Source organism: Ranitomeya imitator, chromosome 7 (genome assembly GCF_032444005.1).
Source record: "Ranitomeya imitator isolate aRanImi1 chromosome 7, aRanImi1.pri, whole genome shotgun sequence".
Lineage (NCBI taxonomy): Eukaryota > Metazoa > Chordata > Amphibia > Anura > Dendrobatidae > Ranitomeya > Ranitomeya imitator.
In genome coordinates, this window is record NC_091288.1 from 201,203,249 (window position 1) to 201,347,427 (window position 144,179).

Sequence of the window (144,179 nt, forward strand, 5' to 3'; positions counted from 1 at the left end):
AGTAACAAAAAAAAAAAGAAAATGCTCATTGTTTGGGTATATAAGTTAGTGCCACTAAATTCTAGAGTAGATATTTACAAGCTTTGTGATGCTCCACTGTTATTCCTCCAGGAAAGGTGTGAAGAAATTAAAGGGAAATTCATCTATTTCGCGCTCTCTGCATCAAAGACAGACTTTTTCGTTATAGAAACCGCTGACAAAACAGCTCGGAAAGAGTCCGGGCGCGGAGAGAAGCCAGTTGGTGGCTTCCTCCACGCCCAGTTTCGCTTGATTGACAGGTCTGCCTCTAAGCAAATAGGGAAAGCTGTAGTTCATGCAGAAGCCGGTGGGAAGCAGCTGCACATTGATCTCTTCACCCCATGTCAGGGCTTGCCTTTTATAATGAGGAAGTATTTTTTCCCTTCCCCCATGACAGCACACCTGAGATGGGATCCGCCCAGTCAGGACAAGAACCCTACTGAAAATAAAAGGGTGGTACCTCTTCCTCGCTTCATTTGGGTTTCCTGTCCTGACAAGGACCCTTGTGGTGAAGATGGCGGTTCACGTTTTTTTTTTCTGTTTTATTCACCCACGCCTGCCCCGGAACTGGAAGAACAGGCAGGGCACCTGTATGACGGCCTTCAGGTGGTGCAAGCGCCGTCCGCAAGTCCTGGGGGCTTGTTGAACGTGCGGGCGTGGGGCAGCACAGACAGGTGTCCAGCAACTCTCCCTCCTCTGCTGGCAGTCCATCGCTCCAGGTGGGAGCTCCACTTCCGGGTAGCACAAGGCACGATGGGAAAGGGCGTGCCCGTGTGACCTGCCATATCCAAGATGGCGACGCCCATGGTGAAAACACCGGCCGATGGAGTGAAGTTTTTTCAAGCATCCCGGTGGGGTTGACGGAGGTGGGAGGAGCATGGAGCAGTACCAGAGGAGGCAGTGAGCGCAGTGGATCCCTCTTAAAAGGAGGGATGACCACAGAAGAGGCGCTCACGTCCAGTACTCAATATAGAAGAGTGTATGGAGCAAGAGCAGCAGCAGCAGGTGGAGCAGGAGCTCTTATCAAGTTCCAAACCTGGTCGTCAGAGAGGTTCAGGCACTAGGAGAAGCACCCGCTCAAGTATCAGGAGTGGCGGTCGTCCTGACAAGAGGTCACGGGGCTCCTCAATATCCAGTAGAGATATGGTTCATACCCCTGATCAGTCTCCGAATCCGGTACCCGTGATTGACAGCGGTGGTGAGTGATCTACGAGAATGTCACCCTGGTGTTAATAGGGGTCATTTTTCTCTGCTTAAATCAGGGGCTGAGGAAAGCTAGCATCAAAACAAAGAATAAGGAGTGTGCCCTTTGTAAAAACCCCTCTGGCAGTTCAGTGGCAGAAGGATCTCTGCACTGACTGTATTTCTAAAATAATAAGGGATGAGTCCCCTGATTTCACCACAAGCCTTAGGGCCATAATCAGGGCAGAGGTAAAAGGCTTCTTAAAGTCAGTCCTAATAAAAGGAAACAAGAAGAGCCATAAAATGCTCACAGACTCTGAAGCCTCTCCTTCTGGTGGGGATTGTCTTAGAGATCCCCATCTCCCACCTCCTCCTCTTCCTAATGCTCGGACTCCTCCTCGGACAGTGATATAGGAGGCCATCCATGTTTCCCAACCGAGGATATGGACAGATTGATTAAAGCGGTCAGATCCACAATGGGCTTTAAAGAGGACAAAAAACCTAGGTCCTTGGAGGATATTATGTTTGGGGTCTGGAGGAAAAGATGAAGCGTACCTTCCCCGTTGAAACGAAAGTGAAGGCACTTATAAAGAATGGAAGAGGCCAGAGATCTCAGGTAGCTTACCTTCCTCATCCAAAAGGAGGTACCCATTCGACGAAAAAGATTCCGAGAGCTGGGAAAAAAATCCCTAAAATTGATGGGGCCGTGGCTAGGTCCTCTAAAAAATTGTCACTGCTCTTAGAGGATTCTGGCATACTAAGAGACCCACTGGACAAAAAAGGCAGATGGGTTCTTGAGGCACACCTGGGAGGAAGTGGCAGGGAGCTTGAAACCAGCAATAGCTGAGACGTGTACCGGTCGCTCTCTCATGATCTGGCTGCAACAAATTAACGAACAACTGAGGGATAAAGTTCCAAGGGAAGAGATCTTAGCCAACATGACTCTGGTGCAGGGGACAGAAGCCTTCTTAGCGGACTCCTCAGCGGTCTCAGTAAGGTTGGCAGCCAGGGCAGCAGGCCCGTTGAACGCAGGGAGACGCACCATGTGGCTAAAAGGGTGTCCGGGTGATTCGCCTTCAAAAAACAGACTGTTCCATCCCGTGTGATGGTCAATTCCTCTTTGGGCAGAAGTTAGAGGATATTTTGGAAAAAGCAGAAGATAGAAAGAAGGGGTTTCCCCATTTCCCAGCTGAAACCAGTAAACCTTTTTGGAGAAGGAAATTTAATAGAGGTCTTCCCCCAGAAGAAAGGAAGAGCTGGGACGTTAAGGACAGAAAGGGGTCTGGTTATATGTTGAGAGGGCCCTCCACGTCTTCAAAAAAAATACCCCCAATGACATGAGGTCAGAGGTAGGGGGAAGGCTCTATTTCTCCCTGCTTGGGTGAATATCTCCCCCAGTGGTTGGGTTCTGAATGTCATCAGAAACGGCTTTAGAATACATTTCATCCATCCACCCCGACAGACCTTTGTGCTAACACCTCGCAGGAAGTCTTAGGAGGAACAACTAGCCTTGGAGACAGAGGTCTTGGGACTTGTACTGATCATCAAAAGTACCTGAGGGTAGCTCTATGTATCCAGGAGCAGATCAGGCACTACCAATATTCAGCCCTTCCATTCGGTCTGTCTACAGCTCCAAGGGTTTTAACAAAGGTAATGGCAGAGGTGATGTCTTACCTTCGTTCTCGGGACATAGTTATCAAGTGACAGAGCTGGGATGGGTGGTGAACACCCTCAAGTCAAAGTTAGTACCAAAAAAAGTACAATCCTTCCTCGGGTTGGTACTGGACTCTGAACACCAACTTTGCCTTCTGCCAGAGAGCAAAATTGTCAAGATAAGGGGTTGGTTCTGTCAGCAAAAGAGCAGCCCTTAATGACAATGAGAAAGGCAATGTCACTGCTGGGCTCTCTAACATCTTGTATAAAAGCAATAAGATGGGCACAGTTTCACCTAAGGCTTCTTTCACACATCAGGTTTTCAGTGTCCGGCTAAATCTGGCGAATGTTGGAAAAACTGGATCCGGTGCAGATTGTGAAAAACTGATGCAACGGATCCGTTTTTTTTGACGAATCCAGCTAGCATATCTAAATTATTGGATAAAAAAAATTTGGAGCATGCTCAGTTTAAAAAAACAGATCAGGCCGCCGGATCCGCCTTTTTCCGGATCCGGATCCGCCTTTTTCCGGATCCGGCACCTTCCGGCTCCCATAGGCTTCCATTCTAGCAAACAGCCGGAAGTGCCGGATCCGGCTCTTCAGGCTTTTTCGCCGGAGACAAAAAAACGTTGCTATGTATGTTTTATCAAGAAACTGGAAGCGACGAAAACCGGACAAAACGCAATGTCATCGGTGCATTCCGGCACTAATACAAGTCTATGGGAAAAAAAAACCTGATCCGGCGGCAACATTCGCCTGATCCGTTTTTTTTTTTTTTTTTTAAAGTAGCCAGATTTAGCCTGACACTGAAAACCTGATGTGTGAAAGTAGCCTAAGGGTACCGTCACACAGTGGCATTTTGATCGCTACGACGGCACGATTCGTGACGTTCCAGCGATATAGTTACGATCTCGCAGTGTTTGACACGCTCCTGCGATCAGGGAACCCACTGAGAATCGTACGTCGTAGCAGATCGTTTGAAACTTTCTTTCGTCGTCTAGTGTCCCGCTGTGGCGGCATGATCGCATGGTGTAACAAAGGTGTGCACGATATTGTATACGATGTGCGCATAGTAACCAACGGCTTCTACATCGCACTTACGTCATGAAATTATCGCTCCAGCGTCATACATTGCAAAGTGTGACAGCAGTCTACGACGCTGGAGCGATATTGTTACGATGCTGGAGCGTCACGGATCGTGCCGTCGTAGCGATCAAAATGCCACTGTGTGACGGTACCCTAAGGCAGCTACAGTGGGAGGTCTTGTCAGTGCAGAGGTCATTGAAAGGACATTTGGAAGGAAAAGTACATCTTTCCTTGATGGTAAGAGATTCCCTAACCTCGTGGACTGTAAGAGAGCATTGGGCATCGGGGATCCAGTGGCTAAGACCAGTGGAAGATATGATGCAACCAATGCAACTGGTACAGGATGGGGAGCACATCTAAGGTCTCACGCAGTGCAGGGAACATAGTCTTCTCTAGAAATAGATCAAGGTTCAAATATAATGGAACTGTGGGCTGTGGAAAAAGCCTTGAGACATTTTCTTCCCATGCTTTGTGGCCTTCATACTCGAGTTGTGTCAGTCAGTCAATCAAGCAGTGTTGGTGTATATCAACACTGGGGGGGGGGGTGGGGGGGGGTTGACAAGATCCTGTACTCTTCTGGAGGTAGCAAGCATCCTGTTTCAGTTAGCAGAACAACACTTGTTATCTCTCACGGCACTTTACATAAGGGACGTCGAAAATACAAAGGCCGACTTCCTGAGTCACAGGGAATTGAGACAGGGAGAATCGTCCCTGAACCCCCAAGTGTTCCAGCAGATAGTACAGGCCTGGGGCAAATCAGAGATAGACCTATTTGCCACCTTACACAATAGAAAGGACAGGAATTTCTGCTCTCTAAATCCATCAGAAAATCCAATTATGGTAGATGCCCTGCACATACCCTGGAAATGTACCCTGGCCTACATGTTTCCCGTGATAGCAATGATTCCGACGGTAGTGAGGAAGATCAGAGAGGATCAAGCAAGGGTGATCCTCATTGCTCCATTTTGGCCGAGGAGACTGTGGTTCTCCCTTCTAAGGCGGATGTCAGTTTCAGATCCATGGATTTTGCCAGAGATTCCGGACCTACTTACCCAGGGACCAGTATGCCACTCTCAGGTGAAAGGCTTCCATCTGACAGCATGGAATTTGAGAGGGTGTTACTGAGTCGCTGGGGGTAGTCTCCACCCTGTTGAAGAGTAGGAAGCTGATTACATCTAGAATCTATGGTAGAACATGAAGAAAATTTCTGGAATTCCTGGGACAACCTTTGGGGGAGGCGCCAGTGGGGCCTATTCTAGAATTTCTACAGACGGGATCACAACTTGGGTTAGAAACTAGTACACTCAAGGTTCAGGTTTGGGCCTTATATAATTGCAACCTAGCATCCAATAGGTGGGTGTCCCGTTTCCTAAAATCCTGTAGTAGATCTAGACCAGTTATAGTACTGAAAATTCCTCCATGGGATCTAAATCTAGTCTTAGAGGCTCTAACCAAAGACCTATTTGAGCCCTTACAGCAGTTCTCATCAAAATTCCTCACGCTTAAAATGGTGCTACTAGTGGCCCTAACACCAGCCTGTAGGGTGAGCGACTTACAGGCCCTGTCTATAAGCCCTCCATACACTCAGGTTTTTGAGGACAGGGTAGTTCTAAGACCAGATCCGGCCTATCTCCCCAAGGTAGTTCTTAAGTTCCATAGGAGCCAGGAGATCACCTTGCCATCATTTTGTAAGAATCCTAGAAATCCAGGGGATGAAAAATTCCATACTTTAGACCTAAGGTCTATGTTACGTTAAATGTCTATGACTAGTCAGTGGAGGAAAAATCAGTCACTGTTTGTGGCCTTCCAGGGTAGCAGAAAGGGTACAATGCATCTAAATGTACCACTGCCAGATGGATAAGGGAGGCCATTAGTTTATCCTATTCTGCGAGTGGCACTCCGCTTCCTGAAGGCATCAAGGCTCACTCCACCAGAGCTGTGGCTTCCTCCTGGGCATAAAAGGCAGAGGTATCGACTGATCAGATATGTAAGGCCACTACCTGGTCCTCACCTTCTACTTTCTTTAAGCATTACCGACTACATCTGTCCTCTGCTAATCAAACCTTTGGTAGAAGGGTGTTGCAAGCGGTGGTCCCTCCCTAAGGATTTTCATTCTCCAAAAGTCTCTCAGGTTTGCTGTCATGGGGGAAGGGAAAACACCAAGGTTACTTACCGGTAGCCGTTTTTTCCAGAACCCGTGTATCCCCGCCCTTTTCACTCCTTTGGTGTGCACTATAGTTTGGGATGCTGTTTGTTAATATAATGTGGTGATAGTTTGCCAAGTGAACTAACCAGGGGGGGCTCTTATGCTCTGTAAACCAATTGAAGCGAGGGAGACGCACCGCCCTTTTATTTTCAGTAGGTTTCCTGTCCTGACTGAGCGGATCCCCTCAGGTGTGCTGTCATGGGTTCCAGAAAAAAACGGCAACCGGTAAGTAACCTTGGTGTTTTATTTTCATGCAATCAGTAGGGGGTTTCCCTAAATTGGCAAATTATCACCTATCTACAAAATAGAAAACATGCTGATTGAAGGGGATAATAACTACTGGGACCCTCACCAATCCTGAACACAGAGCTCTGAACTCCACTGAAAGGGTTAATTCCAGCGTTCCTTCTCATGAGTATTAACATTCCCTTTATCAAAGGTGTGCATTCTTGTCCCCACTGTCATTGCTAGTTATATGTCTCCATATGTTTATGAGGGTAACAGTACGTCCTGCAGTGGGGTCCAAAAGGGTGGAGGGGGCTCAGGAGATCAGCTCGCTCCGCATACAGTAGATGCAGATGATTTTGCCAAGCCTTCATCTGTCTCGAACTGCAGCAGCATGAGGTAGGCTGGTAACCTTTTACATGACGCTGTCAACCGCTGACTGCAGCTTATAAATCACACCATTGCCAGTGTGCATGCATCGCCCCCCGTTCAACACCCACAACACAATCGTGGGGCACCAATAGATTACCTTAGCAGTCCAGGGTGGACATTCGCATAAGCCAGACTATTCATATCGCTTAATAAAATAATTGCAGTGGTTAGGGTCGTGGAACCGTCCGATTTTACAATATTGTCTACTAAAGCATATGTTCTTTTATATAAAAATTTTGTCTAGCTGCCCTCATCCTTCCACAAGGTAAAACTGCTTTTGGTGTCGTAACAGACTGATATGTGCAAGGACTATATCGAATCTCATGCTCTGGAGCTTGACATGTACTCTTTTTGAGTGGATCTTCCTTCTCAGTATTTTGCCAGCACGCTAGGAGCTGGAACTTCTATTTCCAGACTTACCAAGCTCTGCTATTCCCATACCCAATGGCTTGCTTTCCCTTAACTAAAAGCTCACGTTTCTGTTGCGGCTGTAGACCGTTTGATAGAAAGGAGCTGGAGGAGTCAAAGCCCCGTCCACACTTCCTGTGGAAAATCAAAGACCCATCCCCACTTCCTGTGGAGAATCAAAGCCCTTCCCCACTTCCTGTGGAGAATCAAAGCCCTTCCCCACTTTCTGTGGAGAATCAAAGCCCTTCCCCATTTCCTGTGGAGAATCAAAGCCCACCCACACTTCCTGTGGAGAAACAAGATCCGCCCAGACTTCCTGTGGAGAAGCAAAGCCCCCACCCACTTTCTGTGAAGAAACAAAGATCCGCCCACACTTCCTGTGGAAACAAAGATCCGCCCACACTTCCTGTGGAGAAACAAAGATCTGCCCACACTTCCTGTGGAAACAAAGATCCGCCCACACTTCCTGTGGAGAAACAAAGATCTGCCCAAACTTACTGTGGAGAAAAAGATCTGCCCACACTTCCTGTGGAGAAGTAAAGCCCCCACCCACTTTCTGTGAAGAAACAAAGATCCGCCCACACTTCCTGTGGAGAAACAAAGATCTGCCCAAACTTACTGTGGAGAAAAAGATCCGCCCACACTTCCTGTGGAGAAACAAAGATCTGCCCACACTTCCTGTGGAGAAACAAAGATCTGCCCACACTTCCTGTGGAGAAACAAAGATCCGCCCACACTTCCTGTGAAGCAAAGCCCCCACCCACTTTCTGTGAAGAAACAAAGATCTGCCCACACTTCCTGTGGAAACAAAGATCCGCCCACACTTCCTGTGGAGAAACAAAGATCCGCCCACACTTCCTGTGGAGAAACAAAGATTCGCCCACACTTCCTGTGGAGAAACAAAGATCCGCCCACACTTCCTGTGGAGAAACAAAGATCCGCCCACACTTCCTGTGGAGAAACAAAGATTCGCCCACACTTCCTGTGGAGAAACAAAGATCCGCCCACACTTCCTGTGGAGAAACAAAGATCCCCCCACACTTCCTGTGGAGAAGCAAAGCCCCCACCCACTTTCTGTGAAGAAACAAAGATCTGCCCACACTTCCTGTGGAAACAAAGATCCGCCCACACTTCCTGTGGAGAAACAAAGCTCCCACCCACTTTCTGTGAAGAAACAAAGATCTGCCCACACTTCCTGTGGAAACAAAGATCCGCCCACACTTCCTGTGGAGAAGCAAAGCCCCCACCCACTGTGTGAAGAAACAAAGATCTGCCCACACTTCCTGTGGAAACAAAGATCCGCCCACACTTCCTGTGGAGAAGCAAAGCCCCCACCCACTTTCTGTGAAGAAACAAAGATCTGCCCACACTTCCTGTGGAAACAAAGATCCGCCCACACTTCCTGTGGAGACACAAAGATCCGCCCACACTTCCTGTGGAGAAACAAAGATCCGCCCACACTTCCTGTGGAGAAACAAAGATCCGCCCACACTTCCTGTGAAGAAACAAAGATCCGCCCACACTTCCTGTGGAGAAACAAAGCCCCCACCCACTTTCTGTGAAGAAAAAAAGATCTGACCCAACTTCCTGTAATCAGTCTCGGGGTCTCTGCTGCTAGAGATGGATTATACTTGACAACAGGCAGTGGACAGCAGCTTACACAATGGTTAGTCCTAGTGGCCTTCACTTTGGGAGAGATTTTTTTTATGGATGAGACATCATTTTTAAGCTAAGTGATTTGCAGATTGTCAATTTATCAATAAAATGGGATCAAGTTGTCTGAAAGTCCATGGACCATTCTGGGAAATACTCCGTCAAATTCCTTTGAAAACACACATTTCTTTAATGAACCTTGATTGGGTTCACATATTAATATGCAATCCCACAACCAGTCAGTGATGGTAAATTACTCAAGAATTTTGAGTGCTCAGATTATTGCGCGCATTACTGACAAAACTCCTAAAGCTTTAATCTCTACTTTCCTTCATTCTGAAACTTCATTTAAATCCATCAGTTAATGCGTTTGAGGAGAAAAAATAAAATAAAAGAGTGCAGCAGTGGGGCGTAATATTGCTTATCTTTAACCGTACGAACGCGAAAGAAAAAGCCTGTGTTTGATTCGTCTCTCGAGCATTAGATTAGGTTAGAAGCAGCACAAAAGGGGAGAGGAAAAAGGCGCACTGCAGTCTATCATATTTCTGGAATTAGTGTGATAAAAGCTTTCAAAAATAATTTTAGGTTATAAAGCTCATTCTAAAAATGGAACCTGCGGTGTCAGATCGAGGACCTTAATGAAAATCAAATAAACTCCATGAAGCAAGGCAACTTCTTAAAGGTACGGAAATTAACACGAGATGTAACAGCGTGGCCACAAGACGCTTGGTGTAATTATTTCTACAATCTAGAATATTGTACAGGGAGTAATGTCACCGGAAGAGTCCAGATACGCCGATAAGTACAAGCTACAACGTGGAATGGTTTCTCACTGAATGGTCCCATATGTGCCCTTTATGTACCCATAGGCTCAAAACTTGTGAAGATTTGTTAATTTTTCAGTACGGAGATTGACCTGTGGTAACTTCCATATCTGAATCATATAAATTTTTGCTGTGAATATCCACCAATTTTGTGAATAAGGTCTTTCCTCAACTTTGGCTAAAAAATGCTAGTTCTTGCCCTAATCACCTCCCACCTAGACTACTGTAACATTTTGCTCTATGGCTTCCCATCCAACAGTCTTGTGCCGCTCCACCCTCAACTCTGCTGTCCAGGTAATCCACCTCTCCCTACATTACTACTCTTCCTTCTCACAAACATTATCTCTAGTCCTCACGAGACCACCTTTTTTATGCTACTTGCACAACCATTTCAAGATTTCTTCTGTGCACCTCACATATTCTGGAACTCTCCACTCCAACCAGTTACTCTCCACGTAGTTGAGGCGGTATCCACAGGCAGGATTTGTGTACATGTACGGTGAGCGCCGTTTCATGAATCTCTTACAGTCGGTATATTCTCGTCTTCTGCACCCAACGAGCTCCAATGACGTCATGTCGCCAACTCATGTAACCTGGCTCAGGTGGCAGGACGCTGCCTGAGTATTCAGGTAGTTATTACTTTTGTTACACTGCAGGTTGGCTGTTCCAGCTCGGTTACAAATGGACTCCACTACAACATGGTTGATCCGACCATGCTACATACCAATACATATAGTGATTCTTGGCAATGTAGCTCAGCTTGTCAATATTCCCTTTACAGACTGGGACTAAGGGTCCGATTCATTATCGTAGTTGCACCTTTCTAGTGTTTTTCATTTGTACCTCATTTTTCAATTACCTTGTGTCTTTTTTTTTAAAGACTTACATAGGTTTTCCCGATTATTAATTTTTTTTTATTCACCATTGTGGACAGGGCTTGGGATTTTGAGATGTTTGGGGCCAAATTAATCAATTATGACTTTTTAAAATGTAGCACTTTTTTTTTTTTTTGCATGAATGTACCCCAGTCGCATTCCTGGAGTGAGTTTATGTACATCTGAAATTTCTGCACAAATTTATTGATGTTTTAGCAGAACATGCTTTTCTGGTTAAAAATTAACGAAATGTTTGAAAGAAAAAAAATAAAAATTTTTTATTTTGTGCATAACATGTATGAGCTAGGTGCACCATTTTAAAGAATTTGGTGGGAAAAAAACAACAACAAATGATAAAAAAAATATATATATTTCTTAAAAAATAAAACACATGAATTGTTGCCGTTACTTCTATCCTGGGGTTCTGCATTAGGAAAAGGAGCATTTACAAATATAAAAGAAATATTGAGATTAATCAGCAGGAGATGGACATATTTTAAGTGACATTCTTTCAATTGGTTCACTGTAATTTTGCAGAAAGAAAAATTTAATATTTTAATATCTTAATTTTTTTTTTTGTAAGCTGCAATCAATATAGCGCTCTATACCATGAAATAATGAAATAAAAGGGAAAAAAAAGCAGCAATGTAAACACCAGCTGCACATTGTACAACTGTGCGACTGATTACCGCCCTCTAGAGGGAAACTAAAGGTAGCTTCACACTGACCAACTTCACAACGATATAGCTAGCGATCCGTGACGTTGCAGCGTCCTGGATAGCGATCTCGTTGTTTGACAGGCAGCAGCGATCAGTATCCTGCTGTGACATCGCTGGTCGGAGCAGAAAGTCCAGAACTTTATTTTGTCGCTGGATCTCCCGCAGACATCGCTGAATCGGCGTGTGTGACGCCGATTCAGCGATGTCTTCACTGGTAACCAAGGTAAACATCGGGTTACTAAGCGCAGGGCCGCGCTTAGTAACCCGATGTTTACCCTGGTTACCAGTGTAAATGTAAAAAAAAAAAAAACACTACATGCTTACATTCCGGTGTCTGTCGCGTCCCTCGGCGTTCTGCTTCCCTGCACTGTCAGCGCCGGCCAGCCGTAAAGCAGATTACAGCGGTGACGTCACCGCTATGCTTTACGGCCAGCCAGCGCTCACAGCCAGTGCAGGAAAGCACAGTGCCGGGGGACAGACACCGGAATGTAAGTATGTAGTGTTTTTTTTTTTTTTTTTACATTAGCACTGGTAACCAGGGTAAACATCGGGTTACTAAGCACGGCCCTGCGCTTAGTAACCCGATGTTTACCCTGGTTACCCGGGGACCGGCATCGTTGGTCTGTGTGACAGCTCTCCAGCGACCACACAGCGATGCTGCAGCGATCGGGATCGTTGTCTAGATCGCTGCAGCGTCGCTAAATGTGACGTTACCTTAAAGCAGCGCGCAGAGCTTGAAATGAAGACAACTCTCGAGTCTGGATTATTTTTGTCCATTTTAATGCTTTTAATTACCGCATTATAATACTCTCAACTACAGGTTATCAAACGTGTCTCCCACAAAGAAGCATTCTTGAACGTAAAAAATATAAATTCTGCATATTAAAAGTGCATTCACCTGGCATAATAAAACATAAAAATAAATAAAAAGGCATTGTTACACCGTCATGCACCAGGCCCGAAATTATTAGAACCAGTGTTCCCAAAGAGCAGAGTAGGAGAGGAATGGGAAGGCGAGCGATATGTGTCCATCAATCACCCTCTCCCAAACCGGCAGGTAGCAATTTTTATAATATTTACAACCAAAAGTAAAACAAACATTAAAAAAACACAAATTATAATATACTGCATCAATGAGAAGGCAAATTGGTAGTGACACTGTGGAAAAAAAAAAAAAAAAAGAAAATACAGGAACGAAGCCGGTCACAGCCGTATATGAATCCAGTGTCACCAGAAGGGTCGCACATACAAGTTGTCCTCGAAAGAAGGTGGAAAGGCTGAGAAAAGTCCAAGAAACCCATAATTGCTCTCGACAGGAGGTATAAGAAGTCGCATCCTTTTCGAGACCTGTGGTCCTGACCATGGACTACCGCACCATAGAAGGGGCTATTATGTAGTGTGTTGTAAAGGTTGCAACCTCCATTGTAAGATAGGGGGGAAAACCATTGAGCAGCATTATTCTCGTCATCAGTGCCGTGTGCATGACAGTTTTTCATGGCGGAGAACTAGACCAAAAGGTTGCCCTCCGTAGCCGCCATGAGACCAGACTGTGGATGGCCAGCACAATGGTGTCGTTGCCCTCAAAGTGGTCAGCGACAAACCAATGCTTGAGACGATTAAACGGAGGCGGCAAACCATTTCATACATTGGAAGGAAACGTCGATCCGTTTTTTAAGCAGCAAAAGAAATATGAAAACATTTTTAAAGTAATCAAGAAACACCCGATGTAAATGTACCCAAGTATTTGGCAGTCAGATAATAGAGGAATAAAGATGACACTACAGACTGTACGACTTCACTTTCGTTACATTTTCATTCTTTTTTCTCGTTTGCACGAAACAGCGCCACTCTTGTCCAACAGTGGTGTCTGGTATTGCAGCTCAGCTTCATTTCAGGGGACTGAGCTGGGCCGCCGCACACAGCTTTGTGGGTAAGAGTGGTGCCAGAATAACCACGGTAGATATATACAGCCCGGGTCCAACGCTTGTTCTTAATGTATTACTGGCATGCAAAGCGAAAAGCAAATGTATGGTCTAGACGAGATTTTTAGGAATGCCCCGTGAACAGGTATTGAATCAAACTTGGTATCACTAAATGGGGAGACGTTAGATGGTCAGCCAGCCCCCTCCAAAAACCCATCTAAGGTGTATGGCCAGTGTAACGTAGTAATGATGCCACTGCCAAAGGGTGCAACAGCCTCTCCACAGAAATAAGCAATTTGAGTTGAGCTGTCTTGTGGTGGGGGTTGAGTCCGGTGCTCAGCATCCTCGGTGCACGTGCCACTTACTAGGCCCGGCGGCGTTTGCCATGGTGGCGATACCCACATCACACTGTCGGGTGAGGTCTAGTGATGAGGCTATTGCATATTAGGTAGAGTTGGAAATAAATTTGCGTAACCCGGTAGTAATCTGTGGCCCTTGACGGGAGTCCTGAGAACCACCTCCTACTAGACTGCATCCCTGACGCCTCTTTTGGTTAGCGGACATGGCGTAATGTCATCACTGTGGCGTTGCACCTGACCGGCTAATCAAAAGAAGAGCCCTGGCTGTCAGGAAGCGTTTCTCAGCACTCCCGTCCGATGGCCACGTATTATAGATGAGGTTGATTGACCGGGCTTTGCAAATTAATTCGCAAAAACTCTATTCTCAGGGACTAATAAGCACAAGAAGGACCCATGATTCCAGCAGCAGAAGCGAGGTTCAGGCTGCCATGAAAGCCTGGACAAAGTTGGCCCCGGACAGCGCAAATCAAATTGCTCATCTCTACCTCTTCTTTGAACATCTCATGTTCTGAAAAACTTAGTATTCTGGGCCCTTAAAAACATAAAAAAGGGTCTAAAAGATATAAAATGCACGTCACCAAATTATTTGCAAGCAGCATACAAGGGCAACATGCTCTAAAAGTATACAAAAACAGAAAAAAAAACCTTTATAAAAGGTTTTAGGCCTAAAGTGAATGTCCAGTCTTCAATACCATCATGTTCAGAGCACCAAATCCCATGCATAGACGTAAGAGGGATAGATAAAAGGCTTGAAGTTATTTTTATGGTGTAGAAAAGTCCAAACGTATGGAGTATGCCATATATGTGAACCTTTTAGAGAAAAAAAAATGATTTTAGGCCTTTAAAAAAGTTGCAATCATGTAATTCCCCTCCTGTACAGATAAATAGTGAAATTTTGGCTGCCTGCATCTGCCACTAGAGGGCGCTCACTGCACATTGTTTTATTATGGGGTTCTAAGTAAACAGTATGCAGTAAGTTCATAAGCTCCCTCTAGTGGTGGCTACCGATAGCTACAATTGTTTTTTTTTTTTTTTCTGCATGGAATTTGGAGCACTGTATGAGAATGATTAACTTTTGGCAGCTGTAAATATAGATTAAAGAAATCAGTATAAGATTTTGGACCTAGAAAAAAAAAACCCACAATGATGAAAAGGTGGAGATTCACTTTAAAAGTATCATTAAAATAAGGGGACAATTGTCAGATACTCATCCAATGTGAAGTGCGTGGTATAAAACGGCTGGACAATAAAATGACCCAAGGATGCAATAATCTCTACAACCTAAACAGTAAAGAGAATTTCACATTCTGCTTCTCATCCCAAGTTTCTGCCGCCAGTTATTAGATCGATAAGGTCTTGGAAAAAGCGACCTTGTACAGCTGGCACGAGACACTGACTTTGAAAGCCTGGGGCAGAGCAATGATCGCTAGGCAGAAAAAAAAAACACTGCCAAAAGTCAAAGGACGATGAAAATGAGACCGCGCTATGCAAAGGAGACTGCGTAACATTTAGAGGAGCCGATTAAAACGTGACATTCGCTTTAACCTTTTGGGTCCGGTCTATAGTGTGGCAGATTTTAGGTTCTTTTTTTTAATTAATTCACAGATTTGCATAATATTTGCATTTGCAGCTCGGAGCTCCTCCAGCCTTACAAGAGAGCACTAATGTATATTGCTGAAGAAACGGATTTCACCGCTGTGGAGCAGCATGGAGAAAATGGAAAAGGACGACATATTGAGTGAGACCATAAAGTTTCCAAAAAGAGTCTTGTTTTTTTTTATTAAAATTGCTATTTTCCTTAGCGTCTTGGTGTCTCTGCTTGCTTTCAGTGAATAAAAATGAATTATTTTTAGTTAATATACTGCCACCTGGAGGCCGATACTCAGAATGCACTTTAAAAAAAAAAAAAGGGGGACTCCTCCGCACCCGACTACACCCAGTTATTAAGTTAGTGTAAAAGCAGGGACGGTGCAGTGTCCCCCCATGAAGACTACAAGAAAGATTTTACGGTGAGTACCAAATATCTTCATTGGGGGACACAGGAAGTGCGGGATGTCTTAAAGCTGTCCCTGGGGTGAGAAAACTAATGCAATTACTGAGCGCACCCAAGGTTAAGACAGGTCTGAAACTCAGACACATGTCTGCCTCCGAATGACACTAAGCTAAAATGCGTAACCGAGTGTCGGCTGCCCCGGTCTACCTTGGTGGTAAGAGTAGTCGGCTTGATGTATTCTTAGTGCCATCTTATTAACCCATTGATCTTGTGTCCCCCAACGAGACAACCAAGAGACATTCTTATTACGGCTGAAAGCCTTCCTTTCAACTAAAAAGCAGATGCATGGCTCGTTATATTGCATCAGAACCCTCGGAGTCCAGACTAAAGTTATTAAACTCCCGGAAAGAGGGCAAAGATCTTGCCCATATAGCCAGTATGGCAGAGCATGGGGGCCATCTGGCTTCCCAGTTCTGCCACACGGGCTACCAGGTGCCATTTGTACAAAGTTATTCTCTGTAGTTGTGGATCAGAATCTAAAAGAGGAGAACCAGAAAGCCACAGTAAGGAGGAGTTATACCGACATTTGCCCCCACGGGCATAGAACTCGAGAAATTACTGCATGATAGAAATTGGGCAGAATTTATGAGCCCAGTAATCCTTCGTCCTGAAAGATGGGCCAATCAACATGCCAAGCAAGGAGCCAGGCGTAAATAACCAGTCGGAGTGATTGAAGGGAACTTTCCTGTTTATTCTGCACTGCTTGGGTCATGGAAATATAGAAAATTGCAATGAACGCCATATTTGCACTACAATTTACAACTTTTTTATGGCACTTTTGAAAACTGGTAGGAAAGAATGGGTCTGGATATGACCACAGATATGTAAGAAGCCAAAAAAATGGTACAAAAAAATTGTGGAAATTGATGCCCGCTGATCGAAAGAGTAGATTTCATTCCCTGGCTTAAAGACAAGCCCAATTTACAAGCAGTGTGCACCTTTTAATAAACGAGCCCCATTTTATTCCAATGCAAATCGACTTAAAGCTGTGGAGCAGAAACTCTGAGTCTTTGAGATATGGAAAGTTTCTGCACGCCTCAAAAAAACCCTCTATGCGTCCATAGCCAAAGACCAGAATAAAAAAAAAAACCTGCCCTGTTATTAGAAATGACGACCTTGGGAGTGTTCAGCCTCAAAAATGGCTGCAGTAACGTAACTATGCAAAAAAAAAAAAAAAACCACAACAATAACCAATGATGCCAAGTGATAAAACGTAAAAGTTACCACTCTGCGGCCATAACGACCCTCAAACACACGAGAAGAGATACTGGGACACTTGCGAAGAGGTGAGAGCACCGAGAAAATTGCCACTATTTGTTTGCATAGGTTACAAGTGCGTGCACATTCAAACACTGCCATGCAAAAAATTAAAAAAAAAGGGCCTGAGCAAAAAGGGGACAGAAGATTAAGGAGAGGTCCGGCCGTGCGTCCAGTACTGGGCCAGCCTGTGCTATAAAAACGAGAACAACAAAAAGTACACAAGTACTATTTCACTAATTTTTTTTTCGCCCTCGAGCAGCACTGAAAAGATACAACAGATGAATAAAAAACAAACATAAAACAAAAAAACAATTCACTTTTGTGCCCACCAGGAATTTGTAGTGTTCTACTATATCGTACTCGGCACGTTCGTCACTAAACTAATGGAGGGGGAGCACCATGTGATTGGCAAATCAAAAATGGCAGACATGGTGGTCTGCGCTAAAACGCCAACCTTTTAGGAATGTCAGTTGCTGTACACGAAATGTATTATAAAGTCTTCCTCTGTGACGAATGATCGTGGAATATCCAATACTGCTACAACGGCTGCCCTGGGATATCACAATTCCTTCCTGAGGTCAAACATGTGGTTTAAAAAAATAAAAAAAACGGATGGTGCAAGAGAGAAGAAGAAATATGGAATCAATCCGTCGTTAATAGGTTACGATAAGCCCCCAACACTGTAAGAAATAAAACCGTATGCCATACATTACCATAGGCCCAAAGCGTGTTTGCAGAGAGAGCACCAGCCATCAGTCTTGCTGGTCGGCATTTATTAGAGCAGCTTCAGAGCTCGTTATTATCGGGTGTATATGGAGCGTGGATTGGCGGTGAGGTTTACAGTCCGACCCTCCCTGTGCTTACCGACGCTTTATATTAAGTAGCATTATACAGTGCCATGGTACTGCATAGGCCGGCGGCATGACTATAACATGAGAGGGCGAAAAGCGGTACGTTATCATACGGGGCAAAAACTACCACTACAACGGGAGAAAGGCAATACCCGGGAGGTCTAACAGCTGACCGGGCATTGGCTAGTTTACAGAATTAACCTCTATATGTAGACGTAGAGTAACACCACTAATAAGATATTAAGAGCGGGATATGAGAAGTCAACATGGCGGCAGATTAACTATATGCAGGGGATATAATGGGATAATGGAGAAGAGCCTGATGGGGAGAGAGAAAGTGCTCTGCTGACTTCCAGAAAGGGTAAGCAGTGCGGAACGTCAAGGAAAGATGGAAAGGAACGTTTCCTCCGTAGCCAGAGAAGTCGCCCAACCTCCGTCCTACTCCTCTCTATGCTAAGGAGTCACAGCCGGGCTTTGGTAAGAAAGATAAGAGAGAGATAAAGAGCAGCATTCTGTTGGCAGAAGAGAAATCAAAGTGTTTCCTCCTCTTCCCTTGAGACTTAGGACAAGCGGGCAATGTTCAGCAGGACTGGCGGAGTAATACAGTTCAGCTGCTGGTAAGGGGCATGGCTCACTCCAGCAGGATCGACGCAACAAAAGTCAACTTCCATGCGCAAGCGATGCTGGGAGAATACAAGGACAAGACCCTTATCCCACAAAAGATTAAAAAGAAAAAGTGCATACATTCCCATACAACAGCGTAGGCAGGGACAGCGTCTCCTGCAGGTACCTGCAGTCAGGACTTGTGCGGCTGCCCCTGCACCCTGGGTCACTGGGCTTTAGGCAATGGCTTTGTTGAAGAAGGGAGTTTTTTAAGGTACTTATCACAAGTCTTTTTCCCACCAGGCGATGACTGGGCTTGTCTTTCATCAGGGGAAGACTTGGCTTTGTTTTGAGGTAAGGCAGAATGCTTTTTTGGACTTGGGGTGACCTCAGCAGTTGGTGACAACGGCGCAGTTTCTGGTTTCTCCTGACCTACACCCTTGGCTCCTGATGTTTTTTTAGATAAAAGGCTCGTCTTCCCCAAGTCTGCCGATCGCCTGTTCTCCTTCTGCCTTAGAGCAGACTTAAAGAAGCTCAGTCCCTTTTCCTCTGACTTGCTGTCTCGCTTGAGACTAGACCGTGCTGCGGTCTGAGGTGTGCGGAGGCTAGCCATGGAGGAACTTCGTACAGTCCGACTATCTGCTGGGATATCGTTGCACTTGGGATTTGCAACACGGGTGGTGTTGCTGGGTTTGGTGATGGAGCCTTTGTCTGAACCCAGGCTTACTTTAGATGTCTCCCTGCTGAGAGTCTTTTCGGGTGCTCTATGCTTACTGGAGGAGCTGGATATAGAAGAGGTTCTAGAAGAAGGAGCAGGTTTTTTCGGTGCTGGAGAAGAAGTATTTACATGTGCAGAAGTTGAGGATTTTGGCCTCGGCTGAGACACAGGGGTGGAGGCTTCCTGTGGTTTCCCGGGGTCTTTCTTCTGCTGTGTGGATGAACGACGTGTAGGAGTTTTGACCTCACTCCTCTTGGTTTTGGAGACCGGTTTCCCACTGCTGCTAGGTGCAGAAGATGTCTTATTACTTTCTTTTTCTGGGGTCCGTGTTGTCTTCTCCTGCCCCGTTGACACTTTACTGGTCACGGGTTTCTTTGTCTGCATTTCCTCGCTCTGTGGCGACTCGCGGACGGGGGATGAACTCACAGAATCACTTTGATCAACAAAGGCGATGTGGTTATTGTTATCTATAGGATCCAGTGGGTTACTGCTTACCAGCTCTGCCGCAGTCTTTACTATGGGCTCTGCAGGCACAGTTTTCTTAGCCACTGGATCTTTCTTAGCTGCACATTCAGCTACTGCCAATGGTGCCCGGCATGATGCACGATGCTCACGCCGAACCCCTTCAAGGTGATCATGGAGGCTGCCGGACAGATTGCGAAGGCTTCCGAAACAGGATGTTGATACGTGGTCATCGGCCTCACCGATCTTGCCGAGGGAAGACCCGTGTATTGGCGAGTCTGAAGGGTGACGGCAAGAAGTGGCTGCACGCAGGTGGAGTTTTGCTGCTAAAGACCAAGATGGCCTAAAACCATTCTCATTGGAGACAAGAGGACTGGTGACAGAAGCTCGGCCAGAGCTTTGACGCTGGACACTGCGGACAAACGGCCGGGAAGAGAAGCCACCTAAGGAAGGAGAAATATATTACAAGTCCATGTATACAAAATACAAGATCGACAAATACTTTCATTATACAAACACCAATGAAAACTAAGCTACTAAAGCTCACACGGGGCGGTCACCATTTTTCTGAATGACAAACTGACCCGTCAGTCACCACAAAATGGGGACGGATGCGCGTTCTCCTGGACATCTAGACTGCGTCTGCTTACTGGTAATGACCATCGGTGTTGGAGTGTAATTATACTCCTGCATACATGTTTTAGGGAGGATACATTTTGATGAGGGTTTATGATGGTCTCTACCACTGGCACAGTGGTTAGCACAGCAGCCGTGCAGCGCTGGAGTCCTTAGTTCAAACCCCACCCAAGACAACATCTGCAAAGATTTGTATGTTCTCCCCGTGTTTGCGTGGGTTTCCTCCGGGTACTCCGGTTTCCTCCCACACTCCAAAGACATACTGACAGGGAATTTAGATTGTGAGCCCCAATGGGGACAACGATGATAATGTGTGCCACCTGTAAAGCGCTGCGGAATATGTTAGCGCTATATAAAAATAAAGATTTTTTATTATTTATTTATTTATGACCTAGCAGTAGATTATTTTTATGTGTATTCTAGCCTATCTTCTTATACATTAATATTTCTGTATTTTGATATATCGTATAGGGCCAAGGGACTATACTATGCTTATTGCTAGATGTTCAGGGCTACGTGCTCTCTTTTGCACAGCATGCATGTGGGTTATGGTTTTGCATATTTCACTTTCTTTCACCAGTGTCTGTGGATTTTAATAATAAAGTTTGGTAATTTTTTGAGTAATTTTAACCGAAATATTTTTTGTGTGTCTGTTATAGTCACCACAAAATGTGGTAGATTAGGAGCAAAAAACCCTTAAGCTATCAACTCTCGGAGCTTTAGGTCACAATTGGATTATGGCTTCAATACTTGGATCTTCCCATGCTTTTACTAGGTCAGACTAAAATCATAATAAGATTCTATGGCGATCTAAGTTTAAGTAAAGCGGTTTTCTGATCTTCCTTTAAAGGGGTTGTCTTAAAATAATAAATGGGTAAAATTGCACACCGATTGCAAAACCAAGCCATTTAGGATTTTTAATAAATTGCTATCGGTTCTCAAGAAAGAAAGGTTTCTTAATTCCAAAGTTTACTGCTCATTGCCTTGGATACTGCTCAGAGGTGGCCAGTTGCCTAGGCAGGAAACACAGTGGTTGCAGGCTCTTTGCTATAGAACTTGCAAGCGCTGATTTGAATATCACCGAATCCAGCCCCCGTGCTTTTCTGAGGGTGCGAAGCTGCAAACAGTTTGGAGCAGAGGAGAGACCATGAACAGGCCTCCATACACATTTGAGGAAAGTTGGCTGAATAAATTGATCTCGGTAGGACTGGGACAATCAAATGATGTGAATGTGGGCCTCCCGAGAAGCATCGGGCAGCTGGAATTCCTGCTCCCGATATTTGTTTTTAGGGGAAGCAATCAGTCGCCAGCAGCTTTTGCTTCCACACAAACACTTGGTCGCACTGTGTGCCCATGTGTTTGGGGAAATCAAAAGACATCGCTGATCGTTATCTAATTTGTCGGAGCAACTTCACAAACACCTGAAAGCCGCCATCACAAATTCGCAGATGAGAGTGACATATTTAATTCTCACCATCGTCCTCACTCCTCTCTCCCGTCAGTTCCACAGACTCCGCTAGTGATGCCAAAGAGGTTCGCCTGGAAGAGGCAGCAGATGCAATACTGGGTTGTCGGCTGCCGGGTAGTCTTGAGACCCAGTGATCACATAAGGAGGAGCTCGTGGATCCTGCGTAGCACAAGAATGCAGATCATCAAGTTCTCACCTGAACATATAACTTTTACTTTACTGCCCGATTGAACAGAAACACAGCGCATACATGATAACAGCAGAAACGGAATTAGTGATGAGCGAACGGTTGCCTGTTTGTTTGGCAATCCATGCATGTGTTGTGGCTGATGAACAGCCGCGAGACATGCAGTCGCGGGGACTTGAAAAAATATTTTGAGCATGCCGGAGACACTCTTAGCACACGAGCATGTTCGGAAAAACAGGATTTTTGGATGCTTACCGTAAAATCTGTTTCTCGGAGCCTTCATTGAGGGACACAGCTAAACATGGTTCATGTGTCCCCCAATGAGAGGCGATAGAGAAACACCTTATACCAGCACATTCGCTCATCACTAAGCAGAACGTACCTGCCACAGAACTGTTTGCAGACCAGGACGGCACAGCCGCTCTGCGCTGGTAGAAGAGGATGTAGGCCGCCGGTTTACACACTTCATCCTCTGCGAGGGCCTGAACGTCGCTGTCGTCGAAGCAGTACCACAAACCATCCACAGAGTTCTTACAGTAGGCTGAGACAGAAACACGCTGGTTACACCAAGAGTCGGCATCTGTGACGGTTCTCACGCTGGGGAACATGGGTGGAGGGGTTGTCATATATTCCCAGATACAACTATCTACACTTAACTCAGTAAGTCATGGCACATCGCTAGGATATGCCACCATGTGGGAGGACGGGGGGGTTCCAGCTGCAATCACGAGCACATTGAGGGGTGTGAGGGGTAGGTAATATTCCATCTACTGATATGTAGCAATGTACCATTTTAATGATCCCCCCACAAATCCTGGGAATTCACAGGGGCATTGCCAGCCACCCACTGGAGCAAATCCCCATTCAAGTGGATGGGGATGGCTTTAGTTCCCTGCATGGCTCAGTGGCCAAGAGCACCGCTGTGCAGGGAAAAAAAAAAAACTGAAGTTTGTAGCACCAAAGCAGTGCTGTACCCACTTCATTCTCTGGATTTGTGGGTATCCGAAAGATCCTCAAAGAGTTAATCCCATTTTCACAAAGGAGTATCGTCTGATAGTGCTTGCAATTTTTCTATTTACTGCTTATTAAAATTTTCAGCCGTTCTTCAGAAAACACTTGTTTACAGTTTTTTTTTTTTACATTGGAAACCGACCACTACTACTAGACAATGGACCATAGTGCTTACAAGCTCTTATCTATTGAGCTTCTGAGAAGTATTTCGAAGCTGGCCGGGATCGCTGGAGTGCGCTATTACCTTCAAATCCCAGCCAGCTTCAGTGCAGCACTTACAAGCTAAACAGCAGCAGTGGTCGGTATCCAAGGCAACGAGCTGCTAACAAAAGTAGTATTTGTATCTCTACAACGGCTACAAATTTTAATAAGCAGAAAATTGCAAATGTGATTATTCTTACAAACACTATCGGAGAATATCCATCTATGAAGAAGGAAATAACCCTTTAAGTGATAACATATCGTAGCAATAGGCCATCACTTACTATTTCTATTTCCTTCCTACTGGGTTTCCATTACCTACTGATACCCACAGCAGTGCAGGATGCTGCGATGGAGGTTATGACATGGTACAAGATGGCTCCTGTGACCCTTAAAGCATCTGCTGCATCATTGCTTCCATACTACGTACCTGTATAGTGCCCCCCTTGCATGGTCCCATGGTGGTTGCACACTGCATAAAGGTCATATATGAAGTCCTCGGGGTCACGACCCAAGCCATAGGGTCGTCTCCATGGTGACCAATGTGATGGGAGGCTCCAGGAACTTTGACTGCGCTTGACCACATGGGGCGTCATATCCAACCCTACTAACGGGAAGCGGACCATGTTCTGCAACTTCAGCCTCCGATCTCCATCCTGTGCAGAGAGAAGACGGTTACAGACACCTCCATGTAAGGCACACATTCATGGGGTATTCTTCCGCCGAGACCACAGAAACTAGCTGTAATCTGTAGATTAACCTGCAAGAGAGTCTTCAATTTTCCAACCGCGCCATCACAGGGAAAAAAAAGCAGTATTACATGGTGACCACTGAAATGAACTGCTGTCCATGTAACGTGTGGGTCCTTCAATGCAGATAACTGATGGAGGTCCCAAATCTGGACTCCGTTACCCCGATCATTTCAGAAAAAAAATAGATTTTCTGAACAAGATGAACCCTTTAAGTGAGCAGGATCTAGCGGTTAGTATGTGTACATCGGATTTACAGTCAGTAGTTGCACCAGCGGAGGATCGGGAGGTTAGTAAAGCTTTCTGAGCCTTATCCAGAGGAACCACAAAGGAAGCGAATGGTTCTATGGTGATCCATTAGTTTTGCGGAGCGGACGCCATCTTACCTGCCGGAATCGTTTCAGATGTAGTATAAGCACATCGGGCAGGGTCCACAGGCTGAGTTTAATGCTGCCCTGTTGAAGCTGTTTACAGTGAGGACAGCGCCAGGCATTGCCGGGAGCCAGCTGCAAATAGGCGGCACAAGCGGGTCAGGCAGGTGCATAAAATACACAGCACGGGCAGCAAAAACTGTACAAATGCAATGCGACTTTACAAATTAAACCCCAAAACAAACAAACTTATAGCAATCTGGCGCTAATGGTGCCATAACGACCACTAACCTGCTCCTCTTTGGTATACAGCTGAAAACACTGGGACAGGCTGCAGCACTGCGGCTGATGATGGAGCTCCCGCTGCAGGCGAACGCTCTCCGAATCGGGGACATATTCTTCTTCTGTGTTCCCAAAAAGGCTGCAAGAACAAGCAGAGAGCGGCGGCTGAGACCATCGTGTAAGGGATTCTTCAAAGAATTATAAAACAGGAGAACAGGAGTGGAGTCTACGGCTCACATCCTTCATATGATCAGACCAAAGCAGATCAGGTCCTGAACCAGTTTTTGCACTTTTGTTTTGCTTTTCCCCTTCCCTGAATAGATGGAACAAGGCAAAGGGGAAGACCAGCAACCCGATGGCTTCATACTAGCAAGATAATGGGGGAGAAGACCCTTGGTGGCCTAAGACATGGTTGAGGTCTAAGCTTTCCCGCCACAGTCACACGTGACGGCTTAAAAAGCAAATGCCTGAAGATTGTCATTGCCGTGCCTGTGATCATCAAAATTGGTTCTTAGGGGAAGGGGATTAGAGCGGCTGATGAGATGCGATTTCCCGCAAGCATGCCATTACTCCGGGTAATGCTGTAAATGAGGAGGGAGAGGTAGGAAGTGGTAGGCTGATTCTTGCTGCGAGCTGCTCTAAAGCCGCACTCGCGTGGAGTCTAAATGTTTTCTCCCAAATCATTCTGCCGCTCGCAGCAACGTGCGACCAAAACGTGACACAGCGTTCGTGTGAATACTCAGCACTTGCGGCACGGAGCGTGCGTGGGGGGGTGCGTGCATTTAGAAAGAGGCAACAAATATATTGAAGAAAGAGCGGTTTAATAATGGATCAGTACTTAAGGTGGCGACTCAGGGTTTACATCCAGATTCACAGATGTCGCAGCAAAGATGCGGGATCTGTGGAAGCGCTGTGAGCGCGAAACAGCTGTCATCCTGAGGTCATCATGATCTCCTTGTCCATTTGGCACATGTCCTAATAAAGACTTTATTGTTTTATCGGGCTGGGTGAGTGCAAACCTTCTTTTTTTCTTCTTAAAGAGTAGCTATGGTCGCCGGATACTGACAACCCTCAGTGATAACTTTTACTGACTCTGCTTGAAAAGTTATGTAAATCTGTAACACTGCTTTTCTTATAGTCAGGAGCTGAATTCACAATTCTTCAAGCTTCAGAGCTCAACTCAGCCATCATTCCGTGTTGGATGATTTTAAAGGGGTTTGTCCGGCTCAGCTCATTTACACACAGTTTCATTTTGATGGCGTTCATTCTGTGCTAAAAATGACCTGACAATATTCTCCAGGTCGGTTCAATTCCGCCGATACCAAACTTGTATATTTCTCTTTTTTTTTTTTTCTAGTTTCAGCGGTAGAAAAAAATTCAATACTTTGTAAAATAAAATTGGTTTGTGTCTTTTTCGGAGATACACAACTTTTTTTTTTTTTTTTCACTAAGTCTTTGGAGCTTTGTTTTTTTAGCACGGCGAGCCATCAATTTCTTTGATACCATTTTAGGGTACAGTCAACTTTTTTATTTTCTTTTTTTTTTTGGAGGGGGGGAGGTATTGCAACAGAAAAATGGCAATTTTTGGATTTCAATTTTTTTTTATTTTATTTTTTGTGGCAGATTAATTTTATATTTGCAGAGAGCACATTTTTAAGGACGCTGCAAAACTGAATCGCAATTTCAAATCTCTTAAATTATTTTTTTTTTTAAATCGCAAAAATGTACGGTAAATTAAAAAATAGAAGTAAAATTTTAAGATTTAGTTGCAAAAGAAAAAATATATTTTTTTTTACTTACATTTTTGTGATTTAACAAAAAAAAAAATGTAAGGGTATGTGTCCACGTTCAGGATCGCATCAGGATTTGGTCAGGATTTTTCATCAGTATTTGTAAGCCAAAACCAGGAGTGGAACAATTAGAGGAAAAGTATAATAGAAACATATGCACCACTTCTGCATTTATCACCCACTCCTGGTTTTGGCTTACAAATACTGACGTAAAATCCTGACCAAATCCTGATGCAATCCTGAACGTGGACACATACCCTAAGGGATTTTTTTTTCTGTAATAAAGCAGACTAAAGAAGAATTGACAACCTCCTTTAAAGCCCAGCTTGCGATTGCTCCACTTAAATGCCGTTGTCAGAGATTGACAGTGGCAATTAAGTGGTTAATCAGAAGTGATCAGGGAGCTGCTATAACACAGCTGTCACCTGAACCCGCTCCATGCACCCGCAGAGCCTATTCTGGGAAGGGGATAATTGGGCGCAGCTTTATTTACTGATGACGGAGCACCTTGGTTTTGACGCGCAGAGCGGCGCGGAGTGCTGTGCGCACTCAAAACATGTCTGTCTAATTCCAGACAGCAGCAGATGAGCGCCTCGTGGTGCCTCACAAGGAAGAGCGGAAAGTCGATCCTGCCTCGACAGTGTTCAGACAAGCATGTCGCTGAGGCAATTACAGAGCGGTGCTGAACATCACAGGATGGTAGACGGCCTTCAGACGCAGCGTGAGAAAACCAGACAGGTGTAACCGGCAACAGCTGAGCTAGCAAACATGACAAGGCGGCGTAAGGACCCTGGGTGCAAACGGTTAATCACCATTCTGCTCAATTCTCCTCTGTTCTATTACTGCCCATGAGTTCTTCAGCTTTGGGAGATCGCAGCCAATGCAAAAAAAAAAAACGTGCGCTCTTCTGTTTTCTGTTATCAACCACTGACAAAAGACCGAATGACGCGTTCTACGATGTGTTGGAGATCATAGGTCATTCTTGTTCTCCGTTCATCAAGTACGTTCAGCTCTTAGGCGAGGCGCAAACTGGCGTGCACCTCGCCACACTTACTCCAGTCATCATGGACTGGAGTAGGACATGTGGCAGAAACAACATTGCTGTTCCTCATGAATTTGACAAGTGGCAGTCTCACTCCTGCTCCGTCCACTGAAAAGTCACAACATTATTACTCAGCCTCGAAATGCATAAATATTTTGTGATTTCAAATTTTTATACGCCAATATTTTTTCATAAAAGCTTCGGTGAAACCATAATGTATTATATATTTTAAATTTCATACCCTCAAAATCCTGCAATATCAGCAAGCTAAAATACTTAAAGGGAACCTGTCAGAACAATAACTTACAGACAGGGTCAGGTCGGCGCTGTTATACTGATTACAGTGATACCTGCTGATGAAATCCGTCTTGTGGTTGTTGTGTAATCTTTATTTTCAGTTTTGAGTTAACAATATGCTAGTGCCCCAGGGTGACCTGTGTGGGGGTCTTCATGTAGTGCTCTGATTAGATATTCATAATGCAGACTCCTGCCTGATCCCTTACTGACCTTCCCCCTAGTTTACATACTGATATTATAGGTTTAAAAAAAAAAAAAAAAATCACATTCAGCCGGCGTTAGGTTACTGTGCACAATCCTGCTGACAGGTTCCCTTTAAAATAATAATAACAATCATCAATACCAGTGGCATGGGTCAGTTACCAGTGGCATGGGTCACGGTTACCAGTGGAATGGGTCACGGTTACCAGTGTGATCAGTGGTGAGGAGTGTGACTGGACCAGGAGGAGCGAGACACCTAGTCCTCTAGTGATAATCTCATGCTGATCAAATACTGGTTGCATGCAAACAACAGCACAGAGCCCAGTAAGTGACACATCGCTGCAATGAGTGTGTCCGCAACTACATCGTGATGCTCTCGGATTACATAAACATCTGTCATCGGTTGACAGATCCAGTTTAATGCCTATCCATTGGATATGAGAAACCATTACCTGTTGGGAATAACCCTTTAATTCAACTAAAAAAAAACAAAACTCAAAGTGAATTTATGAACTCACTATTCTTTAGTTTCTCGGTCCCATTCCACCACCAGCTTTACATGGGCTGCTCCACCAATGCCACATGATTTGAGAGCCCTAAAAAAAAAATAGAATAAAATTACATTGTATATAGCAACACAGAACATTTTCCTAGATAAGAATGTGGGAGAAAGGCGCAAATTCTCCACTTACTGAATATGTTTAGGGCAGATACATTATTTAGGGGTTTTTGTTTGTTTTTCCCAGTTTTGTTTTGCATCTGATTCAATATGGATATTCAAAAACACTTTACCTACTGATGTCTCAATAGGTAAAGTGTTTTTGAATATCCATATTGAATCAGGAGCCCCATATAATGCTCCATAAAGTTTATGATGGCCCCATAAGATGCTCCATATTAAAATACGCCCCATATAATGCTGCACAAATGCTGATTATGGCCCCATAAGATGCTCCATAAAGATATTTGCCCTATATGCTGTTGCTGCGATAAAAAAAAAAAAAAAAAATCACATACTCCCCTATCGTCGCTCAGGCCCCCAGCACTTGCTATAGTCAACTGCTCCCCATTCCACAGCCGCAGCTGTGTCTTCCCCGACCTCTGCACTGACTGTTCAGGCAGAGGGCGGCGTGCACACTAATCGCGTCCTCTGACCTGGGCGTCACTGCAGAGGACGGGGAAGACACAGCGGAGGCGGTGGAACTGGGAGCAGGTGAATATCACGCACTGCATTATACTCACCTGCTTCTGGCGCGGTCCCTGGTGCCGGCAGCTTCTTCCTGTAGTGAGAGGTCACATGGTACCGCTCATTAGAGTAATGAATATGCGGCTCCACCACTATGGCAGTGGAGCCGGGTCCATATTCATTACTGTAATGAGCGGTACCATGTGACCATTAACTACAGGAAGAAGCTGCCAGCACCGGAGAACCAGGGACTGCGCCAGGAGCAGGCGAGTATGATTACACAGCTGCTGCTCCACCTCCCCTGCCGACCCCTGGGTATGACTCGAGTATAAGCCAAGAGGGGGACTTTCAGCCTAAAAAAAATGGGCTGAAATTCTCGGCTTATACGCGAGTATATACGGTACAACCGGAGAAAAAGTAGTTATGGAACTAATCAAAACAATTTTCATTTTTGCGCTTTATTTTTTTCTTTTAAGTCCGAAGGCAATCACATATCTGAGCGAGTCTTGCAGACAATTGCCCCATGCATTCCAGGCTGCCATAAAACACTGCACTCCTCTGTATCTTAGGGGCAAATAAGGTAAGGATTTACCTTTCGACTGTGGGGTGGCACAGAGGTTTTTCTTCCTGAGGTAAGAGGTAAGTGATTCCGACAGCCGTAACCACCCGGAGGCTGAATGGACACACCTAGCATTCAAAGCAGACATAAAACATCAGCGAGGCGTGAACGCCGGGATAACAAGGCCATCAGACATTTTATAGGACACTATGCATATATTTATAACTGCACCCCTCATAAAGGCCCATAATGGCATGTAATGCAGTGTGGTGCGTCTCCCAACACAGACGGCTCCAAAAAGTAACCTATGGGAACCAAAAACCAATGTCAGTAATGAGAGGCGACTACCTGCTGCACTGGGATGGGTGCTACCTGATTAGCCCATAAGGCTATGCTGCACAAGGACTAGATTGCATTTCCAAAATTAGAAAAAAAAAAAAACTGCTCCACTCCTGTCCACAGGTGGTGTCTGGTACTGCGACCCAGACACATTTCAATAAATAGGACTCAGCTGCAGTATGGCAGATAGACTTTTTTCTTTTTTAATAATTTACCCCCTTTTATAAAGGCACTGCTCACCTGAACACAGACTGAGGGCCGCAAGGAATACTGCATTTTCTCCAAGATCTCTTTTTGCAGGATGTCCCACGTGATGTTTCTCTCTAACTGTAGAACAAATGGTTGGCCGAACCTACGCGGATGACAAGATAAATAGTAAGGACATCATCATCCTACAGAAGGAGCTGTAATAGATCCTGCCTGCCCAGCGTGCTTACCTCTTGCCATGCTGCCCGCTGTAGGACCTGTTACACACCAGGATTACAATGCGATCTCCTATTCCGAACCTGTTCATAGAAAGCCGCGCGGAGCTAGAAGAGTAGTGGGACGACCGATGCTGATCAATCCCATTCCTTATATAATTCTGGTTATTGTTCACACAGACTCCTGTAATAGAGGAAAAAGGACTGAACAGCAGTACCCTGACATTGGAGGCTAGCCAGAATATTTTTTTCTAAATGGCTGCAAGTACCAGAATGTTGTCATCTCACAATGTACTGTACATGCAGCAGATTTTTGGAGTTCTGTATCACAAAGATCCAAATAACATAAAAATATATTACCCAAAAAGGCAATTTTTCATTTGTGCACTTTTGTTTTACCTCCCATATTCAAAGAGTCATAACATTATTCCACTGACGATACATTTGTTTATTCTATTGAGTGGGAAAAGAAGGGCGATTCAGATTTTTTGGCATATTTTTTCCTTATTTTTATAACTTTTTTTTTGTTAAGTTCCATAAGGGACTGTCTTTGGGTTTTATTTTACCACCACCAATTGTGCAATGAATATGGCCAGACAAAATGATTCTCCAGGTTAGTATGATTATGGTGATACCCAAACACATTTTTTTGTACTATTTTAGCGGCTTACAATTGTTTGCTTGTTTCACCATTTTTCCGAGAGCCATAACTTTGTTATTTTTACATCAATGAATGAGGTCTTGTATTTTTTCTTGTGTGGCAAGCTGATGTTTTTATTTATACCCCAATGGGGTAGATACAATGTTTTGATCACTTCTTATTGTATTTTTTTTTAGTGGTGGCAGCAACAGAAAAAAATCAATCGTGTTTAGATTTTCTTTTATTAATCAATGAATTATAAGAAGCACCACCATTTTATTACAAAAAAAAATATCCTATTTTACTCCTCAAAATTTGGGGTGTGTCTTATAATCAGGAGCGTCTTATAATCAGGAGCGTCTTAAAATCCGAAAAATACGATATATATATATTTATTTATTTTCACAATTCATTTAGGCCATTCAGACAATACAGACCTGTGATGATTTGTTTGCTTGCACTGTTTATTGCAATACCACAGCATTGCTGAATATAGTAAAAATCACAGATTCTGACAGCTTATGGCTGGACGCCACAGGAGAATTAGCAGGCTGTCGTGACTCTGAAGGGGCCCATGGAACCCAAATGAATGCCCAGGCCAGATAGTGATTGTCAGCGGCATTTAATACGCTAGCACAAGCAAACTGTGGTAGCGCTGATCGCTGCTGTTAAAGGCAAATACCAGCTATTGAATATAACTGGAATCTGCCCTGTGTGGATGCATGTACCACAGAGAGGTTTGGCAGTGCGGCATGCGTGTTTTTGCCACAGCAGTCCGATAATATGAGAAGGAAAAACTGCATTGGCTGCAATTTCTTTAAAGGCTATGTGCACACGTTGCGGATTCTGTGCGGATCCGCAGCGTTTTTTGAGGTGCAGAAACGTTGCAGATCCACAATTGTTTTACAGTACAATGTAAATCAATGAGAAAAAAAAAATGCTGTGCACACTTTGCGGAAAATCCGCTGCGGAAATGCTGCGGTTTAAAAGAAGTAGCAGGTCACTTCTTTTTTGTGAATCTGCAGCGTTTTTGTACCCATTCCATTATAGAAAACCGCAGGGGTAAAAAACGCAGCAAATCCGCAAGAAAACCGCAGCAAAAACGCACAAAAAATGCTGCAGAACCGCACAAAAAAACGCAGCAAATCCGCAGGTGCATTTTCTGCCAGGAGAGGCAGAATCTGCACCAGAAATTCCTAAGGCCATGTTCACACGATCCTTTTTTTCATGCGGAATTGCCGCGATTTTCCCGCTGCGGGTCCGCAGCTGTTTTCCATGCAGGGTACATTACATTGTACCCTATGGAAAATAGGAACTGCTGTGCCCACAATGCGGAAAATAAAAAAAAAAGCCGCGCTGAATAGCTGCGGGAAAAAAGAAGTACCATGTCACTTCTTTTTTCGGAGCCGCAGCGGTTCTGCACCCATTGACCTCCATTGTGAGGTCAAACCCGCAGTAAAACCCGCAGATGAAAAAAATATCTGCGGGTTTTACTGCGGTTTGTGGTGCAGAACCGCTGCAGCAGGAAGTGCGGGCGGAAGTGCGTGGGCGGAGTGTGGCTGCCCCCCCCGTGCTCCGATCCCGCCCCCCCATGCTCCAATCTCACCGCCCCGTGCTCCGATGCCCCCCCCCAGTGCTCCGATGCCCCCCCCGTGCCCTAATCTCCCCCCCTTATACTTACCCGGCGTCCCGGTGTCCGTCCGGCCGTCTTCTCCCTGGGCGCCGCCATCTTGCAAAATGGCGGGCGCATGCGCAGTGCGCCCGCCGAATCTGCCGGCCGGCAGATTCGTTCCAAAGTGCATTTTGATCACTGAGATATAACCTATCTCAGTGATCAAAATAAAAAAATAGTAAATGACGTCACCCCCATAGGTAGGGACAATAAAAAAATTAAGAATTTTTTTTTTTTTTTTCCCACTAAGGTTAGAATAGGGGTAGGGTTAGGGTATTTTCAGCCATTTAACCCTAAAAAAACTTCCTAGAAAACACACAGACTCTGCATAGAAAACTGCATAAAAAAAGGATCAAAAAAAGGATCAAAAAAAAGGATCAAAAAAGGACAAAAAAAAGGACCAAAAAAAGGACCTGCGGTTTCTGCCAAGAGCTGCAGTTTTTTAAAAAACAGTCCTGAAAAAAAAAGGATGGAAATCAGGAACGTGTGAACATACCCTAAAGGTACCTTCACACTGACCAACTTCACAACGATATCGCTAGCGATCCGTGACGTTGCAGCATCCTGGATAGCGATATCGTTGTGTTTGACAGGCAGCAGCGATCAGGATCCTGCTGTGACATCGTTGGTCGGAGCAGAAAGCCCAGAACTTTATTTCGTCGCTGGATCTCCCGCAGACATCGCTGAATTGGCGTGTGTGACGTTGATTCAGCGATGTCTTCACTGGTAACCAGGATAAAAATCGGGTTACTAAGCGCAGGGCCGCACTTAGTAACCCGATGTTTACCTTGGTTACCAGAATAAATGTAAAAAACAAACACTACATACTTCAGGGGTGTCAAACTGCATTCCTCTAGGGCCTCAAACCATGCTTGTTTTCAAGATTTCCTTAGCATTGCACAAGGTGCTGGAATCATTCTGAGCAGGTGATTAAATTATCACCTGTGCAACACAAGGAAATCCTGAAAACATGACCTGTTTGCAGCCCTCGAGGAATGCAGTTTGACACCTCTGACATACTTACATTCCGGTGTCTGTCGCGTCCCCCGGCGTTCTGCTTCCCTGCACTGTCAGCGCCGGCCAGCCGTAAAGCAGATTACAGCGGTGACGTCACCGCTGTGCTTTACGGCCAGCCGGCGCTCACAGTCAGTGCAGGAAAGCACAGCGACGGGGGATAGACACCGGAATGTAAGTATGTAGTGTTTGTTTTTTTTACATTAGCACTGGTAACCAGGGTAAACATCGGGTTACTAAGCGCGGCCCTGCACTTAGTAACCCGATGTTTACCCTGGTTACCCGGGGACTGGAATCGTTGGTCGCTGGAGAGCTGTCTGTGTGACAGCTCTCCAGCGACCACACAGCGACGCTGCAGCGATCGGTATCGTTGTCTAGATCGCTGCAGCGTCGCTAAATGTGACGGTACCTTAAGCCTAATCCGCAATGTGTGCACACAGCCTAAAAAAGGCTGCAAATCTGCATCATTTTCTTTCTGCAAATTTTCAAAGATGCTGCATCTGTCGAAGATATAACTCTGTTGGATGCAAGCGTGCAGTGGCACATGTCTCACACACTTGTACCCTATGTAAAATATACATAAACTCTGCTGTACTTTTTCGCCTTTCTTTCTGCACGTCTCTGTACAGAAAGTGCAACATTTTGCAGAGACCAGGTGAACAGAGGCCTGTAGATACATTTGATGTATTGATGCAGGGGCTTGCTATACACGTGTGGCCATAGGATGCTGCAAAATGCAGTGTGAATTAACCCAAAATAAGCAAAGAAATTAACCCAGTGCAAATATCTACACCCAGAACAGAGCAGCGATGATTTACAGTGCTGTGGTGCAAAAGTTTTAGGCAGCTGTAGAAATATTGCTGCAAAATAAGAATGCTTTGAAAAATAGACATAATTGTTTATTTGTAGCCATTGACAAGATGCAAGTGATTGAACAAATGAGAAATGTGAATCTCAACAATCATTTGGTGATCGCCCTGTGTCTTCATAACATGATTAGTGGGAAGATTAGGCCAGGGAAAGCAATGCCCCTTCGACTAGTCACCAACTAATTATCATATTGTGACTGCAGTTATAAAACTGATTTATGGAGATTCAGAAATCTGTAAATCACAAAAAGAGGATTGTTAGGACGTACATAAAGATATCAATACATACAGTACATAGTGACTTTTTCGGGGGCCTGGGGAAGTCGACATTGGCTGTGTGTTTGGGGTCGTTGTTCTGCTGCAGAAGACATTTGGAGCTAATCAGATACCTCCTTGATGGTGTTACATGATGGATAAGTATCTGCCTGTATTTCTCAGCACTGAGGATACCATTAATCCTGACCAAACCCACAAATCCATTTGCTGAAATGAAGTCTCAAGCCTGCAGGACCCTTGGCCGTGCTTCACTGTCCCTGCAGACGCTCATTATAGCCCTTCGGCGTCCAAACTGCCTTCAGTTACAGCCAAGTATTTCACATTTTGTCACATCAGTCTAATGCACTTGCTATTTCTCTTCACCCATTCCTACATCTTCATGCAATAATGAGTCGCTTGCTCTTGTTTTCATGTCAAAAGTATGTCTTTTGGCTGCAATTCTTCCATGTAGACCACGTATGGTCTGATTTCTTCAAACAGTAGATGAGTGTAGCTGGGCCCCCACTCGTTCCTCCAGGTCTGAGTTGATGGCACTGCTGGACATCTTCCGATTTGAAAGGGAGTTAAACATGATATGTCTCATCTGCTACCCAATGCTTCCTTGACAAATCCCCGGTGTCTTCCTTGGTGCTTTTTCAAAAAACTCTGAACAGCACATCTGGAAACCTCAGTCTGCTGTGAAATCTATGCTTGGGAGAGACCTTGCTGATGCAGTATAACTACCTTGTGTCTTGTTGCAGTACTCAGTCTTGTCATAGTGTATTGACATATCTTCCACAACCTCACCTTTGCAGCAGAGTATGGCTATTCCTCACCCAGTTTTAAGCCTCCTACATAGTTCTTTCAGTTACTGAGTTTCCATTTACATATGCAACTAGTGGTCATTACCACCTGTTTGTTATAATTGGTTACTTATACACCTGATTATAAATCCTACAAAATCCCGGACTTTGTGCACACGTAACTAAAAGAATTGATGAAGCTTTGAAGATATAACACCACAAATAATTTTGATTTAGATTTCTCTTTTGTCCGTTCACTTTGCATTGTGTTAATAAATAAAAAAAAAAACTATTAAACACTACTATTTTTTAAAGTATTCTTACTTTGCAGCTATTTTCCTTACTTTCAAAAATCGCTTGTGCAGCACTGTGGGTTGTCCTGCCCAAGTCTACAGAACCGTTACCTCTCGGCCCTATGATTCCATCAGAGGTGAAGATCTCTGGGGTCTCGAATGCAAATATACAGTCGCTCTCCTGGATAGTATCCAAGTCATCAGTGTCCGAGAAGGAGCGATGGAAACCATCAAAATACATTTCAGTTATTACTATCTGAAGATAAAAAAAAGAAAGAGGAGAAACAAAGATGTAAAATGGAAACAGGTAGCACACAGTAAAGAGACCCGGTGCCGCCATTACTGCAACACATGACACACAAGAGCATTTAATCATTTCTAAGTTTTTAGCTTTTAAAGTTCTGACATTTGTTTTTGCGCACTCGTTACTTCCTCTAAGAGCCATAACCTATGAGGAATTATTTTGGGGGGCAGAGTTGTAGTTTTGAGATGGCGCCATTGATTTTACCATCTGAAAAACTGTGCGAGAGGAAGGTTGAAATGAAAAAGAAAAAAAAAAAATCTGAATAAAAATGTGCTTGGCATGGCGAGGTGGCCTTTTTTTTTTTTACCGATACAGTTTTGGGACACTTTTTTTTTTATTGCATTTTTGGAGGCAATGTGGTGAAGGACAAAACAGCAGTGTTGGCATTTTGTTTATATTTTTTTAGATTTTGACATATGGGACTTATTCGTAGGTTATAGTACCAAATACCAAAACACACTTTTTCCCAAAAAAATTTGGAAGGAAAGTGAAGGCGCTTCTTATAATCCAAACGTAGATTACTGGGTGGAAGGCCGATGGTGGTGGAGTGGAGTCACAGGAGGCAGGGTCATTGCTGCAGGAAGCCAGTGGCGGAGAAGGAGTGGGGTGTTGCTGGGGACCCCGGTCTGGGAGGAGGGAATGTCCCAGCGGTGCGAGGCAGCAGGCCCTGGGCTTCAAGAAAATGTCCGTGGCAGGAGCGCAGTCCATTGACTTGCCAGCGGCAAATGCGCAGATTGAGATTTCAGCTCAATGGCGAGCAGAAATCTCAATCTGCACATGCACCGCCTTGGGTTGCCATTTTCCTTAAAGGGAACCGGTCACCCCGAAAATCGTGGGTGAGGTAAGCCCACCGGCATCAGGGGCTTATCTACAGCATTCTGTAATGCTGTAGATAAGCCCCCGATGTTACCTGAAAGAGGAGAAAAAGACGTTAGATTATACTCACCCAGGGGCGGTCCCGCTGCTGGTCAGGTCAGATGGGTGTCTTTGGTCCGCTGCGGCGCCTCCCATCTTCATTCCAAGACGTCCTCTTCTGATCTTCAGCCACGGCTCCGGCGCAGGCGTACTTTGTCTGCCCTGTTGAGGGCAGAGCAAAGTACTGCAGTGCGCAGGCGCCGGGCCTCTCTGACCTTTCCGGTGCCTGCGCACTGCAGTACTTTGTTCTGCCCTCAACAGGGCAGACAAAGTACGCCTGCGCCGGAGCCGTGGCTGAAGATCAGAAGAGGACGTCTTGGAATGAAGATGGGAGGCGCCGCAGCGGACCAAAGACACCCATCTGACCGGACCAGCAGCGGGACCGCCCCTGGGTGAGTATAATCTAACGTCTTTTTCTCCTCTTTCAGGTAACATCGGGGGCTTATCTACAGCATTACAGAATGCTGTAGATAAGCCCCTGATGCCGGTGGGCTTACCTCACCCGCGATTTTCGGGGTGACAGGTTCCCTTTAAGGTCCAGCGCCCCTCAGACAGGGACGGAAACCTAACACCGCCAGGACACCCTTTCCTCCTAGCCTGGGCCCACAGCATTGCCCCACTCCTGCTGCAGCGAACCTGCGTCCTGTGACCCCGCTCCACTTGCCCCCAAGTAAGTTACCGTAAAAAGTTACAGTAAATTCGGACTATAAGACTAACCACCATATCTTTTTTTTCCTATTTACACCCCCAAAATTTGGAGTGTGTCTTATAGGCTGCCAAATACATTTTTGAGCCTGATCCAAACACCTGCTCCTTGCAAATAATGTACATGGTTACTGACCAAAGGGGTAATGTACTAGTATGGGAGTAGTGTATTGACATGTAAAAGAAGGGGACCCAAAATATGACGTAGTAGTATGTCATGTGTCGGGAAAGGGTTAATCATGCCATAAACAATTTACCTGATCTGTTGGAATCTTTGTCTCCATTGATATGGCTTCCCGTAAACGCACCACATTTCCGGATAAGGGAATGGCGACACCGATGCGCATGCAGTGCGAGCACTTCCCCTGATAAACCACAGTCACATAGAGAGGCCTATGATGAGCAGAAATAGAGGGTAGGGAGGTTGGGGAGGAATTCGAAATTTACTAAATTTGGAAAATACAATACTAACAGAATGGCATCGGTCATTTGCATACTTTTGAAGGAGGAGTAACAGAGGAACAGGACAATGCAAAGAAGAGGTGCGAGAATGTACTAAAACAGAGAGTCTGCACATTTAGTTGGATCACGTTCAATACTGGGGACAGGATAAGTGGCTGAACCACAAGTACAAACAGCCTGCAAAAGAATTAGAAAAAAAAAAGTGCTGCTGAATATATCAGATCATAGATCAGTGCCTAATGTAGGGCAGCCTGCCTTATGGTGCCAACATCAGGCACCGAATCCTGTGCAGAGCTCAATAATAAAGACATGTGGAAGCGGCACAGAGAGGGGACGCAGCCACTACATCCACACCAGATGAAACAGCTGCAGAAGCCGGAAGAATAGATGTAATCTGCTTAAATATCAGATCAGATCAGCGATGTATCAGGAAAATACAATGTCTCGGCCTCATTCATTAGGTTAATACCTGAATTATCAACGTCTTTAACGCTGATCTAATCTTTGAAACTAAAGAGTGATTCCAGGAATTATTCCAGAACTGATCCAATAACAAGACCCCCAGAGCAATTTACACTTGTACGCGCTTTTCCACAATATCGCAGGGTGCAGCATATATGGGGTTTTATGTAAGTACTTACGTGCACACCAGTAGTTAAAAAGAACACGCCAGGTCTCCCCGAACCTCCAAAACCACAACTATAGCCCTCTGTCTGCAATCTAGTGATGTCCTTTGTACCCTGGCCAAACTCTAATATTTATGCCAAAACCATTTCAACCTTGCCAATCACCAAGGACCAGTCTGGCTTCAGTAGCTGCAATGGATTTACCCCCAGGTATGACCTCCCTCCCTGCTGTCAAAGTCATTCTGTGAGGGGCTATAAATGAGGGAGCCGAGAGGAGTGATACACTGCAGGATGGGGCTTGTATATAGGTGGGGGTGAGAGGAGTGATATGCTGCAGGAAGGGGCAGTACTTTGAAGGGCTCAGACAAGTGATACACTACAGGACGGGGCAGTATATTTTGGGGGCTGAGAGGAGTGATATACTGCAGCAAGGGGCTTGTATATAGGAGGGGGCTGAGAGTACTGCTATACTGCAGGATGGGGTTGTATATTGAGGGGTTGAGAAGAGATATACTGCAGAATGGGGCTGTATATTGAGGGGCTGAGAGGAATGATATACTGCAAGACAGGGCTGTATAATGAGGGGCTCAGAGGAGTGATATATTGCAAGATGGGGCTTGTGTATAGGTGGGGACTGAGTACTGATATACTGCAAGATGGAGTTGTATATTGAGGGGCTGAGGAGTGATATACTGCAGAATGTGTCTGTATATGGAAAGGTTGAGAGGAGTGATATAAGGAATCGGGCTACATATAGAGGGACTGAAAGAATGATACATTGCAGGATGGGGTTGTATATACAGGGGCTGAGCAGTGATATTCTGCATGATGGATCTGTATATAGTGGAGCTAGGAGAAGTAGCGCTTACTGCCGCTGAGAGACCAGTGATGTGAAATTGCAAATGCCGCACTAGGCAGAGGATTATTCTCCATCATATCCTTCAACGGGGCAGCATTTGTAGTTTGATGAATCTGCTCTGTCAGCAGCAGGTAGCAAACACTGCTCTGCACTACCTAGCAATTAGATGCTCCATTGTGAAGGAGCACAGGAGAGTTGATATCTGCTAGAACCAGCTTAATGATAAAAAAGCACCATGCTGCTTAACTGATGTAGATAGCAAAGCGGACAAGGCACATGAGTATAAAGGTACTGTCACACTAGACGATATCGCTAGCGATCCGTGACGTTGCAGCGTCCTCGCTGGCGATATCGTCCAGTGTGACAGGCAGCAGCGATCAGGCCCCTGCTGGGAGATCGCTGGTCGGGGAAGAAAGTCCAGAACTTTATTTCGTCGCTGGACTCCCCGTAGACATCGCTGAATCGGCGTGTGACACCGATTCAGCGATGTCTTCGCTGGTAACCAGGGTAAACATCGGGTAACTAAGCGCAGGGCCGCGCTTAGTACCCCGATGTTTACCCTGGTTACCAGCGTAAAAAAACAAACAGTACATACTTACATTCAGCTGTCTGTCCCTTGCCGTCTGGTTCCTGCACTGACTGCTGGCCGTAAAGTGAAAGCAGAGCACAGCCACAGCGGTGAGTCACCGCTGTGTGACTCACCGCTGTGCTGTGCTTTCACTTTCACTTTACGGTCAGCAGTCAGTGCAGGAACCAGACGGCAAGGGACAGACAGCTGAATGTAAGTATGTACTGTTTGTTTTTTTACGCTGGTAACCAGGGTAAACATCGGGTTACTAAGCGCGGCCCTGCGCTTAGTTACCCGATGTTTACCCTGGTTACCGGGGACCTCGGGATCGTTGGTCGCTGGAGAGCTGTCTGTGTGACAGCTCTCCAGCGACCAAACAGCGACGCTGCAGCGATCCGGATCGTTGTCGGTATCGCTGCAGCGTCGCTAAGTGTGACGGTACCTTAAGGTGAATGCTACACTTGGATTATTTTACAGAATACTCAGAGAAATGGGGCTATTCAGGAGACATAGGAGGGGGGAGGGGTCTGCAGTACTGAGGAGAAGCAAGTGCTGCTGGGAAATCTACTATTGTCAGATAACAATAGGACTGCCTGTTCAGCAATGTTTATTTATTTTACTTACTCATATAGCGCCTTTATTTCCACAGCGCTTTACAAATATTATATGCACTGTCCCCAATGGGGATCACAATCTAAATTCCCTATCAGTATGTCTTTGGAGTGTGGGAGGAAACCGGAGAACCCGGAGGAAACCCACACAAACACGGGGAGAACGTACAAACTCCTTGCAGATGTTTGCCCTTTGTGGAACCCAGGAACTCAGCGCTGCAAGGCTACACTGTGCCAAATTCTAGTACATGTTGGCGGATGACACCACTGAAAGCAACACCTCTGTAATAGGACATTTACTATGCCATGATGAAGACACAAAGTGGTGCAGTATGGATCCCTATGGCCCATCCAACAGATGTATATCCCGGCAATATAGGATAACCACAATACAGATCCCAGATGTCAATGAGGGCAAATGGGGACCAGTGCTGCACCCAGCGATGTAATGCCAGCACCCGGTCACACATTATATGCTTATTCTTACCGTGTATGAGGCAAGGGGATGGGTAGAGAGATGCAGAGGAAAGGGTCAAAAGTGTTACTCTGTTTCTGACAATGTGGGCACGTCAAGGAGGACCTACGAGGAAAGAGTTAACAGTGAAAGCAATAGACGATGCATTAAAGGAGGAGATACGAGTAGAACATATTACACACACAGAGGTTATAACATATAGGTTATCGGGAAACAAGGAGAAAACAGGAGATACTCTGCACTGTACAATACCTATACTGTGCCTGGAAGAGCTCCTGGACAAAGGTCCCGCTGGTTGGAAATGGTGGCCCCTCTCCGGTCAGATCTTCTTCCAGGGGTGGCTGCAAAATTAAAAGAATTTTATTCAGATGCCCCACCATGAAAAAGCTGCCATCAATGCAGGCAGAGGCTCAAATAATCCATACGGACATGCTGCCCGTCAAGTCAATGAATGATCGCATTTGGTTGACTGGGGAGGTCCTTGCAGTAAAAACTTTAATGCTATCAAACACTGTACAGCTAAAAGTGGATAGCAGACCCCTGCCAGCATTAAGACCTACTTTTATGATTCTAGTCGGGCATCATCCCAATCTCTAAAATGGTACAATCCCATACACACACTGGAGCCGTGTGGGCAGAGACTATATGGCTTTTATTTTCTCAGCAGCAGGTGGATGAAAACCATTGACCACTTCCTAACATAGAAATACTGGCTCATCCTATGTGGGGTGCATGGATGGGCCATTACACATCTCCTGTGGTTCTAGACCTTCAAAGCTGATGATTTTCTATTTTCATATCTTGCAGCAGAAATTTTGGTGATGGTCACACATGCCCTGTAGATATAATTGTATACAGCACATTTGTTAAAGATGGAAGTAATTACACACCCGGGGCTTGTGCTTGACGAGGATATTGAGGTCTTCGTGCACCCTATCCAGAAGCCACAGCAGAAACTCCTGGGCATCATGCTGGGAGGTGCCCCGATACTGTAGGGCATTCCTGGAGACCACCGTCTGAGGGCAAAGAAGAAAAAAAGGAAATTGTCAATGAATGAAGCATAGGAAGTTGTAGTTATAGAAAGGGAAGGGTGAGAACTAACAATTAAAGTCTGCGGGCCAACAGAGAGATGGACACACAAGTGCAATAAAGTGAGCAAGAAATGAGAGCGCACAAAATTTCATTTAACCCTTTTTGTTAAACTGGAGATCTACAGTCTATCTGGTGCAAAGAAAAGGGCGGCACGATGGCACAGTGGTTAGCACTGCAGCGCTGGAGTCCTGGGTTCAAACCCCACCAAGGACAACATCTGCTAAGGGTTTGTATGTTCTCTCCGTGTTTGCGTGGGTTTCCTCCGGGTTCTCCGGTTTCCTCCCACATTCAAAAAGACATACTGACAGGGAATTTAGATTGTGAGCCCCGTCGAGGACAGCGATGATAATGTGTGTAAACTGTAAAGTGCTGCGGAATATGTTAGCGCTATATAAAAATAAAGATTATTATTATAATGAAAAAGATGGATAGCGGCACTAAGGGGGGGCACAAGAGAGGGGGCGCACAATCACGAGCGAAAAAGAGAGGGCGAGCACAAGCCAGAAAAAGCGAGCAAGCCAGAAAGAGCGAGAGGACGCGAGCAAGCCAGAAAGAGCGAGAGGGCGCGAGCAAGCCAGAAAGAGCGAGAGGGCGCGAGCAAGCCAGAAAGAGCGAGAGGGCGCGAGCAAGCCAGAAAGAGCGAGAGGGCGCGAGCAAGCCAGAAAGAGCGAGAGGGCGCGAGCAAGCCAGAAAGAGCGAGAGGGCGCGAGCAAGCCAGAAAGAGCGAGAGGGCGCGAGCAAGCCAGAAAGAGCGAGAGGGCGCGAGCAAGCCAGAAAGAGCGAGAGGGCGCGAGCAAGCCAGAAAGAGCGAGAGGGCGCGAGCAAGCCAGAAAGAGCGAGAGGGCGCGAGCAAGCCAGAAAGAGCGAGAGGGCGCGAGCAAGCCAGAAAGAGCGAGAGGGCGCGAGCAAGCCAGAAAGAGCGAGAGGGCGCGAGCAAGCAAGAAAGAGCGAGAGGGCGCGAGCAAGCCAGAAAGAGCGAGAGGGCGCGAGCAAGCCAGAAAGAGCGAGAGGGCGCGAGCAAGCCAGAAAGAGCGAGAGGGCGCGAGCAAGCCAGAAAGAGCGAGAGGGCGCGAGCAAGCCAGAAAGAGCGAGAGGGCGCGAGCAAGCCAGAAAGAGCGAGAGGGCGCGAGCAAGCCAGAAAGAGCGAGAGGGCGCGAGCAAGCCAGAAAGAGCGAGAGGGCGCGAGCAAGCCAGAAAGAGCGAGAGGGCGCGAGCAAGCCAGAAAGAGCGAGAGGGCGCGAGCAAGCCAGAAAGAGCGAGAGGGCGCGAGCAAGCCAGAAAGAGCGAGAGGGCGCGAGCAAGCCAGAAAGAGCGAGAGGGCGCGAGCAAGCCAGAAAGAGCGAGAGGGCGCGAGCAAGCCAGAAAGAGCGAGAGGGCGCGAGCAAGCCAGAAAGAGCGAGAGGGCGCGAGCAAGCCAGAAAGAGCGAGAGGGCACGTAAAAGCCAGAAAGTGCGAGAGGGCACGCAAAAGCCAGAAACAGGGAGAGGGCATGCGCAAGCCAGAAAGAGTGCACACAAGCCACAAGAAACACACGCAAGCCAGAAGGGTCGAGAGGGTACGCGCAAGCCGGAAATAAGAAAGGAAAAAAGCAAGAGACCAACAAACAAGGAGGATTGCCAGACATCAGAGATCCCCGCTTTATCTTAAGGTAACTGTAGCCGGAAAGCATCTTTTGTTATACATTAATATTCTGGGCACTCAGCTTTTACACTTCTTTCCTATTTAATACCAGTCTAATAGCGCACCTCGGTCTCACGTGGAGAACACTTTACACTTGAGGACTGTGGGTACTGAAGGCTTCACGCCTGACGATTAGGGTACACAAAGCCCAGCCTGCCACACAAGCAAAGTAGCAAAACCACATTAAATAAACATAAATAAATGACAAACATACAAAGTGTCTGCATTACTCTCCAAGAGCGTTGGAATGGGAATCATTAGCTGGAGATAGAAGTATAGAGGACCCAGGAGAATCTTAAATGAGTCTAATCACCGTTTCCATGGCAGCGAAGCTCTGCCCGGCAGAGTTCACACTGGCATGAGAAAGGAAGGGCCCTTCTGCGATGGTAATTGTGGGTTGTCGGTGTGGTGTCCGACAGCCATGTCCTTTGCAGCCAAATGCTTTTAACAGCAAACATCCCACGGCCTGTTCTGCCGGCGGCACTTAACGGCTCAATTGCTGCGCGATCACAGACTCCCGCATCAGGGGCAATCTCTGTGGTTAAGTTTTATATTTCCCTTTGCAGATAAAACACCCAGTGATTACTGGTATTACGGCCGAGAGGCGACATTATGTAGCAGAACAGAAAAGCGCACTTCTTTTAACTAGAAATACAAAGTCTAAGACCTTGATGAGCGCGCGTGTAAGACACCACCGCAGACATTACAGAAGTGACATACACAACACCGATGACAGACGCTCAGCCCATACCATACTAACTTAACGTTTACGGCTTTGTTCCAATATACGCATTTCCATAAGCAAATATTTGAAGAAATCAATAGAAATATCTCTGCTGCCTGAGCCATCAGCAGCTGGCTAAACCTATGGAAACTTCTCCCCCCTGACAACTCCTTGGGGCACTATTAATATTAAATACTGCATTCAACTGGAAAGGACTTTGGGCGGGGCAGTCATGAAAAGTAAAGACTTGTCTGTGCGCTGCTCTCAGCCAGTCAGCATTAGTGACAACGCCCCCAAAGATGCTCATTGGCTAAGAATATCTAAGCGACATCTCTCTCCTTACCAAGCTCCTTCCAACCCTCAAGTGCTTTTCAGCTGGATGCAGGCGTTGTACACTATGATGCTTTAATTCCTTCTAATCTATGGCTTTTAAAGTAGTTGTACAAAAGTTTTATTGGGTTATCTAGAAATTGTTTCTTCCGTGTCAGGAGGCGAGATGCTCTACTGACTTTGCATCGATGGCCGTCTATAAAGTATATTAACAGGTCTATGTGGCCGGCAGGATAACCCCTTTAAAGGGAACCTGTCTCCACCAAAATAGAAGGTGAGCTAAGCTCACCGGCATCAGGGGTATATCTACAGCATTCTGTAATGTTGTAGATAAGCCCCCGATGTAACCTGAAAGATGAGTAAAACAGGTTAGATTATACTCACCTGGGCGGGTGGTCCGATGGGCATCGCGGTCCGGTCCGGGGCCTCCCATCTTCTTACGATGACGTCCTCTTCTTGTCTTCACGCCGCAGCTCCGGCGCAGGTGTACTTTGTCTGCCCTGTTGAGGACAGAGCAAAGTACTGCAGTGCGCAGGCGCCAGGAAAGGTCAGAGAGGCCCGGCGCCTGCGCACTGCAGTACTTTGCTCTCCCCTCAACAGGACAGACAAAGTACGCCTGCGCCGGAGCTGCGGCGTGAAGACAAGAAGAGGACGTGATCGTAAGAAGATGGGAGGCCCCGGACTGGACACCCATCGGACCCAGACCGCAGCGGGAACGCTCCTGGGTGAGTATAATATAACCTGTTTTTCTCATCTTTCAGGATACATCGAGGGCTTATCTACAGCATTACAGAATGCATTACAGAATGCTGTAGATAAGCCCCTGATGCCGGTGGGCTTAGCTCATCTTCCATTTTGGGGGTGACAGGTTCCCTCTAAGAAATTAAACAAGCTGCAGAAATAAAAAAGGGTTGTAAAATAAAAACAAAACGTGACCTGAAAATCCCCGTGCAGCTCCAGAGCCAATCCAATACAGCGATGGAATCCACGACTGAGGTCAGCGATCGTCTGCAGCAGCCACAAGAAAGTCATTTAATGACCTCTACATGTAGGACAGTCACTGCTTTATGTGCAAAGATCTCCATGCTCGGGTATGTTCGCACGTTGAGTATTTGCAATGGATGCGTCTGCACTAATAGCGGGCAGCACGGTGGCTCAGTGGTTAGCACAGCAGCCTTGCAGCGCTGGAGTCCTGGGTTCAAATTCCACCAAGGACAACATCTGCAAGGAGTTTGTATGTTCTCTCTGTGTTTGTGTGGGGTTCCTCCGGGTACTCCGGTTTCCTCCCACATTCCAAAGACATACTGATAGGGAATTTAGATTGTGAGCCCCAACGGGGACAGCGATGATGATGTGTGCAAACTGTAAAGCGTTGCGGAATATGTTAGTGCTACATAAAAAATGAAGATTATTATAAAGATTATTATAGCGCACAACTTGGCAGAAATACGGCAGATTACAATACAGGCTTTGTTTTCCTTTCAAAAGATGTATATGCCATTCAAGTTTTAAGAAGTGGTGGTGGGTGCAGGCGGGAGAGTTCACCTTCCTGTAGACATCGCTGCTTGGTCCTGCAGAACATATGGAAAGCTGATCTTTATCCTCTGAGGTCACTGCTTTAATTACAGCAATCAGAGGTGATCACCGGACAATCAGTTTCTGAACAATGTGTCGAAATGTAATCAGATAAAGTCAAGAGCCCGACCTCTACTGTAGGAATATTCTCAAGATGTCCAGAAATGGCTGTGTCACATGAAGCGTGCAGATGAGGGGCAAAGATAAAAGTGGTCCAATTCCACAGACATGGTAATAGTACTGTGGTAGGCAAAATAGGAAAAAGCATCTCAAGGCCCTCCTGACATCCTCATTTTAATAAATAGCTGCGGAAATAAAGCTGGGTTCACACTGCGGTATAGGCGTCAGACGGACTACGTTACACCGCGGCATAATGCGGTGTAACGTAGTCCGTTAAGGCCGCTATTAATTCCTGTCGGACGCATCGCTAGCGCACACCCACAATGGGCGTGCGCTAGGGATGTGCAGTCATTGAGCGACGGACCCTGAGACGCGGGCTGCAGCGTTTCCGGGTCCGTCACTGGTAGCGCAGATGGAGCGAGCAGATGCTCTATCTGCGCTAGCGATGTGACAAGTCAGCACTTGCGTCAACAGCAGCCCGTTAATGCATGTGTTGAACGGGCTGCTGTTAATGCAGTGTGAACCCGGCCTAACAATATTGGAGCATCTTTAGTTATAAATCTACTTTGCGATATACACTGGCATGTAAAAGTTTGGGCACCCCTGGTCAAAATTACTGTTATCGTAAACAGTTAAGCAATTTGAAGATGAAGTGATCTCTAAAGGCCTAAACTTAAAGATGACATTTCCTTTGTATTTTAGCAAAAAAAAAAAAAAAATTCTTGTACATTTTATAAATTACAAAAAAAAAAAAAAAGAAAGCGGGCCGATGCAAAAGTTTATGCACCCTTGGAGATTTGTGTGCTCAAATAACTTTGACCAAGGTTTCAAACCTTAATTAGGTTAGGGCTATGACTTGTTCATTATCATCGATAAGAAGGGCTAGGTGATGCACATTTCCCAGGTTTATAAAAACCCAGACTCCTCTGACCTTGTGCCAAAAAACAGCGGCCATGGGTTCTTCTAAGCAGCTGCCAAGCACTCTGAAAATGAAAATTGTGGAGGCCGACAAAGCAGGAGAAGGCTATAAGAAGATAGCAAAGCGTTTTCAAGTTGCCCTGTAACTAAGAAATGGCCGATAACAGGAAAAGTGGAGGTCAAGATAAGGTTTGGAAGACCAAGCAAAATTTCAGTGAGAGCTGCTTGTGAGATTGCTAGCCAGACATTCCTTTGGTACATAAATTAATGGATATCCTTTGTTGAATCATGTACTAGTGAGAGCGACATCTAATTAAAGGGAATCTGTTAGCAGGTGTTTGCTATGTAATCTGGAGATAGCATGCTGTGGGGGTTAAGACACAGATTTTCAGGGATGCCTCTCTCTCTTATCAAGCTCTGTGCTGTTGTTTACTTGCAATGACTATTTTAGCACCAGGAGCTTATCATTGCTGGACTAGTGCCTGGCAGTCCAACTCCTCCCCATCCTATAATAAGCAGCTCACTGTCTATGGACATTGTATATACAGAGCCTGATGTGGGCGGAGGAAGCTTTCTCAGCTTTGCTTCATTGCTAAATCTAAAAACTCTGTCAGAATGGCTGCACCCAGTAATCTAAGTGACACATTGTTGGATTCAGGGTCTGTATGCATTGGTGAGCTAGCAAAAACCTGCTGACAGATTCTCTTTATAAAGCCAGTCCTGACGAGGGAACCTCTCCCGGTGTGTAACATACCCATTAAGACATGCATTTGGTCAGTCTGTGTAAAGGTGGAGGTGTCCATACCAAAATCTTCTTCAGCCATAATGATTCTTATTCAGATTTCCCAGAGCAGGAAAAACAAAGAGACACCAGTTCTTCCACCATGTGTTCACAATAACGTCTACGCAGCAGACTTCCACCACGAGGCTGCGGTTTACCGTCTCCGTCGGCCATAGACCATCCGGATCCCTAATGATGTACCCATTAAATACCTGCAAGTCATGTTTGTTTTTATCTATTGTTGCGTGGAACCTACTGAATTTTTACAGCTCTCTTTTTTGTTTTATAAGACTAAAAGGACTCCCTTTTGGCCTCCATTTAACAAAAGAGCCCTATGGTAATGTAAAGCGCTTTCATGTGCCATACGTAAGCCACACTCATGGCACATTTAAGGCCACGTGCACACATTGAGGAAAGTGGTGCAGATTTTTCCGGACTGATTTTGGTAAATCTGCAGGTAAACCGCACTGCGGATTACCGCAAATTTTTTTGAGGATTTTGTGCGGATTCCTATTATGGAGCAGGTGTAAACCGCCGCGGAATCCGCACAAAGAACTGAAATGCTGCAGAATAAACAACGCTACGTTTCCGCATTTTTTTTTCCGCAGCATGCGCACTGCAGATTTTGTTTTCCATAGGTTTACATGGTACTGTAAACTCATGGAAAACTGCTGCGGATCCGCAACGTGTGCACATACCCTTACAGATAAAGGCTCCCGAAACAAGCTCTGAACGAGTCCAATTAGGACATACACTAGAAATGACCTTTTGCCTTCTCTCACCAGTGTATATCATTATTCTAGATAAATCAGTGAAGCATAGGGTGGTACGCTACTTTACATCTTCCCACAGTTAAGGGAAAAAAAAAAAAGGATCATGGGCTTCCCAATAGCTTTTTTTATGCTGCCATTAAAAGGATGTGATTATAGGCTGTGTGTGCTGGACGCCTGACAGTGGCTATAAAGGATATGTCATGGAGGAACCTTAATCTGATGGGACGAGGAAGCAGAACCGGATTCTGGCAGACTTGCACCTACATTTTCAGGTGTATCGTGTGGATGATAATACAAACATCTACTGCCCCACCCGGCACCGCAGTACCTTGTATTCAACCCTCACCCAGATGAGGGCGAGGGTTGAATACAATGATGAGATGACAGCAGAACGATGAAAAGAAATTGAACAGGCGCTGAGGAAACAATGTATCACTGCAGGGAAAGTCTGAGAAAGCAGTAACAAGGTCTCACCCGGCAGCCGACACGTCACAATCATTGCTTCATCATCTACTACGACTTTCCAGGAATGGAATAAATGCATAAAACGGTTCCCCAGTGTAATAATTCACTGGAGTAGTTGTCTCCAACCTGTCACTAAACTACAACACCCAGCATCCTGTGGATTTCTGAAAAATTGGTTTAATAATCCTCTTGATCCCAACAAAACAGCTCTGACCCAATGAGGCCCGGACTCCACAAGACCCGGGAAGGAGTCCTGTGCTATCTGCAGCAGATCATAAAGCTTGTAAGTTGCAGGATAATGTCTCCATGGATCGGACTCGTTTTTTCCAGCACATCCCAGATGATCAGTTGAGATATGGAATTTATTTATTTATTTTTTTTAAGAAATCCCACTTTCACGTTCCTAAAGAGTTTATGCAGTGTGAAAAGGGCAATAATCTGCTGAAAAAGCTGCTGTCATTAGCCTACATGAATGGATGTGCTAGGTCTGTACCATGATTAGGGAGGTAGTACTGGGTCTACATGTACACCAGGACACAGGGTTCCCAGCAGAACACTGCACCATCACTCGGCCTCTGTTGGCTTGGCATCCTGGTGCTGTGAATTTCTCTGGAAAGTGATGAAAACGAGATCAGAAAAGGCCACATTTTCCATTGCTTCGTTATATAACTCTGATACTCACGTGCCCATTGTATGCATCTTCAATGGTGAACATGAGTCAGCATGGGCAATCTGTCTGTAACTACACAGCACAATGTGGTTCTAGGCATGCTGACATCTTTCTCTCACAGCCATAAGAAATATGTGATACAGTCGATCTTGTGGAATCAGACCAAATGGGTTAGCCTTCACTCTCCATGCACATAAATTAACTGTGGACATCCATGATCCTGTCGCCGATTCACCAATTGCCCTTTCTTGGACCACTGTTGGCAGGCACTAAGCATTCTATATGCCAGGGAGAAGCGCCCAAGAGCCGCCAGATGCCAGGGAGCGGAGCACAAAAGCCACAAGATGCCGGGGAGCGGCGCCCTATAGCCGCCAGATGCCGGGGAGCGGCGCCCAATAGCACCCAGATGCCGGGGAGCGGAGCCCAAGAGCCGCCAGATGCCGGGGAGCGGCGCCCAAGAGCCGCCAGATGCCGGGGAGCGGAGCCCAAGAGTCGCCAGATGCCAGGGAGCAGCGCACAAAAGCCGCCAGATGCCAGCGAGCCGCACACAAATGATGCCTGGGAGCGGCACACAAAAAGCCGCCAGATGCCTGGGAGCGGAGCCCAAGAGCCGCCAGATGCCTGGGAGCGGAGCCCAAGAGCCGCCAGATGCCTGGGAGCGGAGCCCAAGAGCCGCCAGATGCCTGGGAGCGGAGCCCAAGAGCAGCCAGATGCCTGGGAGCGGAGCCCAAGAGCAGCCAGATGCCTGGGAGCGGAGCCCAAGAGCAGCCAGATGCCTGGGAGCGGAGCCCAAGAGCAGCCAGATGCCTGGGAGCGGAGCCCAAGAGCAGCCAGATGCCTGGGAGCGGAGCCCAAGAGCAGCCAGATGCCTGGGAGCGGAGCCCAAGAGCAGCCAGATGCCTGGGAGCGGAGCCCAAGAGCAGCCAGATGCCTGGGAGCGGAGCCCAAGAGCAGCCAGATGCCTGGGAGCGGAGCCCAAGAGCAGCCAGATGCCTGGGAGCGGAGCCCAAGAGCAGCCAGATGCCTGGGAGCGGAGCCCAAGAGCAGCCAGATGCCTGGGAGCGGAGCCCAAGAGCAGCCAGATGCCTGGGAGCGGAGCCCAAGAGCAGCCAGATGCCTGGGAGCGGAGCCCAAGAGCAGCCAGATGCCTGGGAGCGGAGCCCAAGAGCAGCCAGATGCCTGGGAGCGGAGCCCAAGAGCAGCCAGATGCCTGGGAGCGGAGCCCAAGAGCAGCCAGATGCCTGGGAGCGGAGCCCAAGAGCAGCCAGATGCCTGGGAGCGGAGCCCAAGAGCAGCCAGATGCCTGGGAGCGGAGCCCAAGAGCAGCCAGATGCCTGGGAGCGGAGCCCAAGAGCAGCCAGATGCCTGGGAGCGGAGCCCAAGAGCAGCCAGATGCCTGGGAGCGGAGCCCAAGAGCAGCCAGATGCCTGGGAGCGGAGCCCAAGAGCAGCCAGATGCCTGGGAGCGGAGCCCAAGAGCAGCCAGATGCCTGGGAGCGGAGCCCAAGAGCAGCCAGATGCCTGGGAGCGGAGCCCAAGAGCAGCCAGATGCCTGGGAGCGGAGCCCAAGAGCAGCCAGATGCCTGGGAGCGGAGCCCAAGAGCAGCCAGATGCCTGGGAGCGAAGCCCAAGAGCAGCCAGATGCCTGGGAGCAGAGCCCAAGAGCCGCCAGATGCCTGGGAGCGAAGCCCAAGAGCCGCCAGATGCGTGGGAACAGTGCACAAGAGCCGCCAGATGCTGCCTGGGAACAGTGCACAAGAGCCGCCAGATGCCGGGACCCGCGCCCAAGAGCCGTATGCCGGGAATGGAACACAAGACCAGCTCAGTGGTTAACAGTGTTGATTTACAGCACTGGGGTCCCGAATTCAAATCCCACCAAAGACTGCATCGGCACGGAGTTTGAATGTTTTCCCCCATGTTTGCGTGAATTTCCTCCAAGTTCTTTGGATCCCTCTTCCACTCAAAACTCATAATCACATGGAGTTTAGATTGTTATGATAAAATCAATAAAGCTCTGTGGAATATGCTGGCACTATATAAGCATGATAAATAAAAATAGAAGCTACAACCCAGTAATCAACAATTTGGTCCTTGTCAAAGTTACTCAAATTCTTACCCTTGACTGTGCACTTGCTGCTTAATATTTCTCCACCTTTTTACATGTGCAATTATTATTACGGCACTTCACCCATCAGCGGTTGTAATGTTACAGCAGATCAACATTTGTTAAATCCATGCTGCAGGGAAACAGTGACCGGCATCCATCGCAGGAACGTTTTCCTTACAAAAATGAACGTGACATTCAGTGCCATCCTATAACCCGACCTTACAGAGCCTGGACGGACATTGCACTCCTCAGCTGATACAATGCAAACAATGCACAAAACCACCATCTATGAATATGTATGTGATCTGTATCAGGCGGCCACATTCCTGCTGCCCCACAGATTATCCAGCGGCCTCCATCACACAAGAACTTCTCGGTAATAAATAATCACATGCTGGGTTACACCCAGTATACAAGTAGCCCGAGGTGACAGTCAGCAAGCTGGAGCATGAGTCTCGTTGGCTCCCAGGCTCGCTACACTGAACTATTATGGCTTATGCAGGAAGCGGCAGCAGGCTGGGCGCAGGTTTTGCTTCTTCCTCCGCACAGAGAACATTCCTCATTAATTCTCAGGAGTCGACATCAGGTCAGGACAAATCCCCAGAACGTCACCTTAAGCGGGATGGGCACAGCACAGTGCCAGCCATATACAGGGGATGAGGTGCATGCATTTTGGGAGTAGTGTTAGCTGATACTGCATCTGCAGAATGCTCTGAGATTTCTAACTTTCCCAAAAAGAATTTGGCCATAACTGAAAAACAAACTAAGGGGGCAACGGTACCCAGCTCAGATCTCCTCGAGTGCAGCAGTGCCCGGTATTGAAGCACAGGGTGAGCCGCACATGCAAGGCTAAGTGGTACTGCACTGAACGGCACCTACTGCCGCTCAGTGCAGTACCTGTTAGCCTTGTATGTGTGTCTTAGGCCTCTTTCACACTTCAGTTGTTTGGCGTCAGTCTAAAACCGCCATTTTCCTCAAATAACAGATCCGTAATTTTTTTTTGACGGATCCGCTATTTTCCCATAGACTTGCATTAGCGACGGATTGTGACGGATCGTCGTCCGTTCCATCCGCCATGCGATGGATCCGTCGAAATTTGGCGGACGTCATCTAGAGATAGATGGACATTATAACGTTTTTTGTCAACGCCGAAATGGCGGATCGCAACGGGTCCGTCGCGCCCGCCATTCCATAGAATGGCTGCCTATGGGCGACGGATCCGTCGCGACCGTCATTTCGGCGGATCCGTCGCCCCAATCCGCTTTTTCAATTGCGCATGCTCCAAAAAGTAGATACTTTTCCCAGATAACCCCCAAGTAACGGATCCGTAAAAAAAAATGGATCCGTTAGAATCGTTTTCTCAACAATTGTGACGGATCCGTCACTATGTCGGAAGTGACTGACGCCAAACAACTGAAGTGTGAAAGAAGCCTTACCCTGAAGATTCCACCAAAATTTTCACTGATATTTTTCTTATAAATTTACTTCCAAAATACGCTTTTTAGGACATGAGCATACGGTGGCACAGCACTCAATAAACGTTAAAAATAAATGAACATTTACACAGCAACGTCAAAACAACTTGTGCATATGTTCAGTATTTTCAAACAGCCCGAAGAATGAATGTTACTTCTCCTAACCACTCTGTGGTTTCCGAACCCTTAAAACAAGTAACCAAAAAACTGAACACATGCACAGCAGTGTATTTTGTAGACTGCTGTGTATTATGGTCATTTTTAGTGGCCCTTTATCAGGCAGAATATGTATGCACGTATCCTAAGGGTCACCTGGCGTTCTGCCCTGCTGCACACCTGAAGACAAAAGAGAGCACAATGAGGCCAAAAATACTCTGTTGCAAAAAAAAAAAAAAAAATCACAGTAATAAGCAAGTGCTAGTCAAAAGATGGAAAAAAAAACAGGGTATTTAGTTGATACGTTTTTTTGCAAAAAAATGTATACTAAGCTGCTCCACCAATCGTCAAGGTATGCACCAACATACTGTAGATCCAACAGACCACTGCTCCAGGTTTTTACCGCCCTTTCTACTTTCCCCCTTCCTTCTCTCAGCGTCAGACTATATTCACATAAGAGTTTTTTTTAAGTCATTCAGAAAGGATGAGGTTTTCAAGCAAAAACTACTTCAAGAAATTCATATTTCGAGAAGTTTTTGGAGTTTTCTGTTTTCTTTTCTGCAGCCTTTTGATTGGACAGTGCCTTGTTTGGAGTGGATTCCGTCAGGATCCGCTTCAAACAAATGATATGCACTTTTTTTTTCCACTAGGTAGTTTCCTAAATATCTTCATGAAAAAAAACACACAAGAAAAACAAAAAAAACAAAAACAAACAAAAACTCAGAAGAACAGCACAGTGAATTTCTCAAATAAATTAATAGGAAGAGTTCTCCAATCCATTTTGGAAATTAATTTGGAAAGTATTTGGGAGCAGATCCACTCCCAAAACAATCCTAAAAAAAAACCTCTTGAGTGCACATAGCCTCAGAGATACCAGAGGGGAGCAGGAGAGGTTGTACATGGAACATCGGAGAGTGGGAGAAACAGTCAAGTGTCCAGAGAAGGCTAAAGATAGATAGATGAACAGAAAGAGGGGAGAACTTGCTGAAGACTTCAGGGTGGAGGAACCACACACACCTCACCATCACTGTGTCAGCACAACGGAGAGGAGATCTCTCAATGGCTGTAGAGCTGGGGGAAATCAGTGCAGACATGAAGCTGTGCTGGCAGATGAGAGCTAGTGAAGGCAACAGCACCCAGGGCACACATACCTCATATCCAGCATGTATTACTGACATGGAGCAAGTTACAATCTGCAAATCAGGAAGGGCTGAAAACGAATTAAGTTATTGAGATTGTAGCCAGATGTAAAAGAAACTACTTACATTATCTAAACATCATTTCTCCCTTTTATAAGGCATCCATAGCCTTTACCAGGTCCCAAACTACATCCATTGATACGTGCAGTATTGGGGCTTACAGACAGGTGTTGGGAGAACCCAGTTACATTTGCAAACATCCCCAAAACCACAGAAAAAAATTGATTCACTAGTGGTATTATAATGCTGATCTGAAGTGGCTGAGAACAGAGCAACTGATTTAATTTAACAGGATAACTAAAGATGACAGATTCAGAGTACCAGATCACCCCATAAGCAACGTGACACCTCCAAGGAACCAGAAGTCCAAGCACAGATTGAGAGAGATGGGAGGTGCTGGAAATTGTAGTACCATGGGGGTTGGGGAATGTGATTCATAGTACTTCCAAGGAAGGACAATACAACTAAAGCAACGTAGGTTGGTGATGTTAGGGCTCGCAGTGGCCCAGGCTGGAGACGTTGGGGCTCTAGTGATGATGACGGGGATCGCAGTGGCAGGTCGGTGACGTCAGGGATTGCAGTGGCAGGTTGGTGACATTGGGGCTGTACTGTTGATGTTGGGGCTCGCAGTGGCAGGTCGGTGACGTTGGGGCTGTAGTGATGATGTTGGGGATAGCAGTGGCAGGTCGGTGACGTCGGGGATCGCAGTGGCAGGTCGGTGACATTGGGGCTGTAGTGTTGATGTTGGGGCTCGCAGTGGTAGGTCGGTGACGTTGGGGCTGTAGTGATGATGTTGGGGGTCGCAGTGGCAGGTAGGTGACATTGCGGCTGTAGTGATGATGTTGGGGATCGCAGTGGTAGGTCGGTGACGTTGGGGCTGTAGTGATGATGTTGGGGCTCGCCGTGGCAGGTAGGTGACATTGCGGCTGTAGTGATGATGTTGGGGATCGCAGTGGTAGGTCGGTGACGTTGGGGCTGTAGTGATGATGTTGGGACTCGCAGTGGCAGGTCAGTGATGTTGGGGCTGTAGTGATGATGTTGGGGATAGCAGTGGCAGGTCGGTGACGTTGGGGCTGTAGTGATGATGTTGGGACTCGCAGTGGCAGGTCGGTGACGTTGGGGCTGTAGTGATGATGACGGGGATCGCAGTGGCAGGTCGTGACGCCGGGGCTGTAGTGATGATGTTGGGGATCACAGTGGCAGGTCGGTGACGTCAGGGATTGCAGTGGCAGGTCGGTGACGTCGGGGATCACAGTGGCAGGTCGGTGACATTGGGGCTGTAGTGATGATGTTGGGGCTCGCAGTGGCAGGTCGGTGACGCTGGGGCTGTAGTGATGATGTTGGGGCTCGCAGTGGCAGGTCGGTGACGCTGGGGCTGTAGTGATGATGTTGGGGCTCGCAGTGGCAGGTCGGTGACGTTGGGGCTGTAGTGATGATGTTGGGGCTGTAGTGATGTTGGGGCTCGCAGTGGCAGGTCGGTGACGTTGGGGCTGTAGTGTTGATGTTGGGGATCGCAGTGGCAGGTCGGTGACGTTGGGGCTGTAGTGTTGATGTTGGGGCTCGCAGTGGCAGGTCGGTGACTTTGGGGCTGTCGTGATGATGTTGGGGCTGTAGTGATGATGTTGGGGCTCGCAGTGGCAGATCGGTGACGTCGGGGCTGTAGTGATGATGTTGGGGCTCGCAGTGGCAGGTCGGCGATGTCGGGGATCACAGTGGCAGGTCTGTGACGTTGGGGCTGTAGTGATGATGTTGGGGCTCGCAGTGGCAGGTCGGTGATGTCGGGGATCGCAGTGGCAGGTCGGTGACTTTGGGGCTGTCGTGATGATGTTGGGGCTGTAGTGATGATGTTGGGGCTCGCAGTGGCAGATCGGTGACGTCGGGGCTGTAGTGATGATGTTGGGGCTCGCAGTGGCAGGTCGGCGATGTCGGGGATCACAGTGGCAGGTCTGTGACGTTGGGGCTGTAGTGATGATGTTGGGGCTCGCAGTGGCAGGTCGGTGATGTCGGGGATCGCAGTGGCAGGTCGGTGACGTTGGGGCTGTAGTGATGATGTTGGGGATAGCAGTGACAGGTCAGTGACGTCGGGGATCGCAGTGGTAGGTCGGTGACGTTGGGGCTGTAGTGATGATGTTGGGGCTCACAGTGGCAGGTCGGTGACGTCGGGGCTGTAGTGATGATGTTGGGGCTCGCAGTGGCAGGTCGGCGATGTCGGGGATCGCAGTGGCAGGTCTGTGACGTTGGGGCTGTAGTGATGATGTCGGGGATCGCAGTGGCAGGTCTGTGACGTTGGGGCTGTAGTGATGATGTCGGGGATCGCAGTGGCAGGTCTGTGACGTTGGGGCTGTAGTGATGATGTTGGGGCTCGCAGTGGCAGGTCGGTGATGTCGGGGATCGCAGTGGCAGGTCTGTGACGTTGGGGCTGTAGTGATGATGTTGGGGATAGCAGTGACAGGTCAGTGACGTCGGGGATCGCAGTGGTAGGTCGGTGACGTTGGGGCTGTAGTGATGATGTTGGGGCTCGCAGTGGCAGGTCAGTGACGTTGGGGCTGTAGTGATGATGTTGGGGCTCGCAGTGGCAGGTCGGTGACATTGGGGCTGTAGTGATGATGTTGGCGACAGCAGTGGCAGGTCGGTGACGTCGGGGATCGCAGTGGCAGATCGGTGACGTTGAGGCTGTAGTGATGATGATAGGGCTCACAGTGGCAGGTCGGTGACGTTGGGGCTGTAGTGATGATGTTGGGGATAGCAGTGACAGGTCAGTGATGTTGGGGCTGTAGTGATGATGTTGGGGATCACAGTGGCAGGTCAGTGATGTTGGGGCTGTAGTGATGATGTTGGGGATCGCAGTGGCAGGTCGGTGATGTTGGGGCTGTAGTGATGATGTTGGGGTTCGCAGTGGCAGGTCGGTGACGTTGGGGCTGTAGTGATGATGTTGGCGACAGCAGTGGCAGGTCGGTGACGTTGGGGCTGTAGTGATGATGTTGGCGACAGCAGTGGCAGGTCGGTGACATCGGGGATCGCAGTGGCAGGTCGGTGACGTTGGGGCTGTAGTGATGATGTTGGCGACAGCAGTGGCAGATCGGTGACTTTGGGGCTGTAGTGATGATGATAGGGCTCGCAGTGGTAGGTCGGTGACATTGGGGCTGTAGTGATGATGTTGGGGCTCGCAGTGGCAGGTCAGTGATGTTGGGGCTGTAGTGATGATGTTGGGGATCGCAGTGGCAGGTCGGTGACGTTGGGGCTGTAGTGATGATGTTGGGGTTCGCAGTGGCAGGTCGGTGACGTTGGGGCTGTAGTGATGATGTTGGCGACAGCAGTGGCAGATCGGTGACGTTGGGGCTGTAGTGATGATGTTGGCGACAGCAGTGGCAGATCGGTGATGTTGGGGCTGTAGTGATGATGATAGGGCTCACAGTGGCAGGTCAGTGACGTTGGGGCTGTAGTGATGATGTTGGGGATCGCAGTGGCAGGTCGGTGACGTTGGGGCTGTAGTGATGATGTTGGGGCTGTAGTGATGATGTTGGGGCTCGCAGTGGCAGGTCGGTGACGTTGGGGCTGTAGTGATGATGTTGGGGCTCGCAGTGGCAGGTCGGTGACGTCGGGGATCGCAGTGGCAGGTCGGTGACGTTGGGGCTGTAGTGATGATGTTGGGGATAGCAGTGACAGGTCAGTGACGTCGGGGATTGCAGTGGTAGGTTGGTGACGTTGGGGCTGTAGTGTTGATGTTGGGGGTCGCAGTGGCAGGTCAGTGACGTTGGGGCTGTAGTGATGATGTTGGGGATAGCAGTGGCAGGTCGGTGACGTCGGGGATCGCAGTGGTAGGTTGGTGACGTTGGGGCTGTAGTGATGATGTTGGGGGTCGCAGTGGCAGGTCAGTGACGTTGGGGCTGTAGTGATGATGTTGGGGATAGCAGTGACAGGTCAGTGACGTCGGGGATCGCAGTGGTAGGTTGGTGACGTTGGGGCTGTAGTGATGATGTTGGGGATCGCAGTGGCAGGTCGATGACGTCGGGGATCGCAGTGGTAGATCGGTGACGTTGAGGCTGTAGTGATTATGTTGGGAATAGCAGTGACAGGTCGGTGACGTTGGGGCTGTAGTGATGATGTTGGCGACAGCAGTGGCAGGTTGGTGACGTCGGGGATCGCAGTGGTAGATCGGTGACGTTGAGGCTGTAGTGATGATGTTGGGGATAGCAGTGGCAGGTCGGTGACATCAGGGCTGTAGTGACGATGTCGGGGCTCGCAGTGACGATGTCGGGGCTCGCAGTGACGATGTCGGGGCTCGCAGTGACGATGTCGGGGCTCGCAGTGACGATGTCGGGGCTCGCAGTAGGGATGAAGGGGCTCGCAGGGACGGTGTCGAGGCTCGCGGTGACGGTGTCGGGGCTCGCAGTAGGGATGAAGGGGCTCGCAGTGATGATGTCGGGGCTCGCAGTAGGGATGATGGGGTTCGCAGTGACGATATCGGGGCTCGCAGGGACGGTGTCGAGGCTCGCGGTGTCAGGGCTCGCGGTGACGATGTCGGGGCTCGCAGTAGGGATGAAGGGGCTCGCAGTGATGGTGTCGAGGCTTGCGGTGATGGTGTCAGGGCTCGCGGTGTCAGGGCTTGCAGTGGCGGTGTCGGGGCACGCGGTGACGATGCTGGGGCTTGCTGGGAACAGTAGTCCCCACAGTCCCTGTAGCCCCGCTCACCTTGAACTCCCGGCTGTGCTGCGGGGTGTACTCCATGGTCCACAGGGAGCGCAGCAGTTTGGCCAGCTGCTCGGTCACCTCGCCCCGGTCCGGGGTCCCCGGGCTGGGTAGGGGGCTCCCCGAGGCCTCGCTCTCCTTGTACTGCTCCAGCCCCAGGAACTCGGCGAACAGGTCGGTGTTGCTGAGGCACTGCAGCACGGCGTTCATGAAGCAGGTGTTCCCGTGGTTCTTGAGGCCGGACAGGCCGGGCAGGCGGCTGGGGCTCGGGCAGGGGAGCGGCGGCGGCAGCGGGGACTCCGGGGCCTGCGGCTGGGGGCGGGCGGGGGAGCCGCTCTTGTCCCGGGCGGCGGTGTTGGTGGCGGCATCCTCCTGCTCATTACTGAGGTGGGACAAGGCGCTGAGCGTCCGCAGGAAGCGGCTCACTAACCCGCCGCGCCGCCAGAACAGCTTCTTCCCCAAGGAGACCTTCTTCTCCTTCCCGCCACCGGCCGCCGCCGGGGCAGCACCCGCCACCTGCGACATGAGAGCATTCCCCTCCGGGCCCCGGGGCTGCCAGTCACAGGGAGGCGCAGCGCTCACTTCCGGTCGGGGGGCACCCTGCTAAACTGTCCCCCCAGCGTGGACGGGACCAGATCTCAGACGCTCCTGGAACGGCTGGTGACGTAGGTGTCACGTGGCCACAGACCGGTCACATGACCTGTGTGTTGTCTTCCTCCTCAGTGGAACGCACGGAGCATGTGCAGCTGTCGGGGCCGAGCTGTGGTGGTCGCGGGGGTCGGGGCGTGGACATTGGGCCCTTCTCTTCACTCTCCAAGAGCTGTCACTTTTTTTTCTCAGAACTTATTTTTTTTTTTTAGCTCCGAGTTGTAGTTTATTTTTAGCACTTTGGGACTTTTTGATCCTTTTCATCCATTTTTTTTTTTTACCAAAGACTAAAGAGACCAAAAAAAATGCATTTTTTTTCCTACATTTTTTACTAATAAGATTCTGATAAAAATGATTTCTTTATTAGTTTGACGTAAGAAATAGCTGGAACATGTGGAGTTTTTCACGGTCCGCCGTATCCGGAAAAAAAGAAACGAAGATTGGATGAATGAGAAAAAAGGTCTTTATTGACGACGCGTTTCAGGGGTCTTCTAATAGGGAGACGCACAGTCACATAACATGGTGAACAGATAGCCCCCCGCAATCACTGGACGGGGCATTAGTGTCCAGAAATAATAAAACATGGGATAATATCATTCTAGAAAATAATCCACTAAAAGCCAGAATGTAAACTATGTTCTAATATATTCCCGATCCTTCCACAACTCCATTATCCAACCAACGGCCTCCAAACTGGAAGGAGAGGGACGAACGACCACAGGCGGGATACTAGAAATAGTATATATTACGTCATACAGTATATACATATATATATATATATATATATATATATATATATATATATATATATATATATACAAAATGGCTTGTCTAAACCTTTTTTTACAGAACATTCAATGGATCCTGGGGGTCTTCTCTTGTTTGATAACATTGTAACAAATACCAGCAACAGTCACCAAAAACTAATTAACCATAAATCCTATTAAAGATTAAACTTTGCGCACTGTCCCCTGAAGGGTTAAATGAAACCATTGAGAACACTTGTTGAATTGCTTTTATGATAAAATATATATATAAAATATATATATATTATAATCTCCTTCATCCGGCTGACTAGGTACAATTGTAACTATTCCGTTTTAAAATTGCAATAACTTTTTTTTTCGAAAAGCCGTAGAGGGCTGAAATTTCATGACATTGCTGCAGTTTTGGTCCAGAATATATTGGCCAAATATCACAGTGGAGTTATATATGAAAGTACAATTGTACCTCTGCAGCCTGTTAAGGTTGTAAAATTATGCAGCCTGACAAAGGATATATATATATATATATATATATATATGTATATAGTACTTTCTCTGTATGTTTATCTCATATGTTTTAGTTGCAAAAAAGTTTTACTATTTCTGATTACCGTACTTAAGCCACAGGCACACGGTCAGTATTTGATCAGTATTTTACATCAGTATTTGTAAGGCAAAACCAGAAGTGGGGGGAGAATACAGAAGTGGTAAATATGTTTCTATTATACTTTTCCTCTGATTTTTCCACTCTTGATTTTGGCTTACAAATACTGATGTAAAATACTGACCGTGTGAACGTGGCCTAGTGCTCCATCCAATTATCCATGTCCGCTGTTTGCTGGTGGCCATCCAATCATTTTGTTATTCCTATTCACCATATCATATGATCGTGCTTCTCCCTGTTAGAACAACTCCGATTCGCGTTGTCAGTATAGACCCTTATTTCCCTCATTCATGCCACATATTCCAGATGCCTCTTCTGTCTCTTGCTGTCCGCTATGTAATACCACTGTGCATTTCCTTTTTTTTGTACCCGAGAAAATAGAACAACTCTGAAACGCGTTGTCAATAAAGACCCCCTTTTCCCATTCATCTGGTCACCTTGTTTCTTCTGAACTTGGCAGCGCCGAAAACTCACCACATCTCCAGCTTCTCTTCTATCAAGGCTCGAGTCTCACCTGGTCAGGTACCGTGGGTGGAGCAGCGGCCACGTTCATACCTGTTTTCAAGCCTTGTGCAGGGTTGTACTTGCCTTTGCACAACCTTACAGGTGAGCTGGTCCTGCGAGTCCCATTTCCTTGTCTTACCCCACTGATTTCACACATGCGGTGGCCCTGCTTTTTTTTTTAGTTTTATTCGGACAATGCTTCATGCGGCCACAAGTGTTATTTTTTTTACTTAGAATTTAATAATATTCCTGTCAAAGAAGAAGCTATAGTAACTTTTATGTTTTTTAAATATTTGTCATTGTTTTTTCCATTTTTATCGGTGTTAAGTAGAGTTAAACCTGTGATTGCTTGTATAATATAGTGCAGATCTCCTAGGTGTAAAAACACAGCAGTCAGGTAGCCATTAGTAGGCGTACGGCTGTCATGACGGCATTATTGGCATCCCATTTTCACCCTCTGAAATGCTCCTTTCCACCTGTCCTCCATGTGTAGTGTGGGGTCTGTCACTCTCTACCTGTTCTCCATGTGTAGTGTGGGGTCTGTCACTCTCTACCTGTTCTCCATGTGTAGTGTGGGGTCTGTCACTCTCTACCTGTCCTCCATGTGTAGTGCGGGGTCTGTCACTCTCTACCTGTTCTCCATGTGTAGTGCGGGGTCTGTCACTCTCTACCTGTTCTCCATGTGTAGTGTGGGGTCTGTCACTCTCTACCTGTTCTCCATGTGTAGTGTGGGGTCTGTCACTCTCTACCTGTTCTCCATGTGTAGTGCGGGGTCTGTCGCCCTCTACCTGTCCTCCATGTGTAGTGTGGGGTCTGTCACTCTCTACCTGTTCTCCATGTGTAGTGTGGGGTCTGTCACTCTCTACCTGTTCTCCATGTGTAGTGCGGGGTCTGTCGCCCTCTACCTGTCCTCCATGTGTAGTGCGGTGTCTTTCACTCTCTACCTGTCCTCCATGTGTAGTGTGGGGTCTGTCACTCTCTACCTGTTCTCCATGTGTAGTGTGGGGTCTGTCACTCTCTACCTGTTCTCCATGTGTAGTGCGGGGTCTGTCGCCCTCTACCTGTCCTCCATGTGTAGTGTGGGGTCTGTCACTCTCTACCTGTTCTCCATGTGTAGTGTGGGGTCTGTCGCCCTCTACCTGTCCTCCATGTGTAGTGTGGGGTCTGTCGCCCTCTACCTGTCCTCCATGTGTAGTGTGGGGTCTGTCACTCTCTACCTGTTCTCCATGTGTAGTGCGGGGTCTGTCGCCCTCTACCTGTCCTCCATGTGTAGTGTGGGGTCTGTCACTCTCTACCTGTTCTCCATGTGTAGTGTGGGGTCTGTCGCCCTCTACCTGTCCTCCATGTGTAGTGTGGGGTCTGTCGCCCTCTACCTGTCCTCCATGTGTAGTGTGGGGTCTGTCACTCTCTACCTGTCCTCCATGTGTAGTGTGGGGTCTGTCGCCCTCTACCTGTCCTCCATGTGTAGTGTGGGGTCTGTCGCCCTCTACCTGTCCTCCATGTGTAGTGTGGGGTCTGTCACTCTCTACCTGTTCTCCATGTGTAGTGCGGGGTCTGTCACTCTCTACCTGTCCTCCATGTGTAGTGTGGGGTCTGTCACTCTCTACCTGTCCTCCATGTGTAGTGTGGGGTCTGTCGCTCTCTACCTGTCCTCCATGTGTAGTGTGGGGTCTGTCCCTCTCTACCTGTCCTCCATGTGTAGTGCAGGATCTGTCGCTCTCTACCTGTCCTCCATGTGTAGTGTGGGGTCTGTCGCTCTCTACCTGTCCTCCATGTGTAGTGCAGGATCTGTCGCTCTCTACCTGTCCTCCATGTGTAGTGCAGGATCTGTCGCTCTCTACCTGTCCTCCATGTGTAGTACGGGGTCTGTCACTACCTGTCCTCCATGTGTAGTACGGGGTCTGTCCCTCTCTACCTGCCCCTCATGTGACATGCTGTCACTTGTAGTACCACTTCTAGAGCAGAAGGTATTTAGCAGTGCTGTCCTGAACATTGGGTGCCTAAATTATTGAATGTGACTTGTATTGCAATCTAACAGAGGAGAGTGGTAAAGTCACGTGTCTCCTCTTCTGTCTACTGCCTGTCGGCAAGTGTAATCTAATTCTAGCATCAGAGATGTTGAGACCGATGACTGGGAGTGAGAGCTGGTCTTTGACTATAAACAGGATTTGGGGGGTCTTTATTTACAAGAAGTGGGGGGCATTCTTTTATCTCTGTGCTCTTGCTCTCCTGTCTGTCAAACTACATACAGGTAAAACCAAGAATCGAGCATTCAGTTCAGGGTAAGCACATTATTGGACAAGAGCAAATGCGTGCTGGAAAGTGAAGAAATGGAACTTCTAGCACCTATAATGCTGACAGAATGCAGATGAAGAGGAACCACTGAATAAAAGGGGACAGCAAGTTACAGAACTACATGTAACATAGTAACATAGTTAGTAAGGCCGAAAAAAGACATTTGTCCATCCAGTTCAGCCTATATTCCATCATAATAAATCCCCAGATCTACGTCCTTCTACAGAACCTAATAATTGTATGATACAATATTGTTCTGCTCCAGGAAGACATCCAGGCCTCTCTTGAACCCCTCGACTGAGTTCGCCATCACCACCTCCTCAGGCAAGCAATTCCAGATTCTCACTGCCCTAACAGTAAAGAATCCTCTTCTATGTTGGTGGAAAAACCTTCTCTCCTCCAGACGCAAAGAATGCCCCTTGTGCCCGTCACCTTCCTTGGTATAAACAAATCCTCAGCGAGATATTTGTATTGTCCCCTTATATACTTATACATGGTTATTAGATCGCCCCTCAGTTGTCTTTTTTCTGGACTAAATAATCCTAATTTCGCTAATCTATCTGGGTATTGTAGTTCTCCCATCCCCTTTATTAATTTTGTTGCCCTCCTTTGTACTCTCTCTAGTTCCATTATATCCTTCCTGAGCACCGGTGCCCAAAACTGGACACAGTACTCCATGTGCGGTCTAACTAGGGATTTGTACAGAGGCAGTATAATGCTCTCATCATGTGTATCCAGACCTCTTTTAATGCACCCCATGATCCTGTTTGCCTTGGCAGCTGCTGCCTGGCACTGGCTGCTCCAGGTAAGTTTATCATTAACTAGGATCCCCAAGTCCTTCTCCCTGTCAGATTTACCCAGTGGTTTCCCGTTCAGCGTGTAATGGTGATATTGATTCCTTCTTCCCATGTGTATAACCTTACATTTATCATTGTTAAACCTCATCTGCCACCTTTCAGCCCAAGTTTCCAACTTATCCAGATCCATCTGTAGCAGAATACTATCTTCTCTTGTATTAACTGCTTTACATAGTTTTGTATCATCTGCAAATATCGATATTTTACTGTGTAAACCTTCTACCAGATCATTAATGAATATGTTGAAGAGAACAGGTCCCAATACTGACCCCTGCGGTACCCCACTGGTCACAGCGACCCAGTTAGAGACTATACCATTTATAACCACCCTCTGCTTTCTATCACTAAGCCAGTTACTAACCCATTTACACACATTTTCCCCCAGACCAAGCATTCTCATTTTGTGTACCAACCTCTTGTGCGGCACGGTATCAAACGCTTTGGAAAAATCGAGATATACCACGTCCAATGTAATGTAATATACTCGTGTTTGTAAAAGTCCAATCTACTAAAATAGAAAATGATTTAATTCATATGTTAAGAAATGTGAGAGAACTGCAATGTATTGTACAGGTGATCAGGAAACTGCAGGTTCAATTCCCCTAAAAAAAACATGTAAAAGCATTAAAAATATTTTTGAAAAATCTAATATAAAAACAACAAATATTAAAGTTTAAATCCAAAGGAGAAAAAATAGCAAAATCTAAAAAAATAAATAAAAGATTAACATGTTTTGGTACTTATTTGTATGAATAAAAAAAAATATCTAAAAATATTTATCAGATAAGGTGAACGTTGATCAATATGGCAGAATATTGCTGTATTTATGGTCATGTCATACAATAAAAAAAATGTATTTTTTTAAGCAGGAAAATAACAACAAAAAACAGATGTTTGATACCAGCATAGTTATACGGTCTCATGGCACAAAAAATTACCAGATCATTTTTACCACAATGTGAAGATTGCGAAAATAAAATAATTTCAGAATTGCTGTTTTTTGCTTTTCGATGCACCTGGAATTCTTTTTCACCTTTTTTAGTAGATTATATGGTTAAATGAATGTTGCTCATTAACACCTTCCCGACCTTTGACGCCACGTAGGCGTCATGAAAGTCGGTGCCAATCCGACCCATGACGCCTATGCGGCGTCATGGAAAGATCGCGTCCCTGCAGACCGGGTGAAAGGGTTAACTCCCATTTCACCCGATCTGCAGGGACAGGGGGAGTGGTAGTTTAGCCCAGGGGGGGTGGCTTCACCCCCTCGTGGCTACGATCGCTCTGATTGGCTGTTGAAAGTGAAACTGCCAATCAGAGCGATTTGTAATATTTCACCCATTATAACGGGTGAAATATTACAATCCAGCCATGGCCGATGCTGCAATATCATCGGCCATGGCTGGAAATACTAGTGTGCCCCCACCCCACCCCTCCGATCGCCCCCCCACCCCCCCGATCTGGCCGGTACACTGCTCCGGCTCCCCTCCGTCCAGTGCTCCGCTCCCCCCCGTGCTCGTGTCCGCTCCCCCCGTGCTCCAATCACCCCCCCGTGCTCCAATCACCCCCCCTGCACTCCGATCCACCCCCCCCCGTGCTCCGTTCCACCCCCCGTGCTCCATTCCAGCCCCCCCGTGCTCCGTTCCACGCCCCCCGCGCTCCGTTCCACCCCTCCCGCGCTCCGATTCCCCCCCCGTGCTCCGATCCCCCCCCCCCGTGGTCCCCCCCCACCCTATCATACTTACCGATCCAGCCGTGGTCCCGTCCGTCTTCTCCCGGGCGCCGCCATCTTCCAAAATGGCGGGCGCATGTGCAGTGCGCCCGCCGAATCTGCCGGCCGGCAGATTCGTTCCAAAGTGCATTTTGATCACTGAGATATAATCTATCTCAGTGATCAAAATAAAAAAAATAATAAATGACCCCCCCCCTTTGTCACCCCCATAGGTAGGGACAATAAAAAAATAAAGAAATTTTTTTTTTCCACTAATGTTAGAATAGGGTTAGGGTTAGGGGTAGGGTTAGGGTTAGGGGTAGGGTTAGGGGTAGGGTTAGGGGTAGGGCTAGGGGTAGGGTTAGGGGTAGGGTTAGGGGTAGGGTTAGGGGTAGGGGTAGGGTTAGGGGTAGGGTTAGGGCTAGGGTTAGGGTTAGGGTTAGGAATGTGCACACGTATTCTGGTCCTCTGCGGATTTTTCCGCTGCGGATTTGATAAATCCGCAGTGCTAAACCGCTGCGGATTTATGGCGGATTTACCGCGTTTTTTTCTGCGCATTTCACTGCGGTTTTACAATTGCGATTTTCTATTGGAGCAGTTGTAAAACCGCTGCGGAATCCGCACAAAGAAGTGACATGCTGCGGAATGTAAACCGCTGCGTTTCCGTGCAGTTTTTCCGCAGCATGTGTACAGCGATTTTTGTTTCCCATAGGTTTACATTGAACTGTACACTCATGGGAAACTGCTGCGGATCCGCAGCGTTTTCCGCAGCGTGTGCACATACCTTCAGAATTAGGCTATGTGCACACGGTGCTGATTTGGCTGCGGATTCGCAGCAGTGTTCCATCAGGTTTACAGTACCATGTAAACATATGAAAAACCAAATCCGCTGTGCCCATGGTGCGGAAAATACCGCGCGGGAACGCTGCGTTGTATTTTCCGCAGCATGTCAATTCTTTGTGCGGATTCCGCGGCGTTTTACACCTGTTCCTCAATAGGAATCCGCAGGTGAAATCCGCACAAAAAACACTGGAAATCCGCGGAAAATCCGCAGGTAAAACACAGTGCCTTTTACCCGCAGATTTTTCAAAAATGGTGCGGAAATATCTCACACGAATCCGCAACGTGGGCACATAGCCTTAGGGTTAGGGTTAGGGTTGGAATTAGGGTTGTGGTTAGGGTTAGGGGTGTGTTGGGGTTAGTGTTGTGGTTAGGGGTGTGTTGGGGTTAGGGTTGTGATTAGGATTATGGCTACAGTTGGGATTAGGGTTAGGGGTGTGGGGGGGTTAGTGTTGGAGGTAGAATTGAGGGGTTACCACTGTTTAGGCACATCAGGGGTCTCCAAACGCAACATGGCGCCACCATTGATTCCAGCCAATCTCGTATTCAAAAAGTCAAATGGTGCTCCCTCACTTCCGAGCCCTGACGTGTGCCCAAACAGTGGTTTACCCCCACATATGGGGTACCAGCATACTCAGGACAAACTGCGCAACAATTACTGGGGTCCAATTTCTCCTGTTACCCTTGTGAATCTAAAAAAATGCTTGCTAAAACATAATTTTTGAGGAAAGAAAAATGATTTTTTATTTTCACGGCTCTGCGTTGTAAACGTCTGTGAAGCACTTGGGGGTTCAAAGTGCTCACCACATATCTAGATAAGTTCCTTGGGGGGTCTAGTTTCTAAAATGGGGTCACTTGTGGGGGGTTTCTACTGTTTAGGCACACCAGGGGCTCTGCAAACGCAACGTGACACCCGCAGACCATTCCATCAAAGTCTGCATTTCAAAAGTCACTACTTCCCTTCTGAACCCCGACGTGTGCCCAAACAGTGGTTTACCCCCACATATGGGGTATCAGCGTACTCAGGAGAAACTGGACAACAACTTTTGGGGTCCAATTTCTCCTGTAACCCTTGGGAAAATAAAAAATTCTGGGCTAAATAATTATTTTTGAGGAAAGAAAACGTATTTATTATTTTCACGGCTCTGCATTATAAACTTCTATGAAGCACTTGGGGGTTCAAAGTGCTCACCACACATCTAGATAAGTTCCTTTCAGGGTCTAGTTTCCAAAATGGGGTCACTTGTGGGGGGTTTCTACTGTTTAGGCACATCAGGGGCTCTGCAAACGCAACGTGACGCCCGCAGAGCATTCCATCAAAGTCTGCATTTCAAAACGTCACTACTTCAATTCCAAGCCCCGGCATGTGCCCAAACAGTAGTTTACCCCCACATATGGGGTATCACCGTACTCAGGAGAAACTGGACAACAAATATTGGGGTCAAATTTCTCCTGTTACCCTTGGGAAAATTAAAAAATTCTGGGCTAAATAATTATTTTTGAGGAAAAAAAACGTATTTATTATTTTCACGGCTCTGCATTATAAACTTCTATGAAGCACTTGGGGGTTCAAAGTGCTCACCACACATCTAGATAAGTTCCTTTGGGGGTCTAGTTTCCAAAATGGGGTCACTTGTGGGGGGTTTCTACTGTTAAGCCACATCAGGGGCTCTGCAAACGCAACGTGACGCCCACAGAGCATTCCATCAAAGTCTGCATTTCAAAACGTCACTACTTCACTTCCGAGCCCCGGCATGTGCCCAAACAGTGATTTACCCCCACATATGGGGTATCAGCGTACTCAGGAGAAACTGGACAACAACTTTTGGGGTCAAATTTCTCCTGTTACCCTTGGGAAAATAAAAAATTGCAGGCTAAAAGATCATTTTTGAGAAAATAATTTTTTTTTTTATTTTCATGGCTCTGCGTTATAAACTTCTGTGAAGCACTTGGGGGTTCAAAGTCCTCACCACACATCTAGATTAGTTCCTTTGGGGGTCTAGTTTCTAAAATGGGGTCATTTCTGGGGGATCTCCAATGTTTAGGCACACAGGGGCGCTCTCCAAACGTGACATGGTGTCCGCTAATGATTGGAGCTAATTTTCCATTTAAAAAGCCAAATGGCGTGCCATCCCTTCCGAGCCCTGCCGTGCGCCCAAACAGTGGTTTACCCCCACATATGGGGTATCAGCGTACTCAGGACAAACTGGACAACAATATTTGGGGTCCAATTTCTCCTATTATCCTTGGCAAAATAGGAAATTCCAGGCTAAAAAATCATTTTTGAGGAAAGAAAAATTATTTTTTATTTTCATGGCTCTGCGTTATAAACTTCTGTGAAGCACCTGGGGGTTTAAAGTGCTCAATATGCATCTAGATAAGTTCCCTGGGGGGTCTAGTTTCCAAAATGGGGTCACTTGTGCGGGAGCTCCAATGTTTAGGCACACAGGGGCTCTCCAAACGCGACATGGTGTCCGCTAACAATTGGAGCTAATTTTCCATTCAAAAAGTCAAATGGCGCGCCTTCTCTTCCGAGCCCTGCCGAGTGCCCAAACAGTGGTTTACCCCCACATATGAGGTATCGGCGTACTCGGGAGAAATTGCCCAACAAATTTTATGATCCATTTTATCCTACTGCCCATGTGAAAATGAAAAAATTGAGGCGAAAAGAATTTTTTTGTGAAAAAAAATTACTTTTTCATTTTTACAGATCAATTTGTGAAGCACCTGAGGGTTTAAAGTGCTCACTAGGCATCTAAATTAGTTCCTTGGGGGGTCTAGTTTCCAAAATGGGGTCACTTGTGGGGGAGCGCCAATGTTTAGGCACACAGGAGCTATCCAAACGCGACATGGTGTCCGCTAACGATGGAAATAATTTTTCATTCAAAAAGTCAAATGGCGCTCCTTCCCTTCCGAGCCTTACCATGTGCCCAAACAGTGGTTTACCTCCACATGTGAGGTATTGGTGTACTCAGGAGAAATTGCCCAACACATTTTAGGATCCATTTTATCCTGTTGCCCATGTGAAAATGAAAAAATTGAGGCTAAAAGAATTTTTTTGTGAAAAAAAAGTACTTTTTCATTTTTACGGATCAATTTGTGAAGCACCTGGGGGTTCAAAGTGCTTACTATGCATCTAGATAAGTTCCTTGGGGCGTCTAGTTTCCAAAATGGGGTCACTTGTGGGGGAGCTCCAATTTTTAGGCACACGGGGGCTCTCCAAACGTGACATGGTGTCCGCTAAAGAGTGGAGCCAATTTTTGATTCAAAAAGTCAAATGGCGCTCCTTCCCTTCCAAGCCCTGCCGTGCGCCAAAACAGTGGTTTACCCCCACATATGAGGTATCAGCGTACTCAGGACAAATTGGACAACAACTTTCGTGGTTCAGTTTCTCCTTTTACCATTGGGAAAATAAAAAAATTGTTGCTAAAAGATAATTTTTGTGACTAAAAAGTTAAATGTTCATTTTTTCCTTCCATGTTGCTTCTGCTGCTGTGAAGCACCTGAAGGGTTAATAAACTTCTTGAATGTGGTTATGAGTACCTTGAGGGGTGCAGTTTTTAGAATGGTGTCACTTTTGGGTGTTTTCAGCCAAATAGACCCCTCAAACTGACTTCAAATGTGAGGTGGTCCCTAAAAAAAATGGTTTTGTAAATTTCGTTGTAAAAATGACAAATCGCTGGTCGAATTTTAACCCTTATAACTTCCTAACAAAAAAAAATTTTGTTTCCAAAATTGTGCTGATGTAAAGTAAACATGTGGGAAATGTTATTTATTAACTATTTTGTGTCACATATCTCTCTGGTTTAACAGAATAAAAATTCAAAATGTGAAAATTGCGAAATTTTCAAAATTTTCGCCAAATTTCCGTGTTTATCACAAATAAATGCAGAATTTATTGACCTAAATTTACCACTAACATGAAGCCCAATATGTCACGAAAAAACAATCTCAGAACCGCTAGGATCCGTTGAAGCGTTCCTGAGTTATTACCTCATAAAGGGACACTGGTCAGAATTGCAAAAAACGGCAAGGTCTTTAAGGTCAAAATAGGCTGGGTCTTGAAGGGGTTAAAAAAACACAGTTTATTCAGTAAAAAATAAGCCCCATACAGTTGAGTCTATGGTGAAAAAAAGTTATTGTATTTGGGGGGAAAAAAAATAAAACTTGATGTGGCTCCAAGGTGATAATTGGGAAAAACATGCACATATTAAGTATCCCCCGAATATGTATGTATATATAGTAATTTTGTTAGTGACGGTAAAATAGTTCTACTTTTTATTATTCTGGATTATCCCTGTAAGGAACTCATGGATTGCCAAGGCTGATGGGGACCCCATAATAGGGGAGACCTCGGAGCACTTGCTGTATATTATAGGGCCATTGATGGCAGAGAGACACGTCGATCCTCGTTCTGAGAGATTAACCATTTCTTTTTTGTTGACGCTGTCGTCTCTTCTCTCTCGGTGTCCTTAGTTTTCCAATGAAGCAGATTTTCCACCACTAAAAAGAAAAATGTCAATTCCATATTTCTCTCATTAGGAGGCGCTACAGGGCTGCCATCAGCTCTTGTGTCTGAGTGATGTGGGAGATCCTGTACTGAGGGATACAAGAGGCAGTGATCCCAGAGATGGAGTCAGCAGGGAGGCAGTACTAGTACCTGGAGCTGCCGAGGAAGAAGCCAGCGATGCGCAGCCTGCGCCTGCACATGGAAAACCCCCAGCACTGAAGGACTAAATTATCCAGGCAGCGACATCTTCCCTGTGCAACTTCACATCACCAGTGCCTTCCACTAATACCGAGACCCCCGGACTATACAGGTGAGATACATCATGTATACACTATGTACCTCTACTACCGAGACCCCGGATTATACAGATCATGTATATACTATATACCACTAATAGTGAGACCCCGGATTATACAGATCATGTATTTACTATATACCACTACTACCGAGACCCCGGATTATACAGATCATGTATATACTATATACCAATAATACCGAGACCCCGGATTATACAGATCTTGCATATACTATATACCACTAATACCGAGACTCCAGATTATACAGATCATGCATATACTATATACCACTAATACAGAGACCCCAGATTATACAGATCATGTATACACTATATACCACTAATACAGAGACCCCGGATTATACAGATCATGCATATACTATATACCACTAATACAGAGACCCCGGACTATACAGTTCATGTATATACTATATACCACTAATACCGAGACCCCAGATTATACAGATCATGTATATACTATATACCAATAATACCGAGACCCCAGATTATACAGATCATGTATATACTATATACCACTAATACCGAGACCACGGATTATACAGATCATGTATACACTATATACCACTAATACCGAGACCCCGGATTATACAGATTATGTATATACTATATACCACAAATACTGGCATCCCGGACTATACAGATGATGTATATACTATATACCACTAATACCGAGACCCCGGATTATACAGATCATGTATACACTGTATACCACTAATACTGAGACCCCGGATTATACAGATTATGTATATACTATATACCAATAATACCGAGACCCCGGATTATACAGATCATGTATATACTATATACCACTAGTACCGAGACCCCGGATTATACAGATCATGTATATACTGTATACCACTAATACAGAGACCCCAGATTATACAGATCATGTATATACTATATACCACTAATACTGAGACCCCAGATTATACAGATCATGTATATACTATATACCACTAATACCGAGACCCCGGATTATACAGATCATGTATACACTGTATACCACTAATACTGAGACCCCGGATTATACAGATCATGTATACACTGTATACCACAAATACTGGCATCCCGGACTATACAGATCATGTATATACTATATACCACTAATACCGAGACCCCGGATTATACAGATCATGTATACACTGTATACCACTAATACTGAGACCCCGGATTATACAGATCATGTATATACTATATACCAATAATACCGAGACCCCGGATTATACAGATCATGTATACACTATATACCACAAATACTGGCATCCCGGACTATACAGATCATGTATATACTATATACCACTAATACCGAGACCCCGGATTATACAGATCATGTATACACTATATACCACTAATACCGAGACCCCGGATTATACAGATCATGTATGTTACTATATACCACTAATACCGAGACCCCGGATTATACAGATCATTTATACACTATATACCACTAATACCGAGACCCCGGATTATACAGATCATGTATACACTATATACCACTAATACCGAGACCCCGGATTATACAGATCATGTATATACTATATACCACAAATACTGACATCCCGGACTATACAGATCATGTATATACTATATACCACAAATACTGACATCCCGGACTATACAGATCATGTATATACTATATACCACTAATACCGAGACCTTGGATTATACAGATCATATATATACTATATACCACTAATACCGAGACCCCGGATTATACAGATCATGTATACACTATATACCACTAATACTGAGACCTCGGATTATACAGATCATGTATACACTATATACCACTAATACCGAGACCCCGGATTATACAGATCATGTATACACTATATACCACTAATAATGAGACCCCGGATTATACAGATCATGTATATACTATATACCACAAATACAGAGACCCCGGATTATACAGATCATGTATACACTATATACCACTAATACCGAGACCTTGGATTATACAGATCATATATATACTATATACCACTAATACCGAGACCCCGGATTATACAGATCATGTATACACTATATACCACTAATACTGAGACCTCGGATTATACAGATCATGTATACACTATATACCACTAATACCGAGACCCCAGATTATACAGATCATGTATACACTATATACCACAAATACAGAGACCCCGGATTATACAGATCATGTATACACTATATACCACTAATACCGAGACCCCGGATTATACAGATCATGTATATACTATATACCACTAATACTGAGACCCCGGATTATACAGATCATGTATATACTATATACCACTAATACCGAGACCCCGGATTATACAGATCATGTATACACTATATACCACTAATAATGAGACCCCGGATTATACAGATCATGTATATACTATATACCACAAATGCAGAGACCCCGGATTATGCAGATCATGTATATACTATATACCACAAATACAGAGACCTACAGAGACCCCGGATTATACAGATCATGTATATACTATATACCACAAATACAGAGACCCCGGATTATACAGATCATGTATACACTATATACCACTAATACCGAGACCCCGGATTATACAGATCATGTATATACTATATACCACAAATACCGAGACCCCGGATTATACAGATCATGTATACACTATATTCCACTAATACCGAGACCCCGGATTATACAGATCATGTATATACTATATACCACTAATACCGAGACCCCGGATTATACAGATCATGTATATACTATATACCACTAATACTGAGACCCCGGATTATACAGATCATGTATACACTATATACCACTAATACCGAGACCCCGGATTATACAGATCATGTATACACTGTATACCACTAATACCGTGACCCCGGACTATACAGATCATGTATATACTATATACCACAAATACAGAGACCCCGGATTATACAGATCATGTATATACTATATACCACAAATACTGACATCCCGGACTATACAGATCATGTATATACTATATACCACAAATACTGAGACCCCGGATTATACAGATCATGTATACACTGTATACCACTAATACCGAGACCCCGGACTACAGCCAGGCCACAACCAAGGAAATAAGGCAGCACTGCAAAATAATGTAAAAATCTAGTGGTTTATTCCCTTTATGCACAGTAATGTTTTAGTCCCCGGCAGTGGGAAGGTCCTAGTGCCAAGAGCTCAAACAATGCTTTTTATATTTTTGCACATAGTTTTTGGATTGGAGCTTCATATCCTGATTTCTTTCTATCTCTCTATCTATCTATCTATCTATCTATCTATCTATCTATCTATCTATCTATCTATCTATCTATCTATCTATCTATCTATCTATCTGTCCTGTATACTGAATACTTTGTGGATAAAATGCATATACTTGTGTTCTTGGATAGATCAGTGATGGAGGTCCCCTTTACAAGAGCTGTATCTGGGCCTCCTCTTATAGTTCCTTGTAAAGCCTGTGTTATTTCCCAGTTATTGTGATCTATAAAGTGTATTATCTTCTGTGCAATCGAAGGACCCTGCCCTTAGGATCACAGTGGTCCCCTAACCTCTCGGACCCCTGCGCAGCGGCACCAGTGGACGTGGTGTGACGTGGCCCCTGGCTGTGATCCCGTTCACCAGTCTCATGATGGCTGTGTCTGTGGCACATGTGCTGCACACGCTCGTCCTATAATGATTGCCCCCAGGAGAATAGTGAGGACATCACAGGTCCTCCCCAATGTTCCCTCCTGCCGCATCTCATCACCGCCCTGGAATCCGGCGTCTCATGCTACCGGGATATGAATAGCTCAGGTGACTTTATGGAGTTCACATCTGTATAACTCCCATCGGCCAGACTGGCTCTACCTGTCAGGGGATCTAGTCTTTTCTGCTTCAGACCAGACCCGGCCAGGTGTATAGACAAGAACATTCAGTTCAGAGCGGCAGGATCTTTATGAGAGCAGAGGGTGAGATAGAGGTCCTGCTCACAGTCAGCATCCAGATCCCTCCAGGTGAGGACTGTCTATCGGCTGGGTGGCCGCAACATATCCCCCCTCCTCTGTACCCTAATATTGGAGGTCTAAGGATTTGTGATTTATTACATATTTTCTGTAGGTTTATTCTTTATGTAACTTATGCACTTAGCTTAGTTTTTTATGTTGCAATTTTGCCTGTGCGGGATGAGGTTTAGGAAGCTGGGATATGTGATGCTATTCGGCGAGGCATCCACATTGGTGGCCCCTTGTGCTTCATGGTCAGCAAAATCGATTGTCAATTTATTCTGTAGTTTCCTTTATCAATGCCGGGATCTCCATTGTGAGGACTGTCATACAGCTCCGCAAACCTCAGCTTACAGGACCCTTGTCTACGGATACTGGGGGGTTCTACTGCTAGTTGCTTTATTATGTGGTGCAAGGAATTAATGTGCAACTAGTGAATGGATAAATGGATGGATAAAATAGATATATAGCTAGATAATCGCTAGATAATAAATAGATACATGGAAGTATAGATAGATAAATAATAGATAGTAGATAGATAGATAATCGATAGATAATAGATACATGGAAGTATAGATAGATAGAAGGATAGCTAGATAATAGATATAATAGATAGATGATAGATAGATAGATAGATGGATAATAGATGGATAGATAATAGATAGATAATAGATTATAGATAGATAATATATAGATTGAAAGATAGATAATAGAAAGATAGATAATAGATAGCTAGATAGATAATAAATACATACATGGAAGGATAGATAGATAGGATAGCTAGATAATAGATATAATAGATAATAGATAGATAATAGAAAGATAGATAATAGATAGATAGATGACAGATATATAATAGACAGATAATAGACAGATAATAGATAGATAGATAGATAGATAGATAGATAGATAGATAGATAGATGATAGCAGGTATATCAGACTTACGGTAAATCCTAAACCAGGCATAGACCGGAGCTCCTGACTTCTAGGACTGAGCCTCGTGCGTTTGCTTTCATCAGATTGGATTGAATGATTTTCTGATCTTATTAGATAGAATTGTACTTTTTTTTCACCTTTTTATTGGGAATCTATACAAACCTTTGCACAATACAGATTGTTCTACCATTTTATTGGACTATCGTCTCGCCCTTTACATCATATTATCCGGCATCTCCTTCCGTAATTCACAATGCGGAACGTTCCTCGGACACAGGGAACTATCTAACATCAGATCTGCTTACAATTAGACGGCTGTTTGTATCGAGCAAGAATATAAGGACAATACTGTTCTATGTGAAAAGTCCTAAACGCTGGAAGTTTGTAATGATTCATCCTCTTTTTTTACCTGCAGTCCTATGTAAGATAACATCCCTCTATTATTTATTGACCCACTGGTACATTTTGCTCTGTTTCATCAGTCATCATTGCTGCCAGACTTGATGATTGAAAGGGATCTACGTGTGTCTAAGTGTGTACTTTATACAAGTGAAACTAAGATCTGCCAGGTCTCGTATATTAGGAGTCCTGCCTGCCCAGAAGGGTTCTCTTTGCACGGCTCTGCACTCTATTGAAGTATCTTGTGTCTTGCATGTTCCAGATTCATCATGTCTAACGGCCCTAAGAAGAAACTTACCCAGAAGTTGAAGAAGACCCTACCTGTGACGGGTCCCCAAGCTCCAACTTTGTATGAGTTGATGCAATGGTACTGCCTGACCACCAACACTCACGGCTGCCGGAGGATAGTAGTGTCCAAGGGTCGCCTACGGAGATGGATCTGGATTGTCCTCACCTTGATCGCGGTGGCTCTGATTTTTTGGCAGTGCTCCTTATTGCTTATGTCCTATTACACCGTGAGTGTGTCCATCACTGCGAACTTCCAGAAATTGACATTTCCAGCCGTCACCATCTGCAACATGAACCCATACAAGTAAGAAAATTGGGGTCACCTTCACTCTAGGGGTGGGCAGATTTTAAAGAGTAGCTAAGCTTTTTTATCATTTAATTATCTTCCAGGGTTTGGAAAGTAATGAATATTTATAATATACATCATCGCCTTATTCTTCTTTCCTCTCTCCAAACACTATGTTGTGTCATTGCTCACTTCATGATCCTTTAGAAGCTTCTTTTAACTGCCTATCAGAAAAAATCTGTCCACTATATTCCAATTAACAGAGTAAAGGAATGACTCTGTTTCATCATCTCTTCTGCTCCTAACCAAACTACTAAGAGGCAAATTCCCACACACAAGCTGTTTGGCTATAGTGTATAGATCTTTGATGAGCAGCGGTTGAAAGCAGCTTCTAAAGGAGAAAACGACACAAAACAAGGTAATAAAATGTTACAAAAATGTATACCTTTGCAATGTCTTTGGAATAGTTAAATAAAAAATAGTTTCTACTAGTAGTGATAATCTTGAAAATTTAGTGGCGACTATTGTTGACCTAATGGCCCAATCAGTGGCATACATAGGAGTGAGGACCCCATGCAAAAAAAGCCTTCAGGGTTTGTTGCAAGGGACCCATGACCACTACATGGTTTGCTTCTGTGATAAGTGGACCCTTTGTTGCACCCTTACAATAGTCCAGGAAGCTAAGATATGAGGAGCTGTTTGATGGAGCCCTCGGTGTAAAGCCGATTTGGCTGTCACTCTGCCTAAGACATTAAAATGGCATTTTCTAGAGAAAACAGTCTTTAATGATAAATATACTTCTTTGAAAACCTTAAAGGGGTCTTCCGTTTATTCTTCCTATTTGTTACCCAGAACCGAGAGTGACTACAAGAGGCATGTCTCACTCTGGAGGACATGGTGTGTCAGTGTATTATACAAACAATCCATAGATCCTAAGTAGAAATCTGTAGTACTGCATTTCCCCTGCAGGGGCGCTGCAGTAGAGGATAACACTTTCTAATAGTTTTTGTAGCTGATTACAGTGAATCACTTGTGGGGTCTCCGCAGTATGACACCTTGTGATTAGCTTCTTTTCAGGCAATCTTTCTAAAAAGAAGGGAACATTCAATTTGGACAACCCATTTAAGTGTTTAAGTGACTACTTTTGGCTCAAGACACTATATATATATATATATATGTATTGTCCTATTTATTAGATTATACATATGGTAATTGTTACATGCTTACTTACAGCAAGCAGTCATTTTATGCAGAAGGTGCAGTTTTATATGTAGGGTGGTGCGAGCTGTCACCCATGATAATACACTATTTATCCTGTACGTGGATTTGGGGATTTTTCAGATCTGGAACATAAATTCACATTAATTCTGTATTCTCTGTACTGCCGAGCTTACAACAGTGACATGAACAGAAGGAGGTGATTTCGGCTGAGTAAGGTCACAAGGATGTGAGCGTGGGCAAGATCCCAAACTCCAGCAAAGTCCTGAGTATCTGCGCCCGACTGCTCCCGCCATAGTGGGATTGTCAGGAGTTCTTATAGGGTTTTTAATTTTTTTATGTCCCTGTAAAAGCACAAACTTTACAATTTAGTTATTAATGTAAATCCTCACTGCCCTCAAGGACAGAAGGGTTTGTGACTCTATAGTTTTGCTGTCTGGTTTGCTGGATCCGATCAGCTATAATCCCCCTGTGCTCCCACATTTCCCACCAGCAGTGCAAGCATGCCAAGCTGTCAATCATCATACAAGCATGCCAACCTGTCAATCACCATGCAGTATGCCAAGCTGTCAATCATCATGCAAGCATGCCAAGCTGTCAATCATCATGCAAGCATGCAAAGCTGTCAATCATCATGCAAACATGCTATGCTGTCAATCATCATGCAAGCATGCTATGCTGTCAGTCATCATGCAAGCATGCCAAGCTGTCAATCATCATGCAAGCATGCAAAGCTAGTAATCATCATTCAAGCATGCTATGCTGTCAATCATCATACAAGCATGCCAAACTGTCAATCATGCAGGCATGCCAAGCTATCAATCATCATGCAAGCATGCCAGGCTGTCAATCATCATACAAGCATGCCAAGCTGTCAATCATCATGCAAGCATGCCAGGCTGTCAATCATCATACAAGCATGCCAAACTGTCAATCATCATGCAAGCATGCCAAGCTATCAATCATCAGATTGATCTTAAGAAACCCACTAGGATTTGTGCACATGTTTAGCATTTGCAGCATATTTTTTTGCTGCAAAAGTCAGTCTTTTTCCAACATTTTCTTGCATTTTTGCATGCAGTTTTAATGAGTTTTTAATTTCATTTTTATTCCCTTAAATTTGAATGGGCGAAATATGCAGCAAAAGTGCTGAAAGATAAGACAAACTGCAGATCTGAAAAAACATGTTGAAGGTTCAAATTTCTAAGGCAGAAAGAATCAGCATGTGCATTGGGATGTCAGATATTTCATTCACTTTTCTGGGACTGTAAAACTTGTAAAAATCTTGGCAAAAATGCAATGTGTGAGCGCTTACTGTCATGTTTTTGCTCCCCTTTTTTTATGGAGCCCTTGTAGAGAGCCCAGTTTGCCCACTACTACATTTGGAGGGTGAACTTGTCCTGGCCGTTTTCTCCTTAGTACTAAGTAGCCACCGGATTAGGGGAACCTTGCCACTATGCACAGCCATCTATAGATTTGGAATCAGGTGAAACTATGGTGGATGCAGAGGCTGCAGTCGCTCTCGGAATGTAGGGACTAGGGCGAACCTAAAGGTCTCCTTGACCGATATGGTAAGAATCCATGATAATTGGTGGATTTCTTGTAGATTTTGGCATTGGAGGCTTCGAGTTACGCCACTGTCCAGCATCCTTTCTTCTTTTTTTCTTCCTTTTGCTCGAAGGATCTGAGCCTGACCCCACCGGTCCTGGCCTTCGGAGTGAACTTCATGGATGTGAAATATATGTTTATCCTTTCCAAACAATGTAACACATTCTTCAACTGGACACTTAAGAAACACAAGTGAGCCGGTTTTATGGTCTGTTACATAAACATGTGCACATAGAAGGCCAGCACTCGTAGGCGGAGGACAACTAATCAGCTATGTCTGCACCCCGGATGCCAACCTGGTGCGAAACGAGCGTGGTGGGTAGATGCAAATTGGGAGTCACCTTTTAGACCTTTGGGCACTGCTAGATATATTTTGACCCCAATTATTAATATCAGATGTCAGACTAAACCCTAGATATATTCGCACCCCAAATCCCTTATATTAGTATTTTTTTCTGAGCTCTCTATTTTTCTTGCAACTGAATTAAAACAAAATTAAAGGGGGTTATCTCAAATTCTTAAATGGTTAAAATTGCAAACTTTTTATAAAAAAAAAAACATTGCAATTTTACCTTTTGTAAAAATCTTGTCTCTGCTCTCAAAATCGAAGGGATTTTTAATTCTATAGTTTACTGCTTGTTGCCTAGGTTACCCGCCACCGTTGAAGTTTGAGTAGCAGATTACCTAGGTAAGGAGTGGTGCAAGCGGCGCTCTAAAACTGCCCGGATTACACAGTTCGGACTTGCAGTGCAGCCATGCCGCCGGTCTAAACTGACATTTTTCAGGAGCGCACTGCCACCATCCAGGATGTCGGGAGGAAGAGGAGCAGTGCGCTTTTAAAGAATGATCATGAGCAAACTCCTTTAATCATCAGGGCTAAAAAAATGTGACTACTCGTGGTAAAATCATTTAATTTGACACGTCATCAGCACAGTGAGAGGAGGAGAGAGGGCATGGTCACTCTCACTATGAGAAAGCTGTAAAGAAATGTTTAGTGACCCTGTGACAGTAAAATGAGTCCTTGATGCGCTAATATGGCAGAGAGGAAGTAGAAAGCTACTTTCTGTTTCAGGAAATGAAGGCTGGAGGAGTCAGCTGAGTTTACGAGGCTGCAGACAGTGGCTACCTTCTTGGCTGGTCTCATGTTTGGCTTCTGATGCACTTGGACGATTCTTATAGTATAAATATAGAGGAAAAAAAAAAGAAAGAACAAAATAATCTGCTTTTAAATAAATAATTGTTATCTAGTGCAGCGATTATGACTTTGGAGTATAATTGTTTGCTTGTGAAAGCAATGAATCATCACCATATGTGATCTCACATGGTGTCCAGACACGTTTACTGATCGCACTTCTCCAGAAGCAACTTCAGCAATTACAGAGACATCACATACGTTGGTTCGAGACCTGCCCGAAAGCGGGCATTGGCACCATAGTAATTGAAAGTGGATAAAGCATCAATGTGAACAAGGACATGAATAATATGCAGATAAGGAATATAGCTGCTCTGGGACTTATGAGAGCAGGGGACTTCATTCTAGACTCCCATCGACATCAGGGAAGAGGCGCAAGCAGCAGAATAGTGAGCGCAGCTCCGGAGTGTAAAACAGGATGTAACTCAGGATCAGTAATGTATGTACACAGTGACTGCACCAGCAGAATAGTGAGTGCAGCACTGGGGTATAATACAGGATGTAACTCAGGATCAGTAATGTAATGTATGTACACAGTGACTGCACCAGCAGAATAGTGAGTGCAGCTCTGGAGTATAATACAGGATGTAACTCAGGATCAGTAATGTAATGTATGTACACAGTGACTGCAGCAGCAGAATAGTGAGTGCAGCTCTGGGGTATAATACAGGATGTAACTCAGGATCAGTAATGTAATGTATGTACACAGTGCCTGCACCAGCAGAATAGTGAGTGCAGCTCTGGAGTATAATACAAGATGTAACTCAGGATCAGTAATGTAATGTATGTACACAGTGACTGCACCAGCAGAATAGTGAGTGCAGCTCTGGGGTATAATACAGGATGTAACTCAGGATCAGTAATGTAATGTATGTACACAGTGACTGCACCAGCAGAATAGTGAGTGCAGCTCTGGAGTATAACACAGGATGTAACTCAGGATCAGTAATGTAATGTATGTACACAGTGCCTGCACCAGCAGAATAGTGAGTGCAGCTCTGGAGTATAATACAGGATGTAACTCAGGATCAGTAATGTAATGTATGTACACAGTGACTGCACCAGCAGAATAGTGAGTGCAGCTCTGGGGCATAATACAGGATGTAACTCAGGATCAGTAATGTAATGTATGTACACAGTGACTGCACCAGCAGAATAGTGAGTGCAGCTCTGGAGTGTAATACAGGATGTAGCTCAGGATCGGTAATGTAATGTATGTACACAGTGATTGCACCAGCAGAATAGTGACTGCTGCTCTGGGGTATAATACAGGATGTAACTTAGGATCAGTAATGTAATGTATGTACACAGTGACTGCACCAGCAGAATAGTGAGTGCAGCTCTGGAGTATAATACAGGATGTAACTCAGGATCAGTAATGTAATGTATGTACACAGTGACTGCACCAGCAGAATAGTGAGTGCAGCTCTGGAGTGTAATACAGGACGTAGCTCAGGATCGGTAATGTAATGTATGTACACAGTGACTGCACCAGCAGAATAGTGAGTGCTGCTCTGGGGTATAATACAGGATGTAACTCAGGATCAGTAATGTATGTACACAGTGACTGCACCAGCAGAATAGTGAGTGCAGCTCTGGGGTATAATACAGGATGTAACTCAGGATCAGTAATGCAATGTATGTACACAGTGACTGCACCAGCAGAATAGTGAGTGCAGCTCTGGAGTATAATACAGGATGTAACTGAGGATCAGTAATGTAATGTATGTGCACAGTGACTGCACCAGCAGAATAGTGAGTGCAGCTCTGGAGTGTAATACAGTATGTAACTCAGGATCAGTAATGTAATGTATGTACACAGTGACTGCACCAGCAGAATAGCGAGTGCAGCTCTGGGGTATAATACAGGATGTAACTCAGGATCAGTAATGTATGTACTCAGTGACTGCACCAGCAGAATAGTGAGTGCAGCTCTGGGGTATAACACAGGAGGTAACTCAGGATCAGTAATGTAATATCTGTACACAGTGACTGCACCAGCAGAATAGTGAGCGCAGCTCTGGAGTATAATACAGGATGTAACTCAGGATCAGTAATGTAATGTATGTACACAGTGACTGCACCAGCAGAATAGTGAGTGCAGCTCTGGAGTATAATACAGGATGTAACTCAGGATCAGTAATGTATGTACACAGTGACTGCACCAGCAGAATGGTGAGTGCAGCTCTGGAGTGTAATACAGGATGTAACTCAAGATCAGTAATGTAATGTATGTACACAGTGACTGCACCAGCAGAATAGTGAGTGCAGCTCTGGAGTATAATACAGGAGGTAACTCAGGATCAGTAATGTAATGTATGTACACAGTGACTGCACCAGCAGAATAGTGAGTGCAGCTCTGGAGTAAATTTAATATCATTAGATAAGCTACAGAGGTGGATATACCCTTTAAAAGTTAGGATGTGCAAGGATGCTATGGACCTGTGAGTATGAGCACGTTTAGTTTTATACTTTTGACCCCTAATCTGTTAATGCTTTGTTTCTCTCTTGTTACTCTGTACATCCCAGCTATAACATGAGCAGATATACTGGACATTACATGACTGCTAGTGGCTCTATGTTTTGCTCCCAGCCTAGCGCACATAAGAGTTTACAGTTTATCATCAGTTGTTGCCGTCTGTTCCTTGCAGACATGCTAGAAACACATCAGATTATTGTAAGTGCTGTATGTAATCCGCAGCTATAGAGGAGAAGAAGGAATGCATTGTTCATGTTTCTATGGCCTCGGGCTATTGTATGACATAATACCCTGGAACAACTTCTTCGGTCCTTTAACCTATGAGGAGTTTTACCCAATGATCATATGAAGTTAGAGACATAAATCCTATACAGTGGTTTTTTTTTGTAATTTTAACCTTAGAGGAATCTTAAAGGGGATCTCTGTGAAATCTAGAACTTGCAAAGTAGAGATGAAAAATGGCATGTGTGCAAAGTGTGGTCCATTGCGTAGAGAAACTAAAGCAATTGTGATTGGGGTCGATTGTGACTTGTAGGATCGCTACTTCCAAAAGGGGGCACTATAGAGTTCAAGTCTCTTTTTCTCTGAAGAGGCAACTTGCATAGTAAACAATTGTGGTTTCTGTATTTGCTGGTTCTGAAGACCTGGACGGGATCATGAGTCTATATGACACGGTTCAGGTCGCCATCAGTCAGCACGTTAGATGATGGCATGTCGTGAACGGATCAATATATGTTGCGTTCACCACTGTCCTGTTAAGTGATGCAAACAACAACATCACCAAGCGGCGCAAAATCCAGTGCTTGTGTGACAGATCTGAAAACTGGCGCATGCGCAGAGTGTCCGGCAATCAATATTCATTTGCGGATGCGCCAGTTCCGGAGGTTAATTTAGGATCAGCAAATGCGTGCCAACACTTTTTGCATGTGTCAGTTTTCAGCTCTGTGACAAAGAGAAGGACGTATCCTGTCCGGGTCAATTAGTGCCAAGTCCGCCACTGGACTATAATTTGACATGAATGGTGCAATAGCATCTTCCACAGGCTACATCAAAGCCAGCCCTTATGTGGAGAGCTGAAACTGTGTTTACTGAGAAATCAATTTTAAGTCTGCGCATGCGCCAGGATTAGGACATGTGCACTAACACTTTGCCTAGATGATGATTTTCAGCTCTTCGTCAATCAACAAACCAGAAAAGGACATATTGTGTCAAGATCAATTAACGACAAGTCCAGCACTGGCCTGTAGATTGACATGAGTGGTGCAGACAGTGTAATCCCCAAGAAACACCAAATCAAGTATTTGCGTTTGAGAGCTGAAAACTTGCGAATGTGTTTGCAGATAAAGCAATTTTTGGTCTGGACATGCGCCAGTGATGATAAGTTCAGGATTAGGACATGCATACTTGTACGTTGTCTAGATGATGGCTTTCAGCAGACCAAAGAAGGACATTTTGTGCCCAGGTCAATTAATGTCAAGTCCGTCACTGGCCTGTTGATTGACATGAATGTTGTAATCCATGGGCTCCACCAAATTAAGCACTGGTGCATGCGCAATGTGTTTGCAGAGAAATCAATTCTTGGTCTGCGCATGCGCCAATCCCGATAGGTTCTTGATAAGGACATGCATACCAACACTCTGCCTAGATGATAATTTCCAGCTCTATGTCAATCAATGGACCAATAGTGGTCTACATGTAGATTAATAAGGACACTTGGATGATCCAGACACTTTAGCGTTTGTTTATGGCTCCGGACTGGTTTTTTTTGTAAGGTATCAGGTAATGGATATAACTTACACAACAGTATATTGAAGAATCTTGCGGTTGACAGGTCGTGCTCGGAGCTGTAGTTTCACAACATCTGGAGAACATTGCCGAAGGCTGATTGCACTAGAGTTGAATGCAATATTTGTCTTATTTTGCAGGTATAGTACAATCAAACATTATGTGGCCGGTTTGGAAGCGGACACCATCAAAGCGCTCAAGGACATCTATGGATATTCAGAACCTACAAGTCGCCGGCGTAGAGATGTAGAAACACAACAAGAAGTCCCTGAAGAGGAGAATAGTTATCTCAAAAAGATTCAGTTGTTCGAAGTGAAAAGTGTAAATGGCAACGAGATCGAAGCCGAGGAGATTCCCACACGGAAAAGGAGCAGAATGGCCGCCAGAGTGGTGGAAAGGAACACGGACATCGCTACTGATAACATTGTGGGCTACAAGTTGGTAAGTAACCCAGACCCTCGTGGCTTCTTCTTAGGCTACAGTATATGCACACAAGAGTTTTTCTAGTTTTTGGACTAGAAACTGAGGTTTGTGTTTAGAGAAGGATCTGGAGAAGTTCCTACTTCTTAAAAAAAACTCTACACATACCCTCACGCTATCTAAGACCAGTTTCAAACACAGGAAATTTGTGGCCTGAAGATGGACTTGTATAAGTCTACGAGGCTGCTGAGTTCCCTTTCAGTGACCCATATCCAACCTTGAATGACATATTAATGACACCGGCCTAAGGCTATGTGCACATTGAGCTTTTTAAGGGTCTTTTGGAGCAAATTCCTTTCCATTATTCTCCTCAAAAACTCTTCCATTTCATTTCTACCCATTTTGATGTCAATATGAGGAGGGGTTCTTTTACTTTCTTTTTTACTGTTTTTGGAGTGGAAACTCTCCAAATTTCAAAACTCCTCAAAAACGTTGAGCTTCTGATCTGAAAACTGAGTAAAAAGACTTTGAGCGCACATAGCCTTTGGAAGCTCTACAATAAAAGAAAACCTCTTCCATCCCCCTCTGAATAAAGAGTGTTTCCTAAAGTAGTTTGCCATGAAAAATTCATAGTTTTTGAACCTATCAAAAAACTCCACGCGTCCACAGCCTTTGAATTATTTTTTACCAAGACATTTGACTAATGGCTGAAATGACTATACAGATCTATAGTACGGCACCCATAGAATACTATGATCCCAAATAATTCATAGGCCATAAGTGTAAAGTCACAGACACTTTGAGGAATTCTGATAAAATGCTTTAAGGGTCTGGTCAATATGATCCTACACGGACTGTGCACATGGTGCATTAAAGGGTACCATGGAACTTTAATTTATTATTGATATTTATTGATCTTTGTATTAGAAATGAGGGGATCAGACAACAGATACCTTCACTGATCAGCTAATTAAAGGAGCTCTGCACATCTATCATTGCTTACCCAGATTTGTAACTGCTGATATTGGGGACTTCTAATAAGAAGAGTCATCAGTAGTAAAGTCTCCTAACCTAATTAAGGCCATACCGAAATCTTTACACTTTTTGGCAATTTTCATTTTCCTTTGGTACAACGGTAGGTGTAAAGCATAGAAATCAGAAAAGTATGAACCAGAAAGGGGTGCTAAAAATGTGAACGGACAATTCAAAGTTTTTGAATGAAGTTCATCACCTAGAATAATTGATAACATAGATATAGGTAATAAATAAAGTTAATGAGATCGAGGTTCTCAGAGGCAATGGTTTCACCTTATTCTAGTCTTGATAAGTTTTCGTCAATTTTTCGGTTCTTGGTTTCCGATATATTGTTACTGACATTTTCACCTTTTCTTCTAACAGTGCGACCCCAAAAACAACACCGACTGCACCATATTTACTTTTAGTTCTGCCATCAGCGCCATCCAGGAGTGGTACCGGCTACACTATATGAACATCCTGGCGACAATACCAATGGACGAGAAGATTAAGATGAGTTACTCCGCCAATGAGCTACTGATCAACTGCTTTTTTGATGGCAAACAATGTGACGCACGGTTAGTTCTGGTTTATCATACTGTTATAGTACAGTCGTAACTTCCTTAGGGCATGTGGGCTGTCACATGGACACTCCTATCTCCAGCTTGATCACATTATTTCCTTGTGTTCTTCTCCATGTATGCAAAGAACCCAAAGATTCGTAGTTGGGAATGGTGGAATGTCCTATATTAACCTTGATATTTGATGCTGGTTCCTCCAGAGGGAGAGATGCTCCTTGTGTAGCCATTCTCCAATCTGATTGATCTGACAGTTTGAGAAAGCTCCAGCCCATTAATGATGGCTTTTAGCCCCTTTAAGATCATATGGACCATCTACATAGTGTAGAGCATCCGTGATGAAAGGAAAAATAATCTTTTTTTTGCAGTCTGCCCAGACATTAATCACTCACCAGCTCAGCATTAAGATATTTCATATAACAACAGTATGTAAATTTCCAGATAATTCCATGTATTGTCATGTAGACAATGCCGGATATAGATTTCACTGTAGGCACGAGCCAATTAATCTAACCTTACTCGTGATAATTGATGGACGGACGGAAGTGAAGGCATCTTTGACATGTCAATATGTTCTATAATGAGCCTACGGCGATAACAGCCTTCTCCTGGTGTCCATAAAGGTCTAAAGTTATGTTCTGTTCACACAGAGTTATTCCACAAGCTTCAGGAAAAATCTCCTTCTTGGGTGGAGTTTTTGGAGGAGTTTTTCTTTTTTCCAAACAGTTCCGGAATCGTTTTTTCCCCTTGAGCATTGCTTTACAGGCTTTTGATTGGACAGTGACTAATGTGGAAAGCTTTCTACTAGACGTTTTTTAAAACCTCATAAAGAAAAACTTAAAAGACGCTAAAAAAACGCCGCAAAGTGGATCTGTCTTAAAAAATTAACAGATTTTTTTTAAGCATTTTTGAGTAGGATTTTGGAACGATGCAGATCCCATTATCTCCCTGTGAACATAGCTGAACTCTAAGGTTGGAGAACGTTTTCCATACTGGCAATACTAATATAAGGGCCAGGGTAACTCTACTGTATAGTAAAGGGGCATCTAAGTTGAAGAATGAAGCATGTGAGAGGGTGATCGCACCAGGAATGCATACTACTGGGTTTAAAACTACAAAATTAAGGGTTTGTCTCATTTGGAAAACCCATTTCCAGGTACCCTATAAGAAAATAGAGGGAGTCCCCTTTTCAGGATCAATGGTGACATTCTGGAGGTCCTATGCTGCATTACACACTCTCATAAAGTTGAGTTGAATAGCCATGGTGTGATGCTTCATTTACAAAAAAAAATACAGCGTATCGCCTGGGGTTCTAGTAGAGGAACTTTCTGTGATCAGCTTATTGTAAAAGCACCCTTCTAACATGGAGGGAGTTCCAAAGTGGATGAGACCCCTAAATTTCCATGATAGTCAAATGATATCCAATGTCTTGAAATACAGCCGTACTGCAAGATGTGGGTCTTTGGTTTGTTTAAATGAAAGGCGTCCATATACTTTTAATAGCTGTCATTTCAATGACCGTGTTCCTTCTCACCCCTCCATACACATGTATGCTCAGGGTGACCGAGCATGCATGTATTTTCAAAAAGTCGAGGGGAGAAAGGTTCTGCCGGACTCTTCTGATGTCATTATAACTCTTCTTTAATATTGAAATTCAACATGTATGTTCCTTCTTTTCTCCAACAGCAACTGTTGGGGAAGAGTCAGGAGGCCCCCATACAGATCAGATACGGTTTGGTCAATACATGTTCAATGTCTCCATAAGACCATATTCTTTCCCATTGCAGGAACTTCACCCTATTCCACCATTCTCTATATGGCAACTGCTACACCTTCAATGATGCCAAGCAGGAGCCATTGTTGGAGTCCTCCATGGGTGGTGCTGAGGCTGGTAAGATGTCTTCAGTTGATGCATATGTTTTCTACCTTACATTCATGGCCAAAAGTTTTGAGACTGACAAATTTTTTTTTTTTTTTTTACAAAGCATTCTTGCCTAATATGTCTGAAAGACTGAAAAACAGATGCAGGAAAGTTTTTTAAAATCAAAATGTATGCCGATCTCCAAACTTTTGGCCTGGACTGTATCTACAATTTGTTATATATTTACCGTATATATAATAACATTTTTGTCACTCTGTGTCCTTAGGGCTGAAGTTGATCATCTACATTGATGAAGAGGAATACAACCCATTCTTGGTCACCGCAGCCGGTGCTAAGATATTAGTGCATGATCAAAACGACTTTCCATTTATCGAAGAATCGGGGACAGAACTCGAGACGGCGATGGAAACTTCTATTGGGATGCAACTGGTAAGTGATGAAAGAATGATAGAGTGTTTTTTGTCATCATGGAATTCAAGAAAGGAGTTATGGTAGTGAAATGGAGGAGAATGACCAAATGCCCAAATAGCATGTCCTCTGCCACACTTGCCAACAGTCCCAAATTTGCCATAATATCTCAGACAAATTTAGTATTATCTCACACAATTAGGGAAAGGTTTTCACAAACTCTGCTCACAGGTGGTTAGTTCTGAGTTGGTGCAAATCGGTTCACAGGACCCAGTCTGTCGGCCACATCAGTAATTTGTGGCCACTTGATAAGAGCCCCGAGAACCTCCCCTTCCCTGTCGTCATCTGTGGCTCTTGTAATAAGCCGGCCTGGTGCGATGACGTCACCCCAGACCGGCTAATCAAAAGAGGAGCCGCGGATTCTGTCAGGTAAGGGATGGTTCACGGGGCTCTCATCAAGTGGCCACAAACTGCTAATGTGGCCAATGGACCAGTGAATAAATTTGCACCAACTTTAGCTGGAGTTTTTCTTGGCCAGGGTGGGGATAAAACGTCCTGAAATTGCCATCATCAATGTTGGTAACAATGCTGTTACTTATGCCCACAGCACAGAAAGTTACCCGGTCTGCCCTCGGCGACATTGGTGTCTCCTGAAAAAAGTTGTTTGGGGGGTTGACATAGCGGAAAGATATTGAAATATTCCAAGGTTACTGGGCATCGGTTGGGCATAAGAGATATTTCCCCCCTGGGAATTCCTTTTCCCAAGATATGCCCTTTTTTAAAGGGGTTGTCTCACCCCACTTATTGTGGTCTCCTCAACCTCATGATGCAGCAACTTCCGTTCTCTCTACGGCAAGTAAACAGCGAAACAGATATGACCAGTGTCTAATTCTAAGCCCTGACATTACTGTCCGTATCTCCAGGCAATGCACACCCAATGTCGTTCACCCCTCACACCCCTGAGGGGAAGTAACTTTAAATTTAGCATAAATTAGGATGAGTCAGTGATGTGAGTCCGGTCTGTCAGGAAGTTCTGGATTATATAGGCAAGAAGATTAGAAATAATTTGGAGAAAATATCGATGAGTAATTAATGAGTGTAATGTGATATTTTATTGTTATCCCAGACAAATTCTTCAAAGTTATCCAGTCCGTACAGCGACTGCACCATCGATGGAAGCGATGTCCCTGTTGACAACCTGTATGACAAGAAGTATACCTTCCAGGTAAAATATGGATGAAAACTAGACATAATTTATATAACTGTATTAAAATATACATCACTGTCTGTGTCCAAGATTTAACTTTGCCTTTGTTCGTCCTTTTTGCAGATCTGTCTGTATTCGTGTTTCCAAAAAGAGATGGTGAAGACCTGCGGGTGTGCCCACTATGACCAGCCACTGCCCGAGGGAGCAAAATACTGCAATTATGATGAATTCCCAAGTTGGAGTAAGTTCCACTTTTAACATTTAATGTATTTTTTAAAATTATTTCTGACATCTCTCTGAGACTCTGGGTATGCGTGTCTTTCTACACAGTAAACCAGAAGGCTCACGATGAAGCAATCTAAATTTCTGAGACTGTTAGAAACTGAATATATATAATATTAGTTTTTTGTAAATCATTATTCTCTTTTTCTAAAACCGACTGATTTATTGATCATTTATTTATCTTTGTATTCTTATACTGTTTTTCCAGTTTATTGTTACTTCAAACTACATAAACAGTTTGTCCAGGAAGATCTGGGATGTCAGCATACTTGTCGAGAGTCATGCAGGTGAGATTACAGGAAAAGTTAGCCGTGTTTCAGTTCTATCTATTTCATCACAGTGACATCTCTGACTGCCATTCCCATAGAGGTGGCTAACAAGCTTTCATAAGTTTCAGTTTTTTTAAAGGAACATTTTAAGAAAAAACGGTGCACTATGTTATAAATATATTGGAACCTAAGGGGCGGAACATGGAACAGAGATTCACCAATCAGAGGCTCCTTGTGTCATGCTCCACCCCTCAGGATCTCATTGAGGCACAACACAGTGTTTTAATTGTTTTCACAGGGATCCTTTAATCAGCTATAAGTTTAAATTGGTATCAGGAACTACATTTTGACTCTGAGGTGTCTTAACTCTCAGCAATTATCAAGAACAATCGCAAGGCTCCATCTGACCTTGCCAGTTTGCTTCTTGATCCCTTTCACCTCCCCCAGTACTTCTCTAGTTACTGTTCCTCTTTTGTTCTTCTAAAGCCATATTTTGTTGTGGGACTTTTGTAAATTGTGTGTTATATGCGGATATAAGCAGCACATATATTTTTCTTTTCTTTTCAGTTTTAAAGAATGGACATTTACAAGAAGTGTGGCTAAGTGGCCCTCATTAAGTGCCGAGGTAAGACGATCGTGGCTCCTTGAGAATCGATGATATTCCTCTGAGAGCTAAATGTACTGTAGATACTCACCATTATTTTACCTTAAAAGACCGGTCAACTCTCCTAAAATATTTGTTTTAGTAAATACTTTTGCATTCCTCATGAAATATCAATTTTGGAACATCTTCTATTACAGCTCCATAATACAGTCAGCTATAAAATAATTAGGGAAGTCAGGATTTGCATAATTGGTCCTTTGTCTATAAATAAGTAAAATGAGTCTTAATGTAGACAAATCACCCTTACTATTCTCACTACTTTATTATTTTTGTCTTTTCCATCAGGAGTGGACACTGCGAGTTCTGTCCTGGGAACTGGGGAAAAAAATAAATAAAAACCTGACTAAGTAAGTAGTTCCAGGTACCTTACAAACCAGAAAATGCAATCTAAGTTCAATAGATCATCTTTTTTTTTGGAGTACGTATACTGAAAAAACGTAATTTCCCCTGCGGTGGCGCTGTAGAGAAATTGAACATTTGCTGTCATATTGTTGGATTCATATATAATAACTGTTCTAATGCTGTGGTTGCAATAATTACTCATTAAATTAATTGCCCAGAGACAAAATTGTTGAATTTTATAATCCATCTTTATTGAGAAGGCTAGAAAAAAAAAAAACTATTGACATAAACAGCGAAGTACCTAATATATGTATGTGATAGGAATAGATATGTGTAACCTTCTTACTTTTCATTTGGCACATTAACTCCCAATGATCAGCTACGATCTCTGTTAATATCTAGATATAAGCGTTCAATTTTCCTACCCCTGGAAAATGAAGTATTACACATTGGACATTCAAATAAGTAAGCTGTAGAACAAAGCTGGTCCTCCAGAGTGATTCCCTAAACACAGAATTACCATTTGTAGTTATATAAAATAAATTACAATAGAGCAAAAATATTTGCAGGACCCTAGTCCAAAGGCCACATTGGTAATCCACGGCCGCCAAAACATAGCCTTGCAAAATTCCTTCTACCTGTCAGCATACCTGGCACCTCCTCTGATTAATAGGCTGATCTAAGTACTTGGGCCAAGATCCTGCAAAAGTTTTTGCTCAACTATAGGACCAGTATTTAATAATATTCAATTGATAGTTCTTGGCACTAAATGTTCACATACTAAACATTCCTCTTCTGTTCTTCCCATTCTAGGAACAATCTAGCAAACCTGGATGTTTTCTACCAAGACTTAAACCTCAGAACCATTGCTGAAAGTCCTGCCTCCAGCGTAAGTCTTCTCTGTTCTCTTACCCTTGGCCAAAGATGTAACTTAAAGCTTTTAGGTCTCAATGCAAAATCAATAACAGGTTCCACATGCACTTGTGTCACTCTTAATAGTTGAGTATTCTCAAGTGGTAGAGAAAGTTTTGGGCCTCTTAGACACCAATTGTTTCTTCTCAAGCTCTGTTACTTTGGAAATATGACATATAACTAGCAATCGCAAGATTCTCAGTTTTAAAAGGGAATGTACTAACTGTCCTTCTTTTCCATGTATAGATTCCAAATCTCCTTGCAAACTTTGGAGGTCAACTGGGCCTTTGGATGAGTTGTTCTATGGTCTGCGTGCTTGAGATCGTAGAGATATTCTTCATTGACTCTTTTTGGGTGGTCTTGCGTCAGAAGGGCCAGAAGTTAGTGAAATGGTGGAAAAAACGCAACGAAGAAGATGACATGGAACAGCAACCTGACACGATGGTTGGCCGTGACAATCCTTGCCTATCGGATGAAGATCCGCCAACATTTAACACTGCTCTACAGCTACCTCATGCGGACCACTGCCAAGTGCCAAGAACACCGCCTCCCTTGTACAAATCTCTACACATACAATCTGATTTCACAGAGCATCCCACAGACTTAGGCGATGAAATAGAAGTACATTTGTGAAGCCAATGTCCTTGTAGACTCATCCAGACTTTTGTTGAGAAGCCATAGTTCAAAAGAGAAAAATAATGTAAAAACTCTCAAAAAGTTGATTGTTTTGGAAACCAAGCCAGTGACATTGAACGCCTTCAAAGACTCCAGACCTGTTTAAATCAATTCCCAGTAGCTAAAGTTTTATATATGGTGCTAGATTGGTATTTACTATGTTCTCTTAGAAGGTCTTCTATCCCTTTACAATGTGCCAGCACTGTGTTGATGGGAAAGTCAACGTTTGTTACTGTAGCTTGGTCGACTGACCACATGTTCTCAAATGATTGTACATTACTATGATTATCTTTGCACATCTAGGTCCTCGGAAGTGATTTCCAGTCAGCAGTCATTGACTGTAAGGTATAAAGTAAGCTATTACTAAATTAAATCCTGCCTTGGCCAACTGGAGCCAATATCAAAATTCTGAAAATAGTTGTAGCATTGTAAATTGTAAAAAAAATGATATGTATGGTATATATATGTATGTGTATATATATATATATATATATATATATATATATATATATATATATATATATATATATATATATTTAAAAACCTGTACGGTAGATGTTATTATTGGACTTGTTAGAATTTTTTAAGCATTGTCTATGATGTAAATTGAGCGTTTTCTACTATAGCATCACTTACATCCTGACAAAAGCTTTTTTCCAAAAAGATCATTTGAAAAAACTCTGTATGGATCAGCCATGTTGATAGTGCTGAGAATCAAGGTCTTAGGAACGGCATTTACGATCTTCCAATTTGATTGAATCTGTGTTTTCCCAGTGTGACATGGCGGCCCGATGCTTTTTGTACAGTCCAAGATCATTCCCAGTATGGATGGTGGAAAAAAAACAAAAAGTTTACTGCCAATTTGAGAAGGAAAATCATGTTGATCTCATGAATGTATGAAGTTTCTCCAGGCTTCAAACGGGAATCCAAAGTCAACGCCTCCTTGCCTGGTTTTCATGTTGATCCACCTACCTGTTGAATGGACTAATACATGTTATATCAATGAAAAAAAAACTTGTGTTTTTTTTTTACAATCAATTACTATGAAATGGTAACTGAAGATCATCTTACACCTCTTTCACTGTGTTCCATCTACCTGACTAGAGTTTCAAATAATCCTGAACACTTTTAGCGACTGCCGAATAATTATTGTTTTATATTTTACGGTTGTCGATTATTCTATAGGACAATTGTGCTGTGCACATAATGCTGCTATGTACTAAAATTATTGGCCTGTTCTATGGCCGCAGAAGAAGGGGTCAATCAATATGTTCTTTAATGATGTAAGTACCTTTCAGGGTACCGAAAAATGAATGTACTCCATGTTTCACAACGCACAGAGTTACGGTAGAGCTCACACACATGTATGGGGTCTATATGTTTATGATGCTGTATTTAACATGGATTGATGTGAATATTTTTTTTAAATAAAATATTGTGAAGAAACATGAGTGCTTTATTAAGAATTAACCATTTCAGGAAATTGGATACTTGGCAAACCGTCTTGATTGAGTTGGGTGGAAACATGGTAGCTAATGGTAAATTAACTGAATGTGTCCTGTGTTAATGATGTCTAAGCTTTAGGCATTAAGCCCGGTTAAGGACCAAATTTGAGTCCCTCAAAACATGGCAAGTTGACCACCAAAGATAAAGGATTTGGGTACATCAAGGTCATCATCAAAGCATGACCAGTTGGGGTTATCATCAGACAGGAAGCGACTGATATAAGACAATAGAGGAGAGTTTTACCTTATATTACTCACTTTCAATCCTAAGGGAACCTCAGTTGGTCATATTTTGATGATGTCCTCACATCGAATGTATTTGATGGTCAACTTACCACCACCTCTTGAAGGCATTTAATGTGGTCCGTAACTCTGACTCCAGCACATCATGTTCAGCCAAAGCAATGGCTATCCATTTTCTTTTGCCAATATATGAAAAATATAAAAAAGATTCCACATTTTTAGGTGACATATGGCCTTTGCAAGTTGCTTCCACAGTGCCATTTTTGCTTTCTAGCTATGGAAGCTTGGCCACCTCACTCGGTCTCGAAATGCAAACGCACAAGTGTTTAATTTTAACTCCATGCAACGAGATGGACATCAATGACTACTGCCTTCATGTTACTAAAGCAAAATATTGGGCATAGAAGGTACTAAATAAAAATACAAGGTTCAAAGGGGAATGGAGAGTTGGTTCCCCACCTGCCATCCAACACCACAGGCAAATGACTGGTCAACCCTTCTCCCCACTTACACCCCTGAATAATGGATGAGGTGTATGGGACCCAACAATGCTGCTAAAGTAGTGAACCCGGAGGTCAGCACTTAGGAGGATCCCCACCCAACAACAAGAGATGATGCATCCAAGTAATCAGATATCCTTGTGACATGCAATATTCCAGAATGAGTCTGTACTCCTTTCTAAGAAAGTATAATCTCCGGCAATTTTTCTATAAAAAAAAAGGACACCGAAGAAAAGATTTAGTTAGCAATTGCCCCATGTATATCACAGCCTTCATTCGGATGGAAAATCTTATTCATGCCTCCGATTAAAGGAAACAATGACATGTGAACAAAGTTCTATATATATCATATGGTTGGGACAGATTATCCTACAAGTCCTGTATACAGCCTGGTCTAAAAATACCGCAACTAACCGGAGACGAAATGGGGTCAGGGAGACGAGCTGGGAGATTTCAGCTCTAAAGCTTGCAGAATTGTGAATGTATTACCGAAGATATAACTAAGTAGCAGAACAAAATAAATAATGTATATAGACAGTGACATCACCAGCAGAACAGTGAGTGCAGCTCTGGGGTATAATATAGGATGTAACTCAGGATCAGTAATGTAATGTATGTAGACAGTGACATCACCAGCAGAACAGTGAGTGCAGCTCTGGGGTATAATATAGGATGTAACTCAGGATCAGTAATGTAATGTAATGTACACAGTGACTGCACCAGCAGAATAGTGAGTGCAGCTCTGAAGTATAATACAGAATGTAACTCAGGATCAGTAATGTAATGTATGTACACAGTGATTGCACCAGCAGAATAGTGAGTGCAGCTCTGGGGTATAATACAGGATGTAATTCAAGATCAATAATGTAATGTATGTACACAGTGATTGCACCAGCAGAATAGTGAGTGCAGCTCTGGGGTATAATACAGGATGTAACTCAAGATCAATAATGTAATGTATGTACACAGTGACTGCACCAGCAGAATAGTGAGTGCAGCTCTGTAGTATAATACAGGATGTAACTCAGGATCAGTAATGTAATGTATGTACACAGTGACTGCACCAGCAGAATAGTGAGTGCAGCTCTGGGGTATAATACAGGAAGTAACTCAGGATCAGTAATGTATGTACACAGTGACTGCACCAGCAGAATAGTGAGTGCAGCTCTGGGGTATAATACAGGATGTAACTCAGGATCAGTAATGTAATGTATGTACACAGTGACTGCACCAGCAGAATAGTGGGTGCAGCTCTGGGGTATAATACAGGATGTAACTCAGGATCAGTAATGTAATGTACAGTGTGTACACAGTGACTGCACCAGCAGAATAGTGAGTGCAGCTCTGGAGTATAATACAGATATAACTCAGAATCAGTACATGATCAGTAATGTAATGCATGTACACAGTGACTGCACCAGCAGGATAGTGAGTTCAGCTCTGGAGTATAATACAGGACGTAACTCAGGATCAGTACAGGATCAGTAATATAATGTATGTACACAGTGATTGCACCAGCAGAATTGTGAGTGCAGCTCTGGAATATAATACAGGATGTAACTCAGGATCAGTAATGTAATGTATGTACACAGTGACTGCACCAGCAGAATAGTGAGTGCAGCTCTGGAGTATAATACAGGATGTAATTCAGGATCACTAATGTAATGTGTGTACACAGTAACTGCACCAGCAGAATAGTGAGCGCAGCTCTGGGGTATAATACAGGATGTAACTCAGGATCAGCAATGTAATGTATGTACACAGTGACTGCACCAGCAGAATGGTGAGTGCAGCTCTGGGGTATAATACAGGATGTAACTCAAGATCAGTAATGTAATGTATGTATACAGTGACTGCACCAGCAAAATAGTGAGTGCAGCTCTGGGGTATAATACAGGATGTAACTCATGATCAGTAATGTAATGTATGTACACAGTGACTGCACCAGCAGAATAGTGAGTGCAGCTCTGGAGTATAATACAGGATGTAACTCAGGATCAGTAATGTAATGTATGTACACAGTGATTGCACTAGCAGAATAGTGAGTTCAGCTCTGGAGTATAATACAGGAGGTAACTCAGGATCAGTAATGTAATGTATGTACACAGGGACTGCACCAGCAAAATAGTGAGTTCAGCTCTGGAGTATAATACAGGAGGTAACTCAGGATCAGTAATGTAATGTATGTACACAGGGACTGCACCAGCAAAATAGTGGGTGCAGCTCTGGGGTATAATACAGGAGGTAACTCAGGATCAGTAATGTAATGTACGTACACAGTGACTGCACCAGCAGAATAGTGAGTGCAGCTCTGAGGTATAATACAGGATGTAACTCAGGATCAGTAATGTAATGTATGTACACAGTGACTGCACCAGCAGAATAGTGAGTGCAGCTCTGGAGTATAATACAGGATGTAACTCAGGATCAGTAATGTAATGTATGTACACAGTGACTGCACCAGCAGAATAGTGGGTGCAGCTCTGGGGCATAATACAGGATGTAACTCAGGATCAGTAATGTAATGTACAGTATGTACACAGTGACTGCACCAGCAGAATAGTGAGTGCAGCTCTGGAGTATAATACAGATATAACTCAGAATCAGTACAGGATCAGTAATGTAATGCATGTACACAGTGACTGCACCAGCAGGATAGTGAGTTCAGCTCTGGCGTATAATACAGGACGTAACTCAGGATCAGTACAGGATGAGTAATGTAATGTATGTACACAGTGATTGCACCAGCAGAATTGTGAGTGCAGCTCTGGAGTGTAATACAGGATGTAACTCAGGATCAGTAATGTAATGTATGTACACAGTGACTGCACCAGCAGAATAGTGACTACAGCTCTGCTCATTTGTTGCTCACTGTGGTAATTTAAACAGGAGAAATACAGAGTATTATGTTTAAAATACTAACTTTTATTATAGGACAAAATAGTCAAAAAGTATTTAAACTATAAACAAAACAGACAGGTGTGACAATGAAAAATCATCTCCAATTCATAAAATTCACACACCATAGAAAAAGTGTAAAGTCATTGGTCAGAGGGCAAGTTTAAATGTACTGATCAGTGGAGAATCACACAAAGGATAGCTGAGCAAATTCATGTAACCAACATTTAAATACAGAGCTCTTATGTATAATCTCACTGGTGCATCACTGTATTACCTGTACACTGACACTATATACAGAGCTCCTGTGTATAATGCCACTGGTGAATCACTGTATTACCTGTACACTGACACTGTATGCAGAGCTCTTGTGTATAATGTCACTGGTGAATCACTGTATTACCTGACACTATATACAGAGCTCCTGTGTATAATGCCACTGGTGAATCACTGTATTACCTGTACACTGACACTGTATGCAGAGCTCTTGTGTATAATGTCACTGGTGAATCACTGTATTACCTGAACACTGACACTATATACAGAGCTCCTGTGTATAATGCCACTGGTGAATCACTGTATTACCTGTACACTGACACTGTATGCAGAGCTCTTGTGTATAATGTCACTGGTGAATCACTGTATTACCTGAACACTGACACTATATACAGAGCTCCTGTGTATAATGCCACTGGTGAATCACTGTATTACCTGTACACTGACACTGTATGCAGAGCTCTTGTGCATAATGTCACTAGTGAATCACTGTATTACCTGTACACTAACACTTAGGGTTGAGCGAAACGGGTCGAACATTTTCAAAAGTCGCCGACTTTTGACAAAGTCGGGTTTCATGAAACCCGATCCGACCCCTGTGCGGTGTCGGCCATGCGGTACGCGACTTTCGCGCCAAAGTCGCGTTTCAATGACGCGAAAAGCGCCATTTCTCAGCCAATGAAGGTAAACGCAGAGTGTGGGCAGCGTGATGACATAGGTCCTGGTCCCCACCATCTTAGAGAAGGGCATTGCAGTGATTGGCTTGCTGTCTGCGGCGTCACAGGGGCTATAAAGGGGAGTTCCCGCCGACCGCCATGTTACTGCTGCTGATCTGAGCTTAGGGAGAGGTTGCTGCCGCTTCGTCAGAAGCAGGGATAGCGTTAGGCAGGGTCCATTAACCACAAAACCGCTTGTGCTGTAGCGATTTCCACTGCCCAACACCACCTTCGGTGTGCAGGGACAGTGGAAGCTACACTTTTTTTTTTTTCCCCTCAGCTCTGTAGCTCATTGGGCTGCCCTAGAAGGCTCCCTGATAGCTGCATTGCTGTGTGTATGCCGCTGTGCAAACCAACTGCTTTTTTCAAAGCACAAATCCTCTTGTTCCTTCCTTTCTGCACAGCTATCTTTTTGGTTTGTACACACTTTTTATTTAATTTGTGCATCAGTCCACTCCTTATTGCTGCCTGCCATACCTGGCTGAGATTACTGCAGGGAGATAGTAATTGAAGGACACTCCCTGTTTTTTTTGTTTTTTTTGTGGGAGATTAAGATTGACATTTCTGCTAGAGTGCCATCCCTGTCTGTGTCATCTCTCACTCAGTGGGCCATAGAAAGCCTATTTATTTTTTTACTTGATTTGGGTTCTAAAATCTACCTGAAAAAATCACTACATCAATCAGTGGGAGAAAAATATTGGCCTCAGGGCTTGTGTGCCACTCCTGACTCCTGTGTGCATCATCACTCACTCAGTGGGCCATAGAAAGCCCATTTTTTTTTTTTTTGCTTTATTTGGGTTCTAAATTCTACCTGAAAAAATCAATAAATCAATCAGTGGGAGATTAATATTGGCCTTTGGGCTTGTGTGCCAGTCCTAAGCGTGCCATCTCTCTCTCTCAGATAGTGGGCCATAGAAAGCCTATTTATTTATTTTTTTTTTTAATGGGTTTATAAATTTTCCCTGGAAAAAAAAAAAAAAAAGTGGGAGATTAATATTGGCCTCTGGGCTTGTGTGCCAGTCCTGAGCGTGCCATCTCTCTCACAAATAGTGGGCCATAGAAAGCCTATTTATTTATTTATTTTTTGTTTTATAAATTCTCCCTTAAAAAAAAAAGGGAGATTAATATTGGCCTTTGGGCTTCTGTGTGCCAGTCCTAAGCGTGCCATCTCTCTCTGTCTCTCAGATAGTGGGCCATAGAAAGCCTATTTATTATTTTTTTTATTGGGTTTATAAATTTTCCCTGGAACAAAAAAAAAAAAAGTGGGAGATAAATATTGGCCTCTGGGCTTGTGGGCCACTCCTGACTCCTGTGTGCATCATCTCTCACTCAGTGGGCCATAGAAAGCCTTTTTTTGTTTTATTTGTTTTCTAAATTCTCCCTGAAAAAATCATTTTATTTTCTTTGGTTTCTAAATTCTTCCTGAAAAATCATTTTATTCTATTTTTTTTTTTCCTAAAGTCTCCCTGAAAAAAAAAAAAAAAAAAAACAAATCAGTGGGAGATTAATATTGCCCTTTCTGCTTGTGTGCCAGTCTTGACTCCTGGGTGTGCCATCTCTCTCTCTCTCTCTCTCCAATTGTGGGCCATAGAAAGCCTATTATTTTTTTAGCTTGATTTGGGTTCCAAAATCTACCTGAAAAAATCACTACATCAATCAGTGGAGATAAATATTGGCCTCTGGGCTTGTGTGCCACTCCTGACTCCTGTGTGCGTCATCTCTCACTCAGTGGGCCATAGAAAGCCTTTTTTTGTTTTATTTGTTTTCTAAATTCTCCCTGAAAAAATCATTTTATTTTATTTGGTTTCTAAAATCTTCCTGAAAAAAACATTTTATTCTTTTTTTTTTTTTTCCTAAAGTCTCCCTGAAAAAAAAAAAAAAAGAAAAAATCAGTGGGAGATTAATATTGCCCTTTCTGCTTGTGTGCCAGTCTTGACTCCTGGGTGTGCCATCTCTCTCTCTCTCTCCAATTGTGGGCCATAGAAAGCCTATTATTTTTTTTAGCTTGATTTGGGTTCCAAAATCTACCTGAAAAAATCACTACATCAATCAGTGGGAGATAAATATTGGCCTCTGGGCTTGTGTGCCACTCCTGACTCCTGTGTGCGTCATCTCTCACTCAGTGGGCCATAGAAAGCCTTTTTTTGTTTTATTTGTTTTCTAAATTCTCCCTGAAAAAATCATTTTATTTTCTTTGGTTTCTAAATTCTTCCTGAAAAAATCATTTTATTCTATTTTTTTTTTCCTAAAGTCTCCCTGAAAAAAAAAACAAAAAAAAACAAATCAGTGGGAGATTAATATTGCCCTTTCTGCTTGTGTGCCAGTCTTGACTCCTGGGTGTGCCATCTCTCTCTCTCTCTCTCCAATTGTGGGCCATAGAAAGCCTATTATTTTTTTAGCTTGATTTGGGTTCCAAAATCAACCTGAAAAAATCACTACATCAATCAGTGGGAGATAAATATTGGCCTCTGGGCTTGTGTGCCACTCCTGACTCCTGTGTGCGTCATCTCTCACTCAGTGGGCCATGGAAAGCCTTTTTTTGTTTTATTTGTTTTCTAAATTCTCCCTGAAAAAATCATTTTATTTTATTTGGTTTCTAAATTCTTCCTGAAAAAATCATTTTATTCTATTATTTTTTTTTCCTAAAGTCTCCCTTAAAAAAAAAAAAAAATCAAATCAGTGGGAGATTAATATTTACATTTGTGCTTCAGTGACAGTCCTGCGTGTGTGGCATCTCTCTCATTTGTTGCCACCAACAACAGAGTGTGTAACATTGTGCCTGATATTCGTTGTGGTCTCACTCACCTGTAAAGGGGTAGCTAAATCATACTGAAGTTATAGCTCACCGTGTAATTTGTGTGACAGCAACAAATACCGTTAGTTTGTTTACGTTTTTAAAACAATGAGGAAGTATGGTGGAAGAGGTCGTGGCCGGGGGCGTTCATTGTCAGCTGGTAATGAGGGTAGTGGTAGTGGTGGAGCATCAGCTGGTCGTGGGAAAAAAAATATTGCACCTAAGTCTGGAGCTGTGGAGCCAGGTTCATCGTCTGGCTACACAAGGCCTCGAACGCTCCCTTTTCTGGGAGTAGGAAAACCGCTTTTAAAGCCGGAGCAGCAAGAGCAAGTTTTGGCTTATCTTGCTGACTCAGCCTCTAGCTCTTTTGCCTCCTCTCGTGAAACTGGTAAATGTCAAAGCAGCGCGTCATTAGTGGATGTTCACGGTCAGGGACAAGTCGCTTCCTTGTCCTCTTCAGCAAAAACAACAACAAAGAAGAATGCAGCAGGCGACACAACGGGTTACTCCATGGAGCTCTTTACACATACCGTCCCTGGCTTAGAAAGTGAAGCAGTTAACAGTCCATGCCCATTACAAGTTGAATCTGACATGGAGTGCACTGATGCACAGCCACAGCCAGACTACTATGCTGGTCCTTTGACTCAGACCACAACATTGCCCTCGCAGGGTAATGATCAAGAATCAGACCCTGATGAGACTATGTTGCCCCATCACGAACGCTATACCACCGACCGACACGGTGACACAGACGAAGTTGCACACGAGCTACAAGAAGAGGTAATAGATGACCCAGTTCTTGACCCCGATTGGCAGCCATTGGGGGAACAGGGTGCAGGCGGCAGCAGTTCTGAAGCGGAGGAGGAGGGGCCGCAGCAGGCATCAACATCGCAACAGGTTCCATATGCCGGGCCCGTATCTTGCCCAAAACGCGTGGCAAAGCCAAAACCTGTTGGAGGACAGCGTGGCCATCCGGTTAAAGCTCAGTCTGCAATGCCTGAAAAGGTATCCGATGCTAGAAAGAGTGCAGTCTGGCATTTTTTTAAACAACATCCAATTGATGAGCGCAAAGTCATCTGTCAAAAATGTTCAACTACCTTAAGCAGAGGACAGAATCTGAAAAGTCTCAATACAAGTTGCATGCATAGACATTTAACCACCATGCATTTGCAAGCCTGGACTAACTACCAAACGTCCCTTAAGGTTGTAGCACCCTCGGCCAATGAAGCTAGTCAGCAACGCAACATCCCTTCCGGCAGTGTAGGGCCACCATTTTCCGCACCACCTGCAGTATCTGTGCAGGTTTCTTTGCCAGGCCAAAGCAGTCAGGGTCAGGGAATCACCAGTTTCGTAGTAGGAAACACTGCATCTAGGGCACCGGTGGCAACAATACCATCTCCCACCGTCTCTCAGTCTGCCATGTCCACCGGCACCCCCGCTAGTTCCACGATCTCCAGCTCTCCAGTCCAGCTCACCCTACATGAGACTATGGTTAGAAAAAGGAAGTACTTAGCCTCGCATCCGCGTACACAGGGTTTGAACGCACACATAGCTAGACTAATCTCGTTAGAGATGATGCCCTACCGGTTAGTTGAAAGCGAAGCTTTCAAAGCCCTGATGGACTACGCTGTACCACGCTACGAGCTACCCAGTCGACACTTTTTTTCCAGAAAAGCCATCCCAGCCCTCCACCAGCATGTTAAAGAGCGCATCGTCCATGCACTCAGGCAATCTGTGAGCACAAAGGTGCACCTGACAACAGATGCATGGACCAGTAGGCATGGCCAGGGACGTTACGTGTCCATCACGGCACACTGGGTAAATGTGGTGGATGCAGGGTCCACAGGGGACAGCAAGTTTGGGACAGTTCTGCCTAGCCCACGGTCTAGGAAACAATTGGCTGTAGCCGTTCGCACCCCCTCCTCCTCCTCTTCGTCCTCCTGCAGAAGCGAGAGCTCGTCCACAGACCGCAGTCGCACAACCACTCCATCCGCAGCTGCCACTGTTGCACACCAGGTCTCCCATTATGGGGCAGCTACTGGCAAACGTCAGCAGGCTGTATTGGCTATGAAGTGTTTGGGCGACAACAGACACACCGCGGAAGTTCTGTCCGAGTTCTTGCAGAAAGAAACGCAGTCGTGGCTGGGCACTGTAGAGCTTGAGGCAGGCAAGGTAGTGAGTGATAACGGAAGGAATTTCATGGCTGCCATCTCCCTTTCCCAACTGAAACACATTCCTTGCCTGGCTCACACCTTAAACCTGGTGGTGCAGTGCTTCCTGAAAAGTTATCCGGGGTTATCCGACCTGCTCCTCAAAGTGCGTGGACTTTGCTCACATATCCGCCGTTCGCCCATACACTCCAGCCGTATGCAGACCTATCAGCGTTCTTTGAACCTTCCCCAGCATCGCCTAATCATAGACGTTGCAACAAGGTGGAACTCAACACTGCACATGCTTCAGAGACTGTGTGAACAGAGGCGGGCTGTTATGTTTTTGTGGGAGGATACACATACACGGGCAGGCAGTAGGATGGCAGACATGGAGTTGTCAGGTGTGCAGTGGTCGAAGATTCAAGACATGTGTCAAGTCCTTCAGTGTTTTGAGGAATGCACATGGCTGGTTAGTGCAGACAACGCCAAAATAAGCATGAGCATCCCCCTAATGCGTCTGCTGATGCAAAGTTTGACGCACATAAAGGATCAGGCGTCTGCAGCTGAGGAAGAGGAAAGCCTTGATGACAGTCAGCCATTGTCTGGCCAGGGCAGTGTACAGGACGCGGTAGCGTGTTGTGAATTCTGTGGCTGAGTTCACTTCTGTGGTCACAAGTGGTATTGCAGTCTCTGGGCTTCCTCCCTCAGGTGTTTTGGTGAGCTCGTTGGCTGCCTTGCTATTTAGCTCCATCTGAGTCTGTCTTCCTTGCTCCTTGTCAATGTTCCAGTGTTGGATCTGAGCTACTGCATCTTTCCTTGGGCCTGCTGCTCTGCTAGATAAGTGCTTCTAGTTGTTTTCTGTTTTTTCTGTCCAGCTTGCTATTAACTTTTGCTGGAAGCTCTGAGAAGCAAGGGGTGCACCGCCGTGCTGTTAGTTCGGCACGGTGAGTCTTTTTGCCCCTTTGCGTGGTTTTCGTTTTAGGGTTTTTTGTAGACTGCATAGTTCTCTTTGCTATCCTCGCTCTGTCTAGAATATCGGGCCTCACTTTGCTGAATCTATTTCATTCCTACGTTTGTCTTTTCATCTTGCTAACAGTCATTATATGTGGGGGGCTGCCTATTCCTTTGGGGTATTTCTCTGAGGTAAGTCAGGCTTGTATTTCTATCTTCAGGCTAGTCAGCTCCTCAGGCAGTGCCGAGTTGCATAGGTAGTTGATAGGCGCAATCCACTGCTGCTTACAGTTGTGTGAGGATAGTTCAGGTACTGCAGTCTACAGAGATTCCACGTCTCAGAGCTCGTCCTATTGTTTTTGGTTATTGCCAGATCTCTGTATGTGCGCTGATTACTGCACGCTGTGTTGCCTGATTGCCGGCCATAACAGTACAAGGAGCCAACCAATGATTTCCAATAGAGGGAAAAAAGAAATCCTGACATCATTTTTTTTTCTTAGCTCTGTCTTCAGTCTTTTTTTTCCCCTAGACATTAGAGTGCTTCAGGACACAGCTGTGGACATGGATATTCAGGCTCTGTGCTCCTCAATGGATAATCTCGTTGTAAATGTACAAAAGATTCAAGATACTATTGATCAGAAATCGATGCCAGAACCAAGAATTCCGATTCCTGATTTGTTTTTTGGTGACAGAACTAAGTTCCTGAGCTTCAGAAATAATTGTAAGCTATTTTTGGCCTTGAAACCTCATTCTTCTGGTAATCCTATTCAACAGGTTTTGATTATTATTTCTTTTTTGCGCGGCGACCCACAGGACTGGGCGTTTTCTCTTGCACCAGGAGATTCTGCATTGAGTAATGTTGATGCATTTTTCCAGGCGCTGGGATTGCTTTACGATGAGCCTAATTCAGTGGATCAGGCTGAGAAAAATCTGCTGGCTTTATGCCAGGGTCAGGATGATGTAGAAGTATATTGCCAGAAATTTAGGAAATGGTCAGTACTCACTCTGTGGAATGAATCTGCACTAGCGGCTTTGTTCAGAAAGGGTCTCTCTGAAGCTCTTAAGGATGTAATGGTGGGATTTCCTATGCCTGCTGGTTTGAATGAGTCTATGTCCTTGGCCATTCAGATCGGTCGTCGCTTGCGCGAGCGTAAATCTGTGCACCATCTGGCGGTATTGTCTGAGAGTAAACCTGAGCCTATGCAGTGCGACAGGACTATGACTAAAGTAGAACGGCAAGAACACAGACGTCTGAACAGACTGTGTTTCTATTGTGGTGATTCTACTCATGCTATTTCTAATTGTCCTAAACGCACTAGGCGGTTCGATAGCTCTGCCGTTATTGGTACTGTACAGTCCAAATTCCTTTTGTCCATTACCTTAATGTGCTCTTTGTCATCATATTCTGTCATGGCGTTTGTGGATTCAGGCGCTGCCCTGAATCTGATGGATTTGGATTATGCTAAACGTTGTGGATTTTTCTTGGAGCCTTTGCGGTGTCCTATTCCGTTGAGAGGAATTGATGCTACACCTTTGGCCAAGAATAAGCCTCAGTACTGGGCCCAGCTGACCATGTGCATGGCTCCTGCACATCAGGAAGTTATTCGCTTTTTGGTACTGCATAATTTGCATGATGTGGTCGTGTTGGGGTTGCCATGGCTACAAACCCATAATCCAGTATTGGATTGGAACTCTATGTCGGTAACCAGCTGGGGTTGTCAGGGAGTACATGGTGATGTTCCATTTTTCTCTATTTCGTCATCCATTCCTTCTGACATCCCAGAGTTCTTGTCGGACTTTCAGGATGTATTTGAAGAGTCCAAGTCTGATGCCCTACCTCCGCATAGGAATTGTGATTGTGCTATCGATTTGATTCCTGGTAGTAAATTCCCTAAGGGTCGTTTATTTAATTTGTCCGTACCTGAACACACCGCTATGCGCAGTTATGTGAAGGAGTCCCTGGAGAAGGGACATATTCGCCCATCGTCGTCACCATTGGGAGCAGGGTTCTTTTTTGTAGCCAAGAAGGATGGTTCGCTAAGACCGTGTATTGATTACCGCCTTCTTAATAAGATCACTGTTAAGTTTCAGTATCCCTTGCCATTGATTTCTGACTTGTTTGCTCGGATTAAGGGGGCTAGTTGGTTTACTAAGATTGATCTTCGTGGTGCGTATAATCTGGTGAGAATCAGGCAGGGAGATGAATGGAAAACGGCATTTAATACGCCCGAGGGTCATTTTGAGTATCTGGTGATGCCGTTCGGACTTGCCAATGCTCCATCTGTTTTTCAGTCTTTTATGCATGACATTTTCCGTGAGTATCTGGATAAATTCTTGATTATTTACTTGGATGACATTTTGATCTTCTCAGATGATTGGGAGTCTCATGTGAAGCAAGTCAGAATGGTTTTCCAGGTACTGCGTGCTAATTCCTTGTTCGTGAAGGGATCAAAGTGTCTCTTCGGTGTGCAGAAAGTTTCATTTTTGGGGTTCATCTTTTCCCCTTCTACTATCGAGATGGATCCGGTTAAGGTTCAGGCCATCCAGGATTGGACTCAGCCGACATCTCTAAAAAGTTTGCAGAAATTCCTGGGCTTTGCTAATTTTTATCGTCGCTTCATCTGTAATTTTTCTAGCATTGCCAGACCATTGACCGATTTGACCAAGAAGGGTGCTGATTTGGTTAATTGGTCTTCTGCTGCCGTGGAAGCTTTTCAGGAGTTGAAGCGTCGTTTTTGCTGTGCCCCTGTGTTGTGTCAACCTGATGTTTCTCTTCCGTTCCAGGTCGAGGTTGATGCTTCTGAGATTGGTGCAGGGGCGGTTTTGTCACAGAGAGGTTCTGGTTGCTCAGTGTTCAAACCATGTGCTTTCTTTTCCAGGAAATTTTCTGCTGCTGAGCGTAATTATGATGTGGGCAACCGAGAGTTGCTGGCCATGAAGTGGGCATTCGAGGAGTGGCGTCATTGGCTTGAGGGTGCTAAGCATCGCGTGGTGGTTTTGACTGATCATAAGAACCTTACTTATCTTGAGTCTGCCAAGCGCTTGAATCCTAGACAGGCCCGTTGGTCGTTATTTTTTGCTCGTTTTGATTTTGTGATTTCATACCTTCCGGGCTCTAAAAATGTGAAGGCGGATGCTCTGTCTAGGAGTTTTGTGCCCGACTCTCCGGGGTTATCTGAGCCGGCGAGTATCCTCAAGGAAGGAGTCATTGTGTCTGCCATCTCCCCTGATTTGCGGAGAGTGTTGCAGAAATTTCAGGCTAATAAACCTGATCGTTGTCCGGCCGAGAAACTGTTCGTCCCTGATAGGTGGACTAGTAAAGTTATCTCTGAACTTCATTGTTCGGTGCTGGCCGGTCATCCAGGAATCTTTGGTACCAGGGAGTTGGTTGCTAGATCCTTCTGGTGGCCATCTCTGTCACGGGATGTGCGTGCTTTTGTGCAGTCCTGTGGAATTTGTGCTAGGGCTAAGCCCTGCTGTTCACGTGCCAGTGGGTTGCTTTTGCCCTTGCCGGTCCCGAAGAGGCCTTGGACACATATTTCGATGGATTTCATTTCTGACCTTCCCGTTTCTCAAAAAATGTCGGTCATTTGGGTGGTCTGTGATCGCTTTTCTAAAATGGTCCATCTGGTGCCCTTGGTTAAATTGCCTTCCTCCTCTGATTTGGTGCCTTTGTTCTTCCAGCATGTGGTTCGTTTACATGGCATTCCTGAGAATATTGTTTCTGACAGAGGTTCCCAGTTTGTCTCGAGGTTCTGGCGAGCCTTTTGTGGTAGGATGGGCATTGACCTATCTTTTTCCTCGGCCTTCCATCCTCAGACTAATGGCCAGACCGAACGAACCAATCAGACCTTGGAAACATATCTGAGATGTTTTGTTTCCGCTGACCAGGATGATTGGGTGTCATTTTTGCCGTTGGCTGAGTTCGCCCTTAATAATCGGGCCAGCTCGGCTACCTTGGTCTCTCCATTTTTCTGCAATTCTGGGTTCCATCCTCGTTTCTCTTCAGGACAGGTTGAGTCTTCGGACTGTCCTGGTGTGGATTATGTGGTGGACAGGTTGCAGCAGATCTGGACTCAGGTAGTGGACAATTTGACCTTGTCCCAGGAGAAGGCTCAGCTTTTCGCTAATCGCAGACGCCGTGTGGGACCCCGACTTCGTGTTGGGGATCTGGTTTGGTTATCTTCTCGTCATATACCTATGAAGGTTTCCTCTCCTAAATTTAAACCTCGTTTTATTGGTCCGTATAGGATTTCTGAGATTCTCAATCCGGTGTCTTTTCGTCTGACCCTCCCAGACTCCTTTTCCATACATAATGTATTCCATAGGTCGTTGTTGAGGAGATACGTGGCACCTATGGTTCCATCTGTGGAGCCTCCTGCCCCTGTTTTGGTGGAGGGGGAATTGGAGTATATTGTGGAGAAGATTTTGGATTCTCGTGTCTCTAGACGGAAACTCCAGTATCTGGTCAAATGGAAGGGTTATGCTCAGGAAGATAATTCCTGGGTTTTTGCCTCTGATGTCCATGCCCCAGATCTTGTTCGTGCCTTTCATGTGGCTCATCCTGGTCGGCCTGGGGGTTCTGGTGAGGGTTCGGTGACCCCTCCTCAAGGGGGGGGTACTGTTGTGAATTCTGTGGCTGAGTTCACTTCTGTGGTCACAAGTGGTATTGCAGTCTCTGGGCTTCCTCCCTCAGGTGTTTTGGTGAGCTCGTTGGCTGCCTTGCTATTTAGCTCCATCTGAGTCTGTCTTCCTTGCTCCTTGTCAATGTTCCAGTGTTGGATCTGAGCTACTGCATCTTTCCTTGGGCCTGCTGCTCTGCTAGATAAGTGCTTCTAGTTGTTTTCTGTTTTTTCTGTCCAGCTTGCTATTAACTTTTGCTGGAAGCTCTGAGAAGCAAGGGGTGCACCGCCGTGCTGTTAGTTCGGCACGGTGAGTCTTTTTGCCCCTTTGCGTGGTTTTCGTTTTAGGGTTTTTTGTAGACTGCATAGTTCTCTTTGCTATCCTCGCTCTGTCTAGAATATCGGGCCTCACTTTGCTGAATCTATTTCATTCCTACGTTTGTCTTTTCATCTTGCTAACAGTCATTATATGTGGGGGGCTGCCTATTCCTTTGGGGTATTTCTCTGAGGTAAGTCAGGCTTGTATTTCTATCTTCAGGCTAGTCAGCTCCTCAGGCAGTGCCGAGTTGCATAGGTAGTTGATAGGCGCAATCCACTGCTGCTTACAGTTGTGTGAGGATAGTTCAGGTACTGCAGTCTACAGAGATTCCACGTCTCAGAGCTCGTCCTATTGTTTTTGGTTATTGCCAGATCTCTGTATGTGCGCTGATTACTGCACGCTGTGTTGCCTGATTGCCGGCCATAACAGTAGCGGGCGCAGAGGAGGAGGAGGACGAGGAGGATGATGGGGATGATTATATTTTTAATGAGGAAGCTTTTCCGGGCCACTGGAAATTGGTGGCGCGGCAAGGCCGGGTTCTGGTTTTTTGAGGGACACAAGTGACGTGGATTTGCCTGAAACTGCCCCTCAACCAAGCACAACCGCAGATTTGAGAACTGGAACTTTGGCCCACATGGCGGATTATGCCTTACGTATCCTCAAAAGGGACACACACATAACTAAAATGATGAATGATGACGATTACTGGTTGGCCTGCCTCCTTGATCCTCGCTATAAAGGCAAATTGCAAAATATAATGCCACATGAGAACTTGGAAATAATATTAGCAACCAAACAATCAACTCTTGTTGACCGTTTGCTTCTGGCATTCCCTGCACACAGCGCCCGTGATCGTTCTCACACGAGCTGCAGGGGCCAGCAGACCAGAGGAGTTAGAGGGGCAGAAATCAGAAGTGGCGTTGGCCAGAGGGGTTTTCTGACCAGGTTGTGGAGTGATTTTGCTATGACCGCAGACAGGACAGGTACTGCAGCATCAATTCAAAGTGACAGGAGACAACATTTGTCCAGTATGGTTACAAACTATTTTTCATCCCTTATCGATATTCTCCCTCAACCGTCATTCCCATTTGATTACTGGGCATCAAAATTAGACACCTGGCCAGAATTGGCAGAATATGCATTGCAGGAGCTTGCTTGCCCGGCAGCTAGTGTCCTATCAGAAAGAGTATTCAGTGCTGCAGGTTCAATACTAACAGAAAAAAGGACTCGTCTGGCTACCCAAAATGTAGATGATCTAACCTTCATTAAAATGAACCACAACTGGATTTCGAAATCTTTTGCCCCACCTTGCCCGGCTGACACCTAGCTTTCCTATGAAAAGGTCTTGCCTGTGGACTATTCTGAATGCCTTTTCCAATCTCGAAATTTTCTGCACCTGATTGTCCAGCATACGACATGTTTACACCTCACTAAATGGCCAAACTCCCCACACGGGGCCGTGGTATCGACACTTGGCGACAGCACCCGTGAGAGTGCAGTTTGTCTGAAGAGGTGGGTGAGCCCGCTTTTGGTCGACGGCACTGCCACTGGGTCCCTCCTAGTACAATAAAGTGTCTCTGGCGGTGGTGGTGCGCACCCAACGTCAGACACACCGTTGTAATATGAGGGGCCCTGGGCCTGTACCGCCGGCCACAAGACAGTTTCCCCCCACCCCAGCTCAAACAGTGCTCTACCACTAGCAAAATTATCTCACAGCTCCACCAATGTTTAGTCTATGCGCTGACATCCTTCAATGCCTGCCACTGACAATACCATTGTATTGACATTTTTGTTATGTAAGGCCTTCGATGCCTGTCTGTGGTCACTCCTTCCACTAGGCCTCCACTGACCACACCACTGCTGCCCGTGTACCCCTGTAACCAATTTAAAATTGCCTACAGCCATGTGTTATTATTTTAGGCCTTCGATGCCTGTCTGCGGTGACTCCTTCCACTAGGCCTCCACTGACCACACCACTGCTGCCCGTGTACCCCTGGAACCAATTTAAAATTGCCTACAGCCATGTGTTATTATTTTAGGCCTTCGATGCCTGTCTGCGGTCACTCCTTCCACTAGGCCTCCACTGACCACACCACTGCTGCCCGTGTACCCCTGGAACCAATTTAAAATTGGCTACAGCCATGTGTTATTATTTTAGGCCTTCGATGCCTGTCTGCGGTCACTCCTTCCACTTGACCTCCACTGACCACACCATTGCTGCCCGTGTACCCCTGGAACCAATTTAAAATTGCCTACAGCCATGTGTTATTATTTTAGGCCTTCGATGCCTGTCTGCGGTGACTCCTTCCACTAGGCCTCCACTGACCACACCACTGCTGCCCGTGTACCCCTGGAACCAATTTAAAATTGCCTACAGCCATGTGTTATTATTTTAGGCCTTCGATGCCTGTCTGCGGTCACTCCTTCCACTAGGCCTCCACTGATCACACCACTGCTGCCCGTGTACCCCTGGAACCAATTTAAAATTGCCTACAGCCATGTGTTATTATTTTAGGCCTTCGATGCCTGTCTGCGGTCACTCCTTCCACTAGGCCTCCACTGACCACACCACTGCTGCCCGTGTACCCCTGGAACCAATTTAAAATTGCCTACAGCCATGTGTTATTATTTTAGGCCTTCGATGCCTGTCTGCGGTGACTCCTTCCACTAGGCCTCCACTGACCACACCACTGCTGCCCGTGTACCCCTGGAACCAATTTAAAATTGCCTACAGCCATGTGTTATTATTTTAGGCCTTCGATGCCTGTCTGCGGTCACTCCTTACAATATGCCTCCACTGACCACACCACTGCTGCCCGTGTACCCCTGGAACCAATTTAAAATTGCCTACAGCCATGTGTTATTATTTTAGGCCTTCGATGCCTGTCTGCGGTCACTCCTTCCACTAGGCCTCCACTGACCACACCACTGCTGCCCGTGTACCCCTGTAACCAATTTAAAATTGCCTACAGCCATGTGTTATTATTTTAGGCCTTCGATGCCTGTCTGCGGTGACTCCTTCCACTAGGCCTCCACTGACCACACCACTGCTGCCCGTGTACCCCTGGAACCAATTTAAAATTGCCTACAGCCATGTGTTATTATTTTAGGCCTTCGATGCCTGTCCGCGGTGACTCCTTCCACTAGGCCTCCACTGACCACACCACTGCTGCCCGTGTACCCCTGTAACCAATTTAAAATTGCCTACAGCCATGTGTTATTATTTTAGGCCTTCGATGCCTGTCTGCGGTGACTCCTTCCACTAGGCCTCCACTGACCACACCACTGCTGCCCGTGTACCCCTGTAACCAATTTAAAATTGCCTACAGCCATGTGTTATTATTTTAGGCCTTCGATGCCTGTCTGCGGTCACTCCTTCCACTAGGCCTCCACTGACCACACCACTGCTGCCCGTGTACCCCTGGAACCAACATCAGAAAATATAAAAATAAGTATTTTGCTTATAAAAAAGAAAATACTGGAGAGATATCAAATGCAGACATTTTAACATTAAAAACAAACACATACAACAAAAATCTGGTACAGTACTAAAAATGGCCACCAGCTACAATAACTTTCTCCTGCAAGTAGTTAACTGAAAGGTTTTTTCAATTTTAAACACAGATATGGCATCCACCGAGTGTTGTCCTGTCGCGTCTTCATTATATTATTGCCAAGAAGATGCAAAACAATGAAAATAATAAAATCATTATTTACCAAAAAAATAGAGTAAGTCAAAACCACATTGCAAATAAACATTCATTACAAATAAAGAAGCAGGGCGCGTCCGAGGGTGAGTATATACCTAATAAGAATATAATCACCCTCGGACGCGCCCTGCTTCTTTCCGACAGCCTTCCTTCCTAAGAATCAGCCCTTCCGTGGTGTAGAGAGAGGGTTTGTTACACTCCAAGGTGTTCCCCAGGTTGCCTTTCCTGAGCTTCGATCTTCCGGCTCTCGTTTAGTAGTTGTTGGAAACTACGCTGCATTAGGCCTACAAATTGGGTATGGGGTGTAGAGAGATGGTGTGTTACACTCCAAGGTGTTCCCCAGGTTTCCTCTCCATTGCTTCGATCTTCCGGCTCTCGTTTAGTAGTTGTTGGAAACTACGCTGCATTAGGCCTACAAATTGGGTATGGGGTGTAGAGAGATGGTGTGTTACACTCCAAGGTGTTCCCCAGGTTTCCTCTCCATTGCTTCGATCTTCCGGCTCTCGTTTAGTAGTTGTTGGAAACTACGCTGCATTAGGCCTACAAATTGGGTATGGGGTGTAGAGAGATGGTGTGTTCCACTGTAGAGAGATGGTGTGTTCCACTCCAAGGTGTTCCCCAGGTTTCCTCGCCAATGCTTCGATCATCATGCTCTCGTTTAGTAGTTGTTGGAAACTACGCTGCATTAGGCCTACAAATTGGGTATGGGGTGTAGAGAGATGGTGTGTTCCACTCCAAGGTGTTCCCCAGGTTTCCTCGCCAATGCTTCGATCATCATGCTCTCGTTTAGTAGTTGTTGGAAACTACGCTGCATTAGACCTACAAATTGGGTATGGGGTGTAGAGAGATGGTGTGTTCCACTCCAAGGTGTTCTCCAGGTTGCCTTTCCTGAACTTCTATCTTCAGGCTCTCATTAAATTGTGGTTAAACGGAACAACTGCATTTGGCGTACTAGTTGGTTTGGGGCCTACTATCGGTGTCTGCCGCTCCTTGCTGTTCTCCTGGTTTCCTGTCCTAAAATTCCGTTTTCAGGCGCTCGTTAAGTAGTTGTTAATGTTAGACTGCATTTGGCCTACTAGTTGGGTTGGGGCCTACTATCGGTGTCTGCCACTCCTTGCTGTTCTCCTCCACTGAACAAAGCTGTGCCGCCTGTTTACTACTGTTGCCAATTTTGAACTGCATTTCGACTACTTACTGATTTGGGCCTACTCTCTGTGTCAGCCTCTCATTCCAGTTGTCCTCCACTGCAATGCCCCCTGATTAGTCCTGTGTTACCAATTTTGAACTGCATTTAGCCAACTTTATTCTTTGGGCCTATATCTGTGTTTCCTCCTCATCCTGCCCATTGCCCAGCCAGTGATAGATGAGTCTGCTGGTACATTGACCCATAACGCAACATTTCCCGTGCACGCTACACTGCAAGATTGTGACCCTGCTGAAAGTCAGGTCCCCCTTCCCGCAAACCATACCACCTTACACGGGGACAAACAGGAAGGTGCAGATGAAAGTGCAGGTTCCTTCATCAGGTGGGGGGAGGAATACTAGTTGGCGACGTCACTGGCACAGGGCCTCTCATGGTACGCAAAAGTGTTGCTGCCGGTGGGAGGCGCCCCCGCCGTGCAAACACACCGCTGTACTTTGAGGGGCCCTGTGCCAGTGCCAATGCCAACGAGTGGGCCCCCCCTGCTTGCTCAGGTTCACAGCACTTGCAAAGTTGAAATACATACCTCTCCCTGCTCCACTGCCGTGACGTGGTCCAGATTTCCTGGGCCCACTAATTACTTGAACCAGCCCTACCCACCACAACTTTAGCCAAATGACCCCCAATTTCAAATGCCTTCCAATTATTATAAGGTAAATTACGCTTGACAAGCTTCATTAAGAAGAATGGATGGTTTTGACATTAAAATGGGCACTCTAGGTGTTTTCCTGGCCCCCACTCACTGCCGACTATGCTGCCCCATTGACTTGCATTGGGTTTCGTGTTTCGGTCGATCCCGACTTTACGTCATAATCGGCCGATTTCACTCGACCCGACTTTTGAGATAGTCGGGTTTCGCGAAACCCGGCTCGACTCTAAAAAGGTCAAGGTCGCTCAACTCTACTAACACTATATACAGAGCTCGTGTATAATGTTGCTGGTGATCCCTGTATTACCTGTGCACTGACACTATATGCAGAGCTCCTGTATATAATGTCACTGATGATCCCTGTACACTGACACACTGACACTATATACAGAGCTCTTGTTTATAATGTCACTGGTGATCCCTGAATTACCTATAAACTGACATTACATACAGAGCTCTTGTATATAATGTCACTGGTGGTCACTATATTATCTATACACTGATATCTACAGAGCTCCTGTACATAATGTCACTATTGATCCCTGTATTACCTGTAAACTGACACTATATACAGAGCTCCTGTATATAATGTCACTGGTGATCCCTGTATTACCTGTACACTGACCAGGGCCATATTTGCCACTAGGCACTTGAGGGCATGTGCCTAGGGTGGGACGATTCGGGGAGCGGCACCTGAGCAAGTTTTTTTTCAGTTTTTTTATTAAAGTCTGTGGTCACCTCCCGACTAAAGGGCCGACTGCCCACCTGCCCACCTGCATGCCTCCCTGCCTCCTTGAAGACGTCATACTCACCCTACTCCAGCGATGCCTGGTCTCAGCGCTGGCAGCTCATCCTGTGTGAGCGGTGACGTGGACGCATATTCATGACCTTAATGAGCTGTACCACGTGACCGCTCAGGCAGGAAGAAGGTGCTGCGCCGGAACAGAGTTGGAGGGATGTTCGGCGCGGTGTGGGGAAGGTGAGTATGACAGCCAGGGAGGACAGGGGGGAGGAAAAAGGAGGACGGGGAGCCAAGACATGCAAGATGGGAGCGGGGAGCCGAGCCATGCATACAGAATGGGAGATGAGCCATGCATACAGGATGGGAGGGGGGGTGAGATGAGCCATGCATACAGGATGGGAGAGGGTGGTGAGTTGAACTGTGCATACAGGATGGGATGGGGGATGAGATGAGCCATGCATACAGCCAGGGGCGGATTATAAGAGGGTCAATCTGGGCGGTAGCCCAGGGCCCAGTGGTGTGGGGGGGCCTGGGCTACCGCACAGATTGCCCACCGCCATCAGGGCATTACTGCCCATGCCCTGACTAGCGTATCATTTATGGGCCCGGTGGGCAGAGAGAGGGGACCCGCATCGGGCCCTGTCTCATCTGCTCACCGGGCCCCTACCGGCGCTGCAGCGGTTTCCTATTGACATGCGACCGCGCGACCGCACGTCAATAGTTAACAACAGCCACCAGCCAATTGGAGGCTGGCAGCTGAAGTCGGCCGCAGGCGCAGCGCACACATGTCGCCAGCATCTGACGTCATTGTCAGTCGCTGGTGAGTGCGCGCTGCTGGAGGGAGCTCGCCGCCTGGAGCGCTGGTCAGGTGAGCAGAACTCATTATTTTTTTAGGTTTTGTTTTTTGCTAACCTAACAGCAATCCGGGCGGGCCAGAATACTGGACAGTCAGTGACACTGTCTGACTGGGGGCAATATGCTGGAGCCGGAGGACACAATGGGGCAGATGATAGCTGGACACACTGGGGCAATGCTAGAAACACTGGGGCAGATTGATGGACACACTGGGAGCAATGCTGGAGGACACACTGGGGCAGATGATTGCTGGACACACTGAGGCAATGCTGGAGACACTGGGGCAGATTGCTGGACACACTGGGGGCAATGCTGGAGGACACACTGGGGCAGATGATTGCTGGATACATTGGGGCAATGCTGGAGACACTGGGGCAATGCTGGAGACACTGGGGCAGATTGCTGGACACACTGTCTAGGGGCAATGCTGGACATTCTGGGGCAATATGCTGGACATACTGGGGCAGATTGCTGGACACACTGGGGGGACTATGCTAGACACACTAGGGGTAATATGCTGGACACAATGGGGCAGATTGCTGGACAAACTGTCTGGGGGCAATGCTGGACACACTGGGGCAATATGCTGGACACACTGGGGGTAATATGCTGTACACACTGGGGCAGATTGCTGGACAGGACACAGTGTCTGGGGGCAATACTGGACACACTGGGGCAATATGCTGGACACACTGTGGGCAATGCTGGACACACTAGGGGTAATTGTTATGAACAGGTGATTCAGAACCACAATGGAGCTAGTGGTTAAGAGCACACAAAGTGACCTGATAGTTACTAACATAGGACGAGCTCTGAGACGTGGGAACTCTGCTGACCGCAATCCCTAATCCTATCATACCACACTAGAGGTAGCCGTGGATTGCGCCTAACGCTCCCTATGCAACTCGGCACAGCCTGAGAAACTAGCTAGCCCTGAAGATAGAAAAATAAGCCTACCTTGCCTCAGAGAAATTCCCCAAAGGAAAAGGCAGCCCCCCACATACAATGACTGTGAGTTAAGATGAAAATACAAACACAGAGATTAAATAGATTTTAGCAAAGTGAGGCCCGACTTACTGAATAGACCGAGGATAGGAAAGATAGCTTTGCGGTCAGCACAAAAACCTACAAACAACCACGCAGAGGGGCAAAAAGACCCTCCGCACCGACTAACGGTACGGAGGTGCTCCCTCTGCGTCTCAGAGCTTCCAGCAAGCAAGAAAAACCAATATAGCAAGCTGGACAGAAAATATAGCAAACAAAAGTAACACAAGCAAAACTTAGCTTATGCAGGGCAGACAGGCCACAAGAACAATCCAGGAGAAAGCAAGACCAATACTGGAACATTGACTGGAGGCCAGGAACAAAGAACTAAGTGGAGTTAAATAGAGCAGCACCTAAAACTTAACCTCATCACCTGAGGAAGGAAACTCAGAAGCCGCAGCCCCACTCACATCCACCAGAGGAAGCTCATAGACAGAACCAGCCGAAGTACCACTCATGACCACAGGAGGGAGCTTGACCACAGAATTCACAACAGTACCCCCCCCTTGAGGAGGGGTCACTGAATCCTAACCAGAGCCCCCAGGCCGACCAGGATGAGCCAACTGAAAGGCACGAACCAGATCGGCAGCATGAACATCAGAGGCAAAGACCCAGGAATTATCTTCCTGACCATAACCCTTCCACTTAACCAGGTACTGGAGTTTCCGTCTCGAAATACGAGAATCCAAAATCTTCTCCACTATATACTCCAACTTCCCCTCAACCAAAACCGGGGCAGGAGGATCAACGGATGGAACCACAGGTGCCACGTATCTCCGCAACAATGACCTATGGAATACGTTATGGATGGAAAAAGAAGCTGGAAGGGTCAAACGAAAAGACACAGGATTAAGAACCTCAGAAATCCTATACGGACCAATGAAACGAGGCTTAACCCCTTAATGACCGCCAATACGTCTTTTAACTGACCTGAGATATAAGAGAATAGCCTCCCCATACAGATGACAATCCAGCATCTGTCGGCTGTCCACTATAGCTGACAACTTGCTGTACCAGCCACGATCAGTATTTGCACCGTCTAAATCTGTTTAACCCCTTAGATGCTGCTGTCAATAGTGACTACATCATTATAAATGGTTAACAGAGTGTGGGGGCTTCTTCTTTGTCCCAATTGGTGCCCTCAGATCATGATTTTGTTGTCCTGATGTTTGCCATGGCAATTCATGACCAAATAGTGGCCTTAGAGTCTGACGGCTGTAGTAATCTGTTTAGAAGTTAGCAACATTTAGGTGGTAAAAATACACATTTTCGTTTCTGTCATACCACTTTGCATTAATTCCTGTAAAGCACCTGAAGGGTTAATAAACTACCTGACAACAGTTTTCAATATGTTTAGGGGTGCTGTTTTTAAAATGGTATCACGTTTGTGGGTTTACCAATATATGGGACTCCTAAAGTCACTTCAAACATGGATAAGTCCCTAAAAAAATAAATTTTGTAAATTTCTTTGAAAAAATGAAAAATTGCTGCTACATTTTTAAACCTCCTAAAATGCTAACAAAATAAAATAACATTTTACAAATGGTCCTGATGTAAAGCCGACATGTGGGAAATGTTATTTATTAATGGTTTGCTGTTGTATGACTATCTGGATTAAAGGGATAATCATTCAAATTTAGAAAATTGCTAATTTTTTAACATTTTTCTCAAATTTTTGATATTTTTTTATAAATAAACACAAAAAATGTTGAACTAAATTTACCATTATCATAAAGTATAATGTGTCACGAAAAAACAATCTCAAAATCACTGGGATTTGTTAAAGCGTTGCAGAGTTATTACCACATAAAGTGACACTGGTCAGATTTCAAAAATTTGGCTCGGTCACTAAGGGGTTAAACTTAGGAGAGGAAACTTTCATAGGAATATAACGAGATGACAACCAAACCAAATCCCCAACATGAAGTCGGGGACCCACACAGCGCCTGCGGTTAGCGAAACGTTGAGCCTTCTCCTGGGACAATGTCAAATTGTCCACCACATGAGTCCAAATCTGCTGCAACCTATCCACCACAGTATCCACACCAGGACAGTCAGAAGACTCAACCTGCCCTGAAGAGAAACGAGGATGGAAACCAGAATTGCAGAAAAACGGCGAAACCAAAGTAGCCGAGCTGGCCCGATTATTAAGGGCGAACTCAGCCAAAGGCAAAAAGGACACCCAATCATCCTGATCGGCAGAAACAAAACATCTCAGATATGTTTCCAAGGTCTGATTGGTTCGTTCAGTCTGGCCATTTGTCTGAGGATGGAAAGCCGAGGAAAAAGACAAATCAATGCCCATCCTAGCACAAAAGGCTCGCCAAAACCTCGAAACAAACTGGGAACCTCTGTCAGAAACGATGTTCTCCGGAATGCCATGTAAACGAACCACATGCTGGAAGAACAATGGCACCAAATCAGAGGAGGAAGGCAATTTAGACAAGGGTACCAAATGGACCATCTTAGAGAAGCGATCACAAACAACCCAAATGACCGACATTTTTTGAGAGACGGGGAGATCCGAAATAAAATCCATAGAGATATGTGTCCAGGGCCTCTTCGGGACTGGCAAGGGCAAAAGCAACCCACTGGCATGAGAACAGCAGGGCTTAGCCCGAGCACAAATCCCACAGGACTGCACAAACGAACGCACATCCCGCGACAGAGACGTCCACCAAAAGGATCTAGCCACCAAATCTCTGGTACCAAAGATTCCAGGATGACCAGCCAACACCGAACAATGAACCTCAGAGATAACTCTACTCGTCCATTTTTCAGGGACAAACAGTTTCTCCACTGGGAAACGGTCAGGTCTATTAGCCAGGGGAGATGGCAGACAAAATTACCACCTCTTTGAGAATACCCGCCGGCTCAGACAAACCCGGAGAGTCGGGCACAAAACTCCTAGACATGGCATCTGCCTTCACATTTTTAGAGCCCGGAAGGTACGAAACCACAAAGTCAAAACGGGAGAAAAACAGCGACCAACGAGCCTGTCTAGGATTCAACCGTTTGGCAGACTCGAGATAAGTCAAGTTCTTGTGATCAGTCAAGACCACCACGCGATGCTTAGCTCCTTCAAGCCAATGACGCCACTCCTCGAATGCCCACTTCATGGCCAACAACTCTCAATTGCCAACATCATAATTACGCTCAGCAGGCGAAAACTTCCTGGAAAAGAAGGCACATGGTTTCATCACCGAGCCATCAGAACTTCTTTGCGACAAAACAGCCCCTGCTCCAATCTCAGAAGCATCAACCTCGACCTGGAACGGGAGCGAAACATCTGGTTGGCACAACACAGGGGCAGAAGAAAAACGACGCTTCAACTCTTGAAAAGCTTCCACAGCAGCAGAAGACCAATTGACCACATCAGCACCCTTCTTGGTTAACTCAGTCAACGGTTTAGCAATACTAGAAAAATTATTGATGAAGCGACGATAAAAATTAGCAAAGCCCAGGAACTTTTGCAGACTCTTCAGAGATGTCGGCTGAGTCCAATCATAAATGGCCTGAACTTTAACAGGGTCCATCTCGATAGTAGAAGGGGAAAAAATGAACCCCAAAAATGAAACCTTCTGAACACCAAAGAGACACTTTGACCCCTTCACAAACAAAGAATTTGCACGCAGGACCTGGAACACCATTCTGACCTGCTTCACGTGAGACTCCCAATCATCCGAGAAGACCAAAATATCATCCAAGTATACAATCAGGAATTTATCCAGGTACTCTCGGAAGATGTCATGCATAAAGGACTGAAACACTGATGGAGCATTAGAAAGCCCGAATGGCATAACCAGGTACTCAAAATGGCCCTTGGGCGTATTAAATGCTGTTTTCCATTCATCACCCTGTTTAATACGCACAAGATTATACGCACCACGAAGATCTATCTTGGTGAACCAACTAGCCCCCTTAATCCGAGCAAACAAATCAGACAGCAGCGGCAAGGGGTACTGAAATTTGACCGTGATTTTATTTAGAAGGCGGTGATCAATGCAAGGTCTCAGCGAACCATCCTTCTTGGCCACAAAAAAGAACCCTGCTCCCAATGGCGACGACGACGGGCGAATATGACCCTTCTCCAAGGATTCCTTTACGTAACTCCGCATAGCGGCGTGTTCAGGCACAGACAAATTAAACAGTCGACCTTTAGGAAACTTACTACCAGGAATCAAATCGATAGCACAATCACAATCCCTATGCGGAGGTAGGGCACTGGACTTGGGCTCATCAAATACATCCCGGTAATCCGACAAGAACTCTGGGACCTCAGAAGGGGTGGATGATGAAATAGACAGAAAAGGAACATCACCATGTACCCCCTGACAACCCCAGCTGGACGTAGACATTGATTTCCAATCCAATACTGGGTTATGGACTTGTAGCCATAGCAACCCCAACACGACCACATCATGCAGATTATGCAACACCAAAAAGCGAATATCCTCCTGATGCGCAGGAGCCATGCACATGGTCAGCTGGGTCCAGTACTGAGGCTTATTCTTGGCCAAAGGCGTAGCATCAATTCCTCTCAATGGAATAGGATACTGCAAGGGCTCCAAGAAAAACCCACAGCGCCTAGCATACTCCAAGTCCATCAAATTCAGGGCAGCGCCTGAATCCACAAATGCCATGACAGAATAGGATGACAAAGAGCAGATCAAAGTAACGGACAAAAGAAATTTCGACTGTACCGTACCAATCTTGCGAACCGCTTAGTGCGCTTAGGACAATCGGAGATAGCATGAGTGGAATCACCACAGTAAAAACACAGCCCATTCTGACGTCTGTGTTCTTGCCGTTCAGCTCTGGTCAAAGTCCTATCGCACTGCATAGGCTCAGGTCCATGCTCAGATAATACCGCCAAATGGTGCACTGTTTTACGCTCACGCAAGCGTCGACCGATCTGAATGGCCAAAGACATAGACTCATTCAGACCAGCAGGCATAGGAAATCCCACCATGACATCCTTAAGGGCTTCAGAGAGACCTTTTCTGAAAATTGCTGCCAGCGCTCATTCATTCCATTGAGTGAGCAGAGACCACTTCCTAAACTTCTGACAATATATCTCTACCTCATCCTGACCCTGAGACAGAGCCAGCAAATTTTTCTCTGCCTGATCCACTGAATTAGGTTCATCATACAGCAATCCAAGCGCCAGAAAAAACGCATCAATATTCCATAATGCAGGATCTCCTGGCGCAAGGGAAAATGCCCAGTCTTGAGGGTCGCCACGTAATAAAGAAATAATGATCTTAACTTGTTGAACTGGGTCACCAGAGGAGCGGGGTTTCAAAGCCAGAAACAGTTTACAATTATTCTTAAAACTCAGAAACTTAGCTCTATCTCCAGAAAACAAATCAGGAATAGGAATTCTTGGCTCTAACATAGAATTCTGAACCACAAAGTCTTGAATATTTTGTACTCTTGCAGTGAGATGATCCACACAAGAAGACAGATCTTTAATGTCCATCACTACACCTGTGTCCTGAACCACCCAAATGTCTAGGGGAAAAGAAAGACAAAACACAGTACAGAGAAAAAAAAATGGTCTCAGAACTTCTCTTTTCCCTCTATTGAGAAGCATTAGTACTTTGGGCCTCCAGTACTGTTATGAACAGGTGATTCAGAACCACAATGGACCTAGTGGTTAAGAGCACACAACGTGACCTGATAGTTACTAACTTAGGACGAGCTCTGAGACGTGGGAACTCTGCTGACCGCAATCCCTAATCCTATCATACCACACTAGAGGTAGCCGTGGATTGCGCCTAACGCTCCCTATGCAACTCGGCACAGCCTGAGAAACTAGCTAGCCCTGAAGATAGAAAAATAAGCCTACCTTGCCTCAGAGAAATTCCCCAAAGGAAAAGGCAGCCCCCCACATATAATGACTGTGAGTTAAGATGAAAATACAAACACAGAGATGAAATAGATTTCAGCAAAGTGAGGCCTGATTTACTGAATAGACCGAGGATAGGAAAGATAGCTTTGCGGTCAGCACAAAAACCTACAAACAACCACGCAGAGGGGCAAAAAGACCCTCCGCACCGACTAACGGTACGGAGGTGCTCCCTCTGCGTCTCAGAGCTTCCAGCAAGCAAGAAAAACCAATAAAGCAAGCTGGACAGAAAATATAGCAAACAAAAGTAACACAAGCAAAACTTAGCTTATGCAGGGCAGACAGGCCACAAGAACAATCCAGGAGAAAGCAAGACCAATACTGGAACATTGACTGGAGGCCAGGAACAAAGAACTAAGTGGAGTTAAATAGAGCAGCACCTAAAACTTAACCTCATCACCTGAGGAAGGAAACTCAGAAGCCGCAGCCCCACTCACATCCACCAGAGGAAGCTCATAGACAGAACCAGCCGAAGTACCACTCATGACCACAGGAGGGAGTTTGACCACAGAATTCACAACAGGTAATATGCTGGACACACTGGGGCAGATTGCTGGACACACTGGGGGCAATGCTGGACACTCTGGGGCAATATGCTGGACATACTGGGGCAGATTGCTGGACACACTGTCTGAGGGCAATGCTGGACACACTGGGGCAATATGCTGGACATACTGGGGCAGATTGCTGGACACACTGGGGGTAATATGCTGGACACACTGGGGGTAATATGCTGGACACACTGGGGAAGATTGCTGGACAAACTGTGGCAGATTGCTGGACACAGTGTCTGGGGGCAATGCTGGACACACTGGGGCAATATGCTGGACACACTGTCTGTTGGCAATGCTGGACACACTGGGGGTAATATGCTGGACACACTGGGGCAGATTGCTGGACACACTGGGGGCAATGCTGGACACTATGGGGCAAAATGCTGGACATACTGGGGCAGATTGCTGGACACACTGTCTGGGGGCAATTCTGGAAACACTGGGGGTAATATGCTGGACACACTGGGGCAGATTGCTGGACACACTGGGGCAGATTGCTGGACACACTGTCTGGGGGCAATGCTGGACACTCTGGGGCAATATGCTGGACATACTGGGGCAGATAGGTGGACACACTGTCTGGGGGCAATGCTGGACACACTGGGGCAATATGCTGGACATACTGGGGCAGATTGCTGGACACACTGGGGGTAATATGCTGGACACACTGGGGGTAATATGCTGGACACACTGGGGCAGATTGCTGGACACACTGGGGCAGATTGCAGGACACACTGTCTGGGGGCAATACTTGACACTCTGGGGCAATATGCCGGACATACTGGGGCAGATTGCTGGACACACTGGAGGCGGGACTGGAGGCATGGGCAGAATGTAGATACGGGGCATGATTGAAGACACGGGCAGAATGAAAGACATGGGGCAGGATTGGATCATGGGGCAGGATAGATACGGTGGAGACAGATGGGGCAGGATGGGGAGATCATATGGGCTGAATGGATACTCATGAGGGTAGGATGCGAGAACATATGGCTGGAGCCAGGAATGAGACACACGGGGCCAGGATGGGGAATATTATTACCATAGGGGCTAATTAAGAGATATTATTACTGCCGTGATGTATTTATTTTATTTTTTGAGTATACTGTTTTAAATGGGGGGGAGCGGTCCTGTTACTGTGCCGAGTGACACTATATCGCCTTTTTTTCTTCATGTGGTGTAATGTAGAAATTGGGAAAAATTAAGTAATGTGTTCTGCAAGCGGACCTTGAGATAACTGTGTTATTTCCTGCAGAAACGAGCCCTGGCTGGAAGAAATGATGGCGGTCTGTGCTGGATGAAAGATGAAGAAAAAAGCAAGAGAAAAGAGACTATGCAAACCGGGCGCACACCCCCAAAAAATACATATCTATAACATAAAGTAACAAAAGTACAAAAATTTATTGAGAACAAGACAATCAGAAATAAAAACATTTTAAAATACAACTAACACACCACTGGTCCCATAGTGAATGATTATATGAAGACGACCAAAATAACAATAATATGTAACGGAAGGCGAAAATACGCCACTCATAAATGATTGAAAACACCAAAAAATATACTGAACATTAGGGTTGAGCGAAACGGGTCGTTCATTTTCAAAAGTCGCCGACTTTTGGCAAAGTCGGGTTTCATGAAACCCGATCCGACCCCTGTGCGGGGTCGGCCATGCGGTACGCGACTTTCGCGCCAAAGTCGCGTTTTAATGACGCGAAAAGCACCATTTCTCAGCCAATGAAGGTAAACGCAGAGTGTGGGCAGCGTGATGACATAGGTCCTGGTCCCCACCATCTTAGAGAAGGGCATTGCAGTGATTGGCTTGCTGTCTGCGGCGTCACAGGGGCTATAAAGGGGCGTTCCCGCCGAGCGCCATGTTACTGCTGCTGATCTGAGCTTAGGGAGAGGTTGCTGCCGCTTCGTCAGAAGCAGGGATAGCGTTAGGCAGGGTCCATTAACCACCAAACCGCTTGTGCTGTAGCGATTTCCACTGCCCAACACCACCTTCGGTGTGCAGGGACAGTGGAAGCTACATTTTTTTTTTTTTTCCCCTCAGCGCTGTAGCTCATTGGGCTGCCCTAGAAGGCTCCCTGATAGCTGCATTGCTGTGTGTACGCCGCTGTGCAAACCAACTGCTTTTTTCAAAGCACAAATCCTCTTGTTCCTTCCTTTCTGCACAGCTATCTTTTTTGTTTGTCCACACTTTTTATTTAATTTGTGCATCAGTCCACTCCTTATTGCTGCCTGCCATACCTGGCTGAGATTACTGCAGGGAGATAGTAATTGAAGGACACTCCCTGTTTTTTTTTTTGTTTTGTTTTTTGTGGGAGATTAAGATTGACATTTCTGCTAGAGTGCCATCCCTGTGTGTGCCATCTCTCACTCAGTGGGCCATAGAAAGCCTATTTATTTTTTTACTTGATTTGGGTTCTAAAATCTACCTGAAAAAATCACTACATCAATCAGTGGGAGAAAAATATTGGCCTCAGGGCTTGTGTGCCACTCCTGACTCCTGTGTGCATCATCACTCACTCAGTGGGCCATAGAAAGCCCATTTTTTTTTTTTTTGCTTTATTTGGGTTCTAAATTCTACCTGAAAAAATCAATAAATCAATCAGTGGGAGATTAATATTGGCCTTTGGGCTTGTGTGCCAGTCCTAAGCGTGCCATCTCTCTCTCTCAGATAGTGGGCCATAGAAAGCCTATTTATTATTTTTTTATTGGGTTTATAAATTTTCCCTGGAACAAAAAAAAAAAAAAGTGGGAGATTAATATTGGCCTCTGGGCTTGTGTGCCAGTCCTGAGCGTGCCATCTCTCTCACAAATAGTGGGCCATAGAAAGCCTATTTATTTTTTTGCTTGATTTGGGTTCTAAAATGTACCTGAAAAAATCACTACATCAATCAGTGGGAGAAAAATATTGGCCTCAGGGCTTGTGTGCCACTCCTGACTCCTGTGTGTATCATCACTCACTCAGTGGGCCATAGAAAGCCCTTTTTTTTTTTTTTGCTTTATTTGGGTTCTAAATTCTACCTGAAAAAATCAATAAATCAATCAGTGGGAGATTAATATTGGCCTTTGGGCTTGTGTGCCAGTCCTAAGCGTGCCATCTCTCTCTCTCAGATAGTGGGCCATAGAAAGCCTATTTATTATTTTTTTTATTGGGTTTATAAATTTTCCCTGGAAAAAAAAAAAAGTGGGAGATTAATATTGGCCTCTGGGCTTGTGTGCCAGTCCTGAGCGTGCCATCTCTCTCACAAATAGTGGGCCATAGAAAGCCTATTTATTTATTTTTTTTTGGTTTTATAAATTCTCCCTGAAAAAAAAAAGGGAGATTAATATTGGCCTTTGGGCTTGTGTGCCAGTCCTAAACGTGCCATCTCTCTCTCTCAGATAGTGGGCCATAGAAAGCCTATTTATTATTTTTTTTATTGGGTTTATAAATTTTCCCTGGAACAAAAAAAAACAAGTGGGAGATAAATATTGGCCTCTGGGCTTGTGTGCCACTCCTGACTCCTGTGTGCGTCATCTCTCACTCAGTGGGCCATAGAAAGCCTTTTTTTGTTTTATTTGTTTTCTAAATTCTCCCTGAAAAAATCATTTTATTTTATTTGGTTTCTAAATTCTTCCTGAAAAAATCATTTTATTCTATTATTTTTTTTCCTAAAGTCTCCCTGAAAAAAACAAAAAAAACAAATCAGTGGGAGATTACTATTGCCCTTTCTGCTTGTGTGCCAGTCTTGACTCCTGGGTGTGCCATCTCTCTCTCTCTCTCTCTCTCTCTCTCTCTCTCTCCAATTGTGGGCCATAGAAAGCCTATTATTTTTTTAGCTTGATTTGGGTTCCAAAATCTACCTGAAAAAATCACTACATCAATCAGTGGGAGATAAATATTGGCCTCTGGGCTTGTGTGCCACTCCTGACTCCTGTGTGCGTCATCTCTCACTCAGTGGGCCATAGAAAGCCTTTTTTTGTTTTATTTGTTTTCTAAATTCTCCCTGAAAAAATCATTTTATTTTATTTGGTTTCTAAATTCTTCCTGAAAAAATCATTTTATTCTATTATTTTTTTTTTCCTAAAGTCTCCCTGAAAAAAAAAAAAAAAACAAATCAGTGGGAGATTAATATTGCCCTTTCTGCTTGTGTGCCAGTCTTGACTCCTGGGTGTGCCATCTCTCTCTCTCTCTCCAATTGTGGGCCATAGAAAGCCTATTATTTTTTTAGCTTGATTTGGGTTCCAAAATCTACCTGAAAAAATCACTACATCAATCAGTGGGAGATAAATATTGGCCTCTGGGCTTGTGTGCCTCTCCTGACTCCTGTGTGCGTCATCTCTCACTCAGTGGGCCATAGAAAGCCTTTTTTTGTTTTATTTGTTTTCTAAATTCTCCCTGAAAAAATCATTTTATTTTATTTGGTTTCTAAATTCTTCCTGAAAAAATCATTTTATTCTATTTTTTTTTTCCTAAAGTCTCCCTGAAAAAAAAACAAAAAACAAATCAGTGGGAGATTAATATTGCCCTTTCTGCTTGTGTGCCAGTCTTGACTCCTGGGTGTGCCATCTCTCTCTCTCTCTCTCCAATTGTGGGCCATAGAAAGCCTATTATTTTTTTAGCTTGATTTGGGTTCCAAAATCTACCTGAAAAAATCACTACATCAATCAGTGGGAGATAAATATTGGCCTCTGGGCTTGTGTGCCACTCCTGACTCCTGTGTGCGTCATCTCTCACTCAGTGGGCCATAGAAAGCCTTTTTTTGTTTTATTTGTTTTCTAAATTCTCCCTGAAAAAATCATTTTATTTTATTTGGTTTCTAAATTCTTCCTGAAAAAATCATTTTATTCTATTATTTTTTTTTCCTAAAGTCTCCCTGAAAAAAAAAAAAAAAAAATCAGTGGGAGATTAATATTGCCCTTTCTGCTTGTGTGCCAGTCTTGACTCCTGGGTGTGCCATCTCTCTCTCTCTCTCCAATTGTGGGCCATAGAAAGCCTATTATTTTTTTAGCTTGATTTGGGTTCCAAAATCTACCTGAAAAAATCACTACATCAATCAGTGGGAGATAAATATTGGCCTCTGGGCTTGTGTGCCACTCCTGACTCCTGTGTGCGTCATCTCTCACTCAGTGGGCCATAGAAAGCCTTTTTTTGTTTTATTTGTTTTCTAAATTCTCCCTGAAAAAATCATTTTATTTTATTTGGTTTCTAAATACTTCCTGAAAAAATCATTTTATTCTATTATTTTTTTTTCCTAAAGTCTCTCTGAAAAAAAAAAAAAAATCAAATCAGTGGGAGATTAATATTTACATTTGTGCTTCAGTGACAGTCCTGTGTGTGTGGCATCTCTCTCATTTGTTGCCACCAACAACAGAGTGTGTAACATTGTGCCTGATTTTCGTTGTGGTCTCACTCACCTGTAAAGGGGTAGCTAAATCATACTGAAGTTATAGCTCACCGTGTAATTTGTGTGACAGCAACAAATACCGTTAGTTTGTTTACGTTTTTAAAACAATGAGGAAGTCTGGTGGAAGAGGTCGTGGCCGGGGGCGTTCATTGTCAGCTGGTAATGAGGGTAGTGGTAGTGGTGGAGCATCAGCTGGTCGTGGGAAAAAAAATATTGCACCTAAGTCTGGAGCTGTGGAGCCAGGTTCGTCGTCTGGCTACACAAGGCCTTGAACGCTCCCTTTTCTGGGAGTAGGAAAACCGCTTTTAAAGCCGGAGCAGCAAGAGCAAGTTTTGGCTTATCTTGCTGACTCAGCCTCTAGCTCTTTTGCCTCCTCTCGTGAAACTGGTAAATGTCAAAGCAGCGCGTCGTTAGTGGATGTTCACGGTCAGGGACAAGTCGCTTCCTTGTCCTCTTCAGCAAAAACAACAACAGAGAAGAATGCAGCAGGCGACACAACGGGTTACTCCATGGAGCTCTTTACACATACCGTCCCTGGCTTAGAAAGTGAAGCAGTTAACAGTCCATGCCCATTACAAGTTGAATCTGACATGGAGTGCACTGATGCACAGCCACAGCCAGACTACTATGCTGGTCCTTTGACTCAGACCACAACATTGCCCTCGCAGGGTAATGATCAAGAATCAGACCCTGATGAGACTATGTTGCCCCATCACGAACGCTATACCACCGACCGACACGGTGACACAGACGAAGTTGCACACGAGCTACAAGAAGAGGTAATAGATGACCCAGTTCTTGACCCCGATTGGCAGCCATTGGGGGAACAGGGTGCAGGCGGCAGCAGTTCTGAAGCGGAGGAGGAGGGGCCGCAGCAGGCATCAACATCGCAACAGGTTCCATCTGCCGGGCCCGTATCTTGCCCAAAACGCGTGGCAAAGCCAAAACCTGTTGGAGGACAGCGTGGCGATCCGGTTAAAGCTCAGTCTGCAATGCCTGAAAAGGTATCCGATGCTAGAAAGAGTGCAGTCTGGCAATTTTTTAAACAACATCCAATTGATCAGCGCAAAGTCATCTGTCAAAAATGTTCAACTACCTTAAGCAGAGGACAGAATCTGAAAAGTCTCAATACAAGTTGCATGCATAGACATTTAACCACCATGCATTTGCAAGCCTGGACTAACTACCAAACGTCCCTTAAGGTTGTAGCACCCTCGGCCAATGAAGCTAGTCAGCAACGCAACATCCCTTCCGGCAGTGTAGGGCCACCATTTTCCGCACCACCTGCAGTATCTGTGCAGGTTTCTTTGCCAGGCCAAAGCAGTCAGGGTCAGGGAATCACCAGTTTCGTAGTAGGAAACACTGCATCTAGGGCACCGGCGGCAACAATACCATCTCCCACCGTCTCTCAGTCTGCCATGTCCACCGGCACCCCCGCTAGTTCCACGATCTCCAGCTCTCCAGTCCAGCTCACCCTACATGAGACTATGGTTAGAAAAAGGAAGTACTTAGCCTTGCATCCGCGTACACAGGGTTTGAACGCACACATAGCTAGACTAATCTCGTTAGAGATGATGCCCTACCGGTTAGTTGAAAGCGAAGCTTTCAAAGCCCTGATGGACTACGCTGTACCACGCTACGAGCTACCCAGTCGACACTTTTTTTCCAGAAAAGCCATCCCAGCCCTCCACCAGCATGTTAAAGAGCGCATCGTCCATGCACTCAGGCAATCTGTGAGCACAAAGGTGCACCTGACAACAGATGCATGGACCAGTAGGCATGGCCAGGGACGTTACGTGTCCATCACGGCACACTGGGTAAATGTGGTGGATGCAGGGTCCACAGGGGACAGCAAGTTTGGGACAGTTCTGCCTAGCCCACGGTCTAGGAAACAGTTGGCTGTAGCCGTTCGCACCCCCTCCTCCTCCTCTTCGTCCTCCTGCAGAAGCGAGAGCTCGTCCACAGACCGCAGTCGCACAACCACTCCATCCGCAGCTGCCACTGTTGCACACCAGGTCTCCCATTATGGGGCAGCTACTGGCAAACGTCAGCAGGCTGTATTGGCTATGAAGTGTTTGGGCGACAACAGACACACCGCGGAAGTTCTGTCCGAGTTCTTGCAGAAAGAAACGCAGTCGTGGCTGGGCACTGTAGATCTTGAGGCAGGCAAGGTAGTGAGTGATAACGGAAGGAATTTCATGGCTGCCATCTTCCTTTCCCAACTGAAACACATTCCTTGCCTGGCTCACACCTTAAACCTGGTGGTGCAGTGCTTCCTGAAAAGTTATCCGGGGTTATCCGACCTGCTCCTCAAAGTGCGTGGACTTTGCTCACATATCCGCCGTTCGCCCGTACACTCAAGCCGTATGCAGACCTATCAGCGTTCTTTGAACCTTCCCCAGCATCGCCTAATCATAGACGTTGCAACAAGGTGGAACTCAACACTGCACATGCTTCAGAGACTGTGCGAACAGAGGCGGGCTGTTATGTTTTTGTGGGAGGATACACATACACGGGCAGGCAGTAGGATGGCAGACATGGAGTTGTCAGGTGTGCAGTGGTCGAAGATTCAAGACATGTGTCAAGTCCTTCAGTGTTTTGAGGAATGCACACGGCTGGTTAGTGCAGACAACGCCATAATAAGCATGAGCATCCCCCTAATGCGTCTGCTGATGCAAAGTTTGACGCACATAAAGGATCATGCGTCTGCAGCTGAGGAAGAGGACAGCCTTGATGACAGTCAGCCATTGTCTGGCCAGGGCAGTGTACAGGACGAGTTAGCGGGCGAAGAGGAGGAGGAGGACGAGGAGGATGATGGGGATGATTATATTTTTAATGAGGAAGCTTTTCCGGGGCCACTGGAAATTGGTGGCGCGGCAAGGTCGGGTTCTGGTTTTTGGAGGGACACAAGTGACGTGGATTTGCCTGAAACTGCCCCTCAACCAAGCACAACCGCAGATTTGAGAACTGGAACTTTGGCCCACATGGCGGATTATGCCTTACGTATCCTCAAAAGGGACACACGCATAACTAAAATGATGAACGATGACGATTACTGGTTGGCCTGCCTCCTTGATCCTCGCTATAAAGGCAAATTGCAAAATATAATGCCACATGAGAACTTGGAACTAATATTAGCAACCAAACATTCAACTCTTGTTGACCGTTTGCTTCTGGCATTCCCTGCACACAGCGCCCGTGATCGTTCTCACACGAGCTGCAGAGGCCAGCAGACCAGAGGAGTTAGAGGGGCAGAAATCAGAAGTGGCGTTGGCCAGAGGGGTTTTCTGACCAGGTTGTGGAGTGATTTTGCTATGACCGCAGACAGGACAGGTACTGCAGCATCAATTCAAAGTGACAGGAGATAACATTTGTCCAGTATGGTTACAAGCTATTTTTCATCCCTTATCGATGTTCTCCCTCAACCGTCATTCCTATTTGATTACTGGGCATCAAAATTAGACACCTGGCCAGAATTGGCAGAATATGCATTGCAGGAGCTTGCTTGCCCGGCAGCTAGTGTCCTATCAGAAAGAGTATTCAGTGCTGCAGGTTCAATACTAACAGAAAAAAGGACTCGTCTGGCTACCCAAAATGTAGATGATCTAACCTTCATTAAAATGAACCACAACTGGATTTCGAAATCTTTTGCCCCACCTTGCCCGGCTGACACCTAGCTTTCCTATGAAAAGGTCTTGCCTGTGGACTATTCTAAATGCCTTTTCCAATCTCGTATTTTTCTGCACCTGATTGTCCAGCATACGACATGTTTACACCTCACTAAATGGCCAAACTCCCCACATGGGGCCGTGGTATCGACACTTGGCGACAGCACCCGTGAGAGTGCTGTTTGTCTGAAGAGGTGGGTGTGCCCGCTTTTGGTCGACGGCACTGCCACTGGGTCCCTCCTAGTACAATAAAGTGTCTCTGGCGGTGGTGGTGCGCACCCAACGTCAGACACACCGTTGTAATATGAGGGGCCCTGGGCCTGTACCGCCGGCCACAAGACAGTTTCCCCCCCTCCCAAGCTCAAACAGTGCTCTACCACTTGCAAAATTATCTCACAGCTCCACCAATGTTTAGTCTATGCGCTGACATCCTTCAATGCCTGCCACTGACAATACCATTGTATTGACATTTTTGTTATGTTAGGCCTTCGAAGCCTGTCTGTAGTCACTCCTTCCACTAGGCCTCCACTGACCACACCACTGCTGCCCGTGTACCCCTAGAACCAATTTAAAATTGCCTACAGCCAGCCCAATTTTTTTATTTTAGGCCTTCGATGCCTGTCTGCGGTCCATTCTTTCTACTACTACTACTACACTGACCAGGCCACTGCTGCCCGTGTACCCCTGGAACCAATTTAAAATTGCCTACAGCCATGTGTTATTATTTTAGGCCTTCGATGCCTGTCTGCGGTCACTCCTTCCACTAGGCCTCCACTGACCACACCACTGCTGCCCATGTACCCCTGGAACCAATTTAAAATTGCCTACAGCCAGCCCAATTTTTTTATTTTAGGCCTTCGATGCCTGTCTGCGGTCCATTCTTTCTACTACTACTACACTGACCAGGCCACTGCTGCCCGTGTACCCCTGGAACCAATTTAAAATTGCCTACAGCCATGTGTTATTATTTTAGGCCTTCGATGCCTGTCTGCGGTCACTCCTTCCACTAGGCCTCCACTGACCACACCACTGCTGCCCGTGTACCCCTGGAACCAATTTAAAATTGCCTACAGCCATGTGTTATTATTTTAGGCCTTCGATGCCTGTCTGCGGTCACTCCTTACAATATGCCTCCACTGACCACACCACTGCTGCCCGTGTACCCCTGGAACCAATTTAAAATTGCCTACAGCCAGCCCAATTTTTTTATTTTAGGCCTTCGATGCCTGTCTGCGGTCCATTCTTTCTACTACTACTACACTGACCAGGCCACTGCTGCCCGTGTACCCCTGGAACCAATTTAAAATTGCCTACAGCCATGTGTTATTATTTAAGGCCTTCGATGCCTGTCTGCGGTCACTCCTTCCACTATTCCTCCACTGACCACACCACTGCTGCCCGTGTACCCCTGGAACCAATTTAAAATTGCCTACAGCCAGCCCAATTTTTTTATTTTAGGCCTTCGATGCCTGTCTGCGGTCCATTCTTTCTACTACTACTACACTGACCAGGCCACTGCTGCCCGTGTACCCCTGGAACCAATTTAAAATTGCCTACCGCCATGTGTTATTATTTTAGGCCTTCGATGCCTGTCTGCGGTCACTCCTTCCACTAGGCCTCCACTGACCACACCACTGCTGCCCGTGTACCCCTGGAACCAATTTAAAATTGCCTACAGCCATGTGTTATTATTTTAGGCCTTCGATGCCTGTCTGCGGTCACTCCTTACAATATGCCTCCACTGACCACACCACTGCTGCCCGTGTACCCCTGGAACCAATTTAAAATTGCCTACAGCCAGCCCAATTTTTTTATTTTAGGCCTTCGATGCCTGTCTGCGGTCCATTCTTTCTACTACTACTACACTGACCAGGCCACTGCTGCCCGTGTACCCCTGGAACCAATTTAAAATTGCCTACAGCCATGTGTTATTATTTTAGGCCTTTGATGCCTGTCTGCGGTCACTCCTTCCACTAGGCCTCCACTGGCCACACCACTGCTGCCCGTGTACCCCTGGAACCAATTTAAAATTGCCTACAGCCATCCCAATTTTTTTACTTTAGGCCTTCGATGCCTGTCTGCGGTCACTCCTTCCACTAGGCCTCCACTGACCACACCACTGCTGCCCGTGTACCCCTGGAACCAATTTAAAATTGCCTACAGCCAGCCCAATTTTTTTACTTTAGGCCTTCGATGCCTGTCTGCGGTCACTCCTTCCACTAGGCCTCCACTGACCACACCACTGCTGCCCGTGTACCCCTGGAACCAATTTAAAATTGCCTACAGCCATGTGTTATTATTTTAGGCCTTCGATGCCTGTCTGCGGTCACTCCTTCCACTAGGCCTCCACTGACAACACCACTGCTGCCCGTGTACCCCTGGAACCAACATCAGAAAATATAAAAATAAGTATTTTGCTTATAAAAAAGAAAATACTGGAGAGACATCAAATGCAGACATTTTAACATTAAAAACAAACACATACAACAAAAATCTGGTACAGTACTAAAAATGGCCACCAGCTACAATAACTTTCTCCTGCAAGTAGTTAACTGAAAGTTTTTTTCAATTTAAAACACAGATATGGCATCCACCGAGTGTTGTCCTGTCGCGTCTTCTTTATATTATTGCCAAGAAGATGCAAAACAATGAAAATAATAAAATCATTATTTACCAAAAAATAGAGTAAGTCAAAACCACATTGCAAATAAACATTCATTACAAATAAAGAAGCAGGGCGCGTCCGAGGGTGAGTATATACCTAATAAGAATATAATCACCCTCGGACGCGCCCTGCTTCTTTCCGACAGCCTTCCTTCCTAAGAATCAGCCCTTCCGTGGTGTAGAGAGAGGGTTTGTTACACTCCAAGGTGTTCCCCAGGTTGCCTTTCCTGAGCTTCGATCTTCATGCTCTCGTTTAGTAGTTGTCGGAAAGTAGGCTGCATTAGGCCTACAAATTGGGTATGGGGTGGAGAGAGATGGTGTGTTACACTCCAAGCTGTTCCCCAGGTTTCCTTGCCATTGCTTCGGTCTTCCGACTCTCGTTTAGTAGTTGTAGAAAACTACACTGCATTAGGCCTACAAATTGGGTATGGGGTGTAGAGAGATGGTGTGTTCCACTCCAAGGTGTTCTCCAGGTTGCCTTTCCTGAGCTTCGATCTTCCGGCTCTCGTTTAGTAGTTGTTGGAAACTACACTGCATTAGGCCTACAAATTGGGTATGGGGTGTAGAGAGATGGTGTGTTCCACTCCAAGGTGTTCTCCAGGTTGCCTTTCCTGAGCTTCGATATTCCGGCTCTCATTTAGTAGTTGTTGGAAACTACGCTGCATTAGGCCTACAAATTGGGTATGGGGTGTAGAGAGATGGTGTGTTCCACTCCAAGGTGTTCCCCAGGTTTCCTCGCCAATGCTTTGATCTTCATGCTCTCGTTTAGTAGTTGTTGGAAACTACGCTGCATTAGGCCTACAAATTGGCTATGGGGTGTAGAGAGATGGTGTGTTCCACTCCAAGGTGTTCTCCAGGTTGCCTTTCCTGAGCTTCGATCCTCCGGCTCTCGTTTAGTAGTTCTTGGAAACTACACTGCATTAGGCCTACAAATTGGGTATGGGGTGTAGAGAGATGGTGTGTTACACTACAAGGTGTTCTCCAGGTTGCCTTTCCTGAGCTTCGATCTTCCGTCTCTCGTTTAGTAGTTGTTGCAAACTACACTGCATTAGGCCTACAAATTGGGTATGGGGTGTAGAGAGATGGTGTGTTCCACTCCAAGGTGTTCTCTAGGTTGCCTTTCCTGAGCTTCGATCTTCCGGCTCTCGTTTAGTAGTTCTTGGAAACTACACTGCATTAGGCCTACAAATTGGGTATGGGGTGGAGAGAGATGGTGTGTTACACTCCAAGGTGTTCTCCAGGTTGCCTTTCCTGAGCTTCGATCTTCCGGCTCTCGTTTAGTAGTTGTTGGAAACTACACTGCATTAGGCCTACAAATTGGGTATGGGGTGTAGAGAGATGGTGAGTTCCACTCCAAGGTGTTCTCCAGGTTGCCTTTCCTGAGCTTCGATCTTCCGCCTCTCGTTTAGTAGTTCTTGGAAACTACACTGCATTAGGCCTACAAATTGGGTATGGGGTGTAGAGAGATGGTGTGTTCCACTCCAAGGTGTTCTCCAGGTTGCCTTTCCTGAGCTTCGATCTTCCGGCTCTCGTTTAGTAGTTGTTGGAAACTACGCTGCATTAGGCCTACAAATTGGGTATGAAGTGTAGAGAGATGGTGTGTTCCACTCCAAGGTGTTCCCCAGGTTTCCTCGCCAATGCTTCGATCTTCATGCTCTCGTTTAGTAGTTGTTGGAAACTACGCTGCATTAGGCCTACAAATTGGGTATGGGGTGTAGAGAGATGGTGTGTTCCACTCCAAGGTGTTCTCCAAGTTGCCTTTCCTGAGCTTCGATCTTCATGCTCTCGTTTAGTAGTTGTTGGAAACTACGCTGCATTAGGCCTACAAATTGGGTATGGGGTGTAGAGAGATGGTGTGTTCCACTCCAAGGTGTTCCCCAGGTTTCCTCGCCAATGCTTCGATCTTCATGCTCTCGTTTAGTAGTTGTTGGAAACTACGCTGCATTAGGCCTACAAATTGGGTATGGGGTGTAGAGAGAAGGTGTGTTCCACTCCAAGGTGTTCCCCATGTTTCCTCGCCAATGCTTCGATCTTCATGCTCTCGTTTAGTAGTTGTTGGAAACTACGCTGCATTAGGCCTACAAATTGGCTATGGGGTGTAGAGAGATGGTGTGTTCCACTCCAAGGTGTTCTCCAGGTTGCCTTTCCTGAGCTTCGATCTTCCGGCTCTCGTTTAGTAGTTCTTGGAAACTACACTGCATTAGGCCTACAAATTGGGTATGGGGTGTAGAGAGATGGTGTGTTCCACTCCAAGGTGTTCTCCAGGTTGCCTTTCCTGAGCTTCGATCTTCCGGCTCTCGTTTAGTAGTTCTTGGAAACTACACTGCATTAGGCCTACAAATTGGGTATGGGGTGTAGAGAGATGGTGTGTTCCACTCCAAGGTGTTCTCCAGGTTGCCTTTCCTGAGCTTCGATCTTCCGGCTCTCGTTTAGTAGTTGTTGGAAACTACGCTGCATTAGGCCTACAAATTGGGTATGGGGTGTAGAGAGATGGTGTGTTCCACTCCAAAGTGTTCCCCAGGTTTCCTCGCCAATGCTTCGATCTTCATGCTCTCGTTTAGTAGTTGTTGAAAACTACGCTGCATTAGGCCTACAAATTGGGTATGGGGTGTAGAGAGATGGTGTGTTCCACTCCAAGGTGTTCCCCAGGTTTCCTCACCAATGCTTCGATCTTCATGCTCTCGTTTAGTAGTTGTTGGAAACTACGCTGCATTAGGCCTACAAATTGGCTATGGCGTGTAGAGAGATGGTGTGTTCCACTCCAAGGTGTTCTCCAGGTTGCCTTTCCTGAGCTTCGATCTTCCGGCTCTCGTTTAGTAGTTCTTGGAAACTACACTGCATTAGGCCTACAAATTGGGTATGGGGTGTAGAGAGATGGTGTGTTCCACTCCAAGGTGTTCTCCAGGTTGCCTTTCCTGAGCTTCGATCTTCCGGCTCTCGTTTAGTAGTTCTTGGAAACTACACTGCATTAGGCCTACAAATTGGGTATGGGGTGTAGAGAGATGGTGTGTTCCACTCCAAGGTGTTCTCCAGGTTGCCTTTCCTGAGCTTCGATCTTCCGGCTCTCATTTAGTAGTTGTTGGAAACTACGCTGCATTAGGCCTACAAATTGGCTATGGGGTGTAGAGAGATGGTGTGTTCCACTCCAAGGTGTTCTCCAGGTTGCCTTTCCTGAGCTTCGATCTTCATGCTCTCGTTTAGTAGTTGTTGGAAACTACGCTGCATTAGGCCTACAAATTGGGTATGGGGTGTAGAGAGATGGTGTGTTCCACTTCAAGGTGTTCTCCAGGTTGCCTTTCCTGAGCTTCGATCTTCCGGCTCTCGTTTAGTAGTTGTTGGAAACTACACTGCATTAGGCCTACAAATTGGGTATGGGGTGTAGAGAGATGGTGTGTTCCACTCCAAGGTGTTCTCCAGGTTGCCTTTCCTGAGCTTCGATCTTCCGGCTCTCGTTTAGTAGTTCTTGGAAACTACACTGCATTAGGCCTACAAATTGGGTATGGGGTGTAGAGAGATGGTGTGTTCCACTCCAAAGTGTTCTCCAGGTTGCCTTTCCTGAGCTTCGATCTTCCGGCTCTCATTTAGTAGTTGTTGGAAACTACACTGCATTAGGCCTACAAATTGGGTATGGGGTGTAGAGAGATGGTGTGTTCCACTCCAAGGTGTTCTCCAGGTTGCCTTTCCTGAGCTTCGATCTTCCGGCTCTCGTTTAGTAGTTCTTGGAAACTACACTGCATTAGGCCTACAAATTGGGTATGGGGTGTAGAGAGATGGTGTGTTCCACTCCAAGGTGTTCTCCAGGTTGCCTTTCCTGAGCTTCGATCTTCCGGCTCTCGTTTAGTAGTTCTTGGAAACTACACTGCATTAGGCCTACAAATTGGGTATGGGGTGTAGAGAGATGGTGTGTTCCATTCCAAGGTGTTCTCCAGGTTGCCTTTCCTGAGCTTCGATCTTCCGGCTCTCGTTTAGTAGTTCTTGGAAACTACACTGCATTAGGCCTACAAATTGGGTATGGGGTGTAGAGAGATGGTGTGTTCCACTCCAAGGTGTTCTCCAGGTTGCCTTTCCTGAACTTCTATCTTCAGGCTCTCATTAAATTGTGGTTAAACGGAACAACTGCATTTGGCGTACTAGTTGGTTTGGGGCCTACTATCGGTGTCTGCCACTCCTTGCTGTTCTCCTGGTTTCCTGTCCTGAAATTCCGTTTTCAGGCGCTCGTTAAGTAGTTGTTAATGTTAGACTGCATTTGGCCTACTAGTTGGGTTGGGGCCTACTATCGGTGTCTGCCACTCCTTGCTGTTCTCCTCCACTGAACAAAGCTGTGCCGCCTGTTTACTACGGTTGCCAATTTTGAACTGCATTTCGACTACTTACTGATTTGGGCCTACTCTCTGTGTCAGCCTCTCATTCCAGTTGTCCTCCACTGCAATGCCCCCTGGTTATTCCTGTGTTACCAATTTTGAACTGCATTTAGCCAACTTTATTCTTTGGGCCTATATCTGTGTTTCCTCCTCATCCTGCCCATTGCCCAGCCAGTGATAGATGAGTCTGCTGGTACATTGACCCATAACGCAACATTCCCCGTGCACGCTACACAACAACATTGTGACCCTGCTGAAAGTCAGGTTGCTCTTCCCGCATACCATACCACCTTACACGGGGACAAAGAGGAAGGTGCAGATGAAAGTGCAGGTTCCTTCATCAGGTGGGGGGAGGAATACTAGTTGGCGACGTCACTGGTACAGGGCCTCTCATAGTACGCAAAAGTGTTGCTGCCGGTGGGAGGCGCCCCCGCTGTGCAAACACAC

At 45.4% G+C, this 144,179-nt stretch overlaps 2 protein-coding genes across 5 annotated transcripts; one reads left to right on the forward strand and one right to left on the reverse strand.

Moving 5' to 3' along the window:
* Positions 1 to 12,044: 12,044 nt before the first annotated feature.
* USP31 (ubiquitin specific peptidase 31) lies at positions 12,045 to 60,725 on the reverse strand. 2 transcript variants are annotated; one of them, XM_069734349.1, is made up of 16 exons: positions 60,078 to 60,725; positions 42,212 to 42,337; positions 41,574 to 41,662; positions 41,334 to 41,426; positions 37,978 to 38,113; positions 35,908 to 36,052; positions 30,266 to 30,434; positions 30,069 to 30,180; positions 29,523 to 29,617; positions 28,263 to 28,340; positions 24,424 to 24,553; positions 24,148 to 24,267; positions 23,443 to 23,668; positions 22,183 to 22,341; positions 21,620 to 21,772; positions 12,045 to 19,952 (listed from the first exon to the last, which is right to left on the reverse strand). In XM_069734349.1, the coding sequence occupies exons 1-16, from the start codon at positions 60,597 to 60,599 to the stop codon at positions 18,556 to 18,558; spliced, it is 3,750 nt and encodes a 1,249-aa protein (XP_069590450.1). In that variant the 5' UTR covers positions 60,600 to 60,725; the 3' UTR covers positions 12,045 to 18,555. The 2 variants fall into 2 exon arrangements, with proteins under 2 accessions (XP_069590450.1, XP_069590451.1); XM_069734350.1 differs by lacking the exon at positions 24,148 to 24,267.
* Positions 60,726 to 73,030: 12,305 nt separating this feature from the next.
* On the forward strand, positions 73,031 to 96,099 carry SCNN1G (sodium channel epithelial 1 subunit gamma). 3 transcript variants are annotated; one of them, XM_069734352.1, is made up of 13 exons: positions 73,031 to 73,174; positions 78,754 to 79,083; positions 87,488 to 87,788; positions 89,166 to 89,359; positions 91,147 to 91,250; positions 91,507 to 91,670; positions 92,776 to 92,874; positions 92,980 to 93,097; positions 93,347 to 93,425; positions 93,975 to 94,032; positions 94,357 to 94,418; positions 95,227 to 95,302; positions 95,572 to 96,099. In XM_069734352.1, the coding sequence occupies exons 2-13, from the start codon at positions 78,761 to 78,763 to the stop codon at positions 95,956 to 95,958; spliced, it is 1,965 nt and encodes a 654-aa protein (XP_069590453.1). In that variant the 5' UTR covers positions 73,031 to 73,174; positions 78,754 to 78,760; the 3' UTR covers positions 95,959 to 96,099. The 3 variants fall into 3 exon arrangements, with proteins under 3 accessions (XP_069590453.1, XP_069590452.1, XP_069590455.1); XM_069734351.1 differs by lacking the exon at positions 73,031 to 73,174 and adding an exon at positions 77,029 to 77,167; XM_069734354.1 differs by lacking the exon at positions 73,031 to 73,174 and adding an exon at positions 77,153 to 77,266.
* The last annotated feature ends 48,080 nt before the right edge of the window (positions 96,100 to 144,179 follow it).

Bases quoted from the DNA above. Each gene is read 5' to 3' on its own strand.
- SCNN1G (XM_069734352.1), top strand. From the start codon at position 78,761: ATGTCTAACGGCCCTAAGAAGAAACTTACCCAGAAGTTGAAGAAGACC. The intron at 87,789-89,165 runs GTAAGTAACCCA...TTCTTCTAACAG, and splicing joins ACATTGTGGGCTACAAGTTG to TGCGACCCCAAAAACAACAC. The intron at 92,875-92,979 runs GTAAAATATGGA...TCCTTTTTGCAG, and splicing joins ACAAGAAGTATACCTTCCAG to ATCTGTCTGTATTCGTGTTT.
- USP31 (XM_069734349.1), bottom strand. From the start codon at position 60,599: ATGTCGCAGGTGGCGGGTGCTGCCCCGGCGGCGGCCGGTGGCGGGAAG. The intron at 30,181-30,265 runs GTAAGCACGCTG...TCATCCGCGTAG, and splicing joins AGCGGGCAGCATGGCAAGAG to GTTCGGCCAACCATTTGTTC. The intron at 21,773-22,182 runs GTACGTTCTGCT...TGTGCTACGCAG, and splicing joins TGCAAACAGTTCTGTGGCAG to GATCCACGAGCTCCTCCTTA.